Source organism: Panthera pardus, unplaced genomic scaffold (assembly GCF_024362965.1).
Source record: "Panthera pardus isolate Hobbes unplaced genomic scaffold, ASM2436296v1 HiC_scaffold_6, whole genome shotgun sequence".
NCBI classification, from domain to species: Eukaryota; Metazoa; Chordata; class Mammalia; order Carnivora; family Felidae; genus Panthera; species Panthera pardus.
In genome coordinates this window covers 45,351,007-45,478,107 of record NW_026526991.1, presented here as the reverse complement: position 1 = coordinate 45,478,107, position 127,101 = coordinate 45,351,007, and the positions used below count along the sequence as shown (strand labels likewise).

Below are 127,101 nucleotides of genomic sequence, written 5' to 3'. Positions count from 1 at the left end.
AAAGCAACTTCCTGCAATTGATGTTAACAATGTAAAATAAAAGTTATGCAGTTCTGAAATGGTCCAGTAGATAGATTTCCACACCCCCCCCCCCCCAAAAAAAAAAAACCCTAGGGAACCAAATGAACTTTTTTCCTACTTGAGTATTAACTGACAATCATGACAGGAGAATCATTAGATTTTAGTTTTTAATATCATATGTGTGTTATCTTTCATCAGTTAATAATGAGTAAGTCTATTTAGACAAAAAAAAAAAAAAAGTAAACTGATTAGAAACTCGGCCTCTTCAGCCTTTCATTTCCTGCTGTTCAGGAAATTGCTTAGAACATCTTGATGTCCTTCTTGTTCTTCCTGGATAGGGGTTTTGAGAGGTTTTTTTCCCCACTATGTAATGCAATATCTACTTCAGAGTTAAAAAAAAATCTTAGCACATTTAATAAGTTGAACTTCTGTCAAGTTTTATTATAAAACTACTTGTTAAAACATTTTTACTAAACAGTCTGAATTTCTGTATAGCTCATTTTTAAATAATAATACAGCATAGTGTTAGATAAAGTCTTAATGAGAGCCATAAAACCCACTTAGGAAATGCTATATAAACTTGAGCTATTGAGGTTGTGAAAATAGTTCAGGTAAATTGGTTAGATTGACTTCTTAAAGATTTATTTCAGTTTTCATAAGATGTTCCTTTTGTACCCTGATAATATGTAAAATATTAATACATATTATCTGGTATTCAAAGTTGTTAAAATTTAAGTAATTTCTGATTTAACTATAAAAAGTATTTTCAATTTTGATATGAGAGTCTGTGGGAGGCCTTTTTGAATTTAAGAACATCTCTATTTGGATTGTCTCATGTGTCTAGGTAGGATTCTTCATCTCTTCATATGCTAGGAACTTTAGTCTTGGTGTTGACTAAAAAGCTTGGATAAGGAAAAGCTGAACCTGACATTTCCAAGGGTTTTTATGGATGCCAATGAATTCTTATGGGAAATTCATATATGTCCATTATTAAAGATAATTTGTATAAAGTAACCGAGAATGTTTATTGAAGAACCTAAACTTTACCTGACTTTTGTGTCACTGTAACCAGGCAACATCCTTCTAGCTTGGATTTCTTTACTTGGGGCTTTCAGAAGATGTATGAATCTTTTACTGTATTTGAAGTCTTGTGTGCATATTTTTGGGGACAAGTCACATAGTTTAGCAAAGTGTCTCTCATTTTCTCCAGGCATCCAGGTGGTTCCTGAGCCTCCCTGAAGTTAGAGAACTGCCATTATATATTTCATAGGTTAACATTTTGACTTACGGTCTAGTAGACAAGTCTGTGAGTTTTAAAATAGTTTCTTGATGATAAGGTGGATTTGCCCTAGTTTGGGCCACCATTTTTAGTAAAAAGTGTGACAGTCATCATGGCCTATTCTATGTAGTTTTCCCCCACCGTTCTACAATTTGAAGATAAATTTCCAGTGTAACTTTTAAAAACTTTTTTTTTTTTTTAATTTGTTTTGAGAGAGAGTGAGAAGTGGAGGGGCAGAGAGAAAGGGAGACAGAATCCCAAGCAGGCTCCATGCGCTCAGCACACAGCCCGATGTGGGCTTCAACTCAGACACCGTGAGATCATGACTTGAGCTGAAATCAAGAGTTAGACGCTTAACCAACCAAGCCACCCAGGCACTCCCAGTGTTACTTTATTTCTAAACATGAAACAGGATTAAATTTGAAGTGAATATGAGAGGTTTCCATCAGTATCTAGTGTCATTACCTGATCCTAAACATCTGTACTTTTAATGTGAATACACTGTCATTTGAATGTTGCAATGTATGTGGCCTGCTCTCCTCTTGGGTTCTTATATGAGGATTTTAAGTTGTAGATTTTTGAGTATTGTTCTGATTACAAATCTTTTTCTCACCGTTTTGTAAATAGATTCCTATTTTTTAGGTTATCCATCTTGACATAGGGAAAAACATTGTGTTGCCCTTTGATGCAAAGGTGGGGTGGGGTGGGGTAAGGCAATTTGGACTGGACATACTTCTGTAACTTTTTAGATATCCAAAGCACTTTTATTTTAGCCTGTGGGAAATTATACTGTTTACAAATTCACTGTAAAGAAAAGCTGATTATAACCAGAGTCTCTTTTTCTAATAACTGTCAGGAATCAGAAATACCATATTTGCTTAAAGTTATAATTGGAATGTTAGAATAACAGGGAGTCAGCTATTTAATATGCTTCTCCTCAAATATCTATATGGTATATTTCTTCTCATATATCTATGTGCAAAAGAAGATAGAGTGAAAACATTCCGATAGGCTTAGCTGTGATCAATGAGCAGTCCCATTTCTGATTCAGCTTTTTTAATTAAGAAGACTTATTAACCTCAGAGATGGGCTTTTGCTGGGACTGTCAATAAATAGATGTTTCCAACACCACACCAGTCTGGGGGCACCAAACCCAATGGGTTAGCAGACTGCTTTAAAAACACAAATAGGGCTGTTTCTAGATTGGTTTAGATACTGTATGGCCTGGTTGTACGAGGGACTAGAATCTCTTCATGGGTGTCACAGGCTCACTTTGTAAACCAAATTGCTCTCCAGTGGAGAAGCATCAAGGTACTTCTGAGTGCTCAGCAATTACACTGCATGCTGCTGTCACTGTTGGGCACAACTATGCAGGATACACCCAAAGGAAATTTAGGGCACTTGCTTTTTGTTAGCTGAGTCAAGTGTTAAGTGAGCCAAATGGAGTATTTGCTGACTAGGAAGTCATTAGCAGTTAACAGCATCTAACCCAAATAGGCAATGTGAAGACCAAATTGTTAAGTTTTCCGAGTGAAATTGTTTAAGTACTTTTACTTTTTGTACTCTTAATAGACATGCTATTATAAACACATAGGTGTTCCTATATCCTCTTCCTCCCAAAAAGACAAAATTCAAGATACATTCCTTTGCACATATTAGGTTGTAAAGAAGTTAAGTCTAAAAACTGAATTTTGTTAAATTGCCCAATTTAAATTCAACTTCTGAGTAACTTTGGGACAAATACTTTGTTTTGGTTTACAGAGCTTTTAAGGAGTCTAGAAAAGGCTAATGGACTTCCCAAAGAAGGGGAAGCCCAGTCTTATGGTTCTCACTAGCTTCTTTCACATCCTGTTACTTGGTTTTCCAAATTAGCCTTTATGCTTTCTGTTTAGTATGTATGACTCATGCCAAAGTTTTACTGATTGGTGAGGATAGAAGGGAACAGAATCTCTTTCCTTGACATTTCATACCTAAGAAGGGTGACAAGCCCTAGTTTCAGAAACTGAAACTTACAGAATGGGTGGGTTAGCCTTGGCCTAGGCACATCTTTTCTTAATTATGAGCTGATGGCCAGCAGATTGAATTCGGGTGACAGGATCTTGGGCCCATTACAGCCTCAACAGGATCCTTTTCCTAATCTATTCCCTTGGTCCTAACTTACAGTGGACTCATTCCAGACATGAGAGAGAACTCATTCCTCCTCCTCCTCCTCCTCCTCCTCCTTCTCCTTCTCCTTCTCCTTCTTTCTTCTTTCTTCTTTCTTCTTTCTTCTTTCTTCTTTCTTCTTCATTACAGCCTCAACAGGATCCTTTTCCTAATCTATTCCCTTGGTCCTAACTTACAGTGGACTCATTCCAGACATGAGAGAGAACTCATTCCTCCTCCTCCTCCTCCTCTTCCTCTTCTTCTTCTTCTTCTTCTTCCCCTTCTTCTTCCCCTTCTTCCCCTTCTTCTTCCCCTTGTTTATTTTGAGTGAGAGCATGAGCAGGGGAGGGGCAGAGAGAGAGGGAGAGAGAATTCCAAGCAGGACACGCACTGTCAGCATAAAGCCTGATGCAGGGTTTGAACCCATGTGTGTGTACACACACACACAGTACATTTTCTGTACCCATATACATATATACACACCACATCTTTACCCATTCATCAGTGGATGGACACTTGGGCTGCTTCCATAGCTTGGCTATTGTAAATAATGGTGCAATAAATGTAGGGGTGCATGTGTCCCCTCGAATTAGTGTTTTGTATTTTTGGGGTAAATACCAAGTAATACGATTACCATATTGTAGGGGGAAAAGGAGATTCGTTGCCACAGAAATTACTGCTTCTTTTGGCCACTCTCTAAACTTGATTTTGCAATGCTTTTCACATAACCAGGTTGCTGACATTTCCATATCCCTTTTCAATTCTGTATTTCAGAAATAGACATAAAAAGGTAAGTTTAGAGTGGGAGTTTGTTCTATGAAGACTCAATAATTGTAAGCATTTCTTTTTTATTTTTGAGAGACAGCGTGAGTGGCGGAGGGTCAGAGAGATTGGAGACAGGATCCCAAGCAGGCTCTGTGCCATAAGCACAGAGCCCTATGCGGGGCTGGAACTCATGAACTGTGAGATCATGACCTGAGCTGAAACCAACAGTTAGATGCTTAACTGGCTGAACACCCAGGCACCCCAATTGTAAGCATTTCTTAACCATTTTGAGTTGGTTTTTGTGTATTGTGTAAGATCATGGTCCAGTTTCATTCTTTTGCGTGTGGCTGAGCATATCATGGGATAGTTTCACAGTAGAGTGAATCCATGAAAGGCATGGCCTTGGTCTAGGGGGATCCCTCTTATTTTAATCTCTTTTCTAAGATTCCCAAGTTTGTCTGAAGGGCTCTCACCTTGTCTGACAGCATCACTATGGATTTTAAATATATTACATGCTATTCTTTGTTAAACTTTGTCTTTAAAAACAATTTTTTTAAGTGTTTTATTTATTTTTGAGAGAGAGAGGGTGAACAGGAAAGGAACAGAGAGAAAGACACAGAATCCAAAGGAGGCTCCAGGCTCTTGAGCTGTCATCACAGAGGCTGATGAGGAGCTCAAACTCACGAACTGTGAAATCATGACCTGAGCCAAAGTCGGACGCTTAACTGACTGAGCCACCCAGGCACCCCTAAACTTGCTTTTAAAATCCTTAGGGAGCGTTGCATACCTTATTTTTCTTGTTATTTATCACTGATTTCAAAGTGTCTTGGTCATAATTTAGAGTTACATACCCATGTAAACACAAAGAATATGAATTAATGGGGTACTTCTGGACAAATAGTGCAACTTGCTTGAGGCATTTGTTTCCTCAAGTAGTTCAAGGTGGCTTGGGGTAGGATGTGGATGCTTTCATCATCTTAAGCTTTATCAGGTTCGTTATGTGGACATAGGGTTTATCCCATAAGTTCTGGGAGTCAGATGTCAGGGGAAAAATTCAAACTGATGGAATTGTTCATAGTAGAAAATGTCCACTGAACTTAAGAATATGGAACAGAAAAGTGAAACTGGAGCCAGACAGTCATGGATTTGAGATCTGGTTCAGTTGCCTTGTTTTGTGACCATAACTGTTTTCTCTGAGCCTTCTGTTTCTCATCTGGAGGTGAAAAATAATACCCCAGTTGTGAGGAGTAAATGGAAAACATACAAAACGTTTAATGTGGTGCCTGGCATGATTAAGCATTGATAAATGCTATCATTGTTACCTGATGGCAACCAAATATCACACAGGCCATCTTTTTTTATCTTAAAGCTCTGTGGTTTGTTTTTTTTCCCCTAAAAACATAGTATCCTACAGGAACAGCCTTGGGACACCATATGGTTTGTTTCCTGTTGACTGAGGTCATGTTGAGTTTAAGTCTTGAACCATGTATTCTGGTTTCATCTGAAACACTGACTACTGACTCCAAAGTAAAGCACTATCTCCCTTGTGCTTCAGTTTTATCCTCTTCAAATTTTGCTTAAATGTGCTGGTCTTTTATCAGTCTCCTTTTATGAAAGTTGTTATAAAAACATGATAGGGAACACCAGCATATTTCTCATATTTTGTTTATTAATGAGGTCTGATCATTCTCAAGCCAACCCCTCTTGGTCAATATAGCAAATACAGTAATCATAAAAATTAAAAACAATCATAAGACCTATCTATCTGCAGTAAGCCTTTTTAGTAGTATGGGAAATTATGGTGTTTATTTGACAGTGAACATTTTATCAGGGAACAAATAGATGCCTAAGGTGGTGGGTTGCTGTTTTAGGTTATTTTTCAACCATAGGTAGGTTCAGTCAGACAGCAAATTGTCCTTTGTGATTTAATTTTAGATTATGTTGTTTAGATATCTGGTCGGTTGAGACAAACTTCTTGCAGAGTTTAGAGCTTTATCTTTGTTTATATTTCTCCCCTCAAAATAATATTTTCTGTAGTATTTAGGGGTACCCGAAAGGAATAAATATGTGTCCTTGTGTTATAAATACCTTCACCTGTTCTAATATGGGTTGAGGTGGTGGAGGCCACTTGTGTGGTGTTGTGTGGAAATGTGAGCATAGTCATATTGACTATCATGATTCAAATCAATTTTGATGAAGACTCAAAAGTTAAACTGACATTTTTCTAAGGTTTTAGTTGAACCTATGACTTTTTTTTCATCCCGCCGCCTTATTTGTTTGGATCCTTTTGTAGATATTTAAAGTACCAGATAAACAGCTACTTCATTAACTATGTACATGATATTGGTTTGTGAATACCTTGAAAATGGTGTTATGGAGGGGCCTGCTTGAGCTTCCCAAAACGTAGTCATGGCAGGCTTATTTCATTTCCTTTTATTGATAAATTACTACTGCAACAAGGAAATACTTCATACATGGTATACATTTATTTTGGCATGGTATTCATATGGTGAAGTTGGAGGAACTAGGAGTGGGGTCGTGATGGTGAACAATTCCTGCCATGGAGCCTGAAGTTCACCCTGTAAGATGTAGGAGTCAGATGTCAATGGGAAGAAAAGCCAAGCAAGCTAATTAGGTTGGTTTTGTGTTATCAAGTTCAGCCTTTTCTTTTGCTTCATTCAACATGAGTTTAAGCACAGAAGGCATGTATCAAATTTGCTTGTGACATAAACTTGAATGGCTGAAATAGTGGCTTAAAACCCGAACAATAAATTATTTAAGGACAAGATCAGACTTTTGTTGATTCCCAATTTCAAAATAATCATTATTGATTCTCTTTAAATTATTTCCATACTCTCACATTTCATATCTATTCTTTAATACCTTCATACCTGCTTTCTCCATTTGCCTTGGGAGTAGCCAGGAGAATTCTTTCTTACTTTTAGTTAATTTCTTTTTATCATTTCCCCCAACACATATCTCTGCATTTCTGAAGCTTAGCTTTCTCTTGATGTCAAGAGTGATTGGAGTGAGTGGTAAGGGAAAAATAGGAAGTCCTCAGGGTCTCTTATCTTTTGCCTATAAAATGGAAGTATGTGTGTGTGGTGGGGAAAGTTGATAGAGTGGGAAGATTGGTCTGTTCCAATTGTGAACCATGTATATTCCTTGGTTTCCTTAGTCTATTTATATCACCTTTTTCTATATCTTTGTCCTGATTGTCAAAAGCCTCCCAGGCTGGAGGTCCTTCCATTTTCCAGCTGATTAAAGGATGGCCTATATTATTTCTTTCTTGTTTTCACAAATGCCTCAATAGGTATCACAAATACCTTTGTTCAGGACTCACTGATGTCCTTAAAATAAAACTTCCCTAATTTTGTAGACCCTGTCTTATTTCTTAACTTTTTACTCACATGGCCATTAATGATTACATGGCCCTCTTCATTTGTAATATTTTGTATTTGGATGTCTTCTCCAAAGATCATAAACCAGTGCCAAATTTCTATCACTCTGGTTTCAGAATCAATGAGGGATAGGGATATATCTAACACTTTGAGCATCTAATATCTATCAGTCACTGTGATAAACACTATAAACACATTCCATTTAATTGACATAACAGCTCTATAAAATGTAGATATTAATCATCCTATATGACAGAAATGGAGGTTGAGAAACATGAAGTAACAGGTCCTCAAATATGTCTAGGTAAGTGGCCCAGCAAAGATTTAAACTCAGGGTGGTTATTATCCAAAACTAGTGTTGTATTTTTTTCTAATTTTATTTTTTATTTTTTAAAATTTACATCCAAATTAGTTAGCATTGTATTTTGATGCAGTATAATTTATTTCTAAAATTTTTAATTTTTGTAATTAATGTCACATATGCACATGGTTTCCATACGTTTTGCTGTTATGAGAAACTGTCTTTTTCCTTCTCCCCACTCTCTAATTTCTCTTCCCTGTTGGCAAGATTTTCAGCTTTCAGCTAATTCTTTTGGAATTTACTTCCATATCTCTTGATGCTATAATATGCTTGTGTTGCTACTACTTTAATTTTCAGTTTTAGGCATTGTCCACTGACTCCCCATCTTGGAAGATGTGGATTTACCCCTCTTTCCCCTCCCCTTAGTCCTCCCTATGCATATGCAAAATTCTGTATCTTTCCACCTGCCAATATAGTTGATACCGCAATATGGATTAGATCAAAGCAATTAGCTGAGGCAATTTAGCCCCAACATTCATTTTCCTTTGAGAGCTAATTCCTTAAAAAAAAAAAAAAAAAAGATTAATTCTAGTATAGTTAACATACAGTGAGGAGCTAATTCTTATCGAGGCTTTTCACCTACTGATCTTATACATAATTCTCACTAATCCAACCCCACACTCTCTACCAAATATTTAAATTGGGGCTTGTCAACTGTGGGCTTCACTGTAGGGTGATCTGACTGCTCCATTTTGTTCAGATGCTCTAGGCTTTGCCTAGCTGGAGGATAAATGCCTGGCTGTCAGCCTTCTGAGGTTTGTGAGTCTCAGTATCCAGTTCATTTAATCACTCTCCTTTCAGGATGATACCCCTATTCTCAACTTTGGTGCCTGTCAGTCCAGAGGCCCTCTATTTTACCCTCTTCAGAGAATAAGCTCCATTCATCTACTGGGGGCAAGAAGGGAGGTGTCTTGGCTATGTAGAATAGGGGCAGAAAATATAGGTCTTTATAGTGTCTTTAAAATAAATTAAAAAAAAAATAGAGTGTCTTTAAGAAAAGATTTAAAATTAAAATAGAATTCTTATGCTGTAAAACTCACTCTCTAAAAACACTTCAGTGTTTTTCAGTATATTCACAAAGTTTTGCAACTATCACCCATATCTAATTTTAGAATATTTTATTATCCTGAAGAGAAACGCTCCACCTGTTAGTAGTGATTCCTACCTACCCCACCCCTCTTTCCAGTCCTTAGCAACCACTAATCTACTTCCTGTGTCTCTCCTTTTCCTCTCTTTTGCCCTCTTCTAGACATTTCATGTAGATGGAATCATAAAATATGTGGTCTTTTGCGACTGGCTTTTTTCACCGAGCATGTTTTCAAAGTTTATTCATGCCATAACACATATCAGTACTTCATTCCTTTACATTGCCATTTATGTATATACCATGTTTTGTCTTTTCATCAGTTGATACTTGAGTCGTTCCCACTTTTGGCTATTTGGGGTAATGTTGCTGTGAACATCCATGTACAGGTTTTTGTGGGGACGTATGTTTTCATTTTTCTTAGAGGTGTACCTAAGAGTGGGATTACTGAGTCATATGGTAACTTTAGATTTAACTTTTGGAGGAGCTATCATTTTTCTGAAGCGACTACACTACTGACATATACCTAGAAGTAAAATCACTGGGTCATATGATAGCTATATGTTTAACATTTTGAGAAACTACCAAACTTTTCCAAAGTGGCTGTACCATATTTCCATCCCACCAACAATGTATGAGGACTTCAAGTTTCCCACTTCCTTCCAACACTTATGTGACTTTTTAATTTCAACCATACTAGTGGTTTGCGAAATTGTGTCTAATTGTGTTTTTTGATTTGCATTTCTCTAACGACTAATGATGTTGGACATTTTTTTCATGTGCTTATTGGCCATATACTCTTTGGGGAAATGTCTATTCAAATCCTTTGCCCATTTAAAAACTGCTTTATTTGTCTTTTCATTGTTGAGTTATAAGAGTTTCTTATGTATTTGGGATACTGTCTCCTATGAGATACTTGATTTACAAATATTTTCTCCTAAACTGTGGGTTATCTTTTAATTTTTTCTGTCTTTTATTTTTCTGGATTGTGTTCTTTGAAGAACAAAAGTTTTTCATTTTGACGAAATCTTATTTATCTATTTTTCCTCTGAGTATGTTTTTGGTATCATATCTGAGAAACAATCACCTAACCCAAGGTTATGAAGATATAGTTTTTTAACATTTGTTAAAAAGATTATTCTTTCCCCATTGAATTGTCTTGGCACTTTGGTTGAAAATCAATTGACCATAAATGTAAACGGTTTATTTCTGGACTCTAAATTCGTTTCCATTTATCTGTAAGTCTATCCTTTTGCAGTGCCACACTGATTTTGTTGCCCCGGCACCAGGTTCTTGAGTCTCAATGTCACAGAAATGAACACTGAACTTGAGAGAAAGAAAGCAGGCAGAGTTTATTAGAGATAGCTTGTATATGAGGGAGTCTACAAAAAAAGGAATATCTCTCCCCGAAGGGGTAACATGTAAGGCTTATAAAGGCACTTTTCCAAAGGGTGAAAGGCTGGGAGTGGGGAAGTGTCCTTCAGTCCCATGGTCATTATCTTGTGGTCATTACTGTTTAGTAGACACAAGACAATCACAGGATACCTTTCCTCGTGGTCAACATTCTTTAGGGCTCCTGGAAAATAGAGATACTTGTGCAAGCAGGCTTTAAATTGTTACTTCTAATTTTGCTCAGACAACCATTACTCCCATTAATGGCTGTTATCTCTCATTTGTTCTCTCTCCCAGAAAGAGGTATTTGTTTCTAAGCGTATGGAAACTTAACTTTTACCTCAGACCAGTGGCTTTAAGGGAGTTAAGTCCCTCTTGCTTTCCCTATACAGTCTCAATTTGATTACTGTAACTTTGTTAAATTTTGAAATTAAACAGAATTTGGACCACTCTCTTCCAGTCTCCTCCATTTGCTTCCTCTTCTAGAGGTGTTTGAGCCTTTATGGGAACCTACAATATAAATTGAGTTGCTTCTCAGTCTTTGATAGCTTAAAGTTTAGCTTTCTCGGGTCTGCAGAATCTTCGATCACTCTTTCATCTCCTTTCAGCTTCTCATTTTCTGTTGCTGTTGTTTCTTGAATTTATGCTATTCTTTTGTGCCTTAAAAAGGAATGCAAATCTTATACTATTATTTTAGCTGGATTCCTGGAAGGAGCAGAAGTAGTTAAATCTATGTTCTTAATTAGGAAGTGTCTTTTGATATCTTATATAGATGTTCTAGACCTGTGGCCTGCACTTCAGCACCCACACTCCTTTTAACTCCCGTAAACTGGGTTTTATGTTCTCTCTTTTGCTAAAACTGCACTCTTTAAAGTCACCAACAACGGTTTCATAGCCAAATCTAGTGGTCTTCCTCTGGTCCTCATTTCCTTCCTCTTCTCTTTAGTATTTACGAATTTATTTTTTTAAGTTTATTTATTTATTGAGAGAGAGAGAAAGCACAAGATGGGGGAGGGTCAGAGAGAGAAGGAGAGAGACAATCCCAAGCAGGATTCACATTGTCAGTGCAGAGCCTGACGTGGGGCTTGAACCCACAAACCATGAGATCATGACCTGAGCCGAAGTCGGATGCTTAACCAACTGAGCCACCTAGGCACCCCTCTTCCTTAGTATTTAAAACTATTGACCACAAGTCTTTCTTATCTCTTTCCTAAGCTTTCACGTTTCACCTTGTTAATCATTTTCTTACCTGATGGCTTCCCTTTTTCACTCTACCTTTAATTGTGAGCATCTTCCATGGTTTAGTTCCTGGGTTCTCTTGGGTTTTATTTAGTTATTATGAAAACATTTTTAAAAATTGTAAAACACAGGGGTTCCTGGGTGGTTCAGTTGGTTGAATGTCTGACTCTTGATTTCAGCTCATGTCATGATCCCAGGGTCATGGGATGGAGCCCTGCCTGCATCAGGCTCAGTGCTGAATGTGGAGCCTGCTTGGGATTCTCTCTCCTTTGGCATCGTTCCCCCACTCTTGCTCTCTCTCTCTCTTAAAAATTTTTTTCTCTTAATTTGCTATTATTTATGTGTGGTCTAGATTAATGTATGCCACTGTCATTAACCCAGTCCCTCAAGTCAGATACTTAGAAGTTATTCTGGCACCTTTTTTCCCTGCTCTCACATCCAAGTACAGATGTTCGATGGATTTTATCCCTTAACATCTCTGGTTTTGCCATTGCATCCATAATGCTGTTGCCTTAATCCAGGTCATCGTCTACTGGTTAGACTATTTCAAGCCCTAAGTGGTGTGGGGTGGATGCCTTCAGTCTCGAGTCTCCTCCAAGTTGCTTCTTGTCTAAGATACCAGTGTGGTTATGCTATTAACTTGCATAACGCCCTTCTAATTGTTCTCTTTCACCTGCAGCAAAAGGTGATGATAAAGCATAAAGCCCACCGAATGCCATTCAAGTTTTAGCAGAATTTGACCCCTCTTTCCTCCTTAGCCTTCTCTCTCCCAGGGCACCCTTGGGTGCCATACTCCAGCATTGTTGAACAACAACAATTCTCTGTATATTTTCTTAAATTCTTTCTACCTAGAATAACCTGCTTTCTTTTTTAAAAAATTTTTTATTTCAATCCAAGCTAGTTAACATATAGTGTAGTAATGGGTGCAGGAGTAGAATTTAGTGATTCATCACTTACATATAATGCCCAGTGCTCATCCCAGCAAGTGCCTCCGTAATGCCCATCACCCATTTAGCCCTTCCCCCCACCCAACACCCCTCCAGCAACTCTCAGTCTGTTCTCTGTATTTAAGAGTCTCTTATAGTTTGCCTCCCTCTCTGTTTTTTATCTTATTTTTCCTTCCTTTCCCCTATGCTCATCTGTTGTGTTTCTTAAATTCCACATGAGTGAAATCATATGATATTTATCTTTCTCTGGCTGACTTATTTCGTTTAGTGTAATACACTCTAGTTCCATCCACATTATTGCAAATGGCAAGGTTTCATTCTTTTTGATCACCAAGTAATATTCCATTGTATATACATACCACATTTTCTTTATCCATTCATCAGTAGGTGGACATTTGGTCTCTTTCCATAATTTGGCTATTGTCAATAGTGCTGCTATAACTATTGGGGTGCATGTGCCCCTTCAAATCAGCATTTTTGTATCTTTTGGGTAAACACCTAGTGGTGCAATTCCTGGACCATAGAGTAGTTCTATTTTTAATTTTTTGAGGAACCTCCCTACTGTTTTCCAGAGCAGTCGCACCAGTTTGCATTCCCACCAGCAGTGCAAAAGAGATCCTCTTTCTCCGCACCCTCACCAACATCTGTTGTTGCCTGAGTCAAGTTTAGCCATTCTGACTGGTGTGAGGTGGTATCTCATTGTGAATAGCTTGCTTTCTAGCTCCTATTCCATTCTGATTAACAAACACAAACACTTTTTTTGAAGCTTTTAAAATTTTATTTTTAAATTAGCGTATAGTAAAATCAACTTGTGCAGTTTGAATTTTGACATGGAGAGATTAGTGTAGCCAACACTGTAATGAGGATATAAAATATTCCCCCTCGAACTCCCTCTTGCTATCCCTTTGGAGTCACACCCTCCCCCACCCATAAACTCTGGCAACCACTGATGAGTTCTCCCCCACTACAATTTTATCTTTTTATGAACGTCATATAAATATACACGGTCTTTCAAGCCTGACTTCTTCCACTCGGCATAATGCCTTTCAGATTCATTCAGTTTGTGTATATTAATAGTTATGTTCCTTTTTTATTGCTAACAAGTATTCCATTTTATGAATGTCCCACAGTTTATGTATCCATTCACCCACCAAAGGACATTTGGGCTGTTTTCAGAACCTCTGTAAAGGTTTTTGTTTGAATACAAACTTTAATTTCTCTAGCGTAGACACCCAGAACAAACTCACTTTTAAATATTCAGCCCAACTTGTACCCCGATGTTTATAGCAGCACTCTCAACAATAGCCAAATTGTGGAAAAAGCCTAAATGTCCATCAGCTGATGAATGGATAAAGAAATTGTGGTTTATATACACAATGGAATACTATGTGGCAATGAGAAAGAATGAAATATGGCCTTTTGTAGCAACGTGGATGGAACTGGAGAGTGTGATGCTAAGTGAAATAAGCCATACAGAGAAAGACAGATACCATATGGTTTCACTCTTATGTGGATCCTGAGAAACTTAACAGAAACCCATGGGGGAGGGGAAGGAAAAAGAAAAAAAAGAGGTTAGAGTGGGAGAGAGCCAAAGCATAAGAGACTCTTAAAAACTGAGAACAAACTGAGGGTTGATGGAGGGGTGGGAGGAAGGGTAGGGTAGGTGATGGGCATTGAAGAGGGCATCTTTTGGGTGTTGTATGGAAATCAATTTGACAATAAATTTCATATATTAAAAATAAATAAATAAATAAATACATACATACATAAATAAATAAATATTCAGCCCAGGCAATGCCTCCTAGGCGCCTCTCCTGACTCTCCTAAGGTAGCATTGAGCACCCTGTCTCTTGTGCTCCTAATGTCTTCTGTTCATAAGTCAATATGTTTGTTTCACTTATTTATTTTCATGTGTGCTTCTTGCAGCTCATGTGTGATTTGCTTGAGGGTAGGCACTGTATCTCATTCATCTTTGCATCGCCAGAACTCAGTTTCAATGCCTAACAGAAAGTGTCTGCGTAACGAAGTTTTGTTGAATTACACATCATCCCAAACCCTGTTCTAGCTGAAATTATGTATGTGTGGTCTCTTGAGCCTACTTAGGTTTCCTCGTGTGGAATACCTAAGAGGCTGTATAATGTAATAGTTGAGAGCATGGATTTTGGAGGCAGACTGCCTGAATTTAAATCCTGCCTCAGCCATTCTTTAATTGTATGAACGTTTTGGCAAGTTACCTAAATTCTCTGTGCCTCAGTTTCTGCCTATATAAAATGGAAATAATAGTTACTGCCTTGCTAGTGTTGTTGTGATGATCAAACATGTTTTTACCTAAAAACATTCTTGGAATAGAAATTGGAAAATGCTAAGCACTCACCTATATTAGCTATTGTTATTATCATTACTTCAATCAATGTGTTTTATATTTTTAATAGTAAGAAGTAGCATGATTTTACTGAAATGTTTTAGGACAGTGTTGGAAAATCTTAAAATCCTATATTCTAAACCTCGATGAATGTATTTAAACTTCATCTTGCTGGGGCTGCCTGGTTGGTTCAGTCCATAGAGCATATGGCTCTTGCTCTCGGAGTTGTAAGTACATGTTGAGTGTAGAGATTATTCAAAAATGAAATCTTTAAAAAAACAAACTTCATCTTCCTATCAGTTTATGAGAGCTGATTTTTGGAGGAAATTCATGCCAAATAATATTTCCAAAATTAGGTCAGATAATAATTATGTTCCCTGAAGATTCCAGAAACAATTAATATCCAGTTAATACTAGTTCATCCATTTCTGTTTTGAACATTTTTCATCTTGTTTTCTGTACAGAGAAGCAGCACCAGCCCCAGGTTTTGTTTAGTTTTGCAGTCAAATAAATATTTGGTGAAGAGTCTTCCAGCCTTTAGGAGATTGATAATATTTTCCTGTGACATGGTGATTATCACTTACTAAAGTTTGAATAGTAAGTACTTCAAATGATCTATACATTTCAAAATGTTGGATTTGATCTAGTTACAAGTGGAGAGGAAAAATTCAGAAACCGTCAATAGCATCAAAGGAATGACTGATATATAGGCATTTATTTTCCTTTTCCTTCTCACAAAGTGGAGAAGATTCTAGGGTTAGTGTCTCAACCACATATGTGGCTAAATCAAAGCCTTACACATCCTTTACAATACAATTGCCTGAATATCACCACACAGCGGCATCATAGGATTGGGAAGCAGTGCCTTTTATGAAAGCCATCACACACATACAGTTGTAACACATCAGATCAGAAAACACTTAACACAAAATAAAATGGCTTAAGGATTCAACAGTGCTGATCTTTCTAAAAAAATTTTTTTCCTTTTGGAAAGAAAGCCCAAAACCTTTGAACTCATAGTCACCTAAAGTCTGAGGTTAGCTTGCCAGTAGCAGGTTTGAGAGATGAGAGCTAACCTCAGGGGACAGATGTTTTCTTTTACAAATAACATCCCCATTATGTATTGTTCTCCACCACCCACACCCAAACGACTGTTCGACCTATGAAACAAACCGCGACAGGAGCACAGATAACCCCAGCCTTCAGGTCTGTAATCTGATCGTGGCCATCGGCAGCCAGAAATGAGTTTCTTTCTAATCAGCCTTCCATCAGTCCCCAGTCACTCATATAAAGGAGCCTGGGGAGGGGACGATTCTCATTGCTCTTTCGTCAGCACCAGGGTTTTGGACAGAGCCTGGAGCAGTCGTCTATCTTACTCCCCTTCCGCTCTGTCTCCGCCAGCGCTGCTAACTGCCCCTCTAGTCCCCCCTGCTGCAGAGAAAGAAAATTACATCGGGATCCATGCAGCCGGCAATGATGATGTTTTCCAGTAAATACTGGGCAAGGAGAGGGTTTTCTCTGGATTCAGCAGTGCCTGAAGAACATCAGATACTTGGCAGCTTAACAGTGAGTACTGAGTAGCTGGCACTCTAGACGAGTGTTTTCTAGGGTAGCCATCGTTTTATCCTTGCCATAGGGACACCTGATATAGACCAAGCACACACGCCTCAACTTGTTCCTCTATCATCTGTATACCCTGCTTGCCTGCTGTCTGCCTTCAGTCTTTCTTCTCCATAAAGTGGGTATATTGATCGCTATGTTCTCAACTTCCTTTCCTCAAAGTTTATAAGTAGAAAGTAAAGAAGTTCCTGAACATCAGGAACAAGAGGTTGTAGGAACCAATGTCTTATATCTACAACTAAACAGAGTGTGTAGAATTTTGAAAGGCCATTTATTATGAGTAGGAACAGAGAGAAGAAATTAAATAGATTTCTGTGATTCCCGCAAGATTATTGTGTCTCCTATACCTCTAACCATCTACAAAGCTTGTTTTTTTTTAAATACAGAAGTAATGTTTTCTATTCTTGCCTATAGGTGCTGATTATTGGAATAAAAGAAAGTCTGGTTCCTTTCAAAAGTTTTCCTGCTTTCCTCATTACCCCATTCCCCCCCCCCCCCATTTTAATTGACGGAGTAATGAAAGCAATATACCACTTGCTTCAGTATTTAAGATAGTTTTTGTATTGAAATACTAACAGAATAAAAAAGGAAACATTTTGTGGGATTTTAGATCCTGATTTGAGTTAATAGTCATGTGATTTAATAAAAAAGACAATGAACAGAAAAATCTATTCAGATTCCTAGTGATTTAAAATATTAAATACGATTTCATTATTATAACCTCAGAGTTCATCAAACCAATTACAATTCAGTCTGTGTCATAGAAAGTTCTGTTCCAACGTTGTAGCTCCAAACATGTGCCAGAAGGTTGTATTGTACAATGCATTATTAGTGGTAAAAGTGTTGAAAAGTAATCGGGGTAAGTTTTATAGAACTATTTAAATCAATTTGCAGAAAGGAGACCAAAAATGTAAATAGATTTTTTAACATCTAAATATCATGAATATTTGGATGAGATATTACACTGAGGAATTTTGAAGTCATAATGAACTGCTAGAAGGAAAACAAAGAACTCAGAGTTATGGTTAATGTATGACCCTTTTGTATAAAAAATTCTACTTAAATAGGTAAGATCTGTGTTAACGTTATGTGGTGAGGATAAGGCAGATGTTGAGTGAGAGTGCTGTGGCATTTGAGCCTTTAATGACTAAACATACTGTCAAATGCCAATGTCTGCATGAACTTTTTCTCTTTCAAGTCATATAATAAAATATTCATTTCCATGATATAAAAATCTGGTGAGTGAGGCAATGTGAAAATGTGAAACATGTAAAAATAAAGCTGGTAGGGAAATCAGAGAAAGAGAGTGACAAGTCCCTGTTCACTGGGTACATATCAAATGTACTTTTCTCAGTTACGTGAGAAACTCAGTTTCCTGAGACTGGTCTGATTGTACCAACTTACTACTTGCCAGGGAGAAACATCTCTGCTCAAGTCTTCGTTTGCGTATAAAGAACACAAAAAAGTACAACCTAACTTCACGTTGTCTTTTGCGTGAAAGTTCCCAGCTTTTTTATTCTGTATTTCTGACAATGTGATCCATCCAAGTTTCTGAAATCTGCCATTTTTTGTCTTTAACCAATAGGGCTAATAGTCATCACTTAGTCCTGTGTTACAATATCTTGAATGGCTAATGAAGTGTTAATCATGTTCAGTTTCTCAGATTTTACTCTTTGCTTCTAATGATTAGCTAGTTTTCCTTCCTTCCTTCCTTCCTTCCTTCCTTCCTTCCTTCCTTCCTTCCCTCCTTTCTCTCTTTGTCTCTTTCTTTTTCCCTTCCTCCCTCCCCTTCCCTTTTTTCTTTTATTTGTGGCTGGATTGTAACAGCCACTTTTCAGATATTATCGCTAACACAGATGGCCTTAATTGAATATGCTCCTCTGTGTTGAACTTGTGCAGATATAGATTCACATTGACAATGTGGATCTAATTGCAGAAAGTAAGGTTATCAATTTCAGTGCGTGTCCTGACATATTTCAGAATGAAATGGGTAGTTTATTTTGAAGATTTAATTTAAACTAAAATTATTGTTGTGAAAAATGTTTGGTCTTAATTTTTGTTTTATTTACTAATTACTAGAGTTTCCATATTATGCAAGTAGGCTAACAGACCAAATTTCATGCTGTAAAATAAACCTAGAAAGAAAAGCAGGAATTATTTATATATGAGACTTTATGATGGTCAGATTTTTGTTACTATTAAATAAAGTGAACCAAATCTGACCCCCCTGGATCAGATTTCAACCACTGAGGGGTATCTTAGAGCACTTGGAAAATAGTGTCCCAGAATACATTGGATTAGTATTTATGATCAAAAGTTATGAGTTCTGTGGTAGCTTCTCTTTGAGTGTATAGGATTGCTGAAGTTTCTGGCATATGAATGGAATATCTGACAAAAACTCTAGTTAGGGGAACTCTGGAATCCTAATCAATATTTGTGTGTGTGTATGTGTATGTGTATGTGTATGTGTATGTGTATGTGTGTGTATTTCTACCTTCTTGAAGTTAAATAAAGCTAACTCTGGCAAAAATGATGATAAAAAAAGCAGCAAGGGGAACAGCAAAAGTGAAACTGGTCCCGAAAGTGGCAAGACGGCTGTTGTCTTCTCGTTGAAAAATGAAGTTGGAGGATTGGTAAAAGCGTTGAAACTCTTTCAGGTAAATCTAAAACATCATTACATAACTTTAAAAGTGACCATGTGCCCCATTACAAACCTGTCCTCTGCTGTGAAACATCACTGAATCCATTTCAAAGAAACCAAATTTCATGAAGCTTTACAAGGGAAGTGTGTCTGCCAAACAATGAAATGAGCAGATTTGCATCACCTATGTTTTATTAATTCTGAGTTAGCCTCTTAGAAATTCCTCAGACTATAGTCATAGGAAAGTCAGTAATTAAAAATGGGAGTCTCACACCTGAAAAAGCAAATGCAAGAGGAGCCAACAGGCTATCTTTAAATATCAAGAGCCTGCAGCCTTATTTGATTTGTTAACATTTGAGTTGTGTGCATGTTCTATGAGCACATTTATTGCCTAAAATGAGATACATAAGGAGAGGCACTTGGTAGTTTCCTATGCCTCATTGTTTCATGAATTTAACGTCTTTTGGAAAGATGAGTCAATCTCCCCATATATAAGCTAGGGCTAGCTCTATTTTATAGAAATGTAGTAGCTTTTTTTCCAGGTCCAATTTGGTGACTTGAACCCTCAAGAAAGAGCCTGGTTGAGGGGGAGGTTAGAAAAGCCCAGAAACACTGTTGCCCTCTGGAAACCTGATGGCTACCTTACTCTTCAGCAAGCATTGTCCCTTACAAATGCATCTGGTTTGGGGGCACTGGCTGCTGATTTGGGCTGCAAGATAGGGAGCCCAGCTCTGTATGGTGCCTAGGGCCTGTCGGTGCAGTGGAAAGGTGATTGGAATTGCAGTCAGAGAATTCAGACTTGTGTTCTCCTGGTTTGGCTAATCACTAGCTGCTTCCTAGCTTCAAGTTCTTCATTTGTAAAGTAGCGGTAATCATTCCTACCAAACAAGGTTGTTGTGATACACTAATATGAGTGAAAGGGCTTTGTCAAAGTGTACAGATAGGACGCCTTTATTGTAAGGTCTCTTTGATGACCATAGAGGGGGAATTAGCAGCCTCATTTGGCAAATATTTCCTTGTTCTCTCTTGACCTGGAAGAAAGGATCAGGCCCCATTAACAGTGGTAATGGAAATCTGGGGAAATATTTTACACATAATTGTATCATCCAGGGCCGTCGCCATTCAGTGCCCAAAGGCAGGTCAGACTCCCTGGAGAAGGAGTTAGCAGCCCAGAGTTTTCACTAGGCCATCAGCTAGTCATGGGGTCAGAGCTAAACCATTTAACCCATCCAAACCCCAGTTCCCTTGTCTAAAAATACCTACTCTGCTTCAACCAATGGACATTAAGAGCCCAAAGTGACACAGCATGTGTGTGAAGACTCTTGACCTTAATATTAGTCTTACCTTTATTATCAGCCGATTTAGAAAATGTGGCGTTATTGTAAAGGTTAATAAAAACAGAAATAGAGTATCTAGTTTCCTGGTCACAGGACTACTTTCTTTATACAGGGGAGGATCTGTTTGATTCGATCTTACTCTGTACTGGAAACCACCTATCCTGCTCCCGTGCTGAAAATTCTGAGACCATCCGGGATTGTATGAGGAAATGTGAATTGATAATTGCAATATACCATCTGGTGTGATAGGGAGGTTTTGGCTTATTTAAGGGCAGGGTAGGGCGGAGAGGAGAACTTAGTCTTCAGTTAACTCAGGGGAAGGGTGGACAGCATCGCTGGGCAAATTTCAACCTGATAAATAAATTATTAAATTGCTGCCCTCCCTTGAACACCTTATTGGAAGGAGAACTTTACCCCTGAAATCCGTCACAGGGTGAGGTTTGCAATGATGTATCCTTGCATGAAACTAGTCTGGAGGTTGCTGAAACAGAATAGTTGATAAATGGTCCCATTTAGGTGTGTTTTTTGGTTGTTGTTTTGTTTTTGTTTTTGTTTTTGTTTTTGCCTGTAGAGATACTTTCTTGGCTGCTTTTCTTCCTTTTCTTTTTCTACAATGTGGGTTACACTTTGGCTTGTGTCTCCCAACTATCAGTCGTTTTCATACCACCTGCCCAATGTCTGCCTCATTTGCCTGCCATTTGTACCATGTACTTATTTTTTCAAAGATTATTGTGTTTTAAACTTTAACTTATGAGGAAAACTTATACTGTTATAAAATCAGGGATTCGAGGTTAGTTATGGTTTTTTTTTGAAACATACGAAAATAAAAATATAAATTTGGGGATCATATGATGATATAAACTAATTTCTCTCCTCCAAATAGCCATGTACACCCCCCAGCGGGATGTGGGCTGTTCAAGAAAACAATGATATTCATAATTATAATACATTTTATAGGGCCCTGTGTATGCTCTTTTATGCCCTCTTTTTTAAAAAAATAAGATGGGAAAAACTATATAGTGTTTATTTCCATTAACAGAGGTAGTGGTTGGAAACATTTCCATGTTTTAGTCAACCAGAGAGCAAGGAGATGGTCTTTTCCTCCTCTGTGGGCACTTAGCACCTGTTCTTAAGAGTTGAATAAGAACAGCCTGTGGCATCCCTTTTATTGTGCCCTGAAGGTAATTTAGAGATGTTGCTTACATTTCCACAGGAGAAACATGTCAACATGGTTCATATCGAGTCCAGGAAATCCCGGAGAAGAAGTTCAGAGGTTGAAATCTTTGTGGACTGTGAGTGTGGCAAAACGGAATTTAACGAGCTCATTCAGTTGCTGAAATTTCAAAGTACAATTGTAACGCTGAATCCGCCGGAGAACATTTGGACAGAGGAGGAAGGCAAGGCCAGCTTCTCCTTGTTGGGTGATTTAGCAATCTGAGAAATGTTGCAAAGAGGAAAATGCAATCTGTGAGCTAATATTTTTGAACTCGCACTGTGTTTCCAACAGAGCTAGAGGATGTGCCCTGGTTCCCCCGGAAGATCTCTGAGTTAGACAAATGCTCTCACAGAGTTCTCATGTATGGTTCTGAGCTTGACGCCGATCACCCAGTAAGTGTCCAGTAAGATCCATTCCATGCAGGCTCTTCCAGCTCCACGCATGTGCCAGCCAGTGTGCCATGTTGTGTGCTGTGACGCTTTATTGTAGAGCAATTTATTATGTATTCCCCATCACGGAGAGCAGACTTTCAAATGATAAAGCTTCCCTGTACATATGCGGTGGCTGGAAGCAGATTAGAAGGATGGCATTTCCACATAACATTTGTTCTTAAAAGGATTGGAGAGAGGAGGAGATTCAAAACCTTGGAGAATATTTCTGTAGTATTAGACAGCCTGAGATATACTTGCAGATGGTGACCCTTGGAAAAACGATGAACTGAAATTGATCACCCCTTTGAGAAATGAGGGAGGACTAGGCATTATGGGGCTCAGTGAGAGAATAAAATTCTCCTCGCTATTTTCCTTGACTGGAGGTAGTTAGGAGCAGAGTAATGTGGTGGGCTTCAGTCTCAATGGAAGGGCAGAGGGTTTTAGAATGAGGTTGTGATGGAAAACACATCTCTTCCCACATCTACTCTGAATCTATTTACCACTATCTCTCGTCTATTCCAATAAAAATGGCCACCTGTAAAGAAATATGATACGTAGGTAAGCATTTCCCATTATTTCCTACCTCCCCCTTTACATCAGTTTTTATTTAACACAAGAGACCTGGAACTTCTTTATGGTCAGAATGAAGTATAGTTAATAGTCTGGGAGAAGTAAGCAATGTACTCATTTGTTACAAGCACTTTTTTCCTGGTGCCCCTTGTCGAAAAATGGGCAGATAAAAGAGTGAAACCCAAGCAGATCAGTCATGTTTATGGAAGGGCTTTGCAGTCTGAGGGTAATGGTGTACAGTTATTCCTTTATTTTAAACGGAAGAAATCTAGAAATGTGACAGTGTGACTATACTGTATGCAGTGGTTTTGCAAGTGTGGTCCCAGGATCGGCCCCATCAACATTACCTGGGGGTTTGTTATAACAAGCCCACATCTGAGTTTGAGAACCACTGCTTTAGAGGAAACTATGACAACTTCAATAAACAAGGAAATTTTCAATCGAATTAGTCATTTCACGCAATATACCAGTTCAAACCAATTCATAATATACCATTCAAGTAATGGTCAAACAGACCTAATTCAATTGCATTATTTTCAAGAAGCTGAATTTATCCAAAGATGTGGTGTGTTACATTTGCCAGTCTAAAATTTCAGAATAATTCACAGTAACTCATGAGTGACGCTCCCAAATGTTAGAAAAACACTCAAAAGTGCCTTTAATAATCATCCATTTGTTATCTTCCCCTTTCCCACTTCCAGAAGGGTCAGAATTAGCACAGACGCCTGATTTAAGAGTTTAGCAGTAATGGGACTTTCCGGATACCAGCTGTTAACTTGCAGGATGACCTTGGGCGAGTCCCTCTATTTTTGCACCTCAAATTCTTTATGTAAAAAGTGGAAATAAAATTCTTATTGACCTCCAAGGGGCGTTTGAAAAGCCTACTTAATAAAACAACTGGAAAGCATTTTGGCAAGAGTAAATGCTTAATCCCAGGGATGGAAATGCTGTATCATTCAGATCAGTGCCTGGATAGTAAGTGAATTTTTGCTAACCTCGTATTTCCAAATGTTCCCCTTAGTCTAGTTTTTAAATTACTCGACCTGGAGAAAAGGGGTCAGCTTTGTTAGTGGAGCAACCACAGGAACCACTGACCTTGCTTTGAAAAAAAAATTTATTCCGATACTCAGTGTGAATTTTTCTGTGTTTAATTCTGTTCTGTTATTCCTAATTATACCTACTTTATGATACCTTCTCTTATTTTCTGTGCAGCCAGTTGAAATAATTGCAAGTACTTAGCAATCTACTATCTCACTCGTCATTTTTTTTTTTTTTTAATCACATGTATTCCTTTTATAAGCACGCCAAATGTTTGTTATGCAAAATCTGGTATTGGTAAATTGGTGTTTTTCGTAGGTTATTATTTGATGAGCATGGAGAACGTTGTCTAAGGACTTTGGGTGCCTGGGAATAATCTCAGTTTCAAGACAGGGATTATCGTGTTAGGATGGCACTCTTGCTCTCGGTTGGCTTGGAAGGAGCTGGGATGGGAGAGTCAGGTTGCTGAGGCTACCTAGAAAGGGTTAAATATCTATCTAGGTCAGTGTCTCTCAAACTTTAATGGACAAACAAATCACCTGGAGGGTCTTTCCAAAGTGCAGATGGGAGTTCTGGGATTCTACGTGTCTGGTGAGGTCCCAGCTGAGGCTTTCACTGGGGGTCTGCTACACTTTGAGTAGCAAGGATCTGGACTGGGAGGGTCTCTCAAAGTGTGATTCATGGCCCACCATAAAGTGCTTATTAAAAATGCAATTCCTTGGAGCTCAGCCCCCTGAATCAGAACTTTCAAGATGGACCCTAGAATCTGCATTTGAGAGGATTTGCAGGAGATCCTGATGAGCTCTAGTGTTTTGAGAACGAATGTTGTAGCTCAACAATTGTCAACCTTAGCTTTCCATTCAAATAATCTGTGGAGAATTAAAAAACTACTGAGGCCAGTCTCACCTCAGAGTGCTGAAATCAGAACCTCTGGGAATGCATCTAGGTTTGGAGTATTATTTGTTTATTTATTTTTCTTTTAAATGTTTATTTATTTTGAGAGAGAGACAGAGAAACAGAGAGACAGAGAGAGAGAGAGAATGTGTGCATGAGCAGGGGAGGGACAGAAGGAGAGAGGGAGACAGAGAATCCCAAGCAGGCTCCTGGCTGAGCATGGGGCCCAAGGTGAGGTTTGATCTCACCAACCATGAGATCATAACCTGAGGTGAAATCAAGAGTCAGATGCTTAACTGACAGAGCCACCTGGGTGCCCTGGAGTATTATTTAAAGCTCCCCAGGGGATTCTAATATTTCACCAGCGTTGAACGATTTGGGAGAGCTGCTTGAGTGCCAACGCACACTTGGCTGAGCTCTTTAGGGTACTGGCTGGGTCTTTAGTTCTCCTTGATTTAAATGGAGAGAGGAAGGATGGGTATGCGACAGATATTCGCTGGGGACTAGGGTTGCCAGCTTTAACAAATAAATATATAGGATGCCCAGTTAAATTTGAATTTCAGGTAAATGAGGAATAATTTCCTGGTATGAGTATGCTCCAAATATTACAAGGGTGCCCTCTATTTTATCTGGTAACTTATCCCTGCCTTCAGTCCAGAATAGATGGCCAAGGAATTCTTTGTCCCTGTAATCACTGGTGTAGCTGGGGTCTCTTTTATTTTGCTAGTCCACAGCTCCAGCCTAGAAGCTCTGGATCACCACTGGTGTTTTCGTAACCACTGCCATCCGAGGCTAATGAGGCATGATGAGTAAATCACTCTCTTGCATGCCTGGGAAAAGGTGCAGGTGTTTGCCAAGGAGAGGCAGTCGAGAATCTTTGGGAAGCCCAGCAGACAACGATGCTTGCAGGATGGTGTCTGGTTTGGCAGGAGCTGGGGAACAGGTGCTGTGCTTTTCACGTGACTCTTTTCCCTTTGCCAGGCCTTCTTTCCTCTTGAGTAATAAAGGTGCTTGGAACTCGTCAGTTTTAGCATCTTGGGCTGCTTGGTATCACTAGGGAGTTGAAACTTCTACTTTCTCGTCGAAAGCAGGAGACCCATTTTCAGGTCACAGACGCATTTGTGAATGTGGTAGCTACGGTCACGTCATTTTGCGTGTGCACATTATAAGTTTTCATAAGCCTGCCTGTGAATACTGGTTTGAAAATTCCCAATTCATAGCAGAAGAAAGACAGCACCAGCTTCTCTGGTGCGGGTACTTCATTTCTGCAGCGTGTTTGGGTGATCTCAGATACTCTCTCTGTCTCCCGCTATTAGGAGTGCTCTTCTGAGAGAAGGGCTGTTGGCAGTGGAAGTTCTTTACCTCAGCCCAGCAGACAGTCCTGAAGGCCAGTTCTCCTCCAACCATACAAGAGAACAGAATGATTTTCTCTGAGTTTGAGGTTCCTCTGACCAGCCCACCTTTGCAGAAGCATGCTAACCACAGCAGGGGTAGTCTAGGCCTTTGTGGGCCTCTCCCAGCTCTCCCCTCAGAGCCAGGGATCCCAGCGGCCCATCTTGCCTGGCCTCCATTCTCAGAGTGGTCACTGCTTCCTGGCTACCTTTTAAGGTTGCAGGGGTTGCAGGCATAAGAAGTTAAATTGAAACAACTCCTTCTGGGTTTCCAGCAGTTTGAAGAAACAGCCCCAGAAAGAATTGATTGAAAGTACCTGAAGGAAAGGAGAATGGAAAGTCTGTTGACAAGAGGAGAGATTCTTGAGTAAACCAGGAGGTTCCTCTCAGTAGTAGTCCGCCTGACAGAACAGTGGCAGACAGGATGTTTAATTTCCCAGGTGCATGATGATGAATAAAAGTCCTGCAGTTGCTAACGACTAAAGAGCATCACGGGAAGTCACCGTGGAATGGAACCAACTTGCTATGCTGTGCATGAATCCCTTATGATCGATTTTGCATTGTGTGGCTATCCTCCTAAAAAAAACAGCAAAACCTCTTTAATTCATGCTGATTTGGGGATTCCGTGATTATTCTGAATGATAGGATTTTTAATAAATGTGCATTTATTGGTTATTTACACAAAATTACATTTAGGTTAACTTACTGAGTAACCTGTTAGAGGGACCTGTTTTAATGAACAGGGTAAGATTGACTTGTGATTAACATCAATTACATGTAAATGATACTTGAACACCAAAGGGTGTCATTCACTTTAGCCTGAATTCCCGCGCATCCCAAATTAGTACAACCCAAATTTAATGAGGTTTTACTGTAAGCACAATTCGCTTCTGCCTGTGTCATCAAGATGGTCATCCAAGGATCGGATTTACATTTGAATTGAACACTCAAGAAACACCCCAGTGATTTTCTTTTAGGCCTTCTGCAGCTACTTTTTGGTACTTTGTTAAATAACTTAATCTCTTTTTGTTTAAGGGATTTAAGGACAATGTCTATCGACAGAGAAGAAAGTATTTTGTGGATGTGGCCATGGGTTATAAATAGTAAGTACCTGTGCAACTCTTTTCTGTGACTTGTTGCTGGTGAATTAGGGAAAACACACACTGTGCTAAATAGACCTGTCTTGTCTTCACTTTACCTTGGCTAAAATGGCAGGCACAAGCCATTTTAAATACTCACCAACTTTGTAGGGTTTCAATGCCAACACTGATGTTTGACATGCAGGTATAATTGTAAAATAATGAGTCCTGCAGGTCACAGGCCAAGTGCTACATTTTCACCATTGTCTTTGCTGCTTTACCAAGACAAGGTGCTGTTTTTATATACTCTGTAGGGTCTAGAAAATGTGTTTAAAAATTTTTTTTAATGTGTATTTTTGAGAGACAGAGACAGAGTGTGAATGGGAGGGGGCAGACAGAGAGGGAGACACAGAACTGGAAGGAGGCTCCAGGCTCTGAGCTGTCAGCACAGAGCCCCACGAAGGGCTTGAACCTACGAGCCATGAGATCATGACCTAAGTTGAACTTGGACACTTAACCAACTGAGCCACCCGGGCACACCGGAAAATGTGTTTTAATTTTACTTTTGATTTGACTTGTCAGTAATCTCCTTCAATGTTCAGTTTCCCCAGTGAAAGTAGAAGATTCAGCAGGATTGGTACAAGGGTTCATGTAAGCGGCGTTAATAAAAAATACATGTGTTTGCTTTACATGGAAAGGGAAATTCGCTATAAATTGGAGGGCTTATGGAAGACTTTCTTACCTAATCCCAGATTAGGGTGGGGATAAAGTTGGAGAACCTCAGGATTGGGGTTAGGACCATGCATAATGCATGGTGCTAAGTAGCAGTGACAGGATGTTTGAGACCAGTAATGATGTCACCTGTTGACTGCAGGCCGTGTGTAGGAAAATGGAGTGGATGTTAGGATATTCTGCTCACATTAATAAAGCTCGTAGACCATCACACTGCTGCCTTTCCTTTGGTGTGTGATCGGCTACATGAACCTTGTCTTCAGAACAAAATGTAAATCCATACCCGATAGGAGAGATTCTTTCTTATTTTACTTGTGAGTAGTTGAGAAGCTTGACTGGCTGTGGGGCAAATTTTCCTTGGTGAGAATTTCAGACATTTTGTGTGTTTTAGAGAGTATCAGTGTTTGCTTTATCCTTTTCCTCTTTTTTTTTTTTTTCGTTAAGGAATATAACACACAGGGGCTTAAAGCAAAGTCAAACAAAGGACCCCACATCACACCCATGATTGGATCAGTTGTTGGCTCATGTATAACTTCCTTTGTTGCTTTAGTGCTCTTCCCTTCCTCCTTCCAAGACCCAGACACCTTTTGTTCTTTCTCCACCATGTTTATGATCCTAAAAACCAGAACCACTTGGCACATGCTTTTCCACATGTGTCTCCTCCATTTTTTAAAATGTTTATTTATTTATTTTGAGAGAGAGAGTGAGTGGGAGAGAGGGAAAGAGAGAGAATCCCAAGCAGCCTCCTCACTCAGTGCGGAGCCTGATGTGGGACTTAATCCCACCACCCTAGGATCATGACCTGAGCTGAAATCAAGAGTCAGAGGCTTAACTGACTGAGCCACCCAAATGCCCTTGTCTACTTCATTTTTATTTCCTTTGTTCCAAGCATCTTTAAAAAAAATTTTTATTTATTTATTTTATTTTTGAGAGAGAGAGAGAGAGGAAGAGAGAGAGAGAGAGAGTAAGGGAGGGACAGAGATAGAAGGGGAGAGAGAATCCTAAGCAGGCTCCACACTGTCAGTATAGATCCTGATGTGGGGTTCTATCTCCTGAACCCTGAGATCCTGACCTGAACCCAAATCAAAAGTCAGACACTTAACCGACTTGAGACACCCAGGTCCCCCCGCCCCACCCCTCAAGCAGTTTCTTGACCGCCTTTAGCTTCATGTGACTTTCTACCCCCTCACAATGTCAGCATACATAAGACTTGTCCTGGCCCAAGCCCGACCTCCTGCCCCATTTTTACCCTCAGCACCATCACTCACTAGCCCCATCTCCCATTGTTTCCCAAATTGCTAAGAGGGGACTCTGATGGGCTGAGCTCACTTTTTCACATTAGGGTCTGACGAGTGATTGTGAGACTTAAGATTTGCTCCTCTTGTTTCACAGATTGTCCCCAGGGGAACCATGTCATACATGGGTCCTCAGAAGGGGGGGGGGGGGTGGGTGGGACAGATCACTAGGGCATGAACTCCCCAGGACATGATAAAAACTCAGTGCTTGGCAGAGCCTTTTTTTAAAGACAAAACAGATGGATAAATATGTATTTTATGCATAGATGATATATGTATTATATATGTGAAAATATATGTATGTACATATATGTATATATGTGTGTGTGGATATATATATGTATATGTATATATAAAGGGTTTTATTAGCATAGTGATCAAGGATCTATCTCAAATGTTACTAATTTCTTCTTGGTAGATTCCAGAAACTGAACAAAGCAAGCTGATATTGTGGTGACACTGATAGAATTGGTATATATGAGTCAAACACTTTCAAAGAGCATTGATAATGGGGAGTGTTTGTGTTTTAAGGAAAATATATTGACATGGAGAGAAGAGGCAAAGAACATGTAGTGAAAATGATGGAGGGTGAGGTTCTCAAAGCACTAACAAGAGTTTACATTCACCACCTTCCCTTAGCTAAAGAGTAAAATTGAGTTGCTGTGTCTATGGAAAACAAAAGTAAAAATTGGTGGTTGGAAATGGTGGACATTTTTTTTTTCCTGCAAAAAGCTTATTGTTTCCATTGGGTCCACTACTCAGGAGAAGGCTCCAGGGTGGTTAAAAAGCTGCCTAGTGCCTGCAGGAAGGGACTCAGGCAGAAGCCTTGGCACCAGGGGATGCCAGAGGGCCTCTCAAAGAATGAAGTTTTGGAAGAAATACCTATGTGGCCCAGCCTGGGGGGCCGCCAGCCTGTGGAGTTAGCCAGGTGGTTGCCATCTTCTTGCTGAGTTTCACCTGCTCATTTAGGGAGTGGTTCTCTAGGAAGTCACAGAGCTGGGGTTCTGTGTTGGCAGAACCTGGGCATGAGCTCCAGAGGGCCTGTTTCAGGTTCTTCTCCAGAACCATGGCAGCTTCCATGGCACCCAGGGTTTAACCCACTCACCCTGGGATGGCTTCTGTGTGTCCTGGAAGAGGGCCAGGCTGCTGTGTTGTTTTGCCTCTTCAAGAGGTACTGGGCATCCTCGTGCTTCTCCTTGGCCAACTTGGGGAAGAAGTGCTCTGTGCCTTTCAGAGCCACACGAGCATGGTGGAAATAGAAGCCCAGAGAGAGGTAGGTGCAGGAGGCCAGCAGATGCATGCCGACCAGGCTGTTGATGGTGGCCTCCACCTCGGTGGAATAATTCTGACCAAATTGGGAGCTCAGCATTGGTGGGCGATAAACAGGCTATGCTCAAAAGATGGTGTTGGCTGGTTCCAGAGGCAGAGGGTGGCTGAGAAGATGATTCCAAAGGTTATGTATGAACGGAAAAGAGGTTGGAGGGTGGTGGGAGCCTGGGTCTGCTCCATTCAAACGCTATTGCAACAGGACACAGACTTGCAAGACCCGCAGCTGGAAATGGTGGAGATTTTACACAGAGAAGTCTCTGGATGGAGCTGAAACATTCCAAGATCTGACCCCTGTTTGCAGGGCTAGGGGGTGCTTAGTTTCAAGGGCCCTGATGTTCAAGAAGCTGAGGTTGGCAGGAAACCACCAATTCATCATTATACAGGGAGAAACTACTCTCATATGACTCACAAAACTCCCTGTTGTCATGACTCCAGAGAGGCTAAATGCTAACCTGAATGTTATTTGGTGGATATAGAGTCAAACCAAACGGTGTTTAAGAGAGTCTGGAATCCAGGGGCATTATAACCCTCTCCCGGGACAGTGCTGAGTCCAGATTGACTACCTCTAACAACAAAGAGATTAAAAACAACAAAATGATTAGAGCACTGGAGCCAGACAGTCTGGGGTTCAAGTCCTGACTCCACTGCTTCCTGGCTGGGTAATCAACCTCACTGTGCCTGTTTCATCATCTAGAAAGTGAGTCTCCAAATACGACCCATCTCCCAGGGTTGTAGTAAGGATTACTGAAGAGAAGGCACATGTTGTGTTTAGCACAGGCCCTGGCACACGATTTGTGATCGTGTCACTTATTATTATTATGTCTTCCCCCTTCCCTTTTGTCACAGTCTGTCTTCAGTTTCCAGTTGAACTATTATTGTTTAGCTCTTTAGCTATGTTAATACCATGCTGCCACCTTAACAAATACTGTAGCTCAAATGTCGCAAGAAGTAATCCTTAGATGAAAACGACTTCAGTTCCCCATTTAAAGACTGTTGCCTATACCAAAGCTTTCTGGGCAGAGCGACATCCTTCTTTAGGGAAAGATTTCATAGAAAGCAATCATAGTCCCATTTGTGTGTGTGGGAAGCTGCCACAATACAGATACAGATTGTCAGTTGCCTTGGTGCTTCTTGTAAGTTGCCAGAGTGAGGAAGATGCCTATCAGGAGAGGTTAGATCTGGAAAGCACAAACCCAGGACCTGTGGAAAGTAGAGAGAAAAGAATCATTCCTTAATGCCTTTTATGTCATTGCTGCTGTGGCTTCTCTGAATATGAGTTTGAGGATAGCTAAGGGCTAGCTATTTGTGTGTGTGTGTGTGTGTGTGTGTGTGTGTGTGTTTATATATGTGTGTATGTGCGAGCGTACACACAAACCCATGGAGTGCTGGGGCTCAAGCTCGGGTTATGGTGCGTGTGGGTATGGGGCACAGGTGGTAACGAATCCCAGGTGGGCCTGGCCCATTGTCTCCAGTTTGCCATGAAGTAAGTTAGGTTTCCTTTCAGTTTACAAAAAATAAAGATGCAATTTCTAATTGAAATAGGCATTTTTCTAGTGCTGATGGCTTTCTGAGAGCAAAGGAAAAAGATGTCAACACAATAATAACTTAAAATAAGCTCCTTAGAGTGGCTTCTGGCAGCATGCTACAATCTGATTTTCCAATCCGAAGCTTGGAACCTCCAGTCTGAGAAGCAGATTAGTTAAAATTGACGTGGTCCTGAAAAATCCAGCATGAGATGTCCCAGCAAATTAGTCCGGTGATAAAATTAGGGGCCGTTCTGACAGGTGGAGAGCAATTCAATTCCCCTTAATAGTTAGTTAAGGCTTTCTGGACCCTGAGCAGGCAAATATATGGTGAGAGATACAGACAGAGATGGAGTACCGATGGTTGGGGTTGTTGTAGGGATTGGCACGATGTAGTGTGAGGTGCTGAGGGTTTAGGGAGGGAAGAGAACTGAAATGCAGAATAATAGATATTGAAACCATGGCCAAGAGGCCCTCCGGGGGATTCGTGTTGAATACTGTATTTTCTGTGATAGTCTTGAAAGGATAAAGCAGGGGGAAAGAATCAACACAAGCAGAGAAAATGAAAAAATTCCAGTCTATGATGAAAAAACAGCAGGCTCAAAGTGTGCATTACCATGAACCCGAAAGAGGAGAGGGAGCAGGGAAGGTGTCGGCACGCTGAGAACCGTCAATGGGTGCCACTCAGGCGAGTCTCTGATTGACAGCGCTGCTGAGAAACATGATTGATTACCCAGAGGTCCACCACTGCCTGCAGACATGACTGAGCCGTGTGGCCACGAGTGTCGGGAAGGCCTAATTGCTTCACCAATAATAGCAGAGGAAAACATTCATTAGTGCAAATACTTCTCCATAGAAGACCTGAGAATGAACGCCCTGGATTGAGAGGGCACTGTTTCTAAAATCCTGTGTGAGAGAATGCGAATCACCCCCTGTTCTCCCCAACCCAAATAGAAGAAATTCCTGGATAAACAGAAAAAGAAGTACCCCTCGATTAGATGGTGCGATGTGCGTGCAGACTGTTCAGAGAAAATGGAAGTGCGTGGGGGGCAGATGGCATGTGGAGGAAGAGAAAATTATGACTGTGATATGGTAGCTGTTAGGTTTGTCCGAAACTATCCAGCTTTCTGTCATTGGCACCTTCATATTTTAACCTTGGCATTAGCTTTGCTGCATTTCTGTAGCTTTCACAATTGCTAGATTATTGGGGAAGAAGAATCAGCAATACATTTTTTTTCAATTGACTAGAAATAAACGCATTTTTCTTTGAGGGCTATTATAACGATTATTCCTCAACAGTATGCATGCATATTTAATTATATTTTTGGTGTGTGGGGGGTGGGAGTTATGTCAATCCATCTTACTCTCTTGGAAAGAGGCCCCGAGCTCTGACTTTAATTATGCCACTCTTGTTTGCTTAAATTGATTTTGAATATTATTGTGATTGTGTTTTGTTATGGATGTACTTTCTTCTGGTTGAAATTAAGGGAGTACATGAACCTTCCGTCCTTCTCAAGGGGCTACGTCCTCTTTTATTTATTATTTATTTATTTTTAGTCCATGGAATCTGAAATGTAAATAGGTAAATGCAATGTCAGAGGGTGAGGTAAACAAGGGAGATTCAAAACGGTCAGAATTTGCTTCAAGCTGGAAAATTCCCTGACCTGCCAAGAAAACTCATTTGACTTCAAATGAATTCAGGGAACCACTTCAGTCCATCTCGCAGCCTTAGTTTTCTCCTCTGTGAGTTGGGGATAATACTATCTCTTCTGCCTTTCTCCTGGGAGTGTTTTGAAGATTCAATGAAATCAATGGAACATTGCCATACAGTGTACTTTATTCTTATCTCTCTCAAAACAATAATCAAAGAGTCTACACCAAAAGCCTGGGGTTTACTCAGACTCCTGGCCCACTTGGAGGGCCTTGGTTGCTTTCTCTGGTTTTTCTTTCAACGTGGGAGGCAGTGTGTGGTGTGCTTAAGAGTGCAGAAGCCTGGGGTGAATTCCGGCTTTAAACACTTGCCAGCTGAGTGACTCCTACAAATGATTTGTCTTTTATGCCTCAGTTTCCATATCTGGGATACAGTGGGTAACTCTACTACTGCTTTTTAGGGTTGTTAAAAGGATTAAGTGAGCTAATATATTAACAGTACTTAGAACACCGTATAGGAAATGCTACATAAGTGCTTGCTAATATTAGTCTAATTTTTCTCACTTCAACTGGTCTCTCCTTTTTGTCTACCCGCATGTTCCAAATCTTTGTATTACCTTTTGGTTAGTACCCTTCTCCATTCCCCTTGGCCAAGACTCTCTTTAGGCCCTGAAATTGTCTGATTTTTTTACACTGTATTGGTTATTTATTGCCGTGTAACAAATGACCCCCAAATTGAGCAGCTTAAAACAACAATTTACTATCTCACAAAGTTTTTGAGGGCCAGGAATTAGAGGGAGCTTAGCTGGGTGGTTGTGGATCAGGGCCTGTCATGAAGCTGGAGTCAAAGTATTGACCAAGGAAAGCTTAGGGCTGGAAGATCTATTTCCAATATGGTCATGCACATGGCTGTTGGCTGGATGCCAAAGTTTCTTACAACATGGGTCCCTCCGCTAGGCTGCCAAGTGTCCTCAAGATGGGGCAGCTGGCTTCCCCCAAATCAAGTGGCCCAAAGGAAAGCAAGGTAGAATCTACCATGCCTTTTGTGACGTAGCCTCAGAAGGAACATACCATCGCTCCTGATGCATTCTCTTGTTTTCATTGCCCAACCCTGCCACCCTATGGGAGGGGACACATGGGATAGAGGCCAGGAGTCAGGCTTCACTGGAGGCGAAGGAGGTTGGCTGCCATATACCGAGGTTGTGTTCAATTTTATTTCTTCAAGACCCTCTCGAACAGCTCCGCCACACTGGGTCTAGTGTACTGTCTGTAGAAGTCCTCCTCATGAGAGCACAGGTGTGGCAGCACATGTGGAAGAATGGATAGATTTTGGAGCTATAGGGAGCTGGGTTTGAACTCCTGCTCCACCAAATACGCTCAGGGGCCATGAGCGCTGACCTAGTCTCTCTGCGTCTCGGTGCTCTTACCTTAAAACGGGCACGATATTTACCCACCTTGTTGGTTGGGGGGATTACCAGTGATTACAGGGCCCAGGTGCTGGCTGGTGTAAGCTGGGGTTGCATCTATAGTAGATGTGATTATTATCATCATGTGTTAAGTAGCTGGTGTTCCTCGAATCTGTGTAATCATTCGTTAAGCTCATTTAAAATGAATAAAGGACCTTAAGGGGTGAATAAATCAGGGAATTTCAGGCTCCATGGTGGGCTGGGTTAAAGGAGCTTTTCAAAAATATATGTGTGTTATGTGTGTGTGTGTGTGTGTGAGTGTGTGTGTGTGTGTGTGTGTGTGTACACTTTTCAGTTTCATGTAACTCCTGCATGCAGCTCGCTTCTTCAGTTGAAACATTGGCCCTCTCCAAGGCCTTCCCAGGCCAGTGAGTTTCAGCTAAGATTAGAGGGTGCGGGTTGCATCTGGACTGTGTTGGCTCAATCCCTGAATGGCTGATGGTGGTAGGAGTGTTCACTGTAGATACCACTCAGTTGGCATATTCGGGTAGTTTTTGCTTCTTTCAGTAAAATTCCTGCCATGTGCTGGACACTGTGCTCAACACTTTGCTTATGTTTGCTCATTCAACCTCACAAAAAAACCTTTGGGATAGGTGCCATTATTGTGCTCCTTTTGAAGATGAGAAGACTGAGGTTCAGAGACCTTAAGAAATCTGCTAAAGGTGACACAGCTGATCATGTTACTTGCATAAGCACCAGCCGTGGATGCTTTAACTTCCCTGAAATTGAGCAATCAGTTGAAGAGTAGGAAGAAAAAAGCGAATATTGTAGGCCTGGGTTCGTTTCCCGGATGACCAGAATAGATTCTGAATAAGGTTGCTTACAGGACTCTCAAGTGTACTTCTCTCTCTCTTTTTTAAAATTTTTTAAAATGTTTTATTTTATTAAAAAAAATTTTTTTTAACGTTTATTTATTTTTGAGACAGAGAGAGATAGAGCATGAACGGGGAAGGGTCAGAGAGAGGGAGACACAGAATCTGAAACAGGCTCCAGGCTCTGAGCCGTCAGCACAGAGCCCGACGCGGGGCTCGAACTCACAAACCACGAGGTCATGACCTGAGCCGAAGTCGGACGCTTAACCGACTGAGCCACCCAGGTGCCCCAAAATGTTTTATTTTATATTTGAGAGACAGAGACAGCATGAGCAGGGGAGGGGCATAGAGAGGGAGACACAGAATCTGAAACAGGCTCCAGGCTCTAAGCTGTCAGCACAGAGCCCGATGAGGGGCTCGAACTCACAAACTGAGATCATGACCTGAGCCAAGGTCGGAAACTCAACCAACTGAGCCACCCAGGCCCCCCTCAAGTGTACTTCTCTTAAAGACACTCTCCATCGTTGCTCAAGAAGCCATGTCTGTAGCACTGCCATGTGATATAGGTGATATCATACACAGGTCGAAAATAGCAGTCACAGAACTAAGACTTGGCATTTTAAAAAGTCATTCTCTTTACAGAATTCTCAGCATATTTGAAATGCACAGTTCTTGTATGTGTTCGGTTCACTTAAGGCTTTATGGAGCCAGGACTTAAACCAGCCAGTCTGACTTCAAGGCTAAGCCATGTCACAGGGTGCCTGGAACATGTACCTGGCCCTGGCGAGGTAGAGCCATGTCCCAAACTGTGTAGCAATTTTGCCCGGCCTGCCAGGTCCTGTGTTCTTCCTGTCCTGCCTGAGGCCTGCCCCTTGTGGGATAGATGATGGAGGGAAATAAACACAGCTGCGCTGAAGCTTGAAAAACAACTGCCAGGGATTTGTCCCTCTCTGGCTTTTTCTAGTCGCCAAACTATTTATTTCTTGATTTTTTGATTTAACAGAATTGCACCCTTTGTGATTCGTTTGCTGTAAGCGTAAGTACACAGCTACACAGAGACTCTAAAACAAAACAGCCCCAAATGGGGACTGGCATATTTGAAAAGTGCAATCACCAGCCCAGCAGGCACATTCAATTTGGGTGAGCTTGCGAATACTCTACTCTGCTCCATCAGAGAGAGAGAGAGAGTCCTCTCATTCAGCATGGACTGGCAATGATTCTAACCTCCTCTTATCACCAAAGCAGAGGAGGGCTATTTTGCCATCCTCCTCTTCCCCCACCCACAGCCCCAGATACCACATGTCAACACAACTTTCTGGGACTGAAATGCCAAGCCCTCGAAGATGTTGAATAGATACATAGTATGGAATGGATGTGACTTCCAAGCCAGCATCTCACTTCTTGGGAGGTCTTCTCTGTTTCCTCTTGCGCTACATGACTCTGCAGGAGTCCCCTAGGTTTGCAAAGAAAAGGAAGGAGGGGGACAGATCAGAGACACAGGCAGGCTCCAGACCTCCAGTAGAACTGTTTGGCAGATACTGGTAGAGCCGATGCCACCCTGCGCTTACCTCCCGCGCCCACGACTGTCCACACGGGGGTTTCCCGACCTCAGGAACCTGTGGCGACTTAGCTTTTGTTTGAGCTGGAGGATTACCGATGCTGTGTCTTTCCTAGGAGGCATTTGCAATTATTGCAACTTGCAGAAGTATAACTGGGGTGGCTCCACTTCTCCACCTTCCTAGAAATTTCAGGTGACCCTAGCATTTCTCATTTCATGGGAGAAAAGTCATGATTTATGGATCCTGCTTGGTTTCAGAATGTAGCTAAAAGGAATACATTACTAACAGGAGTTATGAGCGCCACACTACCTATTTTTAGATAGGTGAATCTTAATTGGAAACATCACAAATAGAAGGTGGAGGAAGAATGAAAGGGAAAAGTTCTGCTTTCTTAACAGGGAAGAAAACTTAACGGTGGGGGGCGGCAAGTTTTTATCCTTAGTTCTATTTTCCTCATCAGTTTTGCTGGCAGATGGTCACCTTGATGAATTGTGGGCTTTGTTGTGATGTGGGCCCAAGCTTTAATTTTTTTTCCCTTCTCTGGCTTTTTAGGAGACGCACCTTAGAAGGCAAATATGTTTTCTCCCCTACTGAGCTAATTGTATCCCATTCCATTATCCTCCATTGATTTGCTTTCCCAGGTTTTGAATGAAACTGAGATATATGTGGCTGTTTGGGTACTTTGTGACTCCTGCATAAACACCAGTTGTTGATGCTTTAATTTCTCTGAAATGGAGCGGTAAATTGAAAAGTAGAACAAAACCAAATATTTGTTGTGCTGGGGTCATTTCCCAGATGACTGCAATGGTTTCTGAGGAAGGTCACATTAGGATTTTCAAGAGTGCTTCTTCTGGAGAATCTAAATATCTTTCTCTGCTCAGGAGGCCATGCCTCTTTTTCTTTTTCTTTTTTTTCTTTTTTTTCTATCTATTTAGCAACTTCCATCTGACATAGATGATATTATACACAGGTTGAAAACAAGAGCAGAAGAATTAAATGATTGGGTTTTTAAAAAGTTATTCTCTCTACAGAAGTCTCGGCGTATTTGAAATGCATAGTTCTTGGAAGTATTTAAAAGATGTCAGGCTTTATGGAAGAATCATTTTCATGCCAAATGTTTCTCTCTACCTGAAGTTCAGCTCAATGGCTGAAAGGAAGGGAGCCTGAGAATTGAAAGAAAGACAAAAGGGGAAATTGATTTGGAAAAGGTTTCTCCTTTTCAATTTTTGGGCTTGGCGGGTTTTTTAGATGTGCATGAATGCCTCAGTAGGATGTTGTCTGATTATAACATGGCTCCCACAGCTGGGGAAAACATTAGCACAGTATGGCCTGGTGTCACTGACAAGGACAGGAGTTGCACCAAATTCTAACTTCTTTCACAGGGAATGAGATATGAGTATTTTACTTTAAAATGATTTCCAGGAACATGAAGGATTAAAATTATTTTCCATGAGTCCTGTCTGAGAGGTGTATGGATTTATACAGAAGAGTGTTGTTTTGTCTTCAGACCTATTCCCAACCCTGCAGGGAAGTGATGAGATTTTATTCATTCCTTTTTGCCTGGAGAAAGGGATCCAACTGTACTGAGTACCTGTTAGGTGCTAGGCATTGGCCCAGGTGCTTTCCAGATGACATCATGTGATCTTCTCAGCATTGTATGGTTGTCTTATTTCCCTCAGTTTCAAATGAGGAAACAGAAGCCAACCTCCATGCTTCCTACACATTAGGTACTTAGTACCTTGCACTGAGGTGTGTTGGTGAAGTGTGGGGTCCCTAGGGCTAGCCTTCTATAATCTGAATCCCTGCTGGGCCACTTACTGGCTGTTTGATCTTGGAGAGATGACTATGTCTGTAAGCTTTAGTTTCCTCAACCATAAAATAGGGATACTAACAGCCATTTAATTACTTGAGAAGGTGAGCATTATATGACATTATCCATGTGATATGCTATTATGTTCCTGTTATTGTTACAGTTAAATGAATGGATGGATGCTATTATCAGTTTCCTTAGGGCCATGAACTGTAGGGTAACCATATTCACTCATCCACCGCTAAAAGACATCAAGGCCCAGTAATTAGCAATGTTTGGTCCCTGTTGGTCATGATGCAAGATGTATGGGATTACATTTGGAGTCCTTGGAGACCCTGGGCTGGGTCTCTTCATTCCAGTGTGCCCTGAGATTTTGGCTCCTATTGAATTGCAGCTCTTTTCTGGATTGTATTCTCTGAGTTCCACTTCCTTCTGTATGTTGAACAGGCACGCATCGATGGATGTTAGACCCATTGTTGTTGCTCTTTGTATTTAATATCATGATAGTTTTGGTGGAAGAAAATCACTCCTCTAGAATGTGAAGAGGGCTTTCTGCAGGCGAGAAAATGGTGGGAAGCCCTATCCTGGGGTGCATAGGACACATAAAAACAAATAATTTCCAGGAGTTAAATTTTCACTCTCCCTGAGGCTCCCTAGGTGTAATAGTTTATTTTCATTATGCTCTTGTAAAGGCAGCACCAATATTAACAATGTGAACAAAACAAACTAACGTTTTTGTTTGCCACCATCTGAAAGTTCCTTAGGGCCCATAGACTCATTTGCGAGAATTCATGTGCGCAAAACTCATTTGCAAAAGCAAATAAAATATGTGATCACAAATGCTCTTTACCTGACTGGCCTAGGGGACTAGCTGAAAATGAGTTTGTGCCTTTACGTTTACTCTATGGTGTAGCGTAGCCATCTCGGGCTGCCCGTCTCCTTACCAAATGAACTCTCATCAAGCCACTTTATTTATGTCAGACAACTCGAATGGCTTGAAATCCTGATATAACACAGATGGTTGTTATGTCACTGTACTGATTTGTGACTTTCCTTTTAGAAAAATAGCATTCAATCATCATGCTCTGTGTCTTTGAAAATATCTTTGAAAGTTCATTCCTTAAGATGTCCAGCAAAGGAAACATCCCTGTGTTCAGCTAAGTTTGGCTTTTATGTCCCCTTGGGTTTGTAGATGTTGCTTTGTTTCCTGATGAAAATTTAGGCTACAAGTAGGATAGGTGACAATGCCTGGGAAGCCGGAGTTAAGAAAATTAGAAAAAAGAAACCCTTACATATAAAGTATGTAGTACATAGGGATAATTGGAAGCTACCAGAAAACGTACTAAAATATCAAGGTCTTTGGACTTACTTTTTTGATAGCAATTACAACATGAGGCAGGGAGGTGCCTGGGTGGCTCAGTTGGTTAAGCGTCCGACTCTTCATTTCAGCTCAGGTTATGATCTCACGGTTCGTGAGATGGAGTCCGTGTGGGGCTCTGCGCTGACAGTGTAGATGCAGTAAGACAAATACATATCTGCCAGACTTTGTGGTACATACCTATAATTTTTCTCAACCCTTAAATTTGTGGTTTGCTTTAGTCTGACTGATTGATTTACTTATTCAACAAATAACATTTGTTGAACACCTGTATATTCCAGGCTCTTCTCTGGGTGACAGGGATACAAAAATGAACGAAGCAAACAAAAATCCCTGCCTTCAAGGAGAGTATATTGTAATGGGGGAGTAGACTTAGTCGAGTATTATATTTGGATACGTTACTTCCCCCACCCCATCCCCCTGGTATTGCTGACAGTATTTCATCATAAAGTTATTGAGTGTCCTTTATGGTCTGAATTCTGAAGTGTAATTTTATCAAATGCAGGAGCCTTAGACGTTTTTCCCTTGGCTTTTGGAAATCAGAAAAAATGGCATTTGCTTTTTGGTTAAATTTTAATGGAATCCATCCACTTCTTAGGATTTTGTTTGTTCTGGTTTGTGGCAACATTTTTTCCAGTCCCGGAAGCATAAGCCATCTTCCTGTTGAACAATTGTGGACCTTTACAACTCTAGTCTGGGGACACCTGGTTGCAGGTGCTACTGTTTCATGAAGGTGGTACCAACTGGCACAGAACTGGATGACATTATGGTCACCAGTTACACCAGAATCAGAAGCGACTGACTCACACCTCAGTTGTATGAAGTGTAACATTCTTGGTAACAATTGATAGTAAATTTTGTGAATGATGAATGTTTCTTTTAAAAAAATTCCATTGGATCAAGATAAAGATTAGTCTTATAAGTTAGAATAATGTCAGTCTTACTCTTCTATGTTCTTCTATGTTTTCTTGGATGGGAAGGAAAGAGTATGGATTACAGAAGCTCCCTGAAAGTTATGCAGAATTCAGGGTATGCGGCACATTGCTCGTTGAGGAGGGCAGCATGTGGGTGCATCATAAGTCAAGAAGGAGCAGAGACAGAGACTTCCTCCCTTTATGTTTCCATACTCTTCCTCCAAAGGCCTGGTTCAAACCCTTAGCAGAGCTGCTAATTGCTAATGAGTTGCAAAGTTGATGGATTTTTACATTTCATCTCTTCTCATTTCCCTTCTGCAAACCCCCAGGTGGAAGTGTCAATCAAGAGAACTGCCTAAGGTGAGGAAGGGAGAAAAGATGAGGCAGAGAGGAGAGGGACAGTCTATTCCAGGCAGATAAACAGCTGTTGAATAAGTGAGGCATCTCCTGGCCCGAGGAGCATGTAATGAAAGCAAATAGAAAATGAGTTCATTCCTGTTTCTATCAGATTCCCCCGTCCCTTTAACCAATTCTCTGTTTACCTTCTGCTCTGCTTGGTTCTTGCCACCGAGGAGATCCAACTGTTTTCAAAGAGCACAATCTGCCTTGTGTTTCAGCCAATGTTGCCATCTTGATGTAAATACTATCAGTTGCAGCCTGTTACATCTTCCTCCCCTGAATAAGGGAATTGCTTCCGGACTCTGGAATTCCTCTAAAGATAACATAACATAAGCAAAGAGAGTGCATCTCACATTTGGAATCCCACCAGCAAGGACTCCAGGAGGCAGCCAGGATGTACCGCTGGAATCAAGTATTTTCCAATCCCCCACATTAAAAAAAAATGTATAAGAAAAATGTCTTGTGGTTGGACCTGCTGGAGCAGAAGATCAAAGAAATAGTTACATAAAACAAAAGGCATTGTTGCCTTATTCATCTGGCTATTGAAAGAACTCCCATAATTTCAGCCTCCCGGCGGTACGTGTATGTCCCTGGCTTTCAGTAGCAAAAATGTATTTGCTAAACAACTTTAACAAGCTCGGGACTTGCCTACAATGACGATAAATGTACCTGTCCCCAGTTATGTTTGTCTCTGTACTTTCCACTTTCTTCTGTCTGTGGGGACAAGGCAGGTTTTTCAGAATCATCCCCACCTTTAGGAAGCGTGGCATTTAAACTTATAGGCAGAAAGATGCCTCCCACAGCCTTCAACATTCACAAAGGAGGTTCCTAGTCATCTCTGAGTAACATATTGCACCAGGGTTTTCTTTTTTCCCATCATCAAGCCTCAAATCTACGGTGACCACTGTAGTCCTTTCCCTGGTATTGTCTTCACCGAGCACTGGTTCCCTATTGTGTTTATAAAGCCTTAATTTACCATCTTTCGTAAGGGAACGGAATCGGCAGTGAATAGAACCTACCGAAAGTTGGATCTATTTTTCTCCAGTAATTTAGGAATCTGTGAATAATCATTTTGGCAGTTATTGAGAATTGTGGAATCCCAACTAATTCCATATACATGGAGGAGACTCCCTAAAGATCTAATTATAATATTTACATGTCATTAGTTTGTTGAGAAGTCTCATCTTGTTGGGGTTTATACCAACGGTAAAATGTTTTTATTTTCCCCACTCACTGCTTTCAACTGTGTTGTGTTGAATTCTACTTTCCTGCTGGGAAGCAAGTTCCTTAGCAACATCTAATTTGCTGTCATTTTCAATTATTAGTACAGTCTCATTTGGGTATTTAAAGCCTAGTCCCATTCATTTAAAAAAAGATTAATCTCAAACTTGATTCAAAGTGTATCCTCCTTCCCCCTCTCTTATTTGGAGTGAATGTGTCTGTGTGTAAATGTGCGTGTGCTGGTTCTGAGACACCTTTTCTTCTCTCTTCAAAGACTTCGTTCCTCTAGAGTTAGAAGCTAAAAGGAGGGAGGGAGGTGGCTGAGAACTTTTTACAGGATTGTTAGAACCAGGATTACCCGGGTCTAGACAGATCCTTTCTGCTGGGGTGGTCTCTGTTGATATGGTCTCTGCAGAGCGTGATGTATAGTTTCTTGGGGCTGCACCCTTCCCCCCACCTCCATCCTTACAGACATGCGCCCTGCATCCCCTTGGCCTTGTCAGTGGCCACACCACCAACCCCTTCTCCAGGTTGTGTGCACCAGAGCTTGGAAATGAACCCCTCACAAAGCAGGAGTGTTGGGAGCCACTTCTGCCTCCTGAGGACTGAGCAGAATTAGAGGGGCTGAGGCCTCTGCATTTTCCTCCCAGGCACATCACATTGGATTCCACCAAAATCTCTAGATTTTGCTGGGCATCTGGCTCCATGTTCCTGTGAACTTCCAATTTCAGAGGACACATGTCAAAGGGCCCCTCTTCTTTCCCATAGAGCACTCTACTCCTAGCTTCCAGATACCCTCCTGTCCTCTGCTGCTCCACTGGTGGCCACACCAGAGTGGGGGGTCCCATGGTCCTGCTGCTCTGCCAGGGTCCAGCTGGGAAATGAGATGCCAGGCCCCACTTCTTGTGGGCGGTCCCTCTAAATGTTTGACATGTATGCGCACAGCCTACCCTCCTCACTTGGGTAAGGGGAAAGAACCTGCCTTTTCCTCAAAGGCTGGCCTTCCCCACAATCCTGCACATCTCTTATATCCTGTTAGACTGGTGGGTGAGGTTTGGGGGTGAAGTGGGAAGGATGGTAGAAGATAACTTTTTTTTTTTTAAGATTTTATTTTGAAGTAATCTCTCCACTCAGCGTGGGGCTTGAACTCACAGCCCCGAGATCAAGAGTTGCGTGTTCTATCCAGCCAGCCAGGCAGCCAGGCAGCCAGGCACCCCTGAGAGAACTTTTTTAGAAGTAGGACCATTTCTGCTGCCTTTTAATAAGCCCTGCAAGGGGCTGGCCAGCTCCAGCTGCTAGGGGCTTTCTCTAGAATGTGAAGTACTTAAGTGACTTTAGTTTTGGGCCAGAGCAGAGATTAAGGATGCTGAAATATGATACCTGTTACATATACATTAGAATGTGTACCCATAGATAGATATGAAATGATTATGGGTATATAACATAGGCCCTAAAAAGATCAGAACACCCTCCTGTCATCCTTTTCATATATAATTCACACACAAAAATACATTAATCTATGACAAGGGCAAAGAAGGGCAAGGCATTCTGTTTTCCCCATGACTACAGTTTTAATTTTTCCAAATGTCAAATTTCAAAGTTTTAAAAACATATATGCTTTCCTAGTGCTCTAAGCAGTATCTCCAGTCATACTGAAAGGGTTAAATAAGTGAATAAATACGGACATGCTTTACGTGATCTATAAAAAAATGAAGGGCCATTATTACATATGATTGTATAGTAGCTTTTCTATATATAAATATACATACCTATAAGTCTTATTTCAGTTTGGTACATGAAAACAAATTGGTGTCTGGAATAAATTTTTTATTTCATTGGTGTATACCAATTAATTAAGACTACAGACAATCTTGAGCCAGACTGACTGGGTTTTAAGCCTGGCTCCATGATTTTAGGACAAATAGCCTAATCTCTCTGAGCCTCAATTTCCTCATCTGTAAATGGGGATAATAATAGTGTCTACCACACAGGGTTGTTGTGAGACTCAAGTGGACTAATTAATAAAAAAATCACTTAACCTTAAAAAAGTGTCTGGCCCATAGTGAGCCCTCAAGGATGGGGTTTAATTATATACTCTTATTAACTACAGAGAAAAATAGGAAATTTCTTGTTTTTGCTTGGATATTGGTATTTTGAATATTAATGATAGAAATTAAATGGATCAAATTAGGATTTGCTTTGTGATGCTGTTGGCTTTTAAACATTTACCTAGAGGGGCATCTGGGTGGCTCAGCCAGTGAAGCATCTGACTTCAGCTCAGGTCATGATCTTATGGTCTGTGAGTTCAAGCTCCATGCTAGACTCTGTGCTGACAGCTCAGAGCCTAGACCCTGCTTCAGATTCTGTGTCTCCCTCTCTCTCTGCCCCTCCCCCGCTCACACTCTGTCTCTATCAAAAATGAATAAACGTCAGAAATTTTTTTAAACATTTACCTAGTTACCTGGGGGGGGGGGGGGGGGTAGGGACTACAGTGGAATGAGCTGTCTCAATACGATCAGGGTCAGCCTTACCTGCCATTGGGGTAGCAGCCATACAGGCAGTCGAGAACTCAGGGAGTAGGCTAATTAGCCACTCAGGCAGGACAGACAGGGGACACAAATGAAAATGTACAAGACTCTCCATATACCCAAGACTGACCCTGGATATTCGTTACTCAGTAACAGATCTGTAAAACTCTTTGTTCCCATTCTCCCTCACACTTGCTTTCCTTCTGCTGTTTGCTGTGGGCTACATTCAGCTCCCCTTTGAAAGGTTTGCAGATTAGTATCGAAGGGAAAAGTTTGACCTAACGATTCTTTTCAAATGGCGTCTCAATATTTCATTTATTGTTTCAGCCTCATCGCTCTCCTAACTTCTGATTGTGCACAGCTCTTATTAGTTTTATTGGCTTACCTGACTCAAATAGATTTCGTTGAATTTTCTGGAACCAGAGGCAGACCGTTTGTATATTTATTTCATCACATCCTTTCTATTTTTACCTTTCCATTTCAAGCTTTCATTCTAAACTTATCATAGATGCTAAGTCTTAGCAGTCTTGATCTTCTCTGCAAATATTTGCCAGGTTGTAATTTTTTATTTGTTATCAACAGCCAAATTTAAACAAGGCTAATCTTGTTCTAATTTGGTTTGCATAAGCCCCAGTCTTGGTACTTAGAGAAAGCAAATGCTAATTTCTTGTTCTTTCTTACGTGTGTTTTCCCTCATGTACTGCAGTTAATATTTTTTTAAATAAAAATTATTTGGGGCAGTAGGAACCACATTTGGACCTAACATTTAAACAGAAAGCATTTTGGCAGGAATGCACTGAAGTATACAGAATGGTTGCTGGATCTGTTTGTTAGCCTGATCTTGTAATTGTCTCCTTCCCTTTTTTTGCTTCCTCAGGGGGTACTCCTGGTGGTCCCAGCTTGTTGAAGGCGCCCTGCAGCTGCTGCAACCCTGAGTGGCAATTCGCTGCCTGGTTGGGTTCCTGTGGTGGCTGCCTGCTGCAGGCTGGGTTATGTAGATGGCAGCGGTAGAATTCCTAGTTTGATGTGTATGTATTTGGACTTCCATATGTGTGCATATATGTGCTGACTGCAGGACCAGAACTTCTGACTGAGTGGCCAAGGTGGGCAGTGGGAGGGGGGCGGGGAGGGAGTGGTGCTGCAGGTGGCTGTTGAGTATGTCATGAGAGGTTTTCTCAAACCCTAATTCACGTTTAAAATAGGTATCTTAATCAGAGGCTAAATTTGGATTCTGGTCTGTCAAACGGTAGCTTTGTAAAGGCACATTTCCATACTCCCCTCCTTCTACTGGTCCCAGGCTGCCTCAGGAGCTCTGTTTCCTGCTCATGGCTACTGGCTACTGTTAGAACAGCAATTCCCCCTTACCCTTCTGTCCAGGAACTCACAAATCCTCCCTGGGACAAGGCTTAGCCTCCTCCAGGAAGCTCTCGGTGCCCGTTCCAGTCCTGAGTCACCTCTTGATATTCTTTTTTTCAACGTTTTTTTTTATTTTTTTTTATTTTTGGGACAGAGAGAGACATAGCATGAACGGGGGAGGGGCAGAGAGAGAGGGAGACACAGAATCGGAAACAGGCTCCAGGCTCCGAGCCATCAGCCCAGAGCCTGACGCGGGGCTCGAACTCACAGACCGCGAGATCGTGACCTGGCTGAAGTCGGACGCTTAACCGACTGCGCCACCCAGGCGCCCCTCCTCTTGATATTCTAATCCAGGCATCAGCACTACTGCTTGTAGGTCAACTCCAGCCAGCTGTCTGGTCTTGTAATGAAAGTTTGATTAGGATTCAACTATGTTCATTTGTTTACATATTGTCTCTGGCTGTCTTTGAGATACAATGGCAGACTTGAACAGTTCTGACAGAGACTGTATGGCACACAGATTTAAAATATTTATTTCATATGGGGCGCCTGGGTGACTTAGTTGAGCATCTGACTTAGGCTCAGGTCATGATCTCATAGATCATGAGTTCAAGCCACACATCAGGCTCTGGGCAGACAGCTCAGAGACAGGAACTTACTTTGGATTCGGTGTCTCCCTCTCTTTCTGCCTCTCCCCTGCTCATGCTCTGGCTGTTTGTCTCTTTCTCTTTCTCTCAAAAATAAATAATAACCATTAAAAAATATTTACTTTGTGGACTTTTGCAGAAGAAGTTTGCTGACCCCCTCTACTAAAGTGAGAAAGCTTAACGTATGAACCTACCAACATGATGTGTAATGAATGGCCCTCTTGGGAAGTTTGTAAAACTCTCACTTTAGAATTTAGTATAGTTTTTTTTTTTTTAAGATTTTATTTTTAAGGAATCTCCACACCCAGTGTAGGGTTCAAAATCACAACCCCAAGACCAAGAGTCACATGCTCTACTGACTGAGCCAGCCAGACACCCCAAGAATTCAGTATAGTTTGTTTGTTTGTTTGTTTGTTTTTTAGCATTTCCCAGACGTTTTATTCACTAAACAAAACAATCTCAAAATTACACTCAGAGATTAGGGCGACTTTCCCACAAGGGAAAGAGAACCCACAGGCAATTTCATTTTCTAGAGAAAACATCCATTTATTGCCACTGTTAGGTGATTGCAGAAAAGGCTTCCAGAGCACAGCTTTGTATCTAAATCAGTTTCTCCCAATGCAGAACTCTTACTAGTTATTGATCTCAGTGTAAGAACATATATCCTATCCAGTTTCCATAAGGATGTGTGAAGATATAACTTAATCAAATCATTTATATAGGAGTCCAAATACACAGATTTAGAAGGTTAGAATTTACTTAAAAAAATAATTCTTGGGGCGTTTGGGTAGCTCCGTTGGTTAGGTGTCTGACTTTGGCTCAGGTCATGATCTTACAGCTTGTGAGTTCAAGCCCTGCATCAGGCTCTATGCTGACAGCTCAGAGACTGGAGCCTGCTTCGGATTCTGTGTCTCCCTCTCTCTCTGCCCCTCCCCTACTCATGCTCTATCTCTGTCTCTCAAAAATAAATAAATGTTAAAAAAATCAATAAATAAAATTAAAAAAAATAATGGTAGGTATGAAGTGAGAATACATTTAACTCAGTTACAGAGCTAGATTCATTCTTCGGTCTTCTCTCTTGCCCAGTGGCCAGCCCATTCCCAGGGTGGAGTACACGGAGGAAGAAACAAAAACATGGGGCGTTGTGTTCCGAGAGCTCTCCAAACTGTATCCCACTCATGCTTGCCGGGAGTATTTGAAAAACTTCCCTCTGCTGACTAAACACTGTGGCTACCGGGAGGACAATGTGCCTCAACTCGAAGATGTGTCCGTGTTTCTGAAAGGTAAGACTTCACACAGGCTGTCTCTTCTCTTCCCAGCCAACATCCTTGTTTGTCCACCAAGGACACACATTGCAGCAATGGCCCTTTTTACAAAAAAGGACAAACTCCCTTTGATTTAAAAAGGAGAGCACGGAAGCAGTGATACCTGGGACCACCTGCGGAAAGCAGAGCAGGGACCATGGGCAGGGAGAGGGACTCAGCTGTTCATGCCACTCAGGGGCGCGGTGGGCTCTCTCATGGTTGGCTGTTTATGTGGTAAACCCCAAAGGATGTTTGCAAGTTCAGCTTTGAGATTTTCTGATCCAGGAACTACTCTGTGGGGCTACATAGGGATAGATCGGCCTCAAAGGTGACATTTTATTTGCTTTGTTAAAAATTATGTACTGCATGAAGAAATATCATGGGTGATCTTGAACACTAGTGACTTTCCTTTGGGGGAAACCAGTCAATTAATCAAAGCAATTTTTGTATGAATAAATTATGTGCCAGGGACCATAGTCATGGCAGATATGGGAAAGAACAAGATGAGGTACAGTGATACCTCAAGTTCATGTCCTCTGCGTGGTCGCTCTCCTCCCTGGTCCTCCTGGGACAGCAACTGGGAGAGTTTCTGGGCGTGGCCAATGGGGGTGGGGTTTCATGTGGCTGCACTCCGTCCTCTGAGCTTCACTGGGGTTGAGTCTCTGGGTTCTCTGTTCTTTCCTCTCCCCCTGTTTCCATCGCAGCAGTGGTAAAAGCAGAAGCCTTGTTGCCCTCCTCCTCTCCTGGGTCTCACTTCCTTGCCTGCCTACCCTTTCTATCGGTGATACTTTATTATTTTTTTAATTTTTTTAATGTTTATTTATTTTTGAGAGAGAGAGAGACAGAGTGAGAGGCAGAGGGGCAGAGAGAGTAGGAGTCACAGAATCCGAAGCAGGCTCCAGGCTCTGAGCTGTCAGCATATAGCCTGACGTGGGGCTTGAACTCACGGAGTGTGAGATCATAACCTGAGCTGAAGTTGGACGCTTAACCGACTAAGCCAACCAGGCACCCCTATCGGTGATACTTTATTCTCTAGACTCACTAGGCCCACTTCTAAGGACCCCTCCCCTGACTTCCTACCCACCCTCCCAGCTGTGTAAATGGTCTTGGTTACTCGTTTCCTATCGTTGCTGTAACACGTCACCACAGATATAGTGACTGCATTACCTCACAGTGATGGAGGTGAGAAGTCTAAAATCAAGGTCTTGGCAGGGCTGCATTCTTTCTGGAGGCTTCTATTTCCTTGCCTTTTCAGCTTCTCGAGTCCACCTGCATTCCTTGGCCCCTGGCCTTTTCATTACACTGTTCCAACTTCTTGCTTCCTTTGTCACATCTCTTTCTCTAACTCTGACCCTCCTCTGTCCTTCTTGTAAGGACCCTTGTAATTATATCAGACCCACCTGAGTCATCCAGGATAATCTCTCCATCTGAAAATTCTTAACCTAATCACCCCTGCAAAGTCCATTTTGCCGCATATTCGCAGGTTCAGAACATTAGGGCATGTGGACATCTTTGGAGTTTACCGCAGTCTCCAGGTATTGCCACGTCTAGCTTTGGCACCATCATGAACCTGCTCTTTTCTTTCCATCCCACTGTCACCACCCAAATTGAGGTCCCTATTTTACAGACTTGATGTCTGTATCTTCTCCCCTCTACCCTCTTGTCCACTGCTTCCAGATGAAGCTTCCTAAGGCATTACTTCCTTCCTGGCATCTCTGCTCAGAAGCTATCAGTGGCTCCCCTTTGATGTTACTGGGGCTGGATTTTTTTTTCTGTGAAGGCCCAGATAGTAAATATTTTAGTTTTTGTTGGCCAAGAGGCAAAATTGAGGCCATTATGTAGGTACTTCGATAACCTTTTAAATGTGACCATTAAAAAAAATGTAAAAATTATTCTTAGCTCATGGGGTATAGAAAAACAAGCTGGATTTGGACTATAGGCCATGCTGTACTGATCTCTGGTGTATATAATCAAGTTCTGAACGGCTCAGCCTCAATTCAAGGCCCCCGACCCAGCTTGCCAAGATTGTCTCCTGTGACAACCATGCTGCACACACCCTCTGTTCTACCTGTGGGCTCTCCATACCCTTGCTCACGTTCTGTCTCTTGCTAGAAAACTCATTCCTCCTCTACCTATCAAATTCTACCTATTCTTCAAGACTCAGAGCAAGTCCTGCCACCTCTATGAATCCTGAGCATAACAGTCACCATGACCTTTCCCTCTCAGATTTCTTTGTAGATCATGTGTGTATCGGGAGAGAGACAGGCATGGTCTGAGAGCAGGTACCCTGAGAACCACACCTAGTGCAATGGGAGAGCCCCATGTGTGAACACCACGCATCATATTGGGTACTAAGACAAAGAGACTGAGAACCACTAATCCGTATCACTTAATTAGTGCCTAATTACATAATGTCTTAGGCTGTTGTTTAACTGGATTATATTCTCCCTAACGGCCTTGCCTCTGGCATGTCCCTCTTTGTTTCCCACAGAGTTATGTGCGTATTATAGATTTACCATGGGCTTGATTGCTCATATACGGGAATTGCTTTTTACCATGTTGTTTCTCAGACTCCAGTAATTAGAATACCATCCCATAATTTTTGCCACATCTGTCTCCCAACTTAATATTTTGATGAGAGGCGGTGTGGTATAGCACAGAATCTGGCTGCAGAATTCCTGGGCTGAGTTCTTGGCTGGGTAACCTCAATGAGTTATCCTAACCTCTCTGTGCCTCAGTTTCTTCTCTGGAAATGGAGATCACAATTTTAATCTACCTCGCAAGGTGGCTGGGAAAGGAAATAACCGCTATACCTAGAAGCCCTATAGTTATTTCCTGATATACGTTAAGCACAGCAGAGTCTTAGTTATTATTGCTCTTGTTCTTGCTGTTATTTTCACAACCCTTACCAACCCGACACTGGGAGCTCAGTCTGCACCATTCATTGGCACCTAGCAAGCATAACGTAAATGTATGTGGTATTTGTCTGTTAACTGACTCACTTTTAAATACCTAATTTATTTAAAATTATTTTTTTTAATTAATTAATTTATTTATTTTCAATATATGAAATTTATTGTCAAATTGGTTTCCATACAACACCCAGTGCTCATCCCAAAAGGTGCCCTCCTCAATACCCATCACCCACCCTCCCCTCCCTCCCACCCCCCATCAACCCCCAGTTTCTTCTCAGTTTTTAAGAGTCTCTTATGCTTTGGCTCTCTCCCACTCTAACCTCTTTTTTTTTTTTTTCCTTCCCCTCCCCCATGGGTTTCTGTTAAGTTTCTCAGGATCCACATAAGAGTGAAACCATATGGTATCTGTCTTTCTCTGTATGGCTTATTTCACTTAGCATCACACTCTCCAGTTCCATCCACGTTGCTACAAAAGGCCATATTTCATTCTTTCTCATTGCCACGTAGTATTCCATTGTGTATATAAACCACAATTTCTTTATCCATTCATCAGCTGATGGACATTTAGGCTCTTTCCATAATTTGGCTATTGTTGAGAGTGCTGCTATAAACATTGGGGTACAAGTGCCCCTATGCATCAGTACTCCTGTATCCCTTGGGTAAATTCCTAGCAGTGCTATTGCTGAGTCATAGGGTAGGTCTATTTTTAATTTTCTGAGGAACCTCCACACTGCTTTCCAGAGTGGCTGCACCAATTTGCATTCCCACCAACAGTGCAAGAGGGTTCCCGTTTCTCCACATCCTCTCCAGCATCTATAGTCTCCTGATTTGTTCATTTTGGCCACTCTGACTGGCGTGAGGTGATATCTGAGTGTGGTTTTGATTTGTATTTCCCTGATAAGGAGCGACGTTGAGCATCTTTTCATGTGCCTTTTGGCCATCCGGATGTCTTCTTTAGAGAAGTGTCTATTCATGTTTTCTGCCCATTTCTTCACTGGGTTATTTTTAATGTTTATTTTAGAGAGAGACAGAGACAGAATGCGAGTGGGTTGGGCAGAGAGAGAGGGAGGCACAGAATCCAAAGCAGGCTCCAGGCTCTGAGCTGTTAGCACAGGGCCTGACGCGGGCCTCAAACTCACGAGCTGTGAGATCATGACCTGAGCCGAAGTCGGATGCTCAACTGACTGAGCCACCCAGGCGCCCCCATAAATACCTAATTTATTTAAAAAGGAAACTTTATAAGCAATGATATCCACAAATTCAAAGTTCTTGATGATATGTTAGTCACATATTTTTAAAAATTATATAAAAATAAGATATATAACTATTCAAAAAAGGACCAATCCTCTGTGCACCCCCACATAGGTCCTACATGTGGGATACACCGGTTTCATTGCATAGAAAAGAAGAAGAAGAAGAAAATAGACTTAAGTCTTTGATATTCTCTAGGGAAAAATCCAAAGGAAAAGCTTTTGGAATGAACATATTATTGTTAGAATTATGGGTCTGAGGAGGCCTGAGAACAGGAATATTTTCATGTAGATACCAGAAATCCCAGGATGAACTTGTTTTATAAGCTTAATTGGTTCTTGCCTTTTAAAACCATTCTAGCCATTCTGAGACGCTCTCCTAATGAGATGAGGTTTTCAGAATGGGAGGCTTTACAAAGCTGGCGTCAGAGATAAGAGTAGTTCTCCCGTTGTAAATTTCCTGGGCCTTCATGAAAAGCAAGCATTAGGTAGTGCTTAAACTGAGAACACTGATGACCCACGGCCTAATTGAGTTAGCAGGATAGGGCAGTTTCATAGATTGCATTGTATTCCACTTATTTTGTTTCCTCTTACCATAGACCAATAGACATGTAGAGCTTTAGTGTATCTCTTCAAATTACAGAAATTAATATGATTGTTTTCATAATATCGTAGAAAACAGCAATGTGGAATGAAGGAGTTAGGTGGTATTGATGATAGAAAGCTGTAGTGTGAACTGATTCCACAAGGCTAGCGAAGGGGGTGAATTTACCGTGCGTTAACTGAACACATACAGGCAGAATGGATCCCCACCTGGGGGCGTGTGTCTTTTAGAAACATACCAGGTAATACGTGGTAAGCATCACTTGTCCTGTGAATCTGAGCTTTCTTATCCTAATTTAGCTTCTGAATTTAAATCTTTCAAATTTTTTTCACTTTTTTCTCCCATTTTAATAAATGCCTTGTTCCCCTGGAAACCATCATTTGGGAGTATATTTTAGTAATCAGAAACCACAAACATGATAGCTATTAACCGTATACGTCATTCAGTTGTCAAGAGTTTTAAGACCTTGATTACTTTGTTTCTAGAACCTCCTTATAAATAATAGGACACCCTGCTTGGGCCCTCAAACCTTGTCAAGTTAATACTTAGTTGGTTCTTTCTGTTGCCATTTTAGAAAGATCAGGCTTCACGGTGAGGCCGGTGGCTGGATACCTGAGTCCGCGAGACTTTCTGGCAGGACTGGCCTACAGAGTGTTCCATTGCACTCAGTACGTCCGGCATGGCTCGGACCCCCTCTACACCCCGGAACCGTGAGTACCCACATTGGATGCCTAGGCTGGATGAAGACCACTGTCAAGTTGTCAGTGCTCACTGTACTTGGAAGTGACTTAGGCCCTCTTTGATCTCCGAAGTAATCGTGTCGGTCTAGCCAGCGAGCCAAGTGCTTGTTCAAAGAACCAAATTCCTCAGCTGGGTATGTGGGATCTCCGTATCCTCACTTAGGTTTGTCTCTTTAAGGTTATCCCAACACTGAGGCTTTGGCTTTGGCCCAGCTGTTGGTGATATTGCTCCTTAAAACATGTGTAATTTTTATAAAGCCACGGTCCCTATAGACCATTAGGATGATGTTGCATTTAAAGGAGCAGGGCTCAAAATGCCAATAATAAGGATAATCCCAACACGCCAGGTGCTACTCTCATCAACTCATTTACTCTTCACAGCAATCCCATGATGTAGATGATTATCTCCATTTTTACTGAGGGGAAGATGCAGGCACAAAGGGATAAGTCAGCGTTAACACAGCTGGGACTCACGTGTCTCTTCCCATGAGGAGGCTCTTCCATGTTAAGGAAATTCATGCACATACACCATGACAATTCTCATGACTGATTCCTTCTCCTTCAGTGTTTCACATCACCCCCAAAACTCAGACCTTTTTACTATGCTCTTCCTGCTGTCTTAGTTTCTTGAACACTCCTCCAGTCCTACCTACCACCTCTAGATTTATATGGGGTTAATGATTCTTCTTTGACTCTGTCAGCTTTCTTTGAGAGAATCCACCTTTGGGGCTTTTATTCTCTCTCAGACAATGGGTGGCCAAGGGTTGGGTAAGCTGTGAACTCTCATGTGTTCATAATTTGGCCTTATCACACATGGATTGTAGTCTCCCAGTGTGAAACACTGGCCTGTTTTCTTTTTTTTTCTTTAATTTTTAAATGTTTATTTATTTTTGAGAGAGAGAGACAGAGACAGAATGCTTGCACAGCACGGGCAGAGAGAAAGGGAGACACAGAATCTGAAGCAGGCTCCAGACTAAGCTGTCAACACAGAGCCCGATGTGGGGCTTGGACCCATGAGCTGTGAGATCATGACCTGAGCTGAAGTCGAAAGCTTATCCAACTGAGCCATCCAGGTGCCCCCAACAGTGGCACATTTTCTTTCTTTCTTTTTTTTTTTTTTTTAATTTTATTATTTATTTTTAAAAATTTATATCCAAATTAGTTAGAATATAGTGAAACAATGATTTCAGGAGTAGATTCCTTAGTGCCCCTTACCCATTTAGCCCATCCCCCCTCCCACAACCCCTCCAGCAACCCTCAGTTTGTTCTCCATATTTATGAATCTTTTCTGTTTTGTCCCCCTCCCTGTTTTTATATTATTTTTGTTTCCCTTCCCTTATGTTCATCTGTTTTTTCTCTTAAAGCCCTCATATGAGTGAAATCATATGATTTTTGTCTTTCTCTAATTTCACGTAGCATAATACCCTCCAGTTCCATCCATGTAGTTGCAAATGGCAAGATTTCATTCTTTTTGATTGCTGAGTAATACTCCATTGTATATATATATATATATATACCACATCTTCTTTATCCATTCATCCATCGATGGACATTTGGGCTCTTTCCATACTTTGGCTATTGTTGATAGTGCTGCTATAAACATGGGGGTGCATGTGTCTCTTCGAAACAGCACACCTGTATCCTGTGGATAAATTCCTAGTAGTGCAATTGCTGGGTTGTAGGGTAGTTTTATTTTTATTTTTTTGAGGAACCTCCATACTGTTTCCAGAGTGGCTGCACCAGCTTGCATTGCCACCAACAATGCAAAAGAGATCCTCTTTCTCCACATCCTCACCAAATCTGTTGTTGCCTGAGTTGTTAATGTTAGCCATTCTGACTGGTGTGAGGTGGTATCTCATTGTGGTTTTGATTTGTATTTCCCTGATGATGAGGGATGTTGAACATTTTTTCATGTGTTGATTGGCCATCTGGATGTCTTCCTTGGAGAAGTGTCTGTTCATGTCTTTTGCCCATTTCCTCACTGGATTATTTGTTTTTTGGGTGTTGAGTTTGATAAGTTCTTTATGGATTTTGGATACTAACCCTGTATCTGATATGTCATTTGCAAATATCTTCTCCCATTCTGTCAGTTGCCTTTTAGTTTTGCTGATTGCTACCTTCGCTGTGCAGAAGCTTTTTATTTTGATGAGGTCCTAGTAGTTCATTTTTGCTTTTGTTTCCCTTGCCTCCGGAGACGTGTTGAGTAAGAAGTTGCTGCGGCCAAGATCAAAGAGGTTTTTGCCTACTTTCTCCTCGAGGATTTTGATGGCTTCCTGTCTTACATTGAGGTCTTTCATCCATTTTGAGTTTATTTTTGTGTATGGTGTAAGAAAGTGGTCCAGGTTCATTCTTCTCCATGTTGCTGTCCAGTTTTCCCAGCACCACTTGCTGAAGAGACTGTCTTTATTCCACTGGATATTCTTTCTTGCTTTGTCAAAGATTAGTTGGCCATACTTTTGTGGGTCCATTTCTGGGTTCTCTGTTCTGTTCCATTGATCTGAATGTCTGTTCTTGTGCCAGTACCATACTGTCTTGATGATTAGAACTTTGTAGTATAGCTTGAAGTCTGGGATTGTGATGCCTCCTGCTTTGGTTTTCTTTTTCAAGATTGCTTTGGCTATTTGGGGTCTTTTCTGGTTCCATAAAAATTTTAGGATTATTTGTTCCAGCTCTGTGAAGAATGCTGGTGGTACTTTGATAGGGATTGCATTGAATATGTAGATTGCTTTGGGTAGTATTGACATTTTAACAATATTTGTTCTTCCTATCCAGGAGCATGGAATCTTTTTCCATTTTTTGTGTCTTCTTCAATTTCTTTCATAAACTTTCTATAGGTTTCAGTGTATAGGTTTTTCACCTCTTTGGTTAGATTTATTCCTAGGTATTTTATGGTTTTTGGTGCAATTATAAATGGGATCGATTCCTTGATTTCTCTTTCTGTTGCTTCATTGTTGGTGTATAGGAATGCAACCGATTTCTGTGCATTGATTTTATATCCTGCAACTTTGCTGAATTCATGAATCAATTCTAGCAGTTTTTTGGTGGAATCTTTAGGGTTTTCCATATACAGTAACATGTCATCTGAGAAGAGTGAAAGTTTGACCTCCTCCTGGCCTATTTGTATGCCTTTTATTTCTTTGTGTTGTCTGATTGCAGAGGCTAAGACTTCCAATACTATGTTGAATAACAGCGGTGAAAGTGGACATCCCTGTCTTGTTCCTGACCATAGGGGGAAAGCTCTCAGTTTTTCCCCATTGAGGATGATATTAGCGTTGGGTTGTTCATATTTGGCTTTTATGATCTCTAGGTATGCTCCTTCTATCCCTACTTTCTTGAGGGTTTTTATCAAGAAAGGATGTTGTATTTTGTCAAATGCTTTCTCTGCATCTGTTGAGAGGATCATGTGGTTCTTGTCCTTTCTTTTATTGATGTGATGAATCATGTTAATCGTTTTGCGGATATTGAACCAGCCCTACATCCCAGGTATAAATCCTGCTTGGTCATGGTGAATAATTTTTTTTAATGTATTGTTGGAGCCAGTTGGTTAATATCTTGTTGAGGATTTTTGCATCCATGTTCATCAGGGAAATTGGTCTATAGTTCTCCTTTTTAGTGGGGTGTCCGTCTGGTTTTGGAATCGAGGTAATGCTGGCTTCATAGAATGAGTTTGGAAGTTTTCCTTCCATTTCTATTTTTTGGAACAGCTTCAAGAGAATGGTGTTAACTCTTCCTTAAATGTTTGGTAGAACTCACCTGGAAAGCCATTTGGCCCTGGACTCTTGTTTTTTAGGAGATATTTGATTACTAATTAGATTTCCTTACTGGTTATGGGTGGTTCAAGTTTTCTGTTTCTTCCTGTTTCAGTTTTGGTAGTGTATATGTTTCTAGGAATTTGTCCATTTCTTCCAGATTACCCATTTTTTTGGCATATAGTTGCTCATAATATTCTCTTATTATTGTTTTTGTTTCTGTTGTGTTGATTGTGATCTCTCCTCTTTCATTTTTTATTTTATTTATTTGGGTCCTTTCCTTTTTATTTTTGATCAAACTGGCTACAGATTTATCAATTTTGTTAATTCTTTTAAAGAACCAGCTTCTGGTTTCATTGATCTGTTCTACTGTTTTGTTTTTTTTTTTTTTTTTTGGTTTCGATAGCATTAATTTCTGCTCTACTCTTTATTATTTCCTGTCTTCTGCTGTTTTTAGGTTTTATTTGCTGTTCTTTTGCCAGCTCCTTAAGGCATAAGGTTAGGTTGTGTATCTGAGGTCTTTCTTCCTTCTTTAGGAAGGCCTGGATTGCTATATACTTTCCTCTTATGACCGCCTTTGCTGCATCCCAGAGGTTTTGGGTTGTGGTGTTATCATTTTCATTGACTTCCATATACTTTTTAATTTCCTCTTTAACTGCTTGGTTAGCCCATTCATCCTTTAGTAGGATGTTCTTCAGTCTCCAAGTATTTGTTACCCTTCCAAATTTTTTCTTGTGGTTGATTTTTGAGTTTCATAGCGTTGTGGTCTGAAAATATGCACGGTATGATCTCGATCTTTTTGTACTTACTTAGGGCTGATTTGTGTCCCAGTATATGGTCTGTTCTGGAGAACGTTCCATGTGCACTGGAGAAGAATGTATATTCTGCTGCTTAAGGATGAAATGTTCTGAATATATCTGTTAAGGCCATCTGATCCAGTGTGTCATTCAAAGCCATTGTTTCCTTGTTGATTTTTTGATTAGATGATCTGTCCATTGCTATGAGTGGGGTGTTGAAGTCTCCTACTATTGTGGTATTAATATTGATGAGTTTCTTTATGTTTGTGATTAATTGATTTATATATTTAGGTGCTCTCACATTTGGCGCATAGATGTTTACAATTGTTAGGTCTTCTTGGTGGATAGACCCCTTGATTATGATATAATGCCCTTCTGTATCTCTTGATACAGTCTTTATTTTAAAGTCTAGATTGTCTGATATAAGTATGGCTACTCCGGCTTTCTTTTGTTGACCATTAGCATGATAGATGGTTCTCCATCCCCTTATTTTCAATCCGAAGGTGTCTTTAGGTCTCAAGTGGGTCTCTTGTAAACAGCATGTAGATGGGTCTTGTTTTCTTATCCATTCTGTTACCCTATGTCTTTTGATTGGAGCATTGAGACCATTGACGTTTACAGTGAGTACTGAAAGATATGAATTTATTGCCATTATGATGCTTGTAGAGTTGGAGTTTCTGATGGTGTTCTCTGGTCCTTTCTAATCTTTTGTTGCTTTTGGTGTATATATATATTTTCATCTTTTCTCCTCTCAGAGAGTCCCCCTTAAAATTTTTTGCGGGGCTGGTTTAATGGTTACAAACTCCTTTAATTTTTGTTTGGGAATCTTTTTATCTCTTCTTTATTTTGAATGACAGCCTTGCTGGATAAGGAATTCTTGGTTGCATATTTTTCTGATTCAGCACACTGAATATATCCCGCCATTTCTTTCTGGCCTGCCAAGTTTCTGTGGATAGGTCTGCTGCAAACCTATCTGTCTTCCCTTCTGGGTTAAGGACTGTTTTTCCCTTGTTGCTTTCATGATTCTCTCCTTGCTGAGTATTTTGTGGATTTGACTATGATATGCCTTGTTGATGGCTGGTTTTTGTTGAATCTAATGGGGGTCCTCTGTGCTTCATGGATTTTGATGTCTGTGTCTTTCCCCAGGTTAGGAAAGTTTTCTGCTATGTGATTTGCTCACATAACCCTTCTACCCCTATTTCTCTCTCTTCCTCTTCTGGGACCCCTATGATTCTGATGTTGTTCCTTTTTAATGAGTCACTGATTTCTCTAATTCTTAAATTGTGCTCTTTTGCCTTAATCTCCCTCTTGTGGTGCTTCATTATTCTCCATAAGATTGTCCTCTATATCGCTGATTCTTTGTTCTACCTTGTCCATCTTTGCAGCCGCAGCATCCATCCGTGATTGCAGCTCAGTTATAGCATTTTTAATTTCATTCTGGCTATTTTTTACTTCTTTTATCTCTGCAGAAAGGAATTCTAATCTATTTTCCACTCCAGCTAGTATTCTTATTATTGTGATTCTAAATTCTGGTTCAGACATCTTGCTTGTATCTGTGTTGGTTAAATCCCTGGCTGTCGTTTCTTCGTGCTCTTTCTTTTGAGGTGAATTCCTTCATTTTGTCATTTTGAAGGGAGAAAAGGAATTAATGAGATAGAAAATTTGAAATTAAAAAGTTGAAATTTAAAAAATATTAAAATTAAAAATTAAAAACATACACACACACACAAATTGAATAGATGATGCTAGATCCTAGCTGTGTTTTGGTCTGGGTGTTGAAAGTGGTTTGACAAATTAGAGAAAAAGAAAAGGGGGGGGGGAGAAAAAAAAGGAAATCATTTGAGAATTTGAAAAAATGAATACACTGAAGTAGACTAAAATGAGATGATGAGGGTAAAATAGAATTTAAGAAAATATACACAAAAGTAAAGAATATAGTAGAAAAAAATTAAAAAAATATTTTTAATAAAAATTAAAAATAAATATGAATTTTTTTCATTTTCTGTATTTAAGAAAAAAGAAACAAAAAACATAAATGAGATTAAAAAAAGAAGAGAAAAAAGAAATCGTTTGAAAATTTCAAAGAGTGAACACACTGTAGTAGACTAAAATAAAATGATGGAAGTAAAATAGAATTTGAAAAAATTTACGTAAAAGCAAAAAATATAGTAAGTAAAATTAAAAATTAAATTAAAAATTAAATATTTTTAATAGAAATTGAAAGAAAAAACGAAGTTTTTCTCTTTCTGCATTCAAGAAAAAGAAAAGAAATGAAAAAGAAAAAAGAAAAAGAGAAAAAAAGGAAATTGTTTGAAAATTTGAAAAGGTGAGTACACTGAAGTAGACTAAAATAAAATGATGGAAGTAAAGTAGAATTTGAAAAAAAATTACACAAAAGTAAAATACATAGTAATAAAAATTAAAGAAAGATATTTTTAATAAAAATTGAAAATAAAAATGAATTTTTTCTCTTTCTGTATTCAAGAAAAAGAAAAGAATTGTAAAAGAGAAAAAGAAAAATGAAAATTGAGCCTGCTAGCAGATTAAAGTAGGACTGAAACTGCTTCATTTTCCCCTAGAAGCAGTCTATGTAGCTCTTTATACTCCATAAATTAAGCTGGCGGTGAGTCTTGTGTTCTTGAAGAGTGAAGTTGGCCCAGTTGGGCGGGGCTCAGTGTAACAGCTCCGCTCTCCACTAGATGGCGCTGCTAGCCTACTGGGGTGGATAGTTGCAGAGCTCGTAGGTGCGCATGCACATGCGTGGGAGTGATAAAAAATGGCGGCGTCCGGCTACCCAGTCTGTTCTCCCCATCAGCAATCGCGCACCCATCCTCTGTCTTCAGCTCTCGTCCACTCCCTGCTTTTTTACTCTCCGTGACCAGGCCCCAAGCAGTACCTCTCTCCCAAGTTTTGTCTCAGATGCGGCTGTTTATCCTGGCCCCTTACTTCCGAAGGACTGCGGCTTTGACCCGTTCCGCCCCTCTGCGGGAGGGTCTCACTGAGCAATGGCTGAATGAGCAATGGCCGAATGTCGGCTGCACCCAGGAATGTCCGCTGGGCCCTGCTGCTGCTGGTGCCCCAAGACTGCGGCCAGGTGCCAGCCCGCCTCAGAAAGTTTGCGAGATAGTGTTGCAGCAGCGTTTCAGGGATTATGGAAAATCACAACACACACCTGGCATCAGGCTTCACCCTTAATGACCTTGTTCTAGCAACAGCAAATGTGGCTGTTCTCTGGGGTCTGCTGGGACCAGGTGGCTTCAACAGTCTCTACCAAATGTCCTTCCAGCAGTGGAACTGCTTTTCCCCTTGTGGCCCGAGAACCTCCTGGACTCCACTCTGTTCCTGAGGATTCGCCCTTCCCACCAGAGCACCGCCAGGTATCGAGCTGCAGAGTTGCAGCCTTTGCACTCCCCTTGTTTACAGTCTTGATGGAATTTAAACCCTCTCCTTTCTCCTTTCTCCCTTTTTAGTTTAGTCCCCGAGGCTGTTTCCAATTTTCCACTTTCTCTCCAGCTGCTTTTGGGGAGGGGTGCGTTTCCCTTATTCTCTCCCCTCCCCAGTCATCGTCCTCTCTCCGACCACAAAAGCACCTCCCTTCCTGTGCCTCTTGCTCCCCAAGTTCACTTCTCTGTGCCGCGTACCTGCTGAATTCTGTGGTTCAGGTTGTGCAGATTGTTGTGTTAATCCTCCAGTCAGTTTTCTAGGTGTGCAGAATGGTTTAGTGTTGGTCTTACTGTATGTCATGGATGCGAAACACAAAAAGCTTCCATGCTGTTCTGCCATCTTGGCTCCTACTGGCACGGTTTCTTAAACTTACTGAATTTTCCACTGCCTTCAAAGAAGACACAAATCTCATCTCTGGGAAACATTCTCTTGCCATCCCCATGCACAATCGCTTTTTCCTCAGCAAATGTTATTTGCTTTCCTTATCATCCACTTATTACATGTATTTAACCATGCTAGATTTTAACCTTTTAATTTGGGTCTTACATCTTTACTGAAATTGTAAACTACTTGAATATTTCTTTCTATTCTTTAAAAAAAAACACTTATTGGGAGATTACTATGTGCTTAGATTGTCTAGGAACAATGTCCCTGTCTAAAGACAATGTCCCTGTTCTCTTGGATGAATGAGTGGAGGTAGAGGACAATGGTCAGCATACAAACATCTCGGTAATATGATATTGGGTGTAAGTGCTGTGATGTGCTAAAAGTGCTTTAAAGACAAATAAAACAGGGTGAGAAGATGAATAGTAGTGGATGTTGCTCTTTTGGGTTGAGTCATCAGGAAAGCCTCTCGGGAAGTGACATTCAAACAGAGACCTGAATGCAAATATTTCCTTTTTTTTTTTTTTTAAAGTTTATTTATTAGGAATTTTCTTCTTAACATTTATTTATTTTTGAGAGAGAGAAAGAAAGAGAGCATGCAGGAGGAGCAGAGAGAGGGAGACAGGCATCGAAGCGGGCTTGCTATGAGCATAGAGTCCTATGTGGGGCTTGAACTCATAAACTGAGATTATGACCTGAGCTGAAGTCAAGAATCTGCAGTTTAACAGTCTGAGCCACCCAGGCACTCCTAGGTTTGTTTATTTATTTTGAGAGAGAGAGAGAGCGCATGAGCATGAGTGTGTACAAGTGGGGGAGGGGCAGAGAGAGGGAGAGACAGAAACCCAGGCAGGCTCTGTGGGGAGCCTCCTGATGTGGGGCTCAAACCCATAAACTGTGAGATCATGACCTGAGCTGAGATCAAGAGTCAGACACTTAACTGACTGAGCCACCAGGCTCCCCTCCTTTTCTTCTTTCCAAATATTTCCTGGTAGAATATTCCAGGTAGAGAGAAAAGAGCAAGAGCCAAAGAGCCCAAGACTGGGAGTTGTCACTGGGTCTCTGCCCCCTTGGGCTCCATTTGAATAAACACCGACCCCTAATCTTACTCTCATTTGTTACCCATTGTTCTTCAGGACACTGGGGTTATCACTTTGCTTGTGATGCTGTTTTACTAGAATAATATTGTGATTAATGGGCTGCCATTGATCTTCACTGTGGAGCAGAGTCCTTGAAGGTTGAAGCAGTTGACTAGCTGGTGGTGGTGGTGGACGTAGGCAAGGATTTGAGCTGAGCCTCTGAAGTTCCCCTCCTCCTCTTCAGCAGGCAGGCGGCTCACTGACCAGGTAGGTCCCAGCAGGGTCACTACATTGCTTTTTAAGCTCCTTTCAGCTTCCCTGAAAGTGTTTTCAGGGTTAACAAAGGTTACTACTTATAGGACTCAAGACATTTGGAAAAGAAATGCTTCTTGTAGTGGAGTGAGTACTCAAAGGAGCATTGTCAGAGTTAGAAAGGCAATCTCTAAATCTAGCCCAGAGGGTTTACAAATGGCCCTGTTTACAAATAGCAGGCACTTTGTTAGTTCCTTTTGAATAACTGGCCCTCGTGAGACCTGTGATAGCATGCCAATAGGTATGCAGAGAGAGAGGGCAAAGAAATGAGATTTTAGCCACAGAGATCTATAAAATTTTGGGATAATGTGTTACATTTTTACCAAAGTACTTTCAGCCAATTCATTCGGCAAACATTTATGTGCAATGCTAGCAGGGAGGTGCAGTGGATTCAAAGATGAATAAAATATAGCAGCTGTTTCTTAAAGCAGCTCACATTCTGGCAGGGGAGATAGAAACATAAATAATTATGCAAGTGTGGTTAGGGCTATAATGAGGGTGTGTATAAAGCAGTCCTGAAAGGCTTTTCAGAGAGGGTGTAAACTGAGTGAGGGTCTAGAAGGGTGGATAAGAATTTATGTTTTTGTACAAGGCAGGGTGGGGAGGGAGGGGAAAGCTTTCAAGTCAAGCAGACAGCAAGTGCAAAGTTGTGGAAGCTCACAAGAGGCATAAGTGAGCAAGGCTTGTTACACCAGAGTGGCCAGAGCATAGGGTATGTATTAGGGATGGATTTTTTTTGTTTTTTAGTTTGCAGTGTAAATGATCATTTGTCAAACTTGGACAATTCTGTAGGCAACAGGGAGTTATCCAAGGTTCTTGAGCATGATCAGATAATTGTATTTGAGAAAGATGATGGGGACTGGGGGATGGGGAGGTGTAAAGAATGAACAAGTTGGAAAACCAGCAGGAGCTCACATTCCAGTGAAGGAATATAGTTTATAAGTTCTTGACCTAGAAAAGGTCAGTGGGATAGGACAAGAGGTCACCTATTTGAAAAGTATCATCGCAATGGAATTAACAATATTTGGTGACCATGAGGGTGAGGAGAAGGTCCTCAAGATAATACTAAGGTTTTTAGACTGGGAAGCTGAATGGATAGTTTTTTTCTAAAAATGGCTGAGAATATTAGAGCAGGATCAGGCTTGGAAGGAAAGGGCAAAGAAGGGGCAAGGAAGGAGGGAGAGAAGAGGAGAATTTGGGATTGGGGCATGTTGTCTTTGAGGTGCCCAGGGGTGGACATCCTGGAGAAGCCCCTGGTAGTTGGAAGTAAGTGTTGGGAGTTCAGAAGTGAATTTAAAGCTCCCACTATAGATGTGAGTGTTTTCTTCTTCTATGACTCCCATGACCATTCAGACAAGAGGATGCTTAAGTCAGAGGATAGAAACCTGGGACTTGCTAACTTGGGTGTTTTACAGAATCTTTTTTTGGGGGGAGTGGGTTTTCTATCATTCATTGTTTTTTAAATTATTATTTTATGAGTACGTAATACATGTACATAATTCAGAATTCAAAGCACACTGTGGACTTAAAAAAAGGGGGCAGTGGTGACACTGCCTGAGTGGTTCAGTCAGTTAGGCATCCACTCTTGATTTGGGCTCAGGTCATGATCTTATAGTTCCTGAGTTCAAGCCCTATATGGGGCTCTGTGCTGACAGTGTGGAAACTGCTTGGGATTCTCTCTTTCCCTCTCACTCTGCCCCTCCCCTGCTCATGCTCACTGTTTCTCTCTCAAAATAAATAAATAAACTTAAAAAAAAAAGCACACTGTAAACAGTGACTTCCTTTCCCTCCTTTGCTCCCTTGACACTCCCTTCACCTCCCCAGGAGACCACTCATGCCAGTTTCCACTGCACCCTTCCAGAAGTAAACTGTGCAGACACAATTCTCTGTAAAGATCCCTTTAATTTGTATTGCAAACTCCCAAGTCCCTTCACAGCTGCAGCCTTGAATGGATGGGGCACCACACGGGGAGTGCCGGTTCCTGCCCAAGCACTTTTCCAGGCATTGTCTTTGTAATGAAATCCCATTTCCTCAATTGAAAACCAACAGAGGGCAGATTCTCCAATTTGTGAAGTTCAACTTGGCCCCTGTGTTTGGTGCCTGCACACTCGGCTTCCAAATAACCGCCTTCAATTGCCGAAATGTTGTATTGGAGGCAGCGCTAATGAGACAAAGGTGAGCCCTGAAGACGCAGGTAGAAATGAGAGTGAAAGCTGAAAAAGACATTATCTGAAAAAAGGATTTTATTTTCCCTTCTCATTCTGGGTAGAATGCATTTTGATATCCTAGCTCTCAACAAATATTGGGTTTTAAACATGTCTTTGGTCTTTTTCAGCATTTTACATTCTAAAGGCTCTGTGTTCTCTAAACTTGGCCAGATAGTGAGACTTTAATTTAAAAAGTGATGGCAGATTGGATTGGTTCCTTGGGGAGAGTTTTCTGGCCTGGAGGACAGCAGTGAACGTTCTGGAGAATCAGTGACTCCTGGTTTTCTTGGTTGGGAGGACTGACTTGCTTTTCCCTATGTTTCTACCTATATTGAAAGGTTACTGGTTTTGCTAGAAGTGGAGAGATCTCCTTCTCCCCTTATCCAGCACTCGGGGCACGGATTCTGCACATCACCATTGTGTGGCTACATGCTTTGATCGGCTATGATCACACGACACTTTGTCACTGATTGAGTATTGAAGTTTATAAATGATTTCCTTTAAATAAATCAGTTGGGTCAAATTCAAGGTTATTCCAACAGCAGCGTCCTTCTCACTCAGTGGAAGGAGAGGGAAAGATGCAGAGATCCAGGGTGCATGGGTATGTGAGCATCACCCAGCACGTGAATTGTGGCACAGTCATTTGAGAAGGCCCACCATCTCCAGGTCTCCTCTCTGCCTCTCGGGAAATCCACTGTGGCTGTGTCATAGTGCACCCTCTGGCCACCTCATCTTTTAGAACAGGGTTTCTCATCCTCAGCACTGTTGACAATTCTTCGTTGTGGAGGGCTGTCTTGTGCCTTGCACGATGTTTAGTAGCATTCCTGGCCTCTATCCACTAGATGTCAAGAGCACCCTTCCACTGAGGCCAGAGGTGACAACCACACATGTCTGCAGATACTGCCAGTTGTCCCCTGAGGGGGGCAACATTGCCCCCAGTGAGAACCACTGTTCTGGAAGAAATCTGTCATGATGACATTGTTGCTCTGTCTGCCAGTTATTGCTCTCTTTTCTTTGAGAAGCAGTCTGTAGACTTTGTTTCCTTTCTGAAACATAAATGCTGTATAGCATTCCCTTGTTTAACCTCTGTTGTTCTGTGTTGTGTGTAGAGAGAAAAGTCTGATCTCATTAAACTATAACTTCTGCTTCTCTTTCTGCCTCCTCCAAAACCCTATGCTCCAGTCACACTGCACTTCTCACCATACCTGTGATCCTGCTGGTTCATGCCCCTGCCCCTTTGCACAGGTGGTTCATTCTACCTGCAATGGCTCTGGTAAAATCCTTTTAATTCTCTAGATGAAAGCTCAGTCACAACCTTCTCTGTGAAGTTTCTTCTCGTCGGAGCTGGATGATCCTGTAACACTTTGTGTCACTTAGATTTTAGCACTGACAACACTGAGTGGTAATTAATTGTGCATGTGTCAGTCTCCTTCATAAGATTGCAATGAACTCAAAGCCGGTTGGCACAGGCAGTGTGGAAGCAAGGAGGTCAGACTGAGGGAGCAGTGGATCCCCAAACCTGGCATATAAGGTGAAAACTGAGTCCTGTGTGGGCTGAAGCCATGGACAGTACTGCTATCAGGAGGTGCCAGGTTCGAGATACACTCAGAGTCCCAGACCCAGTCAGAGATGCGTGGAGTGAGGGAGCACAGGGGAGTGAATGCTGCGGATTTATTTGAAGCCCTGGGCATGCACGGTGTGTTGGTGAGGCCTCTGTCGGAAAGGCTGCAGCCCTATATTGGGGGGTGTCCTCCCCTCTTCCCAGTGGCTTTACTCTGATTTCAGGGACATGTCTGGACACCCTTTGATGAATTTTTACACATTCACTATCTTCAGGCAAAATCCTGAACCTTTACTGGTGCAATTATAGGCAGCAACTGAAGCTGTGAGGATAGGTCACTTGGCTCTCTTCAGTCACACCCAGTAAGGGGCAACCTATCCTGCTCATCTATTTTGTGTTTGGGATAAGGATCGTTTCAGAATAAAAAAAGTGGTTATTCACTGTGAAGCTGGAGAAGAAGGGCAAAAGGAAATGTGCAAGTTGTCCCCACCTCCCCCTTATTAAAATGAGGGAAAAAGAGCAAGAGAGGGAAGGAGGGAAAGAAACAGAGAGGAAAAGAGGGAAACAGTCTGCACTTTACATGGTGCTAAAAAGGTATATATTTCTGCCTTTGTGTAACTAACCCTAAATTTTGTCCCACTTAAAAGGCAGGAAAGCTCATTGTCCTAACTTTAAAAATAATGTCATTCCAGGGTGCCTGGATGGCTCGGATCATGATCTCTCAGTTCGTGGGTTTGAGCCCTGCACTGGGCTCTGTGCTGACAACTCGGAGTCTGGAGCCTGCTTCAGATTCTGTGTCTCCCTGTCTCTCTGCCCCTCCTCCATTCATGCTCTGTCTCTGTCTCTCTCTCTTTCTCAAAAAAAAAAATAAACATTAAAAAAAATAATGTCATCCTGTGACATGTTCTAAGTTATATTTGAACTAATATTTAAAATATTACATTAAGAAGAAGTTCTAGGAGATTGGCAACTCCTGCCAAGCACTAGTGCAGGTCCCCAAGGGACTGCCATGTAGGGGGATGTGTCATTCATGTCTGACATGAATGACATGTCTCTCCTCCCCCAGGGAGAAGAGTGGATCAGGGAGGCATCAGCATCTCTGGGTTTGTCTCTAGAAGCTTCTTGCTGGAGTGGCTGTGATTCAGTTGAGGAGTCTCAGGCATACTGGGAGGAGAAGCAAATTGTAGGCAGGGAACTTTCCCTCACTCCCTGGTTTGGTCTCTGACATCAGGCTTCTGCTTCTTACAAGGTGCTTTGGATTTTCAGATGCAGTATGTATTCCACTCTCCCTAGCTCTGCTTTAGTTCCTTTGATTTCTCCTCCCTGGGCATGTCCTTCCAGGGGATCTGCGGTCTCTTGCTCATAGTTTCTACAGACTCCTTGAATGTGTTTTGTGCAAGGTGGTTGTTGAACATCTGCTAACCGAATTTGCATGTGAACATGTACTTGTGTATATGATTTTCAATTACATCTGGAGTCCTGATGCCCAGTGGTATCTTAGAAATGCAGAGCTCTATTTTTTTAAATTTATTTATTTTGAGAGAGTGAGTGGGCATGTGTGCATGAGTGGGGAGGGGCAGAGAGAGAGAGGGAGAGAGAGAATCCCAAACAGACTCTTCACTGTCAGCATGGAGCCTGATGTGGGGCTCCATCGTGAACCATCAGATCATGACCTGAGCAGAAGTCAAGAGTTGGATGTTTAACTGACTGAACCACCCAGGCACCCCAGAGCTCTTTTTTTTTTTTAATTTTTATTTTTTAACATTTATTTATTTTTGAGACAGAGAGAGACAGAACATGAACAGGGGAGGGGCAGAGAGAGAGGGAGACACAGAATCTGAAACAGGCTCCAGGCTCTGAGCTGTCAGCACAGAGCCCGATGTGGGGCTCGAACTCACAAACCATGAGATCATGACCTGAGCCGAAGTCGGACGCTTAACTGACCAAGCCACCCAGGCGCCCCAGAGAGCTCTTTTTTTTAATTTTTAATTTTTAATTTTATCAAGAGCATGAGTGGAGGAGAGGGGTAGATGGGGGGCGGGGAGAGAGAGAGAGAGAGAGAGAGAGATTGAGAGATTGATTCTTTTAAAAAATTTTTTTTTAACGTTTATTTATTTTTGAGACAGAGAGAGACAGAGCATGAACAGGGGAGGGTCAGAGAGAGGGAGACACAGAATCTGAAACAGGCTCCAGGCTCTGAGCTGTCAGCACAGAGCCCGACGTGGGGCTCGACCTCACGGACTGAGAGATCATGACCTGAGCCGAAGTCGGCCGCCCAACCGACTGAGCCACCCAGGCGCCCCGAGAGATTGCTTCTTAAGCAGGGCATGGAGCCCGATGCAGGGCTTGATCTTACGACCCTGGGACCATGACCTGAGCTGAATCAAGAGTCAGAAGGTCAACCAACAGAGCCACCCAGGCTCCTCAGAAATGCAGAGCTCTTTAATAAGAAATATAGTTCAGGATGCCTGGGGCTTAAGCATCCGACTTCAGCTCAGGTCATGATCTTGAGGTTCGTGAGTTCCAGCCCAGTGTCGGGCTCTGTGCTGACAGTTCAGAGCCTGGAGCCTGCTTTGGATTCTTTGTTTCCCTCTCTCTCTGTCCCTTCTCTGCTTGTGCTGTCTCTCTCAAAAATAAATAAATATTAAAAAAATATATATATAGCTCAAGAAAACCATATTCTCCTGGGGCCAAATTTCATGCTTTCCTTCAGAAGCTGTGTGGATTGACTGAAATCTCAGAAGTGAAGGATGGGGCAAGAAAACCCTATTTTCTAAGGCTACGTGCACACACACACACACACTCACTCATTCACTCACTCACTCACTCACTCACTCCTGTATAGTCTGGTCTAGTTCTCCTCAACATAGGCCAAACCCACCCCGATCTAGATTTCTGAACAGAGGTGGCCGAGGCCTCATGGTACTGTACTGGATGCCCTTTGAAACTTAAAACATTGCCAGGGCAGTGTTGAAGTACACATCCATAGCACATGCCCTCTACCCCTTGTCTGTTTCTCAGGGAGGAGCAACCAGGAATTTTAAATATAAATGTACATTCTCTGACACCAATTTTTTGAGGTCAAGCCAGTACAATATCTGTCTTTCCAGAAGAACTATTACCAAAGTAATAATGCAATTTTGTATCAGAAATGCCTTTTAAAAATGTTTTAGTGAAAACATTTAAAATATTCATTCTATTTTATTTTCAGATGTTGGGCTTAACATACTAGCAACAAAAATATACTTGGCACAGCATAGTATAAGCTTATTCAGTGAGGGAGTTCCTGACTCAGAGCTGCGCTGGGATGATTGATTATTCGGCATGTACTGATGTGGGTGTATCTTCTTCTGCTCTCTCCTGGTAGGCCACTTTTCAAATCACAGGGCGAACTTCCACCATTAGGAAATAATTCATGACACCACTGACAAATATTGCGATGTCTATTGCTATAATACAACTAAATGCATTCGCATTGAGGAAATTCTCTCTTGTCACAGTTAAACATTTTAGGGGCAATTAATGTTATCTTTAAATATAACTGTTTTAAAGTTTTAAAAAGGCTTTGCAGTCAGGTGATTTTTCTTATAATTACTGCTGTGTTTCAATTTTATAAGAAAAATAAAAGTGAATTATTTCTGACAGTATTTTTCATCTGTTTCTAAGTAAAGTGAATGAGTTTTATGCTTAGCCTTTGCTTATTAGAACAACAGAACCCTCTCTAAAACTGGCAGAAGATGCCATTTATTTTCTTTCCTTGTGGCTCAGACATTAATCCTCATTTGTTAAGTGATAGCATCAGTAGGTAAAGACATAGGTTTTCACATTTATAAGAAAGGTTGGCTGCTTCTCTCCTGATCTAACAGATGCCTCTCACTAGGTCTGTAATGAGAGGAAAATAGGATCTTTCCCTTCTCAATTTTCCCTCCTTGCTGCCATCTGAGAGATTCTGGGCATGTGAACTTGTCTGACTTAAGCCCTGACTGTTGTGGGTGTTTTTTAATATCGGGACTTGCTGAAGGCGAGTCCGGGCAAGGTCTTACCGCAGAGCTGGGAAGATAAGCCAGAACTTTATAGAGTTTAACCTTCATTCCTATGAACACTCTTTAGCTTAAACCTGCTCTTTCCCATAGGAGCCTGGAGCTCAGAGCCAAGCTTCCTGCCTAGCCAACTGGCTTTCTCCACGGTGCTATTATCATTGTTCTGTTCAGGATTACACAGAAGCATTCTGTGTTCTCAGGAAATGGCACGTTCTCAGAAAGCCAATCCTATCTGGCCTCCTTTTCTTGCATTTGAACCCAGAGCTCGCACCGTCAGCAAAGCAGCCATCTTCCGCTTCAGGACAAGTTTGGTTTGGGGTATTCCCAGGGCTAGTTAAGACATTAGAGGCCCCAAGACCTGAAAATATTGTCATTGTCTGTCTGTAGTAACAGGTAATTTCAACAACAACATCTGTAGTAGCAGAAGCAATAATATTTTTTACTATTAACAAGTATATATTTATTGACTATTATGTACGAGGCACGATTTTAAGTATTGTATGTGGATGAACTCATTTAATGCAACAACCTTCTGAGTTGTTACTGTTATTATTCTGAGTTTCCAAATGAGGAAACTGAGGCACAGAAAGGTTAGGTAACTTGCTCAAGGTCACATAGCTGGTAAGTGGGTAGTCAGGATTTGAACTCAAGTAGACTTATAGCGTCAGCTTCTGTGAGATCAGCCAGTATTCTACGTTAAACAGCACCATTAAACAGGGAAACTCAAAACTTCTGCGTATGACATTGAATAGCTTCTTTCTTGGTTTTCTAATCACCAATTTTATAGGACATAGTTGAGAGTAACAATCTTACTTTAATTTGGTGCCAGAACCTTAACTGCTGTATGTGCCTTTTGGATGATCTAGAGCTATGCAGGTCCTCTCCAGTCTTTGGTCGGTTGGGCTACCAGTCTTTGTTAGAATCCCACCCTCTCCTTTGATCTTCACAGGGCCAGAGCCTGCCCTATTTATCAGGAGGAGACGTTTCCTCTTTCACCAGGAAGGGGGAGGAGAAGGGGACAGTGCTTCACTAAGGTGTGGAAATGCAGCTAGAAGGCTGCTGTGTTTGTCTCCTCAGATGGAAGGACCTAGGGGCTGTAGCACCTGAAATCCTGGCCCCACTATCAGCTCTCCACATGACTGTAGGCAGCCACTTAACCTCTCTGTGTGAGGGATAATGAAATAATGCTTTGATCTTTGCAGAGAAGAAAAGCTTTATATAAATAGGTCCACTCTTTCTTGGTACCTCTTAAATTCCTGGGGAGGCTGACAGGTCTCCTAAAATTCCAGCTTAGTTACAAGGCCACGTATGTTCCTTAAGCCTGGACTCCCAAGTTTTCAATCATAAAATTGGGTCTAGTTTTGTGAGGTGCCTAAAAGCAAAAATACCCCTAAGACTTTTTATAGAGCCTTTTGTCTCAAGTGCCCCAAGCACTCTAACAATAGATATTCCATGAAAAATAAAAAGTCCTATACATTATTTAAAGCCTGTGCATTTTGAAACCAAACCGTACCTGAGTGTCTGCTGGAGCTCTGTTTCTGTTCTTGTAGGCTGTTATCCGTAGTGACTTGGGGTAAAGCCTTCAAATATATATAAATATATATTAGTGGATTCAAAGCAGGATTCCTTCCTACCCACCTCCAAGGTTTGCCTAACGCCACACCTGAGCCACAGTTCATGCTCCCTCAGTGCCATGTAGTCAAGGAGAAACTCATTTATGCACCTTCAGGTGTGGAAGACTGAGATGGCCTGGGAGAATTTTTTTTTAGGAATATTTGCATTTTTAAATTGCAAGTTCAGAAGAAGAAATTCAAAGTGATTGAAATTATTAGGCAGGGAAGACGTAACCACTGGTCATACCTCTTCACTGCTGTGCAGAGAGTTACATCTTATTGACCTGTACAGAAGCCACCACCAAAGAGAAGGAAAAAGGGATCTACATTTCCCACACATGTTCTATTGGGTGGACATGATTCCACTCATTTTTATGAGGGAGGCAGGGCTGTCATCATTTTACAGATGGCAAATCCAAAGTTCAAAGAAGTCAGGTCGTTTCCCTGTGGCTCTACAACTAGGAAATAGCAAAACCAAGACCTAGTTCAGTGTCCTTATGCTACACTGGAAATTAGGAAAACTGTACTTGTGAGCCACTTGGATTTACCTCTTTATGGAGCCGGAGAGCCCCATCATCACCACTCCATACAGTTGAGTTGAAATAGCACTTATCAAGTATCTATTATGTGCCAGGTGACCCAAGACGAACATGGCATGACATCTGTCTTGGAGAGGATTACCAGATCTTGTTTAAGTGATAAAATATCTTCTGAAAGGGCAAACTTGCTGAGGTACAGTAGATGTAGGTGTAAGTATAATTTAATGTAATATGATTAATGATACATAACTTGTTGGGAAATAATGTTTTCAATGGGTTATCTTAATCCTTGTTCAAGAACTCCATGAGATAGGGACCCATATAATCTCCATTCTAAAAGATGAGCAAACAGTCCATCTGTGCTGTCCAATGTGGTAGAGACATGGCTATTTAAATTTGTTAATTAAAATTAAATAACTATAAATTTAGTTCCTCAGTAGTGCTAGCCACATTTCAAGTAGCTACCATACTGGACCATGCAGATAAAGAATATTTCCAGCACTGCAGAAAGTCCTATTGCACAGAACTGCTCTAAGTCATTTGCCTATGCAGGAATGTGGGAAATGGACTTGGGTCTGACTTCAGAGTATATACTTTCAACCATTATGTTATACTGTGTCCTTAATATTTAGTGAAATTTGGGGAGGGGGCAGAGAAAGAATTCAAAATTCCTTATTTTTTCAAGGAATAAGACATATCTGAGATGATGGGGGAACTAAAGACATATCAATAGTTTCCCTTGCAACCCTTTTATGGTACGTGTGAGAGCTGCAAGCTGTGTCTCTCACTGGATCAGGAAAGTTAGTACTTGCTGTTTGCCCTTTTATGGAACCATAAGGTGGCTTTCTAAGAGTTATTCTAGGATTATGTCTTATTTACTTTTAAGCCTCACTTCCGAGCATAGTACTTGGTACATAACAGGCATACAATAAATGCTTCTTGAACAAAATTTCAAAAAAGATAACTATAATATCTTCTGTCGGTCTCAAAAGAATTGTAGTGAAGAAGAGTAACATTGGTGGCCTTTCTGATGATTCCTAGGGGGAAAAAAGTAAAGATTTCCTCTAGAGCAATATCCAAGTGCTCAGCTTCACAGAAAGAGGGTCACGTATCTATTTATCTATACTGCAATAGGGATAGAAGAGGGAGTGATCATAAGGGCTGCCTAAAATTTTATCTGGGCCAGATTTTACAGTATTCTATTTTAAATCTAAACCAAAGGAATTCCGTATTTGGCTCCAAGGAGATCACTGAAGGAAAATTGCCTCGATACCAAATGAAGTCCTGTTATCATCTCCTCGGTGCAGTAAAAACAAACCAAGTCACCCCCTTTCCAATGTGTCCCGGGGTGTTATCCCAGATTACTTGCACTCACCCACCAAATGTTGTGTGAAAGCTGAAAAAGATACCCAATTTTGCCTCCCAGCTCATCCTCCCGCACCATTTCACCAGTGCAAACTCCTCACCCCGCCCACTCATCTTGCTTTCCTTCCCTTCATGATTTAGCTAAAGCGTTGGCTTCTGTGTCATTTAGAACAAACAAAAACTATAGAAATATGGTTTAAAAGACAGATGCACTGATTTGGGATGGGAAGCAAATGTTGGACGCTGGCTCACTGCGTCCTAAAGGCTTTAATTTACAGCAGAAATAAAAAGGAGTTGTTCAACACGTAGAGTGAGGAGTCAGCTTTGAAAACTGATAAGAGGAGAAAAATGCCAGACTCATTTTGAATGTGAACTTAACAACCAGGACCCTTATTTCCCCGTAGCAAGATGATCGCAACTTTCTTAGAATGATTTAAGAATTCCCCTGAGGCACTTTGCCCAGGCCCCTTTGTGGGCCCATTTCAGCAGGCTTTAGAATCCTCCTAACAGGGCTTATCAGAGAAGATTCCAATTTAGAGCAGCAAAAGTTTAGAGTCTGATATCAGCTCTAGCTTTTCTTTTTCCTTTTTTTTTTTTTCAAAAGGAGACATGATGTTTTACAGTGTTAACAGTTTTGAAAGGTCCTACATTTCCAGTGAACAGAGCGCTTTTGTGAAAAGCCTTCTGAAAAGCATTATTCAGGCGAAAATGCATCAAAGGGATGTGAGTTAAAAAGAGAAAAGTTTGCCGATGTAAAGATTGGAGGCAGCATGTGCTGACAGGTGCAATTATAGCCAAATAATTGAATCTTTTTAGAGAGATCTGTTGTGATAAGGCAATAGTTGTGGACTCACCTTGGAACCCTGTTCATAATTAGATACTCAGGGGTCCAGCTGTGGACGATACAACCAATGGAGGGATCGTGAACTATGTTATATGCAGGACAGAATCACTGTTGTACTTTGTAAAATAGGGCGAAATGGCATGATTTCAGCCCAACGGAACCTCATTAATGCAACGGTTGGAGACAAAGCTCAGCCTTTTCCCTCAGACTCCCAATAGTCTGGAACATTTTTCAGCCTCTAAAAATCATAGTCAATCCAAGCTTCTAGATCCTTTGGTGTCAAAGAAACTAAAAAAAATGTCAATTTTTCAAAGCTAAGTAATTGCTTTTATTAGTAACATTAAAAATCTCTTTGTTGTTTGCTTGAAGAGTTTCTGGACACTTCTGTTACCTTTGTCTACACTGCACATCTAAGCCAAAGACTGGGATAGGGAATGATCTGGTGTTAATTTCTGAGAATGTTGCACCAAAGTCATGAAAGACAATAAGCTTGTTTCTGGTCTTGAAATATGGGTGTGCAGAGCCTTGGCTCAATGAGAAGTGGACTTGCTGTCCATATTGTCCATGCTGCATGCACACTTGCTCAGGAATCTGAGCTGCAGGTCTTTCTCAGGGTCTCTGTGTGGACACAGAGCTGAGAAGAAGACACAGACTACTGAGATACAACACAAATCATTTCTACTTATCACAGGGCAGAGGGCATCCCTCACGCTCCATTAGTAATTCTGTTAGACATCTTGCTTCAGGCTTTCCTTTTTAAGGAAATAGTGTATTCTGCCATATTGTATGATTTCTTTCTGTCAGATTTATTTATTTTATCCTCTTCTCCATATAGTTGGATTACCTTGTCATTGCAATGCGATTAAAGGTTCTTAAGGTGGCTGAGAATTATAGGTTTCTGATAATGACACCTTAACTTAAAATCTAGGCGTTAGTTCCTTTTTTATTATAGGGAATTGACTCCTTAATGTCTTTGGATCTTAGTGTTTTCCTTCTTTTTTCCTTTGTAGTTGCCAACTTTTCACTTTTGCTTCTATCTTCATGTTTTTGAATTCCGTTAGTACCTAGGTAGATAGAAGACTGTCCTCTGCAGCAGCCTTCTCGCAGTACCTGTCCCATAGTAAGCATTCAATATGCATTGGTCACAATAATCACTATTTTAGTTTCTGCTTACCTTGTTTGTTTATGTCACCTTCAGTACTTCCCCACAGTTTGACATCTGGTCTAGTTTTGGAATTATTATTGTCATCTTTTCTGCCTGGATAGGGAGGGGTGCTTTAGTATTTACATTATAGGCTACAATGGAATTACTCAGATTTATCCATGGTGGGCCACTCAATCCTAATTCCAACACCAGTGCAGACTGCATGGCCTTTTATTAATTTTTTTTTAATGCTTATTTTTGAGACAGAGAGAGAGAGAAAGAGAGAGAAATAGAGTGCAAGCTAGGGAGGGGCAGAAAGAGAGGGAGACACAGAATCCAAAACAGGCTCCAGGCTCTGAGCTGTCAGCACAGAGCCAGAAGTGGGGCACGAACCCACAGACCACGAGATCATGACCTGAGCCGAAGTCAGATGCCCAACTGACTGAACCATCCAGGTGCCCCTGCATGGCCTTTTAAAAAACTGATCACAGGAGCACGTCTATAGGCTCCACTCCCAGCATAGAACTTTTAGACCTTTAACTGAATCAAATGCACGTGAAGAAGTGATTAGCTACCTAGTGAACTATCTTTCACCACCTTTCATTATTCCTCAGTATTATGATGTCATTTCAGTGGAATTAAATTTGAGCAGCTCAAGATTACATAATCACATTGAGTGTTAGTTTCATGTCCTTGCTGCTTGAAGCCTGCTAGTAGAGCTCTAGAGCATCATCTGTTCTGACAGCGGGTCTCCACCTTGGCTGTGCCTTCTTAGCACCTTCAGCGCCTTTAGAATATTGCAGATACTCTGGTCTATCCCAGAGAGTCTGACTGAATTGGTTTTAGGTAGGACTCAGTCATGGATATTCTTAAAAATTCTCCTCAAGGAATGGAGGGCCACTGGGTGGCAGGAAAAGAGATTCACAACATACTGACTACATTTGCACTTGTGCTAACCAACTTGGTTAAGCTCTCTCCCAACCATGTAAGCTGTGCCCCCTCACCCATCCCTTCTCGTTTACTCCACATCTTCCAGTTAAAACAACAGAGCGGAAAGAGGACAGCGTTTAAGTTGGAGGAATTTGATTTCAAATCTTGTCTGTCTTTTATTGAGATTGTGACCTTGGAAAGATAGTTAAATTTACATGAATTTTAGTTTCCCCATTTATCAAATGGGAGTAATAAGTCTTCTTTGTAAGTATAGATAAATTAATACGATACAAGAGCATTTAGTACAGTACCCAACACATAATAGGAGCTCAGAATATGTTAGCTTTCTTTTCTCCCTTCTCTTTTTAATTTCTTTATAGGTCAAATGAAGGGCTCAGATAATATTTGAATTCTCCTTATTCCCTAGAATCCAATGAGTCTGATTCTCTGCCTTAAATAATATGAGTGGAGAGTAACTGCCATGTATTCTTTTCCACAAATCCAGTTCTGTGTAAAAAGAAAGCTATCGGCACACAGCTGACAGGGAATAAATTGGGAATTTCTTTTAGTATCCCATCTACACATTCTCCTTTGGCTACCCTTTCAACCTGATGTATCTGTGAAGTGGCTAGCCAAGGCTGGGGATGTGGTTTGAGTTGTGGGAACAAGATTTTTTGACTGAGTAATGCCATCTGTTTTATATGGGCATCAGTCTTGTACCCTTGACCACCATTCACTTGCTTCAACCATGTAACCACCCAATGTACTTTATACTTATGATAATAATGGTAGCACCTGGCATTTATATTTTAGCACCTACTGAAAGTGATACACTTCAGAGGAGGCCAGGTGAAGTCAGGAAACATCTTTCAAAGACTACCTGGCTAATTACTTTTCGTCAAGAAAATAAAGTATTGCAGCTTCTTGATCCATTCCCAGAGAGTCATAGGAGAATTCATTCTAATATAGCTTGGTATCAGGGAACAGTGTGTGATTCGTGGCAATGACTCAGGAAGGCATCTGCCTTGCTTCACTGTGACACATACTTGCCTTTGCCTGATCATTTGGCTCCAAATGGAAGCTCAGGCAAATGAGAACAGACCTAAGCTTCTATTATTACCTAGTTCAGGCTGCCCAAAGCAGAGGACTGGGAAGGTTTTCCAATGTGCAGGCTCAAGGGAGTTGCCTGTGTTATAGGCAGATAAGTTGTTTATGGGAAAAGTCACTTTGATGATGACAATATAATCCCTCTGCTGTTTTCTGCTGTCCGCAAAGTGTAACATGGCAGGCAGTGCAACTTAAGTGTTAAAAGCAACAGTTTAGAAATCACCACAAGCTGGATTAAAATTTTGGCTTTATCCTTACAGCAAACTTTGTCTGTGAAGGGCCAGCTAGTAAATATTTTAGGCTTCATGGGCCATCTGGTCTCAGTCACAACTACTCAACTCTGCCGTTCTAGTCTAAAGGAGACACAGACAATACATAAATGAATGGGCATGGCTGTGTTTCAATTAAACTTTATTACGAAAACACGGAGTGGGCTAGATTGGCCTGCGACTGTAGGTTGCCCATCCCTGCTCTATAGGCTTTTGCACTAAGAAGTTACTTTAATTCTCTAACTTTCCCTTGAGGGTTAAAAGAGACAGTATTTGTCATAAAACACTTCCCATGTGGTTGGCATATGGCAAGCACTTGAAAATAGTAGTTGCTATCAACTTATTAAAAATATCGTATATCACACAATTTAAGATGCCATGAATTGTGAGGTGTGGCTGGATTTCAGAGATGTTAAAAGGTGATAAAAAGTCTTAGAACTGATGAAATTTGGTAATGGTAATTGATCATAGTAACAAGGTTCTATTTAGGATTTTAAGTCTTGTTCTACCAGTGACAGTTTGGACTTCCTGTATAACATATTTTTATGATGTTTTTCTTGTCAGAGACACATGTCATGAACTCCTGGGACATGTTCCACTACTCGCAGATCCTAAGTTTGCTCAGTTTTCACAAGAAATAGGCCTGGCATCTCTGGGAGCATCAGATGAAGATGTTCAGAAACTAGCCACCGTGAGTTCATTTTCAATGAAAAAAACTGTTCTATTTATATCCATTTGTAAGGTAAACAAAGCTTAAGAGTCATTCATGATGATTACAAGGCAAATATTATGGAGAAGGCATGGTGACTTCAGTGATTACTGCGTTGTGTTCCTTTGAAGTACAATGTGTTCTTAGCTCATCAGCCATTAAGATGTTTATATTTTATCCTTCTTGTTCAAGGAGTGGCTAGAGAGTAAATATTTTAGGCTCGCAGCTCATAAGGTCTCTGTCACAACTACTCAGTTAAGTCACTGTGATGCAAAAGTAGCCAGAGGCAGTATGTAAATGAATGAATGGTGGCTGTGTTCCAATAAAACTTTATTTATAAAAGCTGGCAGTGGGCCACGTTTGGCTTGTGTGCTGAAATTCGTTGACTTCTGTTCTAGTTCAATGTTTTTTTTCCTAGAAACATTAAGAATACTAAAAGTTATGCATTTATGAAAAAGGGTTGTACTTGAGGTTATCACTGATTAGTGAATATGGGTGTGGTCAGACACAATTTGAGACAGCCATGAGAAGCTTAGGCGAAACAATTATTATAAGTACAAAACCAGAGAAAGATTTAATAGTTACTATGTTCTCAACAAGGTTTTTTTCTCAAAACAAGCAATATGAGAGGAAAAATGTCATGTTGGTGGCTTCCTTTAACGTTTATTTATTTTTGAGACAGAGAGAGACAGAGCATGAACGGGGGAGGGGCAGAGAGAGAGGGAGACGCAGAATCAGAAGCAGGCTCCAGGCTTTGAGCTGTCAGCACAGAGCCCGACGCGGGGCTCGAACCCACGAACCGTGAGATCATGACCTGAGCTGAAGTCGGACGCTTAACCGACTGAGCCACCCAGGCGCCCCGGTGGCTTCCTTTAAGATGCAAATCTAGCAAGCATATCTACCTTACCTTAACCCCATTTCGAAGAGACCAGGGTAAGAAAGAACAACTTTAGTACACTCACTTACACAGGGGCCAGTCCATTTGCCTAAATGAACAAAGCTATCAGAGGAATTAAAAATGGAAGCTTAAGTTGTGTGTATTTGCTATAGATACACATTGATGTCACATCAGGCATGTAGGGATATTCTTCACTCCTACCAGGAAATACATGCTCTAGATTTCTTTTCTTTTCAAAAAAGTTTTTTGTTTTGAGAGAGAGAGAGAGAGTGAGAGAGAGAGAGAGAGAGAGAGAGAGAGAAGCACGTGTGTGTGAGCAAGCACAGGAGGAACAGAGGGAGAAACAATCTTACATTTTTTTTAACCTGTATTTATTTTTGAGAGAGAGACACACACAGAGTGCGAGTAGGGGAGGAACAGAGAGAGAGGGAAACACAGAATCCAAAGCAGGCTTCAGGCTCTGAGCTGTCAGCACAGAGCCCAACGCAGAGCCCACAAATTGTGAGATCATGACCTGAGCCTAAGTTGGACACTTAACCTACTGAGCCACCCAGGCACCCCACGAGAGAATCTTAAGCAGGCTCCACACTGAGCACGGAGCCCGACGCCAGGCTGTTACTCATGACTGTGAGATCATGACCTGAGCTGAAATCAAGAATTGGACGTTTAACTGACCGAGCCATCCAGGCGCCCCTCCTACATTTCTTAAGACAACTGGCCCTTTCAGTTCATCTTTTGTTTCCTAGTTTTCATAGAGATATAAGAAATGAGAAATGTTTTTCTAATATAAGAGAAGCAGCAGTGCAAAAGCCATGCTGTTAGTGTCAATGTAGAGATGAATAATTAGTGGGGTCAATGGGGGCTTCAGTAAACCCATTAGAGCCTACTGCCGAAGGCAGGTCCTCAGTTTTCACTGGCAGCTGCCAGACAGGAGTGCAGGCTTTGTGTTGCCAGTTCTCCAAATTTTTGAGAGAGACTGGAAATCTAGATATCTAAATGAATTCAAATGATTTTAAGATTTTGGCTCATAAAAAACATTGTGAGCTGAGGAAAATATATTTGTGGACAGAATCAGGATCTTAACTTCCAATTTGCAACCTCTGCCCTAGGGAATGTATCTCATGTATATTGGCTATCTATTACTGCATAACAAATAACTCCAAAACTTAGTGGCTTGAAACAGCGAACATTTGTCATCTCATAGTTGGTGTTTGGGAATTCGGGAGCATCTTAGCCGAGTGGTTCTGGCTCAAGGATGCTCCTGTGGTTGCTGTCAAGATGTGGGCTGGGCCTGCAGTTATGTGAAGATTTGGGAATCTTCTGCCAAGAGAGTTCACTCATGTGGCTATTGGCAAGTCACTTTCTCTAGAGCAAGTAATGGGGGAGGGGGAGGAGGAGAAAGAGATCGATGTAGGGAGGAAGTTGTAATGACTTCTCTGACTTGATCACATGTTGCTCATGTCAGCCATATTATGTTCGTTAGAAGGGACTCACTCCAGCCCACGTTGAAGGGGAAGGAGATTAGCCTCCACTTTTGGAAGAAAGGAGTGTCAGAGTGTTTGTAGACATGTTTTAAAACCACCACACCACTGAGTTCTGTTATTTAATTCTCAAACCTTGGCTCTGTCTTTAAACTCCACATTTTAGAACTTTTTCCATGCCTGGAAGATTTCCCTTGAAATTTTCCTGGTTTCAGCCTTTAACCCCCTATAACTTGTACTCTTCATCAGGGATGAATGTACTCCTTATTTGTCTGACTCTGAACAATCACAAATCGGGATTCAACTCTGCCAGGCTCTGTGTGTGTCCAAAGAGAGGACGGGAAGGAATAAGGTAGGGCTGCATGGATGTGAATGTAGGTAGATCCTAGTGAGTGATCTTATTTCTTTTTTAAAAGCAGTAACAAAAAAGTAGGTTTGTTGGCCTTTATTTTTACACTCCATAAAGTGATAATTAATTAAGTCCATCGTTCAAACTAGCATTCACCAAGAATATAACACGGTCCTCACGTTTGGGAAATTTGTAGCCTGTATAGGTAAAACTAAGATTTTTCAGAGGAGAGAAAGTTTGTACTGGGTCCCAAAAGATGAAAAAGTCAGCCAAGTTGCAAAGGGGGAAAGGGGGGGGGACCTGAGGGACAGTTTCAGCCAGAATAAGAAATCTCTCTGATTTGGGGACCCAGCAGGGAATGCCTGCTCACCAGATTGCAGGGCCATGCTGAAAACAAGGATTGCCTTTTGTATTAGATATCTATCACTACTGTTAACAAATTACATATGACTTAAAACAACACAAATTTGTTATCTTACAGTTTCATTAAGCTTAGAAGTTTGACACAATTCTCACTGAGCTAAAATTAAAGTGTTGGGATGCCTGGGTGGCTCAGGTGGTTAGGCGACCAACTCTTGATTTTGGCTCAGCTCATGATCTCACGGTTCATGGGATCAAGCCCTGTGTTGGCTGACAGCACAGAGCCTGCTTGGGATTCTCTCTCTTTCCCTCTCTCTGCCCCTCCCCCATGCTTTTGCTTGCTCTCTCAAAAAATAAGTAAACATTAAAGAAAATAAAATTAAGGTGTCAACAGGGTTGTGCTCCTCTCTGGAGGCCCCAGGGGAGAATCTGTTTCTTTGCTTTTTCGAGTATCTAGAGGTTGCTTCCATTCCTTGGCTCATGGACCTCTTCCTTTGTCTTCAAAGCCAGCAACGTTGCAACTCTCTGATCTTTCTGCCATTGCCACATCTCTCTTCACTGACTGAAGCTGGGAAAGTTGTTTTGTTTTTAAGGACTTATGTGATTAGATTGGGCCCTGCTGGATAATTCACAATAATTTCACCATTTCATGGTCCATATTCTTAATGATATCTGCAAATGTAATACTTTCTAGGGATTAGGGCAGGACATCTTTGGGGGGAGCATTATTTTTTGTTTCTATGCTTACATTTGCAAGGAAAAAAATGAATACTTGAATACTTGTATCTTGAAACCTATTATACTAGGACCAGTAAATTTATAGGATGAATATGTTTTCTTTTGGAACTTACATTCCTTAGCATGATTCTAATACCCTTGGCTATGATTGCCTTAGGTCCAACAGCTAAAAATGCTTCCGTCTGTTAGAGATCATTGGGTCATTAATCATGTTTCTCTCTCTCATTTTTTCATTGCCTTTTTCCTGGAATATACATGTACTTCTGCAAAAGCCAATCAATAGTTAGTCTTTAAATGGCTAAAGAATCCTAGGTGCCATGAGGTAGGAATAAGAAAAAGACAAAAAGGTATACTTGCATCAAGGAGCTTTTGACCTTTCATCCACAAAAGTATGAAAATCCAGAGTCAGTGTGAGCTTTTATTAATATAGGTGAGAAGGTATGCAGAAGAAGTAGATTTAAGGTGAAGCTTCCAAATGCGTTTGAGTTCTGAATTCAGTGGTGGAGACTGGGGTTCAGAACTGGGAGCAGAGGCCAGCAGTTTCATTTCTTCTTCTTTTCAAAAAACATTTTTATTTAAATCCAAGTGAGTTGACATGTAGTGTAGTAACGGTTTCAGGAGTAGAATTTAGTGATTCGTCACTTATATACAACACCCAGTGCTTATCACAAGTGCCCTCCTTAGTGCCCATCACCCATCTAGCCCATACCCCCTACCTCCCCTCTAGCAACCCTCAGTTTATTCTCTGTATTTAAGAGTCTCTTATGATTTGCCTCCCTTTCTGTTTTTATTTTTCTTTCCCTTCCCCTATGTTCATCTGTTGTGTTTCTTAAATTTCACATAAGACAGGTTCATTTCTATGTAGGAAGTAGCTGGTGACAGGTTAAGGAGGATCAAGTGTCCCCCAAGGGAGCCAAGAATCCTGCCTGGAATCTTGCAGTAGCTTTGACAGTTAAAAACAAAACAAAACAAAACAAAACCCAAGAGAGTAAAACTTGCAAAAGATTTTAACACAAAGATTTTGAACCTCTTCTAAATGCAGTGGAGAGTTGGTGGGGTGGGGGGAGTGGAGGGGGGAACTCACCATGGTTTTGTCTGATCTACTCATTTCTCTTTTTCTCATATTGCATGTGCCCCCACCCCAGCTCCCTTTGATTTTCTGTCTCTCACAAGCCTTGTGATTCCAGTTCCTTCCAGCTTTATAGACTCTGCCCATCTACTCTGAAAAGTGTTTCGCAGGGGCACTCAGTTGGTTGAACGTCTGACCCTTGATCTTGGTTCAGGTCATGATTTCTCCATTCGTGAGATCGAGCCCCATGTCAGGCTCTGCACTGGCAGTGTGGAGCCTACTTGGGATTCGCTCTCTCCCCCTCTCTCTCTGCCCCTCCCCCCTCAAAATAAATAAATACAAACATTTAATAAACATTTAAGAAAAAAGAAAAGAAAAGTGTTTCGCAGACCAAAGAGAAATTTGGAAAGCTTTTCCTGCGTGCTGTGGGGAGTGTGGGGGAGAGACTCATGGTGTGAGGAGGCTAGGGAGAGAGATTTTCCCTGAAATCCTCCTAAAACTGTTGTTGACTTTAGAAACCATAACACATCTCTCAGTCAGAAACAAAGTGAATGGGAAACTGCTGGAAGGTGGTTTTGAAAGAAAGAACAGATTCTGGCCAGGCCATTTCAAAGTAACCCCTGGAATACATAACCTATTGGATAACGTGCATATTAATGACTCTCAAGCCATATACTGTAGCTAAAAGTTGCAAAGACTAAGAGATTAAGGGCTGACTACGGCCTCACTGGGAGGTGTAAAAAGTCCAGTGGTAGGGGGAATAGTGTTGGTTGGGAGGCCTCTTAACTGTCCAGATGAGAAATGGACATGTTATTAGCTGATTTCCTCAAAGTTGTTCCCATTAAGTCCCCTGAAGATGTACTGGAGTAAAATGAGAGATGAGATGTACCAAAGGAGAAAAATCCATAGAGAGGACAAATGGAAAACCACAGAAATCACTATTTATGCAGCACAATGAGACAGGCCATATTATTCTTTTACTCTAGGTGAGATTTATATTATTAATGACTCTGTTTATATAGTGCCTGCTTTTCCTTGTTTAGTGAATTTAAGCACTTAGGAAATAGGGAGTAAAAGCAGACACTTAATAACTTTCTGTGATGTGCTGTCAACAAATCCATCCAAGGAAGAAAACAACGTCCAGTAGGACTAATTGGCCACCACTAAATTCTGTTTCATCCAAAGCTGCTTTTGAACTTCTGGGTCTGATTTCAGAGGGACCAGGCTATTTGCCTATAGCGATATTGCTTCTTCTTGCTATATTTCTACATGATATTTATTTTGACATTTTAATAATGCTTAGCTTTGAGAATGAAGCTATCTCTGCTGTTTATGTAGCCAGTGGTTTCTATGCTCTGAGAACCATTTAAATGAAACTCTTTTGTATCTGAAGAAATTGATGATGATGCTTGGTAAATGTATTTCAAATGCATTGTTATACATGTAAATAATTTGCCCTCTGGTGGATAATGAATAAGGCCACTGGTTTTGGCAGCTGCACTCTTTTTATACTCATCATAGCTGTCCGCGGTCTGTGCATGATAGATATGCAAAAATATTCCCAGTAAGGGCTGCTTGGAGTGTGCTATGATTTTGAGACGAGCCATTTCCCACCGTAGTGCTGGCTTAAGTGGATTTAATAGATTAGTGTCTTCTTTAAGGGTTGTAAACTTAAATGCCTTCAGGGGCCAGATAGGTAGCAAACATGTGTGAAACAGCCTGATATACGATAATAAGGAGTGTAGGAGCCTGTGGAGAACTGGAGAATGCACATTACATCTAAAGGCCTTCATATCCAGAAATTAAAACAAAATGTTCTTTGGCTACAAACCATGTCTGCAAGCTGAAACAGAACTCGGCTCTCAGTCCCCAGCCCTTGTATCTGAGGTTAGAGTACATGTTAGACCTACCGTCATTCTTGAGGGACCAACCCATGCTCGGTTCATCTCTTGTCATAGTGGATGTTCTTAATTACGGTTTGCTGACTATTTTTCCTAAGAAAATAGTGTTCTCTAGAGGGAAGTATCCTATCGCTGTTGAGAGATGACTGGTTTTGAATTAAACTGCGAACAGTTACAAGCATGATTGCCATGCATGTGGGCTGAGCACATGTCAAAAGTTTAACTAATTAATGAGGGAAAAGCAGGATGATAAATGCAGCTCAAGGAAGAATTTGCAAGACTGAGACCATATCGTCCCTGAAAGAAAGAACCTGGAATAAGGTGCAAAGTCGTTTGTGTTCTATGGGCAAAAACTACATAACCTTGAGGTTGTCTTTTCTCCCAGGCAGAAATCATTTGCGTGTCTAGTGGACAAAAATAACTTACAATTTATCTATCTTCACAAGTTACCATCTAACTTCACAACGTCTGGGCCCTAATGAGTAGTAAATAGGAAGTCGGGAAAGCTTACGTTCTCTAGATTAATGCTGCTCAAACCATAATGTATATAAAATAAGTTAGGGATGTTGTTAAAAGGCAGATTCTGGTCAGGTAGGTCCAGCATGGGGCCTGAGATCTGGCATTGTTTTGTTTGTTTGTTTTTGTTTCTTAAAAATTTTTTAAGTTTATTTATTTATTTTGAGAGAGACAGAGACAATGTGAGCAGGGGAGGGACAGAGAGAGAGGGAAATTGAGAGAGAGAATCCCAAGCAGGGATTCAATGACGCAGGGCTCAAACTCAGGAAACTGGGAGTTCATGACTTGAGCCAAAACCAAGAGTTGGACACTCAACCAACTGAACCACTCAGGTGCCCCAGGATCTGGCATTTCTAACAAGATCCCAGGTAATGCTGATGCTGTAAGTCAAAGAGGGTCAGTTGACCTGATAGGCCTGTGGGCCTATTAGACAATGCTTGAATGTTTCATTCAAAAGACACATGGTAATCTTCCAGTCTTATTTCCATATTTTGATACTTTTTTTCTACAAGCTGGATTCATAGAGTATTGGGAGATTAATATTGTGTAATATGAGATGAGTTTATTTAGGACTTAGTCTGGGCCTGAAAATGAATGCTTGCATCTATGAGCGCCATGTCATTGGTTCTGTTTTGAGTGTCTACTCTTAAACTCCCCTGCTGCTTGCTCTTTGACCACATGACTTATATTATCCAATTTTATGGGAATGCATAAACAGAAACTTGCTGATTAAGTGGATTTAGGAATCAGTCCTAGAAAAATATCGATTTCGCTTCCTTCCCAACGTTGGGAAATGTAAAGGGGTGCCTTTCACCAAATGGTGCTTCCCATCTACGGTGTGTCCCGTCATGCAGATGGTTTCTGTTCAGTCTATTCATTTCTCACATCATGGAGGCATTTGAAACAGACAAAGCTGTGCACCACTTGTAAGAGAAAGCAATCAGTATGAATACACCTCAGATGTTTCCAAGCAGAATAAATTGGCCTCTGGCCTAGTTGGAATTTTCTCTCTACAGAGAGTTTTAGGTATCCATTCAGTTCTGTTGACCCTGACACATACTTACCTTCACTTCATGATTGAGGGTTTCTGTCACTGGGTCTTGGGAAAGCTGATGAGAGAAGAGTCTTGGCCAATGGTAATAAAAGAATAAGCACTCTTTCCCAGAATATGTTCCCAGAACATTAGTCTCATGAAATGTTATTATGGGTTCTAGAAAAGAAGGGATCTATGGGCAAATATATTTGGGAAACATTGAGTTAAAAAAAGAAAACAGCTTTGTTTTTTAAAGTACTGAGACTTTTCAGGGACTCTAATGTGATAATGTGTAGGGTGAATCTCCACAGGTGATAAAAAACTTATTTCTCCAAACTTACCATGTTTTCCCTGTTTTAAGATGCCATTGATTGTAAAATATACTCTTAATTCAATAGCTTGTTCTAAAGGGGAAAAAAGATTTAGTTAGCAAAATTTTTGATATTGTTTGTAAGATAATGTTAAAATGTAAAAACAGTGAACTTAAGAATTAAGAAAGGACATTATATGATTGCAGAAGTCTCTTTTTATGGAACACATGTTAGCATCCTATGCTATTAATATTCCAAGGAACACAGTTTAGGAGATACAAATCTAGAATGATTTTTGAAAGGGGAGAATTCATTGTGAACAGAAACCCGATCACCAGCTTAACTTTTTTTCCACAAAAAGATTGTCAGGAAATTAGTAATATAAGGTTCTGTTTGTATTTTATCAAAACAAATAATTTATTGGTTCCAAGTAAAAGAGTTTGCATTGATTGGGGCTTTTGATGGTCATGAATCAAGTGTGCTTGAATTTCTAGTTATAACCAGGACTTTCTCATGCTGAGAATAGTAATGAAATGTAGTCAGTCTTAAACTAATAATCGACTATAATTCACACTAGAAATGTAATTGCAAAGGTAACCTTAGTTTATGAATTGCTAATTAATATTTTCCTGCCTGTGGGAGGACATTAGCTTGTTTCCCGGTCTCACATCTTTGTCTACCTGGCTCAGAGTGGGGAACTTATGTATGCTTTTAAAAGACTTAGGCCCAGCTCTAGTTCTTTCTGAAGATGGATGACATTAAAAATGACCATTTTAGTATCTCTACAGAAAGCTTGCAATAAGCCCCAGGCTTATTTATTCCATGCGGAGTCTTTGAACTAGTTCAGCTGTTTGGATCATTTGATACAAAGCTGACAAAAAGCTGGAAGGAATGCACTTTTATACATTCTTAATTGAGATGTTTGGGCAGATGATCAGTGTGTGTATTATTTCTAAGAGTAACTTAATTAAAAGTTAATAGTATCTATTCCAACTCATTACTTTCACTTTTATGTCTTCTGTGCATATAGAAAAATTGTAGAACCTACAAGGTGCTACGTTTCTTCAGCTAGCCCCATAGAAGCTTAACTTTTCCAGTGTTTTCCCTTCGTGTTTTTTTTGCCTGGGTGCTCTAAGACCACACTTCCTTCTGACTATCTCTCTTCTGAGAACTTTGATATCAGAGCTAAGGCTATTTTCTCTGTTTGTGTATGTTTCACTTATGATATTGCCATTATGAGGTGCCTTGCCAGCTATGGTGAGAACACCACGGTTATTTGGAATGAAAAAAGTGAGCTGTACATTGCCCACTATGGTTAGAAACAAATCCATTTGTAACCCAGAATAGTTGTGTATTTTTGCAACTCAAATCTTTCTTCGTCATTTAAAATTGTATCCTAGGGGCTTCAGAGAGCCATCTTGTAACTGCAGACGAGGGAAAAAAAGCTCAACAACCTACTTTAGATATTTGGAGACTCGTAAAAATAGAGCTGCTTTGGTAGCTATTCATTCTGTGCTGCGAGTGAGCTCTGCGCCCTCTTAATTTTATTCATGCAGGAGCACCGCAGGCCTGCCGCTGGAGTCCCTCAGCACTTGATGAAGCTTCTTTTGGGGTGTCTGGTGGGCAGTATGCCGTGTGGTGTGATGTGCTGGAAGGGCCTAAACCCGAAGCTGGTCCAGTGGGGCTTGAGTGCCAGCTTTCTTCACTTTCCCCAGCTTGCCTGAGATATGATTGACATATGTTGTGGCAGTTTAAGGTGGACAGTGCACTGATTTGATATATTCATATATTGTGGTCTGATCAGTTAGCTAATACCTGCGACGTGTCACAGAATCACCATTTCTTTTTTGTGAAGATATAGTCTCTTAGTGACTTTCAAGTATATAACACAGTATTATTAACTCTAATCATCATGCTGGACATTAAGATCCCCAGAAGTTATTCATCTTATAACTGGCCGTTTGTACCCTTTGACAAATACCTCCCCATATCCCTCACTCCCTAGTTCCTGGTAACCACCAATCTAGTCTCTGTTCCTAAGAGTTTGGCTTTTCTATATTCCACATATAAGTGAGATCGTACAGTATTTGTCTTTCTATGTCTGACTTATTTCACTTAGCATAATGCCCTCCAGGTCCATCCATTTTGTTGCAAATGGCAGAATTTCCTTTTTCCTCAGGGCTGCATTGAATGAATACCACATCTCTATGCATTGGTCCGTTGATGGACACTTACATTTTTTCTGTATCTTGGCTATTTTGGATAATAATACAGTAAACATGGGAGTGTAGATATCTTTTTAATATTCTGTTTGCATTCCTTTTGAATATATATTCAGAAGTGGGATTGCTAAATCATATGGCAGCTCTATTTTTAACTTTTTGAGGAAGTTTTCCATACTATTTTCCATAGTGGCTACACCAATTTACATTCCTTCTAACAGGGCAAAAGTGTTCCCTTGTCTTCACATCCTTGCCAGCATTTGTTATCTCTTCTCTTTTTTATATGAGTACCAGCTTTGTTACTTCCTAAACTTGTATTCTGAGACAAATCACATTACCATTTTGGGCCTCAAATGTCTTCTTTAAAACTGGGAGATTTTCCTCCTACCTGATGCTGAACGAGGAGCAAATGAAAGGAAATGCTTCCGTGATGTGTGGCTTGTCATTATCTACCTCATACTCAGGTATGGTAGTACTTGATCTCACCATTACCCAAGAAATCCTAACTGCAGCCAAGGTACTATATTATTGATTTAATAATTTTAGAGTCATTTAAAGACCCTAAATCATCTAGCTCTTCATCTAGAGATAACTTCTTCCTGTGATTCAAAAGCCCTGACATTGAGCCCTTCTTACTTTTTCTTCTCAAAGTAAGCTAGTGTGCATTCATCAAGCACGGAAGATTTCTGCAGTCATTTTCATTTCCATAAAGATGTACAAGAGAAGGAGTTTTCTGGTTTAACTACAATGGAGTAGGCTCTCAAAATCTTAGACTTGTATTAACAGAAATGCCTATGGTATAATTCCATTTCTAGCAAAAGCAGGGAGAAGATGGTTGGAATTTTTTTTTTTTTTATGAGCTAGAATAGCAGAGGTAATATTATATCAAACTATAGAAATTTAATTACCCCATTCCACAAATGTAGTTTTCAAATAAAGGAGTCAAAAGGATTTTCAAAGCTATTCTTCTGAACTGTGATATAAAAACCCAGAACACATTTAGTAGATGTAAAATGTATTGCTGTACATTATGAGCCACCACGATGAATGGAAGCACAATCAGAAACACGACACGAGACTGAACACACGGTGATTAAACATCTCTTTGCTCCCCTCTTAGAAATGTTGTAATTTGCTTAGAGTTTTATATGCTTGTCACTGTAAGGATGGGCATTTCTGGAATATTTCTGATGAGTGGACTTCATATTGGGAAGAGGTTTCCCAGAAAATGGAAATGCTGTCATTTGAGGACTTAAATCCACACTGGATGTAAGTAAGAAATGCTGGGAGGGTGGGGAGGAATAAATCACCCAGGGGCCTCATCATTTTTCAGGGTCTGCTGGTCTGTCCTTTATAGTGTCCATAAACAACCATTCTCTCTGAAAGGAAGGGAGGGTGGATGCAGGGTGACTTGGGGACTCTGTTATTGAAAAGTCTTTACCAAAACTCTTTGTTTCTCCTCCTTGTTACACAACTGACATATAGTCATTGTAGAAAATTTTTTAAAAAAATGGATAAGTAAGGAAAATAATATAAAGATCATTTGTAATATCAGACCAGTGATAACCACCATTAACATTTAGTATAAAGCCTTCTTGTTTTTCCAAAGTCATTTTGGCATGTCAAGTAAGAGCTTGGTAAAGGGAGTCTTGGCTTTGGAAAAGGAGCAATGAGGTGTTCACCCATTTATCAAACACTTGTGCTGTCAGGAGAGACTGTATCTTTTACATCTACACAAGAAAGAATAAATTGGAATTGCTCTGGAGATACAGGGCTTATGACTTTTCACTCAGGTACACTGCAAAGTGGTCCAGTGAACATCATATGTAGCTAATGAGTTTCGTTTGCTTTTCCTTTTTCTTTCATTTTGGAGAAAAAAGTTAGCAGATGCCACTTTTTTTTTTTAAATTAAAAATTGGTTTCCGTACATATTTTAATTTTCTATTTTCTAATTTTGCATTAGCTTGTCGTTATTGGTGAGTACTACTTTTATCTAATCGATATCCACCCCTCCTATTGTTCTCTTTCTGGGTAAAGTCATAAGTATCCTTCCCCATAGCACTTGATCTGATTCTTTATTAAAAAAATTTTTTATTTTAGGGGCGCCTGGGTGGCTCAGTCGGTTAAGCGTCCGACTTTGGCTCAGGTCATGATCTCACAGTTTGTGAGTTCGAGCCCCGCATCGGGCTCTGTGCTGACAGCTCAGAGCCTGGAGCCTGTTTCAGATTCTGTGTCTCCCTCTCTCTCTCTGACCCTCCCCCACTCATGCTCTGTCTCTCTCTGTCTCAAAAATAAATAAACGTTAAAAAAAAAATAAAAAAAATTTTTTTTATTTTAATGTTTATTTATTTTTGAGACAGAGAGAGACAGAGCACGAGTGGGGGAGGGGCAGAGAGAGAGGGTGACACAGAATCTGAAGCAGGCTCCAGGCTCTGAGCTGTCAGCACAGAGCCCGATGTGGGGCTCGAACCCACAAGCTGAGAGATCATGACCTGAGCTGCAGTCAGATGCTTAACTGACCGAGCCACCCAGGCGCCCCTCTTCATCTTTAAAATGAGAATAATGATAATATCATTGAGTCTTGCAGAGCTATTGTGGACTAATGAGATAATGCATTGTAAACCTGCTTAGTACAGTGCTAAGTGTTTGATAAAAGCTAGCTAGTGTATTTGACGTGACTGTACTCTTAGCTGTCAAGGTGGCCACATCAGTAAGACTCAAGGGCAGGGAAGGCCCCTGTGTGACCTTGGGTAATTTTCTTTCAACAATTCAGTTTTCCCTTCTGAAATGCAGACTATGCAGTTTATGTTACAAAGGGGTTTTTGACAGAGATAGCATGCTACTTTGCAATGTGAAGTGTTTTAACCATAAATAATAAAGGTATGGCCTCCCCTAAAAGATGTCAAGCTTCTCCCTGGAGATGGAGGAGACCTCCCCAGAGTTAATAGCACACCTCCCCTGAGTGAACACAGAGAGAGGCAAGTTGCAGGAAACAGCTTTGGAAAACAATGAATAAATATTGTTTGTGCTGGTGAGAGCGCATGAAATATGAATTCCTGACTAAACTTTGCAAGCAGATTAGGAGTGATGCTGTTCATTGATACATGCAGCTCTCCCTTAATAACTAAAGAAAGCAATAAATTTGGGGTTTCACATCTCGGCTGCTCTTCCTCCTTATGAGTTCAAGTTTCTGAGAATTCAAGCCAGGTGTGTGGAGTTTGGCTGTAAGCTGGCTGCATTAACATAAGAGTATGCAAAGAAGCTATTGGAAGAGTTCCAAAAGATGTTGTTTGCTCCAGTTTTGATGCATTTTGGATGTGTCTGTTTGTACACAGGGGTCCTATGTTGGTGTCTAACTAGCAAGGTTTAAAAGTTCTCTGTAGTAACACATGGGGAGATACCGTAAATTGGCATACTTTAGAAACATTTAGATGTTCAGTGCTCACAAAAACGTTTTTGGGGCTGTTCACCCTTTCCTCTCTTAACACTAATGAAGAAGACTTAGCTCTTCAAGATAAAAACCAAAGCTATAATTGGTGAGAAAAGGGGCATTGGATTCTGCTTCCTTGTGAGGGTGTTTTATCAAAGGCGTGAACTTGCTGTGTCCCTACTAAATATCTTCTCCACAACTCTGATAGAATCAATTGTGGCCCACTCATTTATTTATTGGTAAACATTTACTGAACATCTTTTATATGTTCAGGCAGTGGGAATTCAACTGTGAAGCTGGTAGACAGGATCCTGCTTCTTGGGGACTATTTCTAGTGAGGGGTACACATAAGTGAATAGGGATTTAAATATAACTTGGTAAATGCAAAGTTAGGGAAAGGAGGGCACTTAGGTCAGGTTCAGGATGATCAGAGGTGATTTTGATGAGGTGGGGAGACTTTTCCCAGCAGTCAGATTGTTAATTTTTTATTTGCGGTTACATATGCTTACTGATAGAATAGGTGTTAATACTTTAGGAAACTTTTGCATCTCAATAGATTGTTTGCATATCAGAAAGCTCCTTTGATTGAGTTTCAGGAACTGTTGACCTGTAATTAAGCTCATAATCACCTATGCAGAAGGTAATTTCTCTGTAGAAATGACTCTGTAGAATCAGAGGCCTGAGATGGGATGAGTCAGCCATGAAGATATCTGTGATCTTAATCGCCTCAGAATAGAGAACCTTCATCTGAGTTACAGCTCTTGCTGTAATTGCTTGAGCATTTGATGTGTGCTTCTTCATTTGGGTCCCATGATGGCACTTCAAGGTAGGTGAGACTCATATTATCATCCCCTAACAAAGTCTCCGGTGTCCACAGAGTGCTGATTACACAATTGGTGCTCAATAGAAATTTGGTGAGGAAAGGAATCCCCATTATATAGATGAATACAGGGAGATTCAGACAAGTGAAATGACTTATCCAAGACCATACAGTAAAATAGTGGCAGGGACTGAACTATTAGATTTTCTCGGTCCTAATCTAGTACACCAGACCATTTCTCAGGAGTTTAGGATGTCAGAGCAAAGAGTGACCAGGTGAAGCAGGAGAGATATGCACTCAGTGTCCTGGAAGCAAATTATTGTCACAGATGCAGGATTCAGGCTAATGTCTGAACCTGGGGGAGGTTTCAGGCTAATGTCTGAACCTGGGGGAGGTGGAGTTATACACACACACACATATACACACATATACATACATACATATGTGTGTGTATGTGTGTATGTGTATACACATACTCACATACACATCTTACACCTTGCTTAAATTAAAAAAAAAAAGTGCATTAACACATGAACATCCAGATTCCTAGCTTCTCTTAAAAAGACCAGTGTCTCTGGGAGTTAGACTGCCTTTACCTAAGGAGACAACTGGCCAGAGTTTAGTTATTGTTCTGTTAGAAGGGGTCCATGATCCTGAATGGAGAAGACATATTTCATCTTCAGTCTCCTGCCTGTCCCCCCTTTATTGTTCAGGGGAATCTGCTGATTAGAGGAAGGGAGAGAGAACTGAGGGATTGGTGCTCTAGGCTTGATATGTTTTATTTCCTAGCCAAAATTTATTGTGGTCCCAGGTCTCCTGAGCTGGGCTAATTGCAGCGCTCTTTCCCACTTGCAAGACTCAGAAGACGTGGCTTCCTTTAATGACTGGTTTCTAGTGCGTGCTCCTCTCTGGCTCCTGATGGGCCTGTGCTGTGTTACTTGGCTGATCCTGGGGCCACAAAGGAATAAAGGCACTTAGCCCAGTGCAAGCTGTGGAAGGATGGCTGCGGGCAAGCTAGACAGACCCCTGTATTTCTTGGCACACGCCAAGCCCAGCTATTAAGAATATGACGTGAGCATCAATTCTAGGGACCTGTAGCGTTCAGTCGCAGAGAAGAGGGGGCAAACAGTGTGATACAGTGCAGACATCATAGATTTTGGGGGTTAGGCATAACCAATTCCAATCCAGCTCTATCACCCCTACACTTGCCCAAGTTACTGAGCCTAAGTCTCAGTTTCCCCAGCTGTAAAATGGGAGGATTTAGCACTGGCATATAGTAATAATTCAATAAATGTTAGCGATTCATTTTATTTATTTTATGGATAACTTAAGACTCAGAGAGGCTAAACAACTTTCCTAAGGTCAGGTAAATGGCAGAGCCTACCCTTGAACCCTGATCTTACACTCCAAAGTCAAAGTGCTATCCTATTATATTACTGTTGCAGTGCCTGCCTCTTAGAGGTATTGTGAGCATGATGTAAAGTGCTTAGCACTGTAGTGGAGAGTAGGTTTCAGTAAGGCAGTGGTTATTAGTAGAGGTAGGGGAGCTCAATTGAGCTGAAATGCTATCTGGAGGTTCAATTACTTATAGACCCTCATTGTGACAGGGACCCCAGTTCACAGGTAAATCTTCTCAGCCCCATTTACACATATAGATGGTTAGTGTCGACTCTGAGTGTGAGAGATGATGATGGTAGGGCTGATGGTTAGTGACTAGAAAAGAAACATGACTTCATTAATAAAAACTTAAGATAGAAGACTGCTTGGTGTAATGGAGTGGTAAGAATGGCTTTCCCCACTAAACATACCTTTCTCATCAGTTTTCAGGTGTATAATTGTCTCCAGGATTCTTGGTCTTGCCTGGAAAGAAATAGGTGAGCAAGTGCAAGCTCTTTAGCCCTAATGTCTGGGAGGGTGTTGCTTTTAGTAATGCAGGGATAAAAATAAAACGACCCTCTAAAGGCAGTGGTGACTGCCCACAGCTTACTTGGGAGTCAGTAAAAACCTCATTTTTCATACTAGCCTCTGAGAGCTGACCTTTAAAATCACCACATCTGGGGAGAATGTGTGATTTGATGCAGAACATTTTAGGACATGCCAAAGGATGAATGGCTGAGAATGTGCTCATCAGTTTTCTTCTCCTTCAAGGAGCTCAGAATTGCTTAGGTTATAAAAGTCAGTTCTTGGGCACTTCAAACCTACAGCATTTGCTTAAGTAGGTCTTCTGTGCAAAGTAGATTAAGCACATATATAAATGGGATGCTGATCCACCTACCTGCAATGAAATGGGGTGTGTGTGTGTGTGTGTGTGTGTGTCCTCAGGGTGAAGTTTAACCATTTCAAGGTAGCTAGTTACATAATAAGTCAGTAAAGGGTTGTTCGGAAAAAGATGAAATTGCTTTAGAAAGAGAACCAAACAATGTGAATTGCTTTGTTATGAAGATGCTTTATCGAGACTCTTGTACTACATCTAGGGTCCAATGAGTAATACTACTGAACATAAAACCAGCTTTTGATTTGTGAAACTCAAAATAGCTGTAGATCCAGAGGGCTTCATTAAAAAGAAGCCTATTTGTATGCATAATACCTTTGAAAGAGCCAGAGAATTTTGTGGAAAACAGCATTGGATGGGTGGTCATCTCACAAAATCATCTTCAGGAGAAAATAGCATCTGTTGGATCTCATGTGTCATCATCTGCTCAGTGAAGGTCTGGGCAGTGATGCCAACAGAAATTCCTTGTGGTTGCTAATTCTGAGCAGTCTGGGCTGTGAGGCACTTCAGGGCCTGGATCTATCACACTTAAACTCCTTCACACCCTGACAATGCACAGTTAGCATTTTTCCCTGGCTAGTCTCCAGTTGCCTACAAGTTTCAGACCTGGCAAACTGAAAAACTCTCCCCCCAACATTTTTGATGAGGATCCAGAGGTCAGAATCAGTGGACCTTCAGAGTTACTGCTTGTGATGAAATAGGCCAGGGGCCACTGAACCACAAGACTACTGAACTTCTGCAGGAAGTAACTGCCAATCAATCTTTGAAGGCCTGACAGTAGGATGGCTCCTCCCTCCCTCAATGGCTTGGAGGACCATTGGCTGTTGTTGAAGAGATGTCAAGGGACAGATCTATTTCTGAAGCTGTAGGTGAAAACTGATTGGATTTCTACTGTAGGAGGGTTTTCATCTTTACAGAAAAGTCTATAATATTGGAATATTTGCTGAAGGTAGTAGTTATTGATCTGGAAGACTGGCATTGATCTGTTGCTTGGCCCACTGGAAAACTCTCCTTGCTTTCCCCTTTCCTCCCTCCTTCAGTATTTGCTGAGCACCTGCTGCATGTCAGCTGGGTGCTGGAGACCAGATATTAAACAACAAGAACAACCCAAACAAGTCAGACCCTGTCAGAGTTACCTGAAATTAGGGAGCTCAGAGCCTGGTGGAGACGACAGACAAGACTGGCAATATCCACATGGATCCAGAAGTGCTCTACCAGGAGAGAGGAGAGAGCCACCTTAAGCTGGCAAACCAGTAGGAATTGGCAAAGGAGCTGGACAAGGACAAGGGCATTCCATGCAGAGGGAAGGTCATATGCAAAGGCCTAGATGGGAAGCTGAAGAGAGCATGGCAGTCTGCACAGTTGCCAATAGTTCCCTGAGGAGTGGACGATGGGGAGGCAGAGGGTTGAGAGATAAGGCAGGGACTAGGACACGGAGGGTCTTTTCTGCCATACGGAGAAGTGTGGGCCTTCACTTTAGGGCAGTGGGATGGTGAAGGTCTGTAATTGGGCCAGCACATGGCCATTGTGACCTGGAGCCTAGCCCTGGGGATGGAGTGTCTTAGAGTGAATTTTGTCAGGGTTTCAGGGGTGGGCAAACTGCTTGGGTGGCTCTCCTGCTGACTGCAAGCTGATCACTACTGTTAGTTCATCATAGTTCTTTTTTCTATTTCTTCCTTTTTTAATAATAAAAAAAATAGCTAGGCATGTGGGTGACTCAATTGGTTGAGCGTCTGACTTCAGCTCAGGTCATGATCTCATGATTCTTGAGTTTGAGCCCCGTATCGTTCTCTGTGCTGACAGCTCAGAGCCTGGAGCCTGCTTCGGAGTCTGTGTCTCCCTCTCTCTCTGCCCCTCCCCGCACTCATGCTCTGCCTCACTGTCTCAAAGATGGATAATAAAACATTAAAAAAATTTTTTTGGGGGGCGCCTGGGTGGCTCAGTCGGTTAAACATCCGACTTCGGCTCAGGTCATGATCTCACAGTTTGTGAGTTCGAGCCCCGCGTCGGGCTCTGTGCTGACAGCTCAGAGCTTGGAGCCTGCTTCACATTCTGCGACTCCCTCTCTCTCTGCCCCTTCCCTGCTCATGCTCTGTCACTCTCTGTCTCAAAAATAAATAAACACTAAAAAAAAATTTTTTTAAATAAAAATAAAAAATTTTTTTTTAAAAGATTAAAAAATACCATTAAATCCTGACATAAAAACTAGTAAATGTTAAATGATAAGTCAGGTGGCCTTTCTTTGAAAATGCTCACAGATAAGCTGGAGGAGGGACAGTAAAACTGAAATGGCCAGAGGGCTCTGAAACAAAATCATCCATTTGTTCTTGGAAGCAACCAAAAAAATATAGGAAGCAATAGTTAAGAGACACACAGAAAAATCCCAACCAAAGCAGTGCTGCTGAAAATCGCCTATGTCAATGTATTCTTCAATAAAAGTTGTTTTCTGCTGACGCTTTTTTTCCCCCTACGGATGTTCCTCTTATATTTGATGATCAATTTTCCACAAGGTTTGCTGTAATGTTTCCTCAGAGCTTAGGTTTTTACATTTTAATTCATTCGATGGCCATTCTTAACCTAAGACAATATATGCTGTTTCCACAATTAAGGATCATCGTCTTCTAGCTGACAAGACATTACTCAAATCCCAACCCTCCTCTTTTTCTCTACTTGTTTTTGTCTGTCTTGGTTTGAGGCGAATGGCTGGCAAAAGCGGTGGTCTCTACCGGTTGAAGTGGAGCCTGTGATCTGGTACATTCGATCATTTGACTTACCTCTACCTTCCTTTGATGCTCATTTGGGGTTCCCAGAAGTCACCCTCCTCATGCAGGCCCCTGAAGTTACTCTTTCCACTTATGTCCCCTCTTCCCATTAATCCTTCTTCTAAGGGCCCATTAATCCTTAAAAGCCTAACACAAACTTCATATTCTTTGTGTTCGAGACAGATAAGCACACTGCAATTTCAAGACAGAGTGTTTGTGGGAAGATAAAAACTGCAGTTTATTATTATTATTTTTGTATTAATCTTGTCTCCCCAGTCATATTTAACAATTCTCTTTAAAAATTTTTGAATGTTTATTTATTTATTTTTGAGAGAGGTGGTGGGCCGGGTGCGGAGGGGGTCAGTGGAGAGAATCCCAAGCAGGCTTCATGCTGCCAGCTCAGTGCCTGATGTGAGGGGTGAACTGTGATATCATGATTTGAGCCAAAATCAAAAGTCGGATGCTCAATCAACTGAGCCACCCAGGCACTCCCACATTCCACATGTCTTGAGCATAGAGACCACATCTTTACCTACTTTTGTAATCTCAGCTGGAGTTCAGCACTATGCAATTTAGTAAATATAAATTGATAAAATGTGTTTTGATTAAGTTGCGACTTGGCAAGAGCTATACCGATTTTCGTTTAGAGGCTCATGCTGAAATATGAGTGTAGAAATCTAGGTGTAGCTACCATCACATGAGGCATTTGGACACTAGTACTTGGAATCTATACAGAGACCGGCCCCTGAATGTGTGAACACATGAGCAGCAGCTTCGTTTTGCCAGTGGAGGCTTTCAGATGTGGTGTGAGTGGCCTGTGGTTACACAACATCTGTAGCCCCAAGACTGCAGGAGACCAATGGATCTGGCTCTAAGTTTCTCACATTTCTTACACTCTTATTGTATCCAAGGCTAGCTTGGGCCAAAATAACAAAGCATGCAAAACCCCCTTTTCTGCTGTCTCTTGAAATCAGGTCCCTGAGAACTTCCCCCATCAGGAACCCTTGCTCTGGAGACAAAGCATTGGGGTAGTCACTGCATCCTGGTGTGGTGTGGCTTTATGTGCTACTCTTGGGAGTACTTGTAGATCAAATGGTCAAAGGAACAATAACAAAAATTGATGTCTGGTGATTGGGGGACATTTCAGGGGCATGAGACTCTTCCAGGGCTTAAACAGTACAGTCCCCATTTTTACTTTTTATTTCTGATGGTGATTTGTTTGCCTTAACATTTCTATCCAAAAGCTTCCTGCAAATCAGGAAACAACAGATGCTGGAGAGGATGTGGAGAAACGAGAACCTTCTTGCACTGTTGGTGGGAATGCAAACTGGTGCAGCCGCTCTGGAAAACAGTGTGGAGTTTCCTCAAAAAATTAAAAGCAGAACTACCCTATGACCCAGCAATAGCACTGCTAGGAATCTACCCAAAGGATATAGGAGTGCTGATGCATAAGGGCATATGTACCCCAATATTTATAGCAGCACTTTCAATAATAGCCAAATTATGGAAAGACCCTAAATGTCCATCAACTGATGAATGGATAAAGATGTGGTTTATATGTACAATGGAATACTATTTGACAATGAGAAAGAATGAAATCTGGCCACTTGTAGCAACGTGGATGGAACTGGAGGGTATTATGCTAAGTGAAATAAGCCAGTCAGAGAAAGACAGATACCATATGTTTTCATTCATATGTGGATCTTGAGAAACTTAACAGAAGACCATGGGGTAGGGGAAGGGGAAGAAATTACAGAGAGGGAGGGAGGCAAACCATAAGAGACTCTTAAATACTGAGAACAAACTGAGGGTTAATGGCGGGTGGGGGAGAGGGGAAAGTGGGTGATGGGCACTGAGGAGGGCACTTGTTGGGATGAGCACTGGGTGTTGTATGGAAGCCAATATGACAATAAATTATATTAAGAAAAACCTTCCTGGTTAGCTATCAAAGCTCACTCCTGTTCCAGTCCTATTGTCATTTGCAATTTAATGGAGATTAAGGGAATTTGGGCCAAAGGAGAGAAGATACCTGCTGCTTGTAAACTGAAATGATGTAGCTAAAATTCAAACCCCAGTAGCTGGGGATGGGCAGTAGAGGGGTGAGTGGGAGGGGATCTGGGACAGTTCCACCTTTCAACAATTCTTCGAGTATATATTCTGACATGCTACTTGTTCGAACTAGGATGGAAAGATGTTAGAGAAAACGCTGTGAAAGCAGGGCCGTGAGACACAGAGCCCCTTTTAAGTTTTTCTTTTATTTTTTTGCACTTATCAAAGTACAGACTCTGATGTTAGAACATCTTTGAGTAGCATTCTTCCTTTGCCCATTTGATATGATCTAGGCACCAAATAGAACAGATGCTTGTAGCACTTGTAGTGGGGAACTGTGTTCTGGGGGTCCCAGTTTTACAAGCATGGGGTCTTATTTGCTAGACTATGAGGAAGTAGTGGTGGGAGGGTGTGGAGGTTGGAACCTGGATGGGGCTTGGGCAGCGTGGTGGTGGCAGGGACTTGGGGAGTGTGGGGTTATAGCTATATACCCATTCTGGAAGGTTTTCATTATTTCAGCAACAGGAACTGACTGATAGTGGCCCTACGTTTGTAAGTGAACTTATTGATGAGGAAAGAACACTGGATTTGAAGTTATGACATGAGCTTGACTCCTAGCTCTGCCTGCTATGAGTTGTAGAATCTGGGAAAGTCACTTTATTATTGAGTCTCCGTCTTCCCATCTATAAAATGGAAATGTGTAGTAATGACTGCTCTATATCCAGTTAGTGGTAAGATAGCAAGTCTGTAGTCAGGTGACATCCCTGAGAATACATTTCTTTCTTTCTTTCTTTCTTTCTTTCTTTCTTTCTTTCTTTCTTTCTTTCTTTCTTTCCTTCTTTCTTTCTCTCTCTTTTTTTATTTCTTTTTTTAAAAAATTTTTTTTAACGTTTATTTATTTTTGAGACAGAGAGAGACAGAGCATGAATGGGGGAGGGTCACAGAGAGAGGGAGACACAGAATCCGAAACAGGCTCCAGGCTCTGAGCTGTCAGCACAGAGCCCGACGCGGGGCTCAAACTCACAGACCGCGAGATCATGACCTGAGCCAAAGTCGGACGCTTAACCGACTGAGCCACCCAGGCGCCCCTTTTTTTATTTCTTTAAAAAAAATTTTTTTTAACATTTATTCATTTCTGAGAGACAGTGTGAGTGGGGGAGGGGCAGAGAGAGAAGGAGACACAGAATCCGAAGCAGGTTCCAGGCTCCAAGACGTCAGTGTGGAGTCCGACTCGGGCTGGAACTCACGGACTGCGAGATCATGATCTGAGCCGAAGTTGGCCACTTAACCGACTGAGCCACCCTGGTGCCCCGAGAATACTTTTTTATTTTTATTTTATTTAAAAAAAAATTTTTTTTTTACGTTTATTTTTGAGACAGAGAGAGACAGAGCATGAACGGGGGAGGGTCAGAGAGAGGGAGACACAGAATCTGAAACAGGCTCCAGGCTCTGAGCAGTCAGCACAGAGCCCGACGTGGGGCTCGAACCCACGGACAGTGAGATCGTGACCTGAGCCAAAGTCGGACGCTTAGCCGACTGAGCCGCCCAGGCGCCCCGAGAATACTTTTTTAAACTGGGGCATCTTCCGGCTGATTTTCCCTTTTATCTTGATGTTCTAACATCATTGTTGAATTGTTTAGCGATAACCTCAGGTGTGGAGGTGTTTAGATTTGTATGCTCAAGTATGAAATTTTATATTTCTGTGTTTTTGAGTTGTTAGGTCTGAATTTTTTATGTCTTTTTCATCCCCCTCTTAGGTTAGGGTATGGGCTTCAAGCTACATGAGTAAACTTTAGACCATGTACAAGATAACGGTAAGTGAGATCTCAGTGAGGACCTGAGACTCTTTTATATGTAAAGTAAATCAAATTTAGCATATACCTTTTTGTTACATTTAGCACATCTCAGGACTTTTCTAAACTGTCTTTGCTAGCCTCTTTCTTTGTGCCCATGTCCTGGAAGTGTGGATAGTGGAATTCTAGATGTGGAATGCTGTATGTGACTAGTTTAAAATATATACTACCTGTGTGTAAAGATCAAATATGTAGTGGAGGTGGCAGAGAGAACATTCCGCTTACTCCTCCCTTCAGTCAATTATTAAGTGATATGTGTAAGCCACCTTCCTGGAAAAAGTGAAAGACACCCAGGCTTCTTCCTGGATGTTTGTGTGTACCCTTTAATGCAATTTAAGAATATAGAAGGACTCTCAGAAAGAGGTTATATAGTTATTTCAAGGCATCCAGGGAGTAGGAGGAAGAGGGAGGCAAAAGGACCCTTTAAAAGGGAAATTGGAAGAGTAAATTTCTTTTCCATCACAAGTTCTTTGAAAAAAGTTGTATTTCTCTTTAACTGGAGTGTGTGCCTTAGCCAAAGCTTCAGGTACCTAACACCAAACAGAACAAAGATGTTGCACCGTGTTCTCATAAGTCACCAGGGGGACCAGTGTATATTTTGTTGGTTTGTTGAGTGTCTGTGGCCTTGGTTCCCTCAAGCTCGCCCTGCAGCCCATTTGGCTGACCAGAACGGTTGCGAGGGTGGTGTACTACCAGTAGTGATCTGAAGATGGCAGCATTGGGCGACCTATCTCCTTTTCCTAAGCTCACACCCCGCCTGGCACATCCAGGAGCTGCCTTCCATGGCAGTGTTTGCATTTCAGCTTGTCACTCAGACTTTTTTCTGCTTAATGACTGTATGTATGTAAATGATTCTGCTTTTCTTCTGTGGAAGAAGTCTGATCTATCATTCCTGTTTTGGTTTTTCAGTTAATGATTATATGTAATTATATTCAAATAAAATATTTATAAATAATTACATATAATTAGTGGTATGTAAAATGTGGAATTCATGAACATCAGCTCTGATGAAAGGTACCCTTTAATTTGGGAGGTGATTGTCTTCGTTTTATTTGTTTCTGTTTAAAAGACATCAGTGGCCAAGAACCTGCAGTTCTCTTTTACAGGTGTTCTTATGATGTTCAGGGTGTTTTGTTTTTTGTTTTTTTTGGCTAATAGGTAGGATATTTGTTTGGTAGATCTCTAGGGAATATATTATAGATCCACATCTGGAGAGAGTACTGTGGAGAACAAATTATGTTTTCTTAAAATTTTGGGAAGCAATTAGTTACCCTTGAGTTCTGAAAGGTCTCCAGGGGTCATCCAGTTCAACTCTAAGCAGGCTTTGCATTTAAAACCAGACAGAAGAAATGTGCAGCTGTCCCCCTTCCCTGTCAGTGATCATGCCCGGGGCACTCTGTCTTGTGAGATCTCCACGGGTATTGAAAACAGAAAGAGAAAAATTGTCCTGAGCAAGTCCATAATTCAAATTTTGCCAACACCTGAAGTTCTGGTGCATTTTACCATTTTCTTTTTATCTGTTAGCCACACATGGAGCTGCAAATGGAAAATGGTCTTAAAGTAAAAAAAAAATCCAATTTTCTGGAGAGAAAAGGCTGTAGAAGTAGCATAGAGGCTTTCCTTGGTTGGGGACAGCAGGAAACCAAGGGAAAAGGTAGATAGCGAATGAGCAGATGGAGCTACGTAAGGTCAGAGTTTCTGGAAGGACTCCCAGACGAGGTATGGGGCCAGGGAGCATTCTGAGCGATGGGAAGGAGGATGCACAGTGACTCTTTCCTTTGAGCTTGCCCTGATTCTAAGAGCACATGGACCAAAGGACACACTGGTAGATTTAGCTTTGAACCTTTAGTTGAGTTGATGCAGACCTTTTAATTCCTGCCTTAGAATAGGATGGGATGCCAAATCTATGTGAAGACCTTGTGAATGGCACACCAGATTTTCTCAGCACCCCCTCCCACCCCCCCACCCCCAGCCTGTTTTGATTTAGGTCATTTTGTATGCACTGATATAGCATAAGAAAATTAAAAAATGCTCTTAACAGACTGACCTAAATGCTCCTATAGCTGGCTCCATATGTGTATGTTGGAGGCTTTTGAACATGACAGCTCTCTCTCTCTCTCTCTCTCTCTCTTTTACACACTCTTCTGTATTCAATACTAAGGCTCCAAGGATTTTACATCATGTACTATAAACGCAATACAAATTAGAGAAATCAGCCAAAGACACACTAAGAAGATACCATGAGATTCTAGTTTTCCACTTTTAGACTTTAATTTCTCCATTTTTGGTTGTAAGGGGGAATCATGCATCTATTAATCTTTTACCTAAAAACTTTAAAATGTGACTTGTCGAGCTCTTTGAAATTTGGAGCTCTAGATCTCTTCAATGTGACCATCTAGACTGGTCCTGGGTAAATCACTTTATCTCCTTAAACTTGAGTTTTCCTTTGGGTGAAACAACGCTGAACCCGCAGGACTCTTATTCTACAACTGTACAATCACTTCTCTTCATTGTGCCCAGGATTGTACGAAATCTTTTGGAGGACAGACTTGAGGGCTGTCTTTTAGCATTTGATCAGATCTCTTATTTTGGCTCTTCTCCTGAGGTCTCTGTGATACTGACTTCTCCCAATCCCCTGCCCCTGCTGGCTCAAGTCGTATTCTAAGTCACCCACCTCCCTTGCTCTTTGGCTGCCTCTGCCTCCTAACTGGTCTCTCTGCTTCCACCCCTGCCCCGCTGACAGTCTGTTCTTTACCCAGCACCAGCACGATCTCTTGAGACTAGATTAGAACATGTCTAGCTCTTGCCTGAAATCCCTCCAATGACTTCCCACCGCCCTTGGAAATACAAATCCGTTCCTGCCTTTGCACCTACTTCCTCTGCTGGGAGTGCTCTTTCCCTAAGATCTTTGCACAAAAGGCTGCTTTTCAAGTGGGTTGCAGCTTAAATATCACTCCCTCAGAGAGGCCTTCCCTGGCCACTTCATCTAAAATAGCCATCTCTTCTGCTTAATACCTGACACATTACATGGATTTATTACATATATAGCATATTCTGCCTGGAATTATCCTGTCTATCGATTTTTGTTGTTAAATCTCATCCTGGCAACAAATAGGCTTCACGGGATCAGGGACTTTGTTGCCTTGTTCATTGCATATCCTTAGCAACTAAAGCAGATTCTGGAATATAACAGGTGTTCAAGGAGTGTTTGTAGAATGGATGAATGAATGAGTGAATGAATGAAAGAATGAATGTCATGGGCAGAAGAACTACATGCCAGAGAGGTTATAGTCATATAGCTAAATAGAAGCAGGGCCAAGACTAGAACTCAGGTCCCTTCATGTGTTTCTTTCTTCCAGGTCATGCGGCCATACAGCAAGCCTGACTTAGAGATAATTCTCTCATTCGTTATTTACTCACTACATATTTATTGAGCTCTTATGTTTCAGACACTATTCTGTATCAGTGGTTCTCAAGCAGAAGTGATGTTGGTCCCTTGGGAACATTCTTCAATGTCTAGAGATGTTTTTAGCTGTTACAAGTGGGGTGGGTGTGCTAGTGACATCTAGTCTGTAGAGGTCAGGAACGTTATCGTCTATATGTTGTATAATGCACAGGATAGCCTCCCACAACAAAGAATTAGCCGGCCTGAAGTGTCAACAGTGCTGCAATTGGGACCCTGTTCCAGATGAGCAGATACTTACTCTCATGGAGTTTATAGTTCAGAGTGGGGAGACAGATGACAGTGTATATCATACATAAAGAAATTAAAGGCCATGTCAAAAAGGTGGTATGATGGGAAAGAAAGTAAGTCAGAACAGAGTGAGAAGGAGGGCTGGTGGGCATTGTGGGTGATGAGGGGAGGAAGGACTACAATTTTACCCTTTTGGGGAGGTGAATCAGGGAAGGAAGTTTTGCCTTGGGAGGTTTAGCTCCACGACTTCCAATGACCAGTGCTTTGGGTTCAGCCCATTGAACTTCACAGGTCATCCTCACGTTTAAAAAACACAAAACCCTTCTGAACAAAGGGACATCTTAACTTCCAAATGAAAATAGAGCACGCTGTTGTGGGCTAGAAATAATTATTATTTTCCACCCCTTTTCAGGGGTGTTTAAATTCTCTTTCTCAACACTGTCAGTGCTCTATCATCACAAATGCAGGGCAGTGTTAATTTGATGCAATGTGTATTGCTCATTGTCAACTTCTCACTTTTCTCCCAGAGCAAAAATAGTGTGATTTCAGCTTCTCTCAAGAGCATCGAGAGATTTTTTGGTTGCTCAGAGGTTTCTGTCTGTCTAGGCTGGTTTCTTTTTTTTTTTTTTTTTTTTTAAATTTTTTTTTTAACGTTTTATTTATTTTTGAGACAGGGAGAGACAGAGCATGAACAGGGGAGGGTCAGAGAGAGGGAGACACAGAATCTGAAACAGGCTCCAGGCTCTGAGCTGTCAGCACAGAGCCCGACGCGGGGCTCCAACTCACGGACCGCGAGATCATGACCTGAGCCGAAGTCGGCCGCTTAACCAACTGAGCCACCCAGGCGCCCCTAGGCTGGTTTCTTAAACTCAACAGAAACAACTGTAGATTTTAATGTCTTGGGAAAGCTGTAGTAGTTGATGCTGGTAAAATTCAGGTCAGTGAAATGGTTCTTACTATATATGTTTTTATATATGTGTATATACACACATACATGTATCTACACACACATACATGTGTCTATGTGTAGCATACATAGATATAGACTTAAGATCTCACTGAAAAAGTCAGCCTAAAATTGTGGTTTTGGTAATTTGGTAGGCGTGTACTTGCTCTTTTGGTCTTGCTCTTGTTTTTGTACCACAGTTCTTTACCAAACATTGGCACCTAGTAGGTACTCCACAAATGTTTGTTGAATGAATAAACAAACTGCAAAAATCAGTTTGACATTACTGGATTCCAAGTTATTTTTCTACATTTGCATGAACTTATTTATGTCAACTGAAACACAACTTGGCAAATACAGAAACATATTCTTACGCTGGTATGACTGTGGCATAATCATTCATTTCTAAATCTGTAGTTTTTTTTTTAATTTTTAAAATTATTGCCAAGGATATGAGTTGACTTATGGGGTTTCTGAATCCACCAAGCACAAGACTCTTAGTAATTAATACATTTTCTGTATACCTTTAACCTAGGGAGGGATTATTAATCAAGAGAATACATTTCAACAAGCATCTTGATTCAAAGGTATTTACATTGACAGTATTGAAGATATTATGCCCAGTGCACCTTTTTATTTTGGGTGCCATTTATTCTATAGAAGAACTGTGTTGACTAGTTCACTGGATGTGTGTCCATGGTTTTTTTTTTCCCTCATTTTTTTTCTTTCAGTGCTATTTCTTCACAATTGAGTTTGGCCTTTGCAAGCAAGAAGGGCAACTACGGGCATATGGAGCAGGACTACTTTCCTCCATTGGAGAATTGAAGGTATGAAGCTGTGAATGAAAATATCCTTCCTGAGCAAACTGGTTCAAGGTCATGGAAAATATTGATTTGTTTGTCTGAGCAGTTCTACTCATAGGTACGTCATAAATATTTGATACAGGGGATGTGGCACCTCAGATGTGGGTGCTGACCTAACTTTTTGCACTTCTGAAAATGGGTCATGCCTTTCTAGGTGTGTGGTGTGGCTCAGATGGACGAGCAGCCATGTGCACAGATCAACGGGAATGGCAAACGTATGCTCGAGTGTTGAGTAACATACGACTGGCCTAAATTTAGTACTGAAAAGTGGGCAGCAAGTTAGCAGTGATCGCTTCATTGAAATTTCCTTATAAGGATAGCTTGGCTATTCTCATTTCTGTTATCCCCATGGCTCCCATGGACTCCCTAGAATTTCCTTTCCAAGGGGAATTTGAGATTATGTTAGCTTCTGTGAAATTAATGTGTATTAAAACGTTTGTGGACATATACAATTTGGGGGAAAAGCTGAAATATACCTTTGTTCAGAGAGGTAGCTAATATGTGTAGTGATGCTTAGGGAATGCTATTTTTTTGCCTTAAAATATAGTAAAATGGTCATTTATTCAGAAATGTTCGGGACTGGATCATCTGATCATTTAAATCTTTTGGTTACTTAAGAAGTGCTGTCTATACCACTGGGGGACAGCAAGGTTTGATGAATTTAGAATGCAGTGTGATGTATAATCTGGAAGTGGTACTGAAAATAATTTAATCTTTCTTTGATTATCCAGAGTAAGATTGGGATTATCGACTATTTTAGGGTTTTTATTTGGGGTATTGATTATCCCTAGAGTCGAGTAATGATTATTGGAACGTCTTGGTTGTTTATATTCTTGAAAGATATAATTTTCCTGTACTTTTCTTAAGTCTGTTTGCTTTATGGTGCCATTTATTCATTAATTCATTCCTCAAACATTTGATTGAACACCTACTATGTACCATGTACTGTGCCAGTCTCTAGGGAAATAAATAATGAAGGAGGAGGAGGAGGAGCAGGAGAAAGAGAAGGAGAAAGTAGAAAGAAGAAAGAAAGAAGAAGCAGAAAACAGCTACCTCAGACACTTAAATAGACCTAATTAGTATTGTAGGTGCTTTAAACATATTAACCCACTTAATTCTCATAACAATCCAATGAGGTAAACAGTGTTATTATCACATATGAGAAAACTGAGCCATAAAGACATTAAGGAACTTCCCCGAGGTGACACAGCTAATAAGTGTTGGAGCTGGACCCACGTCCAGTGGACTAGGCTCCAGGATTCCAGCCAGTAACCAGTAGGCTGTCCCACCTGGGATCCCTGTTATCAGAGAATTTACTTTCTAGTGCAAGGGGGTAAGCAGCCAATCTGCTAATGCAAACTGTGACCAGTGTGCCTGGCACTTACTAGGCCGTGCCTGGGAAGGCTCCTGATGAGGGCCTTGCTGCCCAAGCGGATTCTTGAGGAGTGGAAAGGATGAATAAGGGGAGGATGAGATGCAGGAAATAGTCTGGACAGCATTGTGTGCTCTCATCAAATCCTGGCCCATTTAGGAAGCTGCCTGAGGCTCTGCATGGCTGGAGTAGTTGATAACATTTAACATGACAAAAGCCTGATGTAATGTGGTAATTTATTTTTTTTAAATGAAATCCTCAGCCACAAAAAAAGCATTTCAGTGCCATGACCAAAGCCCACAGCAATAGCATGATGTCATATCCCTGTAAGACCCATGCCTTCTGTGGAGTGCTTCTTGATTTCCATGAGAAAAGAATTAGAAAACGATGTGGCTCTTGAGCTACATCTATTTACATTCTCCTCAGAAAGTTTATAAGTGATGCCAGACACAAAAGAAACAAATCTCTCTCATTGCCCCAACTTTCGACAGGGCCCTCTAATCAGGTTAATGGGGCATGTGTAGGCAGCATTGGGGTGAATCTGTTGTTTTTGTTGCTTTTGGTGTGGACGGAAAAGTCTAGAAATGGAAATCAGCCAGGATGTGTATACCGAAGGGCATTGTCTGCCGTGAATCTGGTTCTGGTCCATCACCTCTGGTCATTAGCATTCTTCCATTCTCAAATTTCTACACTCCACCATCCCAGTGATTGCTACTTTGGACCATTCTTACAATTCAGAAATTCTTTCTCCGAGAAGTATCTTCTGATTGTTCACAGAGAATACATAACACAGGATGCTTTCCATATCCCCACCCCTCCCCTCATCTCTGCCCCACTCTGTGCGAATGTCCGGAACCCTCACACAGCTTCTGAGTACTTCTGGCTAACTGTCGTTTGTGGGGACAGATGATAGTCCTGAACCCGGGGAGGGCGGGGGATCACTTTAGTGATAGCATCGCAATAATTCCTGTGTCAAACGCATTTATGATTTTGAATGCAGTTACCTTTTGCGGTAAAGTCTTTCTTGTTGTTTTAAACTGCAGCCCAAATGTAGGTCCCAGCTAAGTTGTCGGAGGTTTGGGTGCAGTCTTTGTCACTTTTACATAAATATTCGTCTTCTCTCCTTGAACAAAACACATTTTAAAATTTGTTCTGTAAAAGGCTAAAATTTCTTGGGTGTAGATGTTGCATTACAGCGCCAGTCAAGGACTCCCAAGTGGTGTATCTCTAGCTCAGAGGATATCTTTCATTTTTGCCTCTTATTTTTTCGATGATTACAATGCTTATTTTTTGACAGGCTTTGAAGACAGAAACAAAATAAATAAGGAAAAGCTTGTAAAAGCTGTATGTGAGAACCACAAAGACTTCTTTTTTAACCTCATCAGTGGTTGTTCCCTCTCTTACCTGTTCTGTGATGTACTTTCAGGAATTCCAAAAGTGTGTCTGGGTAGGGTTTTCCATATCTTCCTCACTCTGGGTGGCAGTTAATAAGGAGATAAATCATCTGGAAATCTGACTTTAATTTAATTTAATTTAATTTTTTTAAATTTACATCTAAGTTAGCATATAGTGCAACAATGATTTCAGGAGTAGATTCCTTAGTGCCCCTTACCCATTTAGCCCATCCCCCCTCCCACAACCCCTCCAGTAACCCTCTGTGTGTTCTCCATATTTATGAGTCTCTTATGTTTTGTCCCCCTCCCTGGTTTTATATTATTTTTTCTTCCCTTCCCTTATGTTCATCTGTTTTGTCTCTTAAAGTCCTCATATGAGTGAAGTCATATGACATTTGTCTTTCTCTGACTAATTTCACTTAGCATAATACCCTCAAGTTCCGTCCATGTAGTTGCAAATGGCAAGATTTCATTCTTTTTGATTGCTGAGTAATACTCCATTATGTGTGTGGAGATATATATATATATATATATATATATATATATATATATATATATACACATATATATATATACGCACCACATCTTCTTTATCCATTCATCCATCAATGGACATTTGGGCTCTTTCCATGCATTGGCTATTGTTGATGGTGCTGCTATAAACATTGGGGTGCATGTGTCCCTTTGAAACAGCACACCTGTATCCCTTGGATAAATACCTAGTAGTGCAATTGCTGGGTTGTAGGTAGTTCTGTTTTTAGTTTTTTGAGGAACCTCCATACTCTTTTCCAGAGTGGCTGCACCAGTTTGCATTCCCACCAGCAGTGCAAAAGAGATCCTCTTTCTCCACATCCTCACTAACATCTGTTGTTGCCTGAGTTGTGAGTGTTTGCCATTCTGACTGGTGTAAGGTGGTATCTCATTGTGGTTTTGATTTGTATTTCCCTAATGATGAGTGATGTTGAGCATTTTTTCATGTGTCAGTTGGCCATCTGGATGTCTTCTTTGGAGAAGTGTCTATTCATGTCTTTTGCCCATTTCTTCACTGGATTATTTGTTTTTTGGGTGTTGAGTTTGATAAGTTCTTTATAGATTTTGGATACTAACTAGCCCTTTATCTGATATTTAATCATTTGCAAATATCTTCTCCCATTCTGTTGGTTGCCTTTTAGTTTTGCTGATTGTTTCCTTTGCTGTGCAGAAGCTTTTTATTTTGATGAGGTCCTAGTAGTTCATTTTTGCTTTTATTTCCCTTGCCTCTGGAGACATGTTGAGTAAGAAGTTGTTGAGGCCAAGATCAAAGAGGTTTTTGCCTGCTTTCTCCTTGAGGATTTTGATGGCTTCCTGTCTTACATTGAGGTCTTTCATCCATTTTGAGTTTATTTTTGTGTATGGTGTAAGAAAGTGGTCCAGGTTCATTTTTCTGCATGTGGCTGTCCAGTTTTCCCAGCACCACTTGCTGAAGAGACTGTCTTTATTCCATTGAATATTCTTTCCTTCTTTGTCAAAGATTAGTTGGCCATACGTTTGTGGGTCCATTTCTGGGTTCTTCATTCTGTTCCATTGATATGAGTGTCTGTTCTTGTGCCAGTACCATACTGTCTTGATGATTACAGCTTTGTAATACAGCTTGAAGTCTGTGTATTGCTTTTTAAAGTAAATGTTTATTGATTTATTTGGAGAGAGAGAGAGAACAGCGGAGGGTGGAGAAAGAGAGAGAGAGAGAGAGAGGGAGGGAAGGAGTGGGAGGGAGAGAGAGAGAGAGAGAATCCTAAGCAGACTCTGCACTGTCACTGTAGAGCTCAGCATGAGGCTCCATTTTTACTAACGGTGCTGGTTTCAGGAAAAGGAAGGGCCTGGGACTGGAGGTGTGAGCCATCTGAGCAGGGGAAAGGTGGGAGAAGTCTGGAGCCATTAGCACTAACTCTAGTCACAGACAAATCGAAGAGATTGTTTGAAGCGGGAATTTGTTCCTTGCCCCTACAGGAACTTATTCAAACCAATGAAACTTTCAACATCACTGAAGAAAAAAAAAAAAAAAAGGTGTGATGCTGTTATCACCCAGTTGAGCAATAGGGATGTTGGTGGCACTTTGTACTTGGTTAGCAGGAGAAACATTTGGGGAAATTTAAAAAAATATATGCATACATGCATATCTACATATACAGAAGTATATATTTGCTGTTCAGATGTGGGGAGGAAGGAGAAGATGATTGCAGTGTGAGTGTAAGAGTGTTTGCAAATTCTTATTCAGAATCTAGGGCCCAAACTACCTCTAAACCTGATTTCACACTTGAGTTTTTTCCCAACTTAAACCAGTCCTAATATAGAGGGTGAGGATCACAGGATTTATGTGGAGAATAGTTGAGATAATAACCCTGTGCCTGCAAAGGCAGGTGGCTGGGAGGAAGGAAGATTTTAAATTGGCGAACTTGGGGCAGGCACTATTGTGGTCTAAAACCTGGAAGCCTCATAGCTAGGGCCGTGTTTCCTTGTCTATGGGTTCTGGACCCAGCGGGGAGAAGAGCTGTATCAATGGTGGCAGGTGTGGCTGAATGCCTGTGTACACCAACATCATCTCCACACTGAGGTGGCAATAATAACTCAGCATACGGTGCTTCCCATGTGCCAGGCACAACCCTGGGGGGGTAGATACTATTAGTAGTCCCATTTTTCAGAAGGATACTGGAATAGGCTTCCAGAGGTGTAATAACTTGCCCAAAGTCACATAGAAACTTTAGGTAATAATTAGGTTCTAGGCAACTTGATGTGGAAAAAGAGTTTTTGTATTTAAAAGGCTGTAATGGCAAATAAGTCTTCATTTGTGCACTGAAGGATTGTGTTGGAAAGTGTGGGAAGGCCATGCCTAGGCCATGGGAAAGGTTGCTATGGTCAATTTGTGCTGCCTGGGAAGAGGGGGGAGATGACAGGGAGTGCAGTGTACCTGCAGGCCCTTTAAATTTTTTTAAATATTTATTTTAGAGAGAGAGAGAGAGAGAGCATGTGATGGAGGAGAGGGGCAGAGGGACAGGGGATAGAGACAGTTTTAAGCAGACTCCACGCTCAGTGTGGAGCCCATTGTAGGGCTTGATCCCACAACCATGAGATCATAACCTGAGCCTAAATCAAGAGTCGGACATTCAACTGACTGAGCCACCCAGGCACCCCTGTAGGACCTTTTAAAATAATATTGTGAGGAGAACTTTAGAATTCATGTGGATCAATCTTTTCAGTTTTATCAAAGAGGACACCCTGTCCCGATGGAGAAGTCTGACTCATTCGATATCATGCCTCTGGGACAACTGTGTTTAGGACCCAGGACTTGTAGCTCCCAGTCCTGCACACTTGTCTTTAGCACTGTTGGTAAATAAAGAACAATCCTTCTAGACAGCATTTAGATGAGAGCAGCTGATTCTTAAGTACTCTTGCACTTTTAAAATGGCTTAAGACAAAAAGACTGTCAGCCACATTCTCTCAGCCTTATAAAGCCTCTGTCTGCCAAAGTCAGATAAATTCTTGCAGACCTCAGGATATCAGACCGTTAACACTTTAGGAAGGATTCGCCACAAAGTCCCCGGGGACATCAAGTAGTGTGACTCCATGTTTACAGAGAATCCACTCTGGACATAGTGGGGAAGCATGGAGGCTGCTCCCTCACATGGAGGCAGCTTAGAGATAGATGCAGACAGGGCTCCACTCAGTAGGGCTCCACTCCATGGGGCATCAGTGGAGACATGGATGCTATTTCATAGACTTTGGGCCACATTCTAGTATTCAGAAACAGGAACCTCATAGGCTGCATGGATGTTCCTGGCAGTCATCCCACAGGTAAATAAGACCACTTACAGGTGTGAGCATCACCTCGTTTTTGGCCTCACCCACTGGTTGCCCCCCAACTCCAGGCTCTTATCATTCTCTAGGCGGCTAATCTTTGGGTACCATTATCACCCCGATAATTGTAATAGCCAAGGAGCAGCACTGGTCCCATACCCCATGGATGGAGAGGTCCCCAGTAGGTAATTAGCATATTGGACACAGCAGGCCCCTGAGGATAGACTGCATTGTTGATAGCTTAAAATAATCAGCTCCCAGTTTTTCCTTTGATTGTTACATTAGGCAAATGTGATGTGTCTTGCCTAATGGTCTTTGCCTCAAGTTTTATTCTGTGAATCCATTCACTTTACTTGAAGTCTGGGGCACAGCGCTCTGCCTTCTGGCCTTTTTCTTGGTTTACTCTCCTCCCCTTTACTAGTTATAATAACTAAATGGGCTCATCTGAGTATCCAGTGGAATTGTCACATGATAATTCTTTCTAAAACTCCACCGATTTCAGTCTGTGTTATTGTATACACACATTCTGGAGGCCTCCTTTACACATGGTGGCTGCTGGGTTGCTAATGGCCTACCAAAGCCTTTTAAACCCAAGCAGATGAGTTTCGTCTCCTTCTTGTGCTTGTATTGACCCAATGAAAAGTCTTGGGCTCAGCAGGGATGCCCTGCCTGAGGGAGCAGAGGTTTAACTGTTTTCATGGTCTGTTTGGCTACCACTCCCCTCATGCCCCTGATTGTGAGCATGAGAACATGGAAAGATCAAGGACACTGAATCTGTCACTGTCCTTCCTTACATAGATACCGGTGAAGGGTAAAGTAAAACCCACCTCGAGTACATGGCTGCAAAGAAAGCCGCTTCTAATTCTGAAAACCACAGCAAGTCAGTAGGAGGCCTGTTCTTTGCAAAGGAGCACCAGCTCTCAGAAAAGGACATTTGTTTCTTGAAACCATGAAGTTGTTTTTAAAATGTGGACAGAATTATTAGTCATGTGGAACCCAAATCCCCTGATGTTCATGGCACTGGATTGAATCTGGCACAAATGCATTTCAGGTGTAGTGACCTTCTGCTTTTAATGAAGTTGTTCTGTGGGCCAAAAAGAATGAATGAGTTCATTCCCAGAGGCCCTCTGCATTCCCTGATTCATATATGCATTGATCTGGACAATGCAACTTTGCAGGAAAGCAAATCACATGCAGGTGGGCCCTCGTGCCCTTTCTCTTGCATGTTAGTCCTTTGGTCTGCAATTGTATTTTCAAACTTAGGGCACCACAGCCTTGTTCGTGGAAGACTGCAGCAAATCATCCCGTGCATTTTGAAATTGTTGGGGGTGTACCAAGAATTTGAACAGGAAAGATTTTTCAGCATTTCTCCAGGAAACTTTAGCAATCTACCTCTTGTACCGAGAGGGAGAAAAGTGCTTTGGGTGGAACCCAGATGCTGGAATGAAGTGTCTTCAGAAATCATCCATCCCAAACCTCTCATTTACAGTTATGGAAACAGAGGCACAGAAGAGAGGCCAAGGTTACCCAGCTTGACAGCAGTAACATTTAGAGTAGAGCCCATTTTCTCTCCGTTCAAGACAGTTTCTGCTGCCTCTTCTCTCACTCTGCTTCTCTCCCCCAACTAATTTACCCTTTTAATTAAGAAAAAGACAGAATCCAGAGGAGTATTTCTCTAAATATAGTTCACAACCACTGGAGTCTGAATCACCTTGGAAGCCTTTAAAATGCAGATTCCTGAGATTTATCCAGACTTGCTAAATAAAACTGAGGCCTGGGTATTTGCATTTTTCCCCAAGCTCCTCTGTCATCCTTATGCACATGAGGTTTGAGAACCATTAATCTAGGGACGATAAATAGGCAGGTGGCACGTGGCAGGAAGTGACCACTAACTTTCAGCATCAGTGAATTTATCTTGAGAAGACAGTCATCTATTGTTTCTTGCTGTTCTCAGGGCCAGTCATGTAGTGAGGTGAATGGAGCTAATGATGGTTCAAAGAGTAATTACATTGGCTTCCCTGTTTTCCTAACGCCTTCTCTGTGCATAACTGTAACTATTAATATTAGCTCCCTTTTCCCACCTGACAATATTTATCTGCTGTATATTGCTCTGCTGTACTTGCTGGAAGGGAAATGAATGCTTTGCAAGTACCCTCAAATATACAAGCCCACTCCAGACTCTGTTGATACACAGTGCCTGGCCTCAAAATGTCTCACAATGAGGCCACAAATAGTTCAGTCAGAGTCCCAATTACCTTTCCACGCAGGTAATTATTACTTCTGCCATTTAAGTGAAATTTTAGTACAGTGCTTATAGCAATAAATTTAGGACCATATTTATGCTGTCTCCTTGCTTCTATTCATAGCATAGATTTAAAATTCCATTTCTTTTGGGATATAGCTCTGAACTGTCCTTCCATATGAATTTGTCTGATAATACATAAAATAATACCATAATCTCATTTTCCTCTCAGCTTCTAACAGACTTAAACAAAACAAAACCCCTAACACACATTTTACCCTGAATTTTTAGAGAGTACCGTATTTCATGGCCGACTAGTAACTGAGCAGCTCTGTAAAAATACTGAGTTGTGTTATAGAACTGTGACATCATGGCACTTTGGAAGTCTCATTATCGAGTTTAATGGGTTTCGTGGTATATTTTGCAGCATGCTCTTTCTGACAAGGCATGTGTGAAAGCCTTTGACCCAAAGACCACTTGCTTACAGGAATGCCTTATCACCACTTTCCAGGAAGCCTACTTTGTTTCAGAAAGTTTTGAAGAAGCCAAAGAAAAGATGAGGTAAACTTGTGTTTCTTCCATCTCCAGAAAATTACTTTTTATTTTTCTGGCTCTGTTCCTTCCTTCTATCTGTATCTCCTATACCAATGACAGTTGATCACTTATCCCTCTATTTCTGTTTATCTTGCAGGGACTTTGCAAAGTCAATTACCCGTCCCTTCTCTGTGTACTTCAATCCCTATACACAGAGTATTGAAATTCTGAAAGACACCAGAAGTATTGAAAACGTGGTGCAGGACCTTCGCAGTGATTTGAACACAGTGTGTGATGCCTTGAACAAAATGAACCAGTATCTGGGGATTTGATGCCTGGGACCATTGTCATTGCCAGAATGATCTTTTTGGGGCTTAGCAGCAATTCAATCAATGTCATATAACACCAATAACTCTCTGAGTCATGGCTTGGCTACTGAGCATGCAATTCTGTACAATTCTGCATATCTCTATCTACTTGTAATTTACTGTGTTAATGTGTGAAACACCATAAAGAACCCAATGACAGATAACCACTCATTGTTTGAAATATTGTAACATGTTTAAATGTCTTAAGTAGATTTGACATTCTTGCTTGGTGTCCTTAACCAAACTGCAGCTATTTAAAATTTGTAACAAATAGCCCTCTTATGATTCTAGCTTATTACTTTTTCTTTCTCAGATCTGAGCTTTTCCTCTGTGTTCATTAGATAAAATGAAAATAGCAGTGAAACTGTTTCTATTTTCTATAGTATCAGTGTTTCCACAGCACTATTTGAGATAAACCCAGAATTGTGTGAAAACTCTCATCACATTAACAAAAGATACAGTATTCTGTTTCAAAAATGAAAACTAGTGAACCCACTGGTTGGAATGGTTTTTAGGTTGAATATTTATACAATGTTAGAAAAGAGAACATTTTGCAAATGGAACATGTAGGTGGCATTGACCATGTAGAAACTGAGTTGTGGCATGCTTTCCAAAGTATTTTGGAAGAAAATACTTCCAGAAAGGACATTAGGAAAGACTAAACAATGGGCAGAAGGTCTTGGGACTATGAATTTTATGCTGGAATAAAGAGAATTATCATGCTCAGGTGTTTAATCCATTTGTCTTAGAGAACAATAATATCATAGAGCCTGGGTTTCAAAACTGTGGAAATTGCGTCTCAGAGAAGTTAAGTGATTTGCCCAAAGCAGCGGTTAATTGTGCACTAACATTTCCAGCCCATTGCATGTCACTTTTGGATTGCTAAATTCAACTTGGTATATTTGTGTGTAGTAGAGAAGGGAAAACTAATACTTACAAAACTATGTTAATCGCTAAATAGGATTTGGTTTTTGATCAAGGGCTTCCAACAGCACAGATGTTTCCTCTCACGGCCCCCAAACCAAGCCAGATCTCTGAGAGTTTGTCCAGTTTGCCCAAAGTTTGGGCAAATTTGGGCAGATAATGGTGATGCACCACAAATCTCTAGTCATCTTTGCCGTAAGAGGTATAATCAGGTGACTAAGTGAACAAATAAAAATCTGAATGAGTGAATAAGTTTCGTCTGATTCTCTCAACAAACACAACCACTGTTCCTCACATTGTACTTTTGTCATGCAGAATGCTGGATGGATGAAGGAAAGGATGGGAAAAAGAGATGAGAAAGGTGACAAATGACTTTTAAGTTAGCAATTCTACAATATTTGCTTAAGCAATTTCTAAGATGTTCTTTTAATAACAAATGGCATGTGATTTCAAACGAATTCATACTCATATGGGCCCATTATGAGTCAGAAATTTTTGTACTAGATGTACTTGGGAAGAACATGAAAAAGAGTGAAAATATGCATCAGAGAGAGGTAAAATGAAATCAGAGATTTGAATAGTGGTTCCTTAACTACTGAGGGTCTTTCGTTTCTGAAGGATTGTCAGAACAACTGAGTTTTGGAAAGGGATTTGGTAGACAGAATGTGACAGTTATGCAGTTTAAATGCTATTTTAAATGGAAGAGATAGTGCCTTGAGAGAGTATTGGTGGTAGAGAAGTGATGAGCAAGCTGAAGCAAAATGATCTAGAATGATCAAGTAGTTGCATATTTCAGTAGTTTTATAGATTCCAAACTACATAGTTTCTTACATCTTGTTTTGCTAGGTCTAGATGACCCTGAGTAATTATTTACTTATAAATTCTAACCTAGAACAATAACCCAGAATAATAAGTCCAGAAAGTTCCAGAACTAGTTGCTGAATTTTCTCAAAGAGGAAAATTGGCTAAGAAACTCTTAATGTCTGCCTTCCGCCTTGTTTTCATAATTTGGTGTAATAAGTAGCCATCAAGGTTGTCCCTTTTAGCCCCATGAGAGGGGAGGTTCTCAGTTAAGTGGACTGGAAGAAGAATTATATTTAATTGTAAACAAATTCCCTCAACAAAAATAACACTTGAGCTATCTTCTGATTGGCTTTTTCTCCCCACATGTGCAAAATCTATGTTGTTTCAAAAATAGAAGAGTTGCAAAGTAAATAGGCTTTCCCACAGAGCTTATATAGGTTATCATATAAGGTGGAGGGATTACATGATTCTTTTTAGATTTGTTCTCCATTTGGAAGAGCAGTAACCATGGTTTTCACTGTGTGAAACAAAGGAATCATGGTTTTCATTTGTCGTGAGCATTTAATATGCAAATGCTATTACAACTAATGGTGGGAAAAATCCTATAAAATTTAACAGCCATCATAGGAAAAGTGTTGGCAGAAAAAGTTCCCAAATGGAAATAGTACAACCAAATAATCACAGCTAGCTCCTAGTCATATTTGATACCTGCTTAGTATAACCATCTGTCTCTGTTATGACTCATGACTTAAGGCTAAATTAAATAGAATCAAGGGCAATTATAAATTTAAAGATGCTTGCTCACTGTCATCTCATTGTGAATTGCTACTTTATTTTGGCTTTGCTGCTGACTTCTGTAACCGGCTAATCAGAAACCAACCCAAGATTCCTGGCAATGCCAGGTTTCTTATGCATCACACACTGGCAAAAGACAGCCAGAAATCTGATTAGTCCAGTTTTCTTCTTGAAGCATTTTTGTCTGTTACAAGTTAGGGTCAGGCATCCAGTGTATGCTTGGATTATCAGTTTATTTGGCATGATGAGAGCTTAATAGATTGTTCATAAATTGCATCTTATAAGAGTAGGGAACTTTGACCCAACCAAGTTGCTAATTTTTTTTTTTTTTTTTTTTTTTTTTTTTACATTTGTGGTGAGGGTTGTGCAGCCTTGGGTTTCTGGCTTAGTCTCATTTATTTACTGTGTAATTTAGAAATGATGCTTTATGGGGATGATATATGTGTTCTTGTCTTGCTTGCACATAGTAGATGGGTCTGTGCCTAATGAATGCAAAGTATTGCAACATTTACCAACATGAAAAGTCTAAAATGAAAAACAGTGCGCTTTAACGTGGAAGCAAATAGAAATACAAGGTTTCATTTTCAAATGGAGTCATGGCTCACATCATCTCATTTTCTTCATTCGAGAAGGAAAACATTAACACACGATGTAGTTGTCCTCCAATTCATTTGATCTAATTTTCAACTTCTAAAGAATCAAGCACTGATGCTTACTCTCATGAACCTTGTCTTACTTATAATGAAAAAGAAAGCAGTCCAGAGTATTCTAGTGTGTCTGAGTTTTTTTTTTTTCCTCTTCAATTTGCAAAGACATTCTCTTATTTTGGGAAATGATTCTTATGCAGATTGCCATATTTTGGGAAGAGGCAAGGGAATTAATAGTGAGATACTGCTTCTAATATTAAATTTGCATGTGTTCAAAATAAACCAGTTCTGGAACATGAAATGGTGATTCTTTATAATATATATGACCTGGGGCCTCAAAACATTTATTCAGTGGCTTAGACCGTATTAGGGACTGTATGAGACACTTTTCTAGACAGTGAAGATATAGTGGTAAATAAGGCAGAGAAAGTTTATGCCCACTTTGAACTTATATTCTGGTGGGTAGATACAGGCAAAAAGCCAGATTATTTGAGACCACAGCAAATTCTATGAAGAAATTGGAGTGATAAGGAGCAATGGGCAGGAGGAAGGAATAAGGTGGCTAGGATAAGTTTTTCTGAGCAGATGGCATTTGACTAAGAACCATGGGATGAGGAGAAGCCAGGCATGAAGAGACCCATGGAAAGAATGTTTCTGGAAGAGGGGACAGCAAGATCAAAGCCAGTGGAAGCCTACAGAGGAAGGACAAGAGAGCAGCATGGGAGGCAAGGATAAGATAATATAGGGTTTCAGAGGGGGTCAGGTATGTTCTAAATGGAGTGGAAAGTCACTGGAGAGCTGTAGCAAAACAGTGACAGATCTGATTTACATTTTTAAGAGGTTACTCAGGCTGCTGTGTGGAAATGAATCCAACGGGGATGGGAGGGTGGGGTAAAACCAATTAGGAGGCTATTGCAATGCTAGAGAGTCAGTATCTTGCTGGATCATGGTGGACGTTATTAAAAGTAGTAATTAAATAAGTTACACAGTTGGGTGGGTAGATTAGAACTGTCAGATGAAAAGTGGGGAAACTGGAAAAATGGTACCTGGGTTATCATTTGGAGAAGCATATATCCAATGATACCCTGTGTCTTTTGCAAATACTTAGTTTCCTTTGACAAAGTAATATTAGATTAAACTTTTTCTGGCAAGCTTAAGGATAAAAAGCCATGCAATTTTTTTTTCTCATGACCCACAAATATTAACTGCATAAGCAAAAATGAAGTAGAAAATGAGGCATTGTAGGTGAACAATTGGTGGTGCTGACATTTAGGATAATTCAGGAAAAAAAGCTCCCTTATTTCCAAGCACACTAAACAGTTGTGTTCACTGTGCCATCCAGCCATTTCTGTGGGAATAGACCTCATAAAGCGAATCAGTTGTCTATTTCCACTATTCTTGCTGCCTTCCACCTCCCCAGATGTATATTTTAGATACCCCAGAAAGGTTCACTTGCTGTCATTTCTTCCTCTCTCCAAGAAGGACGGGTCTGGTGCAGCAGCTGGATGCACATTTCCTTCTTTGGGAAGATCATAGTGAGCCTGATGTTCAACCTAAGGGCGTCTGTGGTTATGGTGCCTGCAAACAGCATTCTCATAATCCAGTCTGGATACAGTTTTTATAATTGAACAACGGAAACATCTGACAGATGTGGGTAGGGTAATTTGAAAGCTTGTGGCACAAAGAAATCAAGTTCATTTTCTGTCAAAATCAAATCTTTAAAAAAGATGCAAACCTAGCCCTCATTTTTAGGTTGAGAGAGATAATCTTAATTGTAGGAAGGTGCTGGGAATTTCCTGGTGCCTCCTTCCAGATCCCTTGCAGTCTCTTTACTTTTTAGCTTGTTAATTTTCATGGAACTAGCAAGATGCTGATTCAGTAGGTCTATTATTCCCAAAGGTTTGAAAACCACTGAACACATCTAATGTACAGCTTGCCCAATTTTAGGGAACAGCTAACTTCACAGGCGTTAATGAGGCCAATTATTGGCAAGTGAATTTGAAGTGAAGAACACATTAGGTTTGCCACTATAGCAGTTATTTGTTATCGGGATTGATTGAAACAAACTTCCTTTTGATCATTACATCTGATTGATCACTGCACATGGCATTATGAAAGAATGAGGTTCCCAAATCAGATAGATACTTGGAAGAAAAATCTCTACCTTGTAAGGGCAGAACATGTTCCCCTATCCATTTCAGTGTGAAAGCCTAGCTATTAAGCTGGAATGGATCCTAATTAGCCTTCTCACAAATCTCTAAAACTTTTTGGTCTTTCCTGTTGAGCAGAATTTAAAAGAAGCCGAAATTCCTCCCTTTCCCACGTATAGTCAATATCAAAGAAAATAACTTGCAGGGTAATACTTACTGCTGAAAACGAGTGCAGACATAGAAATCCTGATTTGAAGTGGCATTGGAAAGTATAATTTGATTCACCCAGCCAAATGATTACTGCAAGTGCAGATCATCAGCACAGCCCGCTCCAGCACATTTGATTGGTGATCAGCGGACAGCTAATTGCCAGACTGAGTCTGCCTCTTGAGTCTCTGCCTGGGAACAGAGGGAAAAATCCCCATGAGTCCTACGTAGACTGGACGGAGGTTTTCCCACGTTGGAAATATGCCTTTGAGGGTGTTTGTCACTCTGCATACACTGGCCAGCTGCCAGTATCTACCAGTAACTGCAGCCCCCCCCCCCCTTTCCTTTTGTGAACCACCCACCCCTATGCTTTGTTCATAGCTTGGGTGAAGCTGATTCCACTTCCCAGTTCCAGGGATGGGCTCATGGCCAAGGCTTGGTCAATGAGCTATCTTACAACAATTGGTGCAGGGATGGGCCATGTCCATGAGGTGAGCCATGTCCTGAGGTGAGCCTTGGCTCTTTCTGGAACCATTGGGAAAGAGGTGTGCTGCTTTCTTCTGTGACTGGAAGGTGGTAGTTTGTGAGTCTGGAATTACTAGGGGCCAGCATGTAGGGAATGTAGGACTAAGATAAGAGATAGAGGCAATGTCTTAATGACATTGTTAAACCCATGGATTTAGCTGTGCCTGAAGCTAAATGTACCTTTAGACTTTCCAGGTCTGTGAGCTAATAAATTGCTCCCTCCTCCCTTGCTCTCATTTTACTGCTGCTGTCACTGGCTCCAAAAAAGTACTAACGCCCAGGATAAAAGCACAAAAGGAGAGGCAGGAGATTTTAGACTTGCTTTCTTCACATTTTTCCACTTGGTTTTGGAAATCACAACTTCCTGAAGAAGTACTATTTATATCCTTCTGGCTTAGTCTGTGCCAGAGAAATATGGGATGTCTGACCTGTTTCGCGTCCTCGAGTGCTGGGAATGGTATGACGTCTTCCGGTAAGACGTGGCCAGAAAAATGGCCCAAGAGAAGCATTTAGTTGGGTTCTAGGTGGCTACTTGCAGTTCAATCCATAGCCCATGATTTGTTCCATGGAAAAAGAATACCAAGACAAATTAAACTTAAGATACCATGGGGCGCCTGGGTGGCTCAGTTGGTTAGGTGTCGACTCTTGGTTTTGGCTCAGGTCATGATCTCAGGTTTTGTGAGTTCAAGCCCCACATTGAGCTCTGCACTGGCAGTGTGGAAACTGCTTGGGATTCTCTCTCTACCTCTCTCTCTGTCCCTCCCCCACTTGTACTGTCTCCGTATCTCTCAAAATAAATAAACTTTAAAAAATTTTTAAAAAGATACCTGTATAAGACTTTCTCATACCAGTTTTTTTTCTTACTTTTTCTTTTAACACCATAACTCTTGGGAGGATCTCGTTTTCAATGGAATTGAGCAGCTTTAAACAAAAATTCTCCCTCAGAGTATGGCAAGAGAACATGGGCTTTGGAATCAGATACACAGAAGTACAAAGTCTTGTTTTT

General features: G+C 41.0%; 1 protein-coding gene across 1 annotated transcript; it reads left to right on the top strand.

Moving 5' to 3' along the window:
• Positions 1 to 16,366: 16,366 nt before the first annotated feature.
• Positions 16,367 to 121,852, top strand: TPH2 (tryptophan hydroxylase 2). The gene is made up of 11 exons (XM_019455115.2): positions 16,367 to 16,562; positions 19,121 to 19,273; positions 21,808 to 21,991; positions 22,102 to 22,202; positions 27,170 to 27,237; positions 48,919 to 49,115; positions 54,480 to 54,615; positions 80,591 to 80,717; positions 110,171 to 110,266; positions 119,569 to 119,702; positions 119,833 to 121,852. Exons 1-11 carry the CDS (start codon positions 16,458 to 16,460, stop codon positions 120,005 to 120,007), a joined length of 1,476 nt encoding a protein of 491 aa, XP_019310660.1. The 5' UTR covers positions 16,367 to 16,457; the 3' UTR covers positions 120,008 to 121,852.
• The last annotated feature ends 5,249 nt before the right edge of the window (positions 121,853 to 127,101 follow it).

What these genes read in the sequence shown, in the direction of transcription:
- TPH2 (XM_019455115.2), top strand. Translation starts at nt 16,458, where the DNA reads ATGCAGCCGGCAATGATGATGTTTTCCAGTAAATACTGGGCAAGGAGA. An exon ending in CCTCCATTGGAGAATTGAAG is followed by an intron (nt 110,267 to 119,568) that starts GTATGAAGCTGT and finishes TATATTTTGCAG; the next exon opens with CATGCTCTTTCTGACAAGGC. An exon ending in GAAGCCAAAGAAAAGATGAG is followed by an intron (nt 119,703 to 119,832) that starts GTAAACTTGTGT and finishes TTTATCTTGCAG; the next exon opens with GGACTTTGCAAAGTCAATTA.